This window comes from Arachis ipaensis, chromosome B10, assembly GCF_059453495.1.
Source record: "Arachis ipaensis isolate K30076 ecotype BB chromosome B10, ASM5945349v1, whole genome shotgun sequence".
Classification (NCBI taxonomy): Eukaryota; Viridiplantae; Streptophyta; class Magnoliopsida; order Fabales; family Fabaceae; genus Arachis; species Arachis ipaensis.
In genome coordinates, this window is record NC_142435.1 from 5,016,191 (window position 1) to 5,138,359 (window position 122,169).

At 34.1% G+C, this 122,169-nt stretch overlaps 9 protein-coding genes, 3 long non-coding RNA genes and 1 pseudogene across 12 annotated transcripts; 6 read left to right on the forward strand and 7 right to left on the reverse strand.

The window, feature by feature from the left end:
• Nucleotides 1-6,994: 6,994 nt before the first annotated feature.
• On the reverse strand, nt 6,995-9,496 carry LOC148578994 (uncharacterized). Its single transcript, XR_015902345.1, has 4 exons — nt 9,341-9,496; nt 9,188-9,241; nt 8,962-9,099; nt 6,995-7,271 (listed from the first exon to the last, which is right to left on the reverse strand). It is a non-coding gene; the product is annotated as an uncharacterized LOC148578994 (long non-coding RNA).
• A 3,959-nt stretch (nt 9,497-13,455) lies between these two features.
• On the reverse strand, nt 13,456-14,287 carry LOC148578995 (uncharacterized; annotated as a pseudogene).
• A 469-nt stretch (nt 14,288-14,756) lies between these two features.
• Nucleotides 14,757-17,258, reverse strand: LOC107624879 (uncharacterized). The gene is made up of 4 exons (XR_015902374.1): nt 17,103-17,258; nt 16,950-17,003; nt 16,724-16,861; nt 14,757-15,033 (listed from the first exon to the last, which is right to left on the reverse strand). It is a non-coding gene; the product is annotated as an uncharacterized LOC107624879 (long non-coding RNA).
• Nucleotides 17,259-23,283: 6,025 nt separating this feature from the next.
• LOC107619981 (uncharacterized) lies at nt 23,284-25,938 on the reverse strand. The gene is made up of 4 exons (XM_016322207.2): nt 24,072-25,938; nt 23,764-23,968; nt 23,522-23,661; nt 23,284-23,438 (listed from the first exon to the last, which is right to left on the reverse strand). The coding sequence occupies exons 1-4, from the start codon at nt 25,936-25,938 to the stop codon at nt 23,284-23,286; spliced, it is 2,367 nt and encodes a 788-aa protein (XP_016177693.2).
• A 6,698-nt stretch (nt 25,939-32,636) lies between these two features.
• LOC107622676 (polyphenol oxidase, chloroplastic) lies at nt 32,637-34,797 on the forward strand. The gene has a single exon (XM_016324660.3). The coding sequence runs from the start codon at nt 32,721-32,723 to the stop codon at nt 34,536-34,538; it is 1,818 nt and encodes a 605-aa protein (XP_016180146.1). The 5' UTR covers nt 32,637-32,720; the 3' UTR covers nt 34,539-34,797.
• Nucleotides 34,798-36,761: 1,964 nt separating this feature from the next.
• LOC107622677 (uncharacterized) lies at nt 36,762-38,254 on the reverse strand. The gene is made up of 2 exons (XR_001616250.3): nt 37,991-38,254; nt 36,762-37,286 (listed from the first exon to the last, which is right to left on the reverse strand). It is a non-coding gene; the product is annotated as an uncharacterized LOC107622677 (long non-coding RNA).
• A 2,108-nt stretch (nt 38,255-40,362) lies between these two features.
• LOC107624336 (uncharacterized) lies at nt 40,363-44,114 on the reverse strand. Its single transcript, XM_016326838.3, has 9 exons — nt 43,573-44,114; nt 43,230-43,427; nt 43,044-43,139; nt 42,814-42,940; nt 41,552-42,731; nt 41,285-41,450; nt 41,037-41,201; nt 40,795-40,947; nt 40,363-40,698 (listed from the first exon to the last, which is right to left on the reverse strand). The coding sequence occupies exons 1-9, from the start codon at nt 43,627-43,629 to the stop codon at nt 40,513-40,515; spliced, it is 2,328 nt and encodes a 775-aa protein (XP_016182324.1). The 5' UTR covers nt 43,630-44,114; the 3' UTR covers nt 40,363-40,512.
• A 4,659-nt stretch (nt 44,115-48,773) lies between these two features.
• On the forward strand, nt 48,774-51,712 carry QQT2 (P-loop containing nucleoside triphosphate hydrolases superfamily protein). Its single transcript, XM_016325819.3, has 6 exons — nt 48,774-49,014; nt 49,158-49,290; nt 49,400-49,626; nt 49,896-50,186; nt 50,903-51,108; nt 51,235-51,712. Exons 1-6 carry the CDS (start codon nt 48,979-48,981, stop codon nt 51,530-51,532), a joined length of 1,191 nt encoding a protein of 396 aa, XP_016181305.1. The 5' UTR covers nt 48,774-48,978; the 3' UTR covers nt 51,533-51,712.
• Nucleotides 51,713-56,349: 4,637 nt separating this feature from the next.
• Nucleotides 56,350-57,326, forward strand: LOC107619982 (putative 2' cyclic ADP-D-ribose synthase BdTIR). Its single transcript, XM_021113666.2, has 2 exons — nt 56,350-56,898; nt 56,993-57,326. The coding sequence occupies exons 1-2, from the start codon at nt 56,450-56,452 to the stop codon at nt 57,087-57,089; spliced, it is 546 nt and encodes a 181-aa protein (XP_020969325.1). The 5' UTR covers nt 56,350-56,449; the 3' UTR covers nt 57,090-57,326.
• A 26,811-nt stretch (nt 57,327-84,137) lies between these two features.
• LOC107624204 (NAC transcription factor 25-like) lies at nt 84,138-86,036 on the forward strand. Its single transcript, XM_016326687.3, has 3 exons — nt 84,138-84,359; nt 84,431-84,771; nt 85,259-86,036. The coding sequence occupies exons 1-3, from the start codon at nt 84,197-84,199 to the stop codon at nt 85,790-85,792; spliced, it is 1,038 nt and encodes a 345-aa protein (XP_016182173.1). The 5' UTR covers nt 84,138-84,196; the 3' UTR covers nt 85,793-86,036.
• Nucleotides 86,037-97,772: 11,736 nt separating this feature from the next.
• LOC107624372 (enoyl-CoA delta isomerase 2, peroxisomal) lies at nt 97,773-98,657 on the forward strand. The gene has a single exon (XM_016326870.3). The coding sequence runs from the start codon at nt 97,842-97,844 to the stop codon at nt 98,568-98,570; it is 729 nt and encodes a 242-aa protein (XP_016182356.1). The 5' UTR covers nt 97,773-97,841; the 3' UTR covers nt 98,571-98,657.
• Nucleotides 98,658-99,794: 1,137 nt separating this feature from the next.
• LOC148578996 (uncharacterized) lies at nt 99,795-101,821 on the forward strand. Its single transcript, XM_088501652.1, has 2 exons — nt 99,795-100,732; nt 100,820-101,821. The coding sequence occupies exons 1-2, from the start codon at nt 99,970-99,972 to the stop codon at nt 101,797-101,799; spliced, it is 1,743 nt and encodes a 580-aa protein (XP_088357778.1). The 5' UTR covers nt 99,795-99,969; the 3' UTR covers nt 101,800-101,821.
• Nucleotides 101,822-110,101: 8,280 nt separating this feature from the next.
• LOC107621860 (serine carboxypeptidase-like 32) lies at nt 110,102-114,220 on the reverse strand. Its single transcript, XM_016323844.3, has 9 exons — nt 113,858-114,220; nt 113,509-113,616; nt 113,191-113,286; nt 112,975-113,067; nt 112,795-112,877; nt 111,642-111,926; nt 111,431-111,561; nt 110,532-110,633; nt 110,102-110,455 (listed from the first exon to the last, which is right to left on the reverse strand). The coding sequence occupies exons 1-9, from the start codon at nt 114,141-114,143 to the stop codon at nt 110,197-110,199; spliced, it is 1,443 nt and encodes a 480-aa protein (XP_016179330.1). The 5' UTR covers nt 114,144-114,220; the 3' UTR covers nt 110,102-110,196.
• Between the last annotated feature and the right edge of the window lie 7,949 nt (nt 114,221-122,169).

Below are 122,169 nucleotides of genomic sequence, written 5' to 3' on the forward strand. Positions count from 1 at the left end.
AATTTTGCAATGTTTTTTAAAGAGTAAAAATTTATGTACAATTATTTTTATTTAAATTTAATATTTAAAAATTATTAAATAATTTAATAAATTCGACTAAATTATTATCTAATTGTTGTCTATTATAAAAAAATTACATACATGTGAGTTTTAACCTTTGAAGAGACAAAGGAAAACAGTTCACCTCTTGCCAACAACTATTGGCATATGTGTATGGAAAGCTATTTAGGTAGGGACGGATCTAGAGGGAGTGGGTAATAGCCTCGACTCGTCTAAAATTTAAAAAAATTATATAATTTAATAATTTTATATATATTATTTTTTATTATATAATAGATTTATGCCTTAATTATTTAATTCACTAATATTTTTTATTTAATTAATTTAATATCATACTTTCAAATTTTTATACTTTTTAAATTAATTTTTATATAATAATTTTTATATTTATTTTTAAAAAATTATTTATTTTTTTATATTAACATATTTGATATTTATATTATTATATTAATAATTATTTACATAGTTATATTTTAGTAATCACATTATGCACTTTAGATTTTTTTTGTAAAAAATATTCTTTTTTTTTAAATTTACGTTGTTAAAAGAAAAAATTTATAAAAATATCTTATATCTTGTATTTTATAAGGGTATTGTATCTTTCAAACAATTAATAATTTATAATTTATTTTTAAATTTTTTAAAATTTTTAAAATAATTAATTTTAATTAATAAAATATGTGATAATTTTTAACTAAACACACTATAATTTATTGGTATTTTATAATTTTGTAATGTATTAATGATATTGTTATATTTCTTTATGTAATATTAAAAATAAAATGATAAAAAAAATTTATAATTTTATATATATATATTTTTTATAAATCTTTTAAAAAATTAACTCTAATAATTATATATTAATTATTTTTATAAAATAAAAAAATTATCTAAAATTTTTATATTAAAATTTTTAGATTTGTCCGTGTATGTAAGCGAATCTTAAGAGAGAAAAATCTGAAATCAAATTCAACATATAAGTGCCGCTCATCATCATGATTATGGAGATGCTTAGTATGAACACACCCTCACGGTCACGGAACTGCGGATAGCTTCCTTTGTGATAGTGTGGAAGGACTATAATCACAACTGAATATAATACAATTCAATTAGCTATCCTTTAAAATTTGTACAATATTCAGTCTTTTATTATAATAATTTAAAAACAAATTATAAATAAATTTAGTTTCTTTTTAAAATTAAATACATATTTAAAATACAAACTAAATCAAACTGAAATTTAAATTTAAATTTAAATTTTAAATTTTTGTTTCAAATTTAATATATTTAATTATTAATATATTACAATTTAAATACACATCCAAAAATCAAATTAGTTAGAATTCAAAATTTTGAATTTAAAATTTTAAAATAAATCTTAAACCATCATAAATCACTAGTAAAATCTTCGCTCCGTAAAGATCCAAAGCTGCAGCGCCTCCCTTTCCTCATATATGGCCGCTTTCGTCTTCTCCCGCATTGCGCACTCCTTTGTGACGATCTCCTCATTCGGTGATGCGCTCCTCCCGCGACGCGCACTTCCCCTGCGCACACCCCGTGCCTCCTCCATCAATCGGCTTCTCTACGTCTCCTCCCTCGCGCCATGCACAACCGCCCCCTTCTCCCGCGCCTTCCCTGTTTTCTCCCCCACGTCGCACTCCTTCTGTCCTGGTATTTCTATTTGCAAAATTCTAAAAAAATTTGGTTGAGTTCATTCATGAAGATATGTTATCCTTTTTTTTTTCCGCTTAATAAAAAGTTCTATTTTTTTAAATGTATTTGTGATGATAATTTTTTTTTGCACTCATGTTTGATTTGAGAGTTGTAATGTTAACCTAATTTAGATGTGTCAATACTTAATTTTGGATGTGTTTATGTTGTTCATTATGTTCTTTTATATATATATATATATATATATATATATATATATATATATATATATATATATATATATATATTTTACATGAGTTTTGGATGTGTTGATAAAATATTTAGAGTGCATTCTTATAATTTTAGATGTGTATTTGAGTTTAATTTTTTCTGTGTTCAATATGTAATTTAGAACTATAATGACAATAATTTAGATGTGTTCATAAATAAGTTTGAATGTGTTTATGTTGTTTATTTAATTTTAGATGTGTTTTTAACATGAGTTTTGAATAAAAGAAATAATTGAATGAGTTTAATTGATTTTGAAAACTTCACTAATTTTTTAAAAATTAGTACACAACAAGTTGTTACGAATTTTTTGGTTTAGTTTGCAAAAAATTAATGTATTGCAAGTGGTTACAAATTTTACGGTGATAAGTATTCAAAATAAAATTAATTTCTTAAAAATAGGAAATATAAATAATAAAAAAATTAAAATAATAAAATATTAAATTTAAAGGCTGAATAAAGGCTGAATTTTATTGTACAAGTAGCATTTTTCAATATAATACTAGGAATAATAAGTCTAGGGGTCAGCAACTTTGTTAAATTCTGTCCAGCATATAACTATAAAAGAAAAGTGAGCCATTGGATGAAATCTCAAACCAATCTCACACCATTAAAACCATCATTGATGGCTATTTGATGGCTACAAATCACAAAAGTTACTGGCCCCTAGCATTCTTCTATTAAGAAAATGCTACTTGTAGAACAAAATTTAGTCTTTATTTAGCCTCTAAATTTAATATTTTATTATTTTAATTTTTTAATTAATCATATTTTCTATTTTTAAGGAACCACTTTTATTTTAAATACTTGTCACCGTAAAATTTGTAACCACTTACAATTAAAAAAAGAATTTTGCAAACCAAACCATAATACTCATAATAACTTTTCGTGTACAAATTTTTAAAAAATTAGTGAAGTTTTTAAAATCAATTAAACTCACTTCAATTATTTTTTTATTCAAAATATTCAAAACTCATGTCAAAAATACATCTAAAATTAAATGAACAACATATTCAAAATTATGTATTAACACATCTAAATTATTGTCATTGTAGTTCTAAATTACATATTGAATACAGAAAAAATTAAACTCAAATACACAAGAATACACTCTAAATATTTTATCAACACATCCAAAACTCATGTAAAAAAACTTATATATGTACATAAGAATATAATGAACAACATAAACACATCCAAAATTAAGTATTGACACATCCAAATTAGGTTAACATTAAAACTCTCAAATCAAACATATGAGTGCAAAAAAAAAATTATAATCATAAATACATTTAAAAAAAAGAAAAAACACAGACACTTCCAATATTATACATGGTTCGTCCGAACACTAGGGAGGCTGAGCTTAAGCGCTTCCGAGTGAGTTGACACCGAGGAGGAAGAGCTTGACGTCAGCCGGAAGTCAAACACAACGGCGGGAATACCTGCACAAGATACTCCGACGCTCAAGTCAGTAGTGATTCACGGTGAGTGAGTTAAGAGAGAAAGAGTGAGAGAATAAGAGTGATAGAACCTGAGCCCTAGCCGAGCATATTAGCTAGGTTTTATAGGAGTTGGCTTTTGCCCGTTAGTGGATAAGTCCTAGTTTATAGGTTAGTTATGATATTCTGTTTTGGTGCTATAAACTATCTAGGCACGTTTCTTATTTTTAATTGGGTGATGCTGCTTCGGTCCTGATCACGTGCCGAGATTTTCGGACGGCTGATACGGGACCGAGCTTTATGATGCACGTGTCTTTTTATTCGGACGGGTGTGGTTGAGCTTATCTGCTCTTGTTCCGAGCTTGTTTACTGTGTCGCCAGCCTCAGAGATTTGCTCACCGAGTATTTCGGGTGACTGATGCGGGGCCGAGATTATTGGCTCACGTGCCGAGCTTTTTGTGCAACCGAGGATAAGGGTGACGTATCATAGCCCCCAAGCTTGCCTTGGTACGGACAAGACTAAGGCGAGCTTTTGGACCAAGAGTGTTGAATCCTCAGTTGCTGACTATGTCTCATATGTGGTCCCTGGAGCCCCCAAGCTCGTCTTAGTGGGGTGTTGGTTTTGAAGCGTTTCTTGTAGCATTAAATGCATTAAATGTTTACTCTGATTTTTCGCGCCCTCATGAGTGATTGATTTGATTGTGCTTGCGCGTTCCAAGGAACCCCTGACCGTCTGATTTGCAGATTGCTGATCGTGGGTTTTTGATGGTTTTGATTAAAGGGCAACGTTTCATATGTAACTGCTTCCTTGCAATAAACTTGTTTGCCTTTGTTTCTCATTGTCTCTTTTTCTGTGTTGGTGATTTCTGCAATTTGGAGAGAATGAGCAAAAAAGGTGAGTGCTGATTTGCGTTCTTCTTCCCTCTCCCTATCTTATTTTTGTTTTTGGTCTTTCCATGGAAGAAGAGAAGGTTGAGGCTGTTGGGGGTGATCGCTATAGTTGGGTTGATACTAAGGTTAGGGGTTATGTTTCTCAGTTTAGTGATAAGGAGTCTGTTGAAGTGCTGGGTTCTAATGTTTGGGTTAAAAGTGGAGGTGAGATTAAGATAGAGATACTTCCCTCCTTGTACTCCGAACGCGCATTTGTCTGGATTGAGTCTCATGTTATATGCTCGGAGTTGTTTGAAGATTTCTACTAGGTCGTCACAGTGTGACCCCTGCATAGGTGTTTTTGCTACCATGTCGTCTACATAGACCTCCATATTGCGGCCTATCTGCTGTTGGAATACTTTGTCCATCAGCCTTTGGTATGTTGCACCTGCATTCTTTAGGCCAAAGGGCATTACCTTGTAACAAAAGTTCCCATGTTCTGTTATAAAAGCTGTTTTACTTTGGTCTTCTGGGTGCATTAGAATCTGGTTATAGCCAGAGTATGCATCCATAAAACTCAAAGCTTTGAAACCAGAGGCGTTATCAACTAATTTGTCAATGCAAGGCAATGGGTATGCATCTTTAGGGCAAGCTTTATTTAAATTTGTAAAGTCGACGCACATGCGCCATTTACCTGAGTTCTTCCTTACCATTACCACGTTGGACAACCATGTGGTGAAGCGAATCTCTCTGATGAAACCTGCATTGAGGAGTTTCTGAGTTTCTTCGAGTGCTGCTTGTTTTTTCTCTTCTCCGAGGTTCCTTTTCTTCTGTGCAACTGGTCGGATTGTTTTGTCGATTGCTAGCTTGTGGCAGATGACTTCTGGATTGATTCCGGGCATGTCATCTGGTGTCCATGCAAAAAGGTCGGCGTTCTGACGCAATATGTGAATGAGTCTTGCTCGGTCTTCCCCTTCTAATGCCTCTCCGACATATGTGCATTGTTTGTCGTCTGCTGTTAGTGTTACTTGTTGAAGATTGTCCATTGGCCGAGGTCTTTCGCCAAGGTCTTCCCTTGGGTCTAGATCGGCTAGTGTCGCTGTGTTGGCGGACGTGTGGATTGCTTGAACCTGGGACCGAGCTTCCTGTTTTGTTTGTATTGATTTTAGGCCAGCATTATAGCATTGCCGAGCTTCTTGATGGTCGGCATACACCGTAGCGATCTTGTTTCCCTGCACTGGAAACTTGACACACAAATGTAATGTGGACACCACTTCCCTGAATACATTCAGGGCGGGTCTCCCAAGTATAATATTGTAAGGGCTGTAGCAGTTTACTATTAGGTATTGAATATCAATTGACTTTGACATAGGGATTTCTCCCATTGTGGTCTTTAGCCATATGTGTCCCATGATGGGGACTCTCTCTCCGGAGAACCCAATTAGCTCTCCGGAGGAGGGTTGTATTAATTTTTCTGATAATTTCATCTTTGTAAAAGTAGAGTAAAATAAAACATCTGCACTACTACCTGGATCTAACAATGTCTTTCTTACCAACAGTTCTCCGACCTGGATTGAAATTACCACGGGATCGTCGAGGTTAGGGCTTGCCGATTTGAAGTCTGCTTGGTTGAAGGATATTGTGGCATCTGGTTCTTTGTTCTTCTTTGGTTGTATAGTTCCTTCGATTGCCAGCATTGCTCTATAGCTTCGCTTCCTGGCCGAGCTTGTTTCTCCTCCACCTGCGAATCCCCCTGATATATGGTTGATGACTCCTCTTGGTGGATCAGGAGTCGTCCTCTCTTTTTTGTTGTCGGCCATTGGCTGCTTATGTTCTACCCTGTCCGAGTTTCCTCCTCTGCCTTTCCGGGTCTCGACGTATTTGTCCAGGAGCCCTTGGCGTGCTAGCCTTTCTAGGAGGTCCTTTGCAACGATGCAGTCATCCGTAGTATGACCGAACTTCCGGTGGAAAGCACAATGCTTCGTCTTGTCCACGAACCTTTGATCATGGTAGTTCCTTGCTCGGGCTGGTGGTTTTATGATTTTGGCGTTGAGGATTTCTCTGATGATGTTCTCTCTTCTAGTGTTGAATCTGGTGTATGTGTTGTACTTGGATGCGGGCTTAGAAGGTTTCTTAGTGTCCCTGTTGCTTGGTGATCTGAAAGTCCTTTCTTCGTCTCTCCGATGTGGTTGTTTGTCCGGCTTTTGGGCTTCTCGGACTTCTTCGATCTCCATTTGACCTGCCGCCCTTTCTCGGAATTCCTCTAGCGTCTTCGGCTTTGTTATGGCAATGGTCTCCCGAAATTTGCCAGGCCTGAGGCCGGCCTTGAGAGCGTGCAGGTGAACGGCCGGGTCCAAGTCTTGGATTTCCATAGTGGCGTCAGCGAATCTGGTCATGTAGTCTTTTAGGCTCTCGTGCTGACCTTGTTTGATAGTGTAACACCCTACTACACAGTGTTTTATGCTTAAGTCATAGAACAGAGGTAGTGTGGTATTACAAACCTTTAATAGTAAGGATATACATATAATACTGAAAGAAATAATATACTAGGAGCCTTGAACAGAGCGGGTAAACAAAAATCGCAAAATAAAAAGCGCAACGCTCAAGGAATAGGATTACTTGCGTGCTAAGAAACCTAATAGGAACATGATAAAACAATAAACGAAGGGATAAAGAAAAGCCAAAGAACAACATAACTAGCCTCTGACTCAGCCTGCGAAGCTAAGGCTGGCCGGAGGATACATATATACATATAAACATACATAAGTGTCCCCAAAATATACCAAAATACCAAAGTAAACTCCTATCTCTCCCTCAACCTCTAAGAGAAGCAGCATACATAAGTTACTTGGAGAGTAAGCTACACATATATATACATATATACAAATAGAAACCAAAATACACCCAAGGACTACTTCGCTTTCCAGAATCCAGACGCTTAGCGAGGAGCCTCTCGACCTGCATCTGAAAAACAACAATACAATATGGAATGAGAACCGGAGGTTCTCAGCATGGTAAAAGTGCCACGCGTATAAGAAAATACGGTCCTGAGAATGCCATAGGCAATCCTAGAACTCCGTTATTCAATTATCCAACTTAAGTACTAAACAGAAGCCATAAACAGGGGTAGGTATTCTAAATCTGCCTAACTTACTCAAGTTCAAGCTTAACCTAACACCAAACCATTTCCTCCGTTTCCTCCATCCTTTCATCATTCAGAATGCAACAGAAACAAGCAACCAAACAAGTTCACGCACAAGTAATGATCAAATAGTACAAATAGCAAGTATAACAAATAGCAGGTAATATATATCAATTAGGCATACCCAGGAAATGCATAGCAATTAATACAAACAAATGCATATGATGCATGTCTGTCCTATGGCTGATGGGGCCCATCTGTCGGTTATCCAGCCAACCCGACAAGTCCGAAAACCTTAGACTGTCCCCCGTCGCGCATCCCCAAGAGTCTATGCATAGAGTTCACATTCAATCATCATATAATCACTCAATGGGGGCTATCCATACCCGGGAATTTATACGTGCCCGGTCACCCTTACGACGTAGGGTCAACAGAGTATCGAGATTCAACCTGGAACACGTGGTGGCGAGCCACAGTTCTTACCCAGGGAAACTCGTATCTCAGATATCATTATTCATAAGCCATGGCAATTATCATCAATACATCATCAAGTATCAAACCTTAACATTAAACTTCATTAACATCCTTATTTTCTTCATAAAAGCCACTATTTACAACTTTCTTCACCTTCAAGTTATCTTATTTTCCTAGCTTCTTTTACCTACTGGACCTAGAACCATGCTTTAAGCCTTAAAAGGAAGAAAATGGAGGTTTAGAAGTGGAAAATTTGTTTAAAAACATTCAAAACCGGTTTGGTCACCCTGAACTCAGATTTAAACACTAAACTTGCAACGTCCATAACTTTCTCCACAAAATTCCGTTTTCCACAAAGTTGATATCAATCAAAAGCTCTTGAAACTATCTTTTATTTGCAACAAACCACAACCCAATCCAAAATTTGAGGAGAATATTATGGATGTCTAAAGTTCATCAAAATTTGGTTTTAACCACTTTCAACAAAACCTCTTTTTCTCCAACTTAAGTTTCTTACCATTTAAAACTTGCATTGTAAAACCATATCAACTCAATTCATCAACAACCATTACCAATATAAGCTTTAATCAACTCAACCAACCTAGAACATCAAAATTATCCACTTTTACCTCATACATCAATAACTTTTCCTTTGTTCACATCAATTCTTCACCTATACCAATTCTCATCATATATTTATCAACCTTCTATCAACATATACTAATTAAATGCCATTAACATAAGTCAATTCTTCATACATGTTAATCCATCAACTTGACATAACAACCATTTATTAACAATCACCAACCATAATTCATCAATATCAACTTCAATATAACCCATTATAAGCAAGTCCAAAAGCATGAAATTAATAACATCAATACCTCAAAATTCCAATCTATGTTCATCAACAATTTACTCCAACAACATTACAAACTACTCATTAAATGCAATTAACAGTTCAACTTATCCTATGGTTCCTCTAACCTAAGTTTTCACAACACCGTAAATATTAAACGTGCGAAACTTAAACCATACCTTGGCCGATCACTTAGTTCACCCAAGGCAGCCTCACAACTCAAAATTACAGCCCCTCCAAACTCAAACAAACAGCCCCAAACCAAGCTTGATCACCAACAAGCCTCCAACAAGCATCAACATTCACATACACACTACCTAAACCACAATTAACACATCCAAACATAACAACTCAATACCCAAATTCCTAAATTCAGAAATTTTATTAGGGTTTGAGATCTCTTACCTTTACCCACTGATCCTTGGGCAATACCCACAAGAAATCAAGTCTAGTGGACCCCTAAAACATAAAAATCATAAAGGAATTGAGTTTCTCAAATCTTAAACTCGAAATTCATATACCAGCAGAAATGGGGCTAGGAAAAACCGATTCACTTACTGTTTTGTTTGGATAGAATTGAAGAGCTCGACGAGCCCGACGCGTGGCCGCAAACGGTGCGGCGATCGGAGCCCGGATGAGGAAGTTATGGTAGTTGGAAGGAATGGTGAGGGTTTGTGAATCTCCTCTCCCTCCCTTGCTGTAATGGCGTCGCAGCAGCTTATGAGGAAGAAAAGAGCTGCTGCCTCATTTAAGTGTTTGGGTCCGGTTGAACCCACGGGCCCGGTTTGGGCCCCGGTTCAACCGGTTTGGCCTTTCAGGTCTGTTTTTGGGCCAAATTTTCGAAATTGGTATCAAAATTTTTGTTTCGACGAGCTCTATCCTATTTTGATATTAGTTTTGTATTTTTAGCTTTCCTAATTAAAATTCAATTTATTAACTAATAATTTACCGATTTTTTTTTTTGCGGGGTTTACATCCTACCCACCTAATTAGGAATTTTGTCCTCAAAATTCAAAGTTAGTTACCTAAAAAGAGGTGTGGGTAGTCCTTTCGCATCTCTGATTCAAGCTCCCAGGTATGTTCTTCAACACCAACCCGACTCCAAGCTACTTTCACCAAAGAAACTTCCTTACCGCGTAAACGCTTGATGCTTGTATCGTCAATCCTAACCGGAGTTACTGGGAGCGTCAGGTCTTCTCTCACTTGGACTGATTCCGGTTCTAGGACATGACTAGGATCAAAAGTGTATTTACGAAGCTGTGATACATGAAACACATCATGCAGGTTCGAAAGATGTGGTGGTAACGCGATCCTATACGCCACTGGTCCAATTCTCTTCAGGATTTCAAACGGCCCAATGTAACGGGGATTTAACTTCTTGGTTTTGATGGATCTCCCTATTCCAGTGGTTGGAGTAACCTTTAAGAAGACGTGCTCTCCTTCCTCAAATTCTAGAGGCTTCCGTCTTCGGTCTGCATAGCTCTTCTGACGGCTTTGAGCTTCAAGCATTCGACTCCGGATTCTCTTTATTTGCTCAGTGGTTTCACTTACCATTTCAGGTCCTATCAAGCTCTTTTCTCCTGCTTCGTACCAACATAATGGAGACTGGCATTTTCTTCCATACAAAGCCTCATATGGAGCCATTCCAATACTTGCATGATAGCTATTGTTATAAGCAAATTCTACCAGAGGCATATATCGATCCCAGCTCGCCGGTTGATCCAAAACACAAGCTCTTAACATGTCTTCCAAGGTTTGTATTGTTCTTTCTGATTGGCCATCCGTCTGAGGATGATAGGCAGTGCTTAGGCTTAATTGAGTGCCAAAAGCTCGCTGAAAAGCACCCCAGAACCGTGATGTAAAGCGAGGATCTCTATCCGATACAATGGTGGAAGGTACGCCATGTAACCTCACAATCTCCTTTATGTATAAGCGCGCCAACTCCTCCATAGTGCAGCTTATCCGAATAGGCAGAAAATGAGCTGACTTGGTTAGTCGGTCTATGACTACCCAAATGGCATCACAACCTGTCCGAGTTCTTGGTAAGCCCAATACAAAATCCATAGCAATGCTTTCCCATTTCCACTGTGGAATCTCCAAAGGTTGAAGGGTTCCTGCTGGCTTTTGGTGTTCAATCTTAACTTTCTGACAAGTTAGGCATTTAGAAACATGTAACGCCACATCATTTTTCATTCCTGGCCACCAGAACATCGTCTTTAAGTCTTGGTACATCTTAGTGCTTCCAGGATGAATGGAGAACCCGCTCTTATGAGCTTCCTCCAATATGTTATGTCGCAAATCCCCGACATCTGGCACAATTATCCGGCCCTTGAACCTCCACAACCCATCTCTATCTTCTGACACTCTCCATTGCTTGCCTTTCTCAATCGCCGGCAAAATCTTATACAATTCTTGGTCATTCTGATGTGCCTTTATCAGTTCAGCCTTGAAGTCGCTTGAGATCTGTAATTGGCTTAGGCATAAAGTCCCAAACTCCTCTCTGATTCCCAGTTTCAATCCTTGGAAGGCTCTCAACAACTCTTCCTCTCTTAGCATCATCCAAGCAGCACATAGAGATTTCCTACTCAAGGCATCCGCCACTACATTCGCCTTTCCCGGATGATAGTTTAGCTCGAAGTCATAATCTTTCAGAAGTTCCATCCACCTCCTCTGACGCATATTCAATTCTTTTTGTTCAAACAGGTACTTCAGACTCTTATGGTCCGAGAAGACTTGAAATTTCACTCCATAGAGATAATGCCTCCAAATCTTCAAGGCAAAGACAACGGCTGCAAGTTCCAAATCATGAGTCGGATAGTTTCTTTCATGAGGTCTTAACTGACGTGAAGCATAAGCTACAACCTTATGATGCTGCATCAACACGCATCCTAAACCTTTCAAGGACGCATCACAGTACACCTCGAATGGTTCTCTCGGCTCAGGCAACACTAATACAGGGGCGGTAGTCAATATCTGCTTTAAGGCAAGGAAACTCTCCTCACACTCGGGAGTCCACACGAAAGGAACATCCTTCCTGGTCAGCTTCGTTAAAGGTAAAGCGAGCTGTGAAAATCCTTTGATGAACCTTCGATAATAACCCGCCAAGCCTAAGAAACTCCTGATTTCCGTCACCGAAGTTGGCCGCTCCCAATTCATCACCGCCTCAACCTTAGCGGGATCCACTGCTATTCCTTGTTTACTTACCACATGACCAAGAAATTTCACCTCAGACTTCCAGAACTCACACTTGGATAGCTTGGCATAAAACTTCCTATCCTTCAGAATTTGTAGCACTGTTCGCAAGTGTTCAACATGCTCATCCTCAGTCTTAGAATAGATAAGAATGTCGTCAATAAACACAACAACAAACTTATCCAGATATGGATGGAAAATTCTGTTCATGTAATCCATGAATATCGCCGGAGCGTTAGTTAGTCCGAAAGACATAACGGTATATTCATAGTGACCATAGCGCGTTCTGAAGGCAGTTTTGGGAATGTCCTCATCTCTGACCCTTATCTGGTGGTATCCGGATCGTAGATCAATTTTAGAGAACACGCTGGCTCCCTGTAATTGGTCCATCAAGTCATCAATCCTTGGCAACGGATATTTATTCTTCACTGTAACTTTATTTAGCTGCCTATAGTCAACACATAAGCGCATGCTTCCATCTTTCTTTTTCACCAGTAATACTGGTGCACCCCACGGGGATACACTTGGTCGGATAAAATTTTTACCCAACAGATCCTCCAGTTGAGACTTCAATTCGGCCATTTCTAAAGGCGACATCCTGTAAGGAGCACTCGAGATTGGTCCGGCCCCAGGTACTAAATCAATAGCAAACTCAACTTCCCGTTTCGGTGGAAATTCATCAATATCATCAGGGAACACCTCCGAAAACTCACACACAACTGGGATTTGTTCCAAATCTTGATCATCACCCGAAACACCCGCAGCTAGCAACAATATCCCCTGACATTCAGCCCCAGAACAGTTCACCATCATGGAATTCAAGTAGTAATTATTCACTACAACCGGCCCTTCAGTGTCTTCAGGCATGAAATACACTGTTTTCGCCGAGCAATCTAATAGAACTCGGTTCTTGGATAACCAGTCCAATCCCAGAATGAGATCAAGACCAGTCATCGGCAAACAAATTAAGTTATGCACGAAATCACGCCCTTGTACTCGAAAAGGAACTTGGGGGCACCCTAACCTAGTCACCATAGCCTCATGGGTAGCATTGTATACCTTTAAATCATACCCCAGTACTACTACTTTCAATCCTAGCTCATCAGCCTTCTCATATGTAATAAAAGTATGTGAAGCTCCAGAATCAAACAAAGCATTCAAAGTTTTACCCGCCATCTCACATTTACCTCGGATCAATGCCTCTGACCCCTCAGCGCCTATAGAAAAAGTAGTGTATACCCTTCCTGGTTGCTGCACCCTGCCTATCTCATATCTCTTCTTCTCGGGGCAACTACTAGCCAAGTGTCCCGGCTGCCCACAGGAGTAACAGACTCCAGTCCCAAACCTACATTGTCCTGAATGATACTTTCCACATCTGTGGCAACTCATATCCTGCTGTGGCTGCTTACCCTGTCTCCTTCCCTGATTAGCATTGGTATTAGGCCTCCTAGAGTTGCCTTGCCCCTGATTATTCTGAGGAACAAAGCTACCACGCTTGAACTGTCTGCCTCTGGGTGCAAAATTTCTCCCTGTGGTCCTCTGGAATGGCATCCTCAGACCCCCTTTTTCTGCTGCAGCCCTTCTAACACAATCCTCTGCCACCCTGCTCCTATTTACCAACTCAGAAAACACCCGAATCTGCATAGGCGCCACAAAGCTCTGAATGTCACTCCTAAGGCCTCCTTCATACTTTATGCATTTCCACTCAGCAAAGTCCTCAGGAGCACCCTGACAGATGCGTGAGAAGCGGCACAATTCCTCAAACTTACTGGTATACTCAGTGATGGTCATCTGTCCCTGTTTAAGCTGAAGCAGTTCGAGTTCTCTGGCATTTCTAACTGAAGTAGGGAAATATTTTTTATAGAATTCATCTCGGAACAACTCCCAAGATATCACAATCCCATCAGGTTGCAGAATGCGCCTCATGCCCTGCCACCAGTGCTGAGCTTCACCATGCAACTGATAGGTCCCAAACTCAACCCACTGCTCATCAGGAACCTGCTGAGCCTGTAACGCCCGCTCAATGGCCTGTATCCAGTTATCGGCATCGGTAGGATTCGAGGTCCCTCTGAAAGTTGGAGGGTGAACCTTCAGGAAGGAATGTAGTGACATAGGACCATTCTCACCATTATTGCCATTATTTCCAGTATTAATTTGATTTCCCAGGGCTTCAGCTGTTGCTTGCATTGCTGCTGCCATATTGCCTAATGCAGCCATGAAGTCTATAGGGTTAGGAGTATTTCCTGATGTTTCAGGTATAGCATTGCCTATTCGGCCTCTACCTCGCCCGCGTCCGCGTCCGCGAGTAGACATCTGGTCCCTATACACACCAAACAAGTGATATCAAGTTGATCAGTCTCAATATCTCAAGTTCAGTGCTTTAAGTCCCAAATGCATGATCATGAACGTTTATGCCACATATATCAATTAGATATCCTAATAGCACATAAACACATACACAGAGAATGCACAAAAGTACAATCAGTCCGTCCTCAGGCTCTATAGGAACGAACTGCTCTGATACCATAATGTAACACCCTACTACACAGTGTTTTATGCTTAAGTCATAGAACAGAGGTAGTGTGGTATTACAGACCTTTAATAGTAAGGATATACATATAATACTGAAAGAAATAATATACTAGGAGCCTTGAACAGAGCGGGTAAACAAAAATCGCAAAATAAAAAGCGCAACGCTCAAGGAATAGGATTACTTGCGTGCTAAGAAACCTAATAGGAACATGATAAAACAATAAACGAAGGGATAAAGAAAAGCCAAAGAACAACATAACTAGCCTCTGACTCAGCCTGCGAAGCTAAGGCTGGCCGGAGGATACATATATACATATAAACATACATAAGTGTCCCCAAAATATACCAAAATACCAAAGTAAACTCCTATCTCTCCCTCAACCTCTAAGAGAAGCAGCATACATAAGTTACTTGGAGAGTAAGCTACACATATATATACATATATACAAATAGAAACCAAAATACACCCAAGGACTACTTCGCTTTCCAGAATCCAGACGCTTAGCGAGGAGCCTCTCGACCTGCATCTGAAAAACAACAATACAATATGGAATGAGAACCGGAGGTTCTCAGCATGGTAAAAGTGCCACGCGTATAAGAAAATACGGTCCTGAGAATGCCATAGGCAATCCTAGAACTCCGTTATTCAATTATCCAACTTAAGTACTAAACAGAAGCCATAAACAGGGGTAGGTATTCTAAATCTGCCTAACTTACTCAAGTTCAAGCTTAACCTAACACCAAACCATTTCCTCCGTTTCCTCCATCCTTTCATCATTCAGAATGCAACAGAAACAAGCAACCAAACAAGTTCACGCACAAGTAATGATCAAATAGTACAAATAGCAAGTATAACAAATAGCAGGTAATATATATCAATTAGGCATACCCAGGAAATGCATAGCAATTAATACAAACAAATGCATATGATGCATGTCTGTCCTATGGCTGATGGGGCCCATCTGTCGGTTATCCAGCCAACCCGACAAGTCCGAAAACCTTAGACTGTCCCCCGTCGCGCATCCCCAAGAGTCTATGCATAGAGTTCACATTCAATCATCATATAATCACTCAATGGGGGCTATCCATACCCGGGAATTTATACGTGCCCGGTCACCCTTACGACGTAGGGTCAACAGAGTATCGAGATTCAACCTGGAACACGTGGTGGCGAGCCACAGTTCTTACCCAGGGAAACTCGTATCTCAGATATCATTATTCATAAGCCATGGCAATTATCATCAATACATCATCAAGTATCAAACCTTAACATTAAACTTCATTAACATCCTTATTTTCTTCATAAAAGCCACTATTTACAACTTTCTTCACCTTCAAGTTATCTTATTTTCCTAGCTTCTTTTACCTACTGGACCTAGAACCATGCTTTAAGCCTTAAAAGGAAGAAAATGGAGGTTTAGAAGTGGAAAATTTGTTTAAAAACATTCAAAACCGGTTTGGTCACCCTGAACTCAGATTTAAACACTAAACTTGCAACGTCCATAACTTTCTCCACAAAATTCCGTTTTCCACAAAGTTGATATCAATCAAAAGCTCTTGAAACTATCTTTTATTTGCAACAAACCACAACCCAATCCAAAATTTGAGGAGAATATTATGGATGTCTAAAGTTCATCAAAATTTGGTTTTAACCACTTTCAACAAAACCTCTTTTTCTCCAACTTAAGTTTCTTACCATTTAAAACTTGCATTGTAAAACCATATCAACTCAATTCATCAACAACCATTACCAATATAAGCTTTAATCAACTCAACCAACCTAGAACATCAAAATTATCCACTTTTACCTCATACATCAATAACTTTTCCTTTGTTCACATCAATTCTTCACCTATACCAATTCTCATCATATATTTATCAACCTTCTATCAACATATACTAATTAAATGCCATTAACATAAGTCAATTCTTCATACATGTTAATCCATCAACTTGACATAACAACCATTTATTAACAATCACCAACCATAATTCATCAATATCAACTTCAATATAACCCATTATAAGCAAGTCCAAAAGCATGAAATTAATAACATCAATACCTCAAAATTCCAATCTATGTTCATCAACAATTTACTCCAACAACATTACAAACTACTCATTAAATGCAATTAACAGTTCAACTTATCCTATGGTTCCTCTAACCTAAGTTTTCACAACACCGTAAATATTAAACGTGCGAAACTTAAACCATACCTTGGCCGATCACTTAGTTCACCCAAGGCAGCCTCACAACTCAAAATTACAGCCCCTCCAAACTCAAACAAACAGCCCCAAACCAAGCTTGATCACCAACAAGCCTCCAACAAGCATCAACATTCACATACACACTACCTAAACCACAATTAACACATCCAAACATAACAACTCAATACCCAAATTCCTAAATTCAGAAATTTTATTAGGGTTTGAGATCTCTTACCTTTACCCACTGATCCTTGGGCAATACCCACAAGAAATCAAGTCTAGTGGACCCCTAAAACATAAAAATCATAAAGGAATTGAGTTTCTCAAATCTTAAACTCGAAATTCATATACCAGCAGAAATGGGGCTAGGAAAAACCGATTCACTTACTGTTTTGTTTGGATAGAATTGAAGAGCTCGACGAGCCCGACGCGTGGCCGCAAACGGTGCGGCGATCGGAGCCCGGATGAGGAAGTTATGGTAGTTGGAAGGAATGGTGAGGGTTTGTGAATCTCCTCTCCCTCCCTTGCTGTAATGGCGTCGCAGCAGCTTATGAGGAAGAAAAGAGCTGCTGCCTCATTTAAGTGTTTGGGTCCGGTTGAACCCACGGGCCCGGTTTGGGCCCCGGTTCAACCGGTTTGGCCTTTCAGGTCTGTTTTTGGGCCAAATTTTCGAAATTGGTATCAAAATTTTTGTTTCGACGAGCTCTATCCTATTTTGATATTAGTTTTGTATTTTTAGCTTTCCTAATTAAAATTCAATTTATTAACTAATAATTTACCGATTTTTTTTTTGCGGGGTTTACAGATAGTGCCGAGGTAGTCCGAGCCATGAACGTAGATTCTTGATGCAGCAAAATAATCAATGAATGATCTGGCGAGGTCTTCAAAGGATGAGATCGAACCTGCAGAAAGTTTAGAAAACCAGAGCAACGCAGCACCATCTAGGTACGTGGGGAATGCTCGGCAAAGGACGGGCTCATTGTTAGGGCCGTTGAAAAACATCATTGATTGGAACTTCTTCACATGGGCCCGAGGGTCGCCGAACCCCTTGTACGGTTCTAGCGCGGTGGGCAGCGTGAAGTTTTTCGGCATCTGGTAGTTTGTGATTTCCTCGGAGAAAGGGTTGTCAAGGGTGAACTTCTCCTTTGGCGGGACGACGTTTAAAGGGTCCGCCGCACTTTGAGCCGAGCCTTTGGAGTTCTCTCCATTGTTTTGTGTTGAGAGCTCGGCTATCCTCCGTACCTCGCCTGAAGCTCGGCGATCTGAGCCAGGAGGTCATCCTGTGAGAGTTGTGGATTTTCCTTGTCAGCCATGTCCGAGGATCGGGAATCCTGCAAAACAAAATAGAAGACTAGACGAAGGGAAAAATGGGTTAGATGTACTCCGGGCCCCACGGTGGGCGCCAAGTGGTTCGTCCGAACACTAGGGAGGCCGAGCTTAAGCGCTTCCGAGTGAGTTGACACCGAGGAGGAAGAGCTTGACGTCGGCCGGAAGTCAAACACAACGGCGGGAATACCTGCACAAGATACTCCGACGCTCAAGTCAGTAGTGATTCACGGTGAGTGAGTTAAGAGAGAAAGAGTGAGAGAATAAGAGTGATAGAACCTGAGCCCTAGCCGAGCATATTAGCTAGGTTTTATAGGAGTTGGCTTTTGCCCGTTAGTGGATAAGTCCTAGTTTATAGGTTAGTTATGATATTCTGTTTTGGTGCTATAAACTATCTAGGCACGTTTCTTATTTTTAATTGGGTGATGCTGCTTCGGTCCTGATCACGTGCCGAGATTTTCGGACGGCTGATACGGGACCGAGCTTTATGATGCACGTGTCTTTTTATTCGGACGGGTGTGGTTGAGCTTATCTGCTCTTGTTCCGAGCTTGTTTACTGTGTCGCCAGCCTCAGAGATTTGCTCACCGAGTATTTCGGGTGACTGATGCGGGGCCGAGATTATTGGCTCACGTGCCGAGCTTTTTGTGCAACCGAGGATAAGGGTGACGTATCAATACATAAATTTAAAAAAATAGAATTTTTTATTAAGCGGAAAAAGAAGGATAACATATCTTCATGAATGAACTCAACCAAATTTTTTTAGAATTTTGCAAGCAGATAGAAGGAGTGCGACGTGGGAGGAGATAGGGGGAGGCGCGGGAGAAGGGGGGCGGTTGTGCGTGGTGCGAGGGAGGAGACCATCGATTGAGGCGGGGGTGTTCGCAGGGGAAGAGTGCGTCGGCGAAGGAGGAGATCGTCGCAGAGGAGTGCGCAATGCGGGAGAAGACGAAAGCGGCCACAGAGGAGGGGGAGGCGTTGCAGCTCTGGATCTTTACGGAGGGAAGATTTTACTAGTGATTTAAGATTTATTTTAGAATTTTAAATTCGAAATTTTGAATTCTAAATAATTTAATTTTTGGACGTGTATTTAAATTGTAATATATTAATAATTAAATATATTAAATTTGAAAGAGAAATTTAAAATTGAAATTGAAATTTTAAATTTCAGTTTAATTTAATTTGTATTTTGAATGTGTATTTAATTTTAAAAAGACACTAAATTTATTTAGAATTTTTAGATGTGTTTTTTTATTTTTTTTTTTAAATTATTGTAATAAAAAGCTGAATATTGTACAACTTTTAAAAGATACTTAGTTGAATTGATAATATTATATAAAATAATACTAAAAATTAATTTTTATTCAAAATTAGCTAATTTTTTAAAATTACTCTATATATATATATATATATATATATATATATATACCTTTAGATTCACCAAATCCCAAACAGGGAAGTGAGTCAAGGGAATAGTCCAAAGATCCAAGACAAGCATAACAAAACAAATTAAAGCAACCAGCATAAACCATATTAAAAGAATCAAAATAACTAAATTAGAGTAGAATATCCAAAAAAATCAAGGCAGAAAATTTTAAATTCTAGACTCTAATAAGTTATAAATTTTTAATGTTGTGTCTTAAATTATAAATCTTAAAATTAACTAATTACAAATTAATTTTTAAATTTTTTTTTATTTTATATATATATTGATGAATAAACGAAATAAATGAATTCAAGAAAAAAAATAAAACAGAGAAATTGTTATATTTAGTGTTCTCTAATATACGGATCCCTTTTCAATATATTTATATATTTGTAAAACATTTTTTCTACTCTTTCTATTTAATTTGTTTTATATTAAAATTATTTTTTTAATTAGTAAAAATCGAATTGTAGTATTTTTATTTTGTCTTAAAAGTTTAAATATTATATTGTGAAATTATGTGATCTGTTAGCTATAACTCGATTCAAATAAACCTATAAATTGGAATCTGCCTAAAACTAAATAAACACGTCCTACATTAGTAGTACGTAGAGTACGTATTTTGCTCTCCTAACCGACTAATCCGATAAAATCAAATAACCACGTGCAAACCCAAATCGGCACAGAAATCTCTCCACACAAACCCAAGCGAATCACTAAAACACAGTTACCGCATGATCAGCCATAACACTTCAAAATAGTTATGGCAATATTGATAACCGTTTCAAATACAACTTTATAAATATACCTCTTTTCTTTCTGCCTTATTGTTACCTTCTTTTATAGGATGTAATTAACGGCGATATACGGTCTTAGTTACATGCTACACATTTTCGATTTTCATATTTACATAAAAAATGTTGGCTTCGTTAGATTATATAACTATTTGACCAAATAGCAAAATTAATTTCATTATATTTGATCAAGAATAAAATTTTATTCTTTTCCTTCTTATAACAATTTTTAATTAGTTTTCAATAAAGTAGCATAAATGCAAATTACTTAATTTTAGTGACAATTTTTACTCACACAATGAGATATATTTATTTTTTATTTATGGCAAATTTTTTCCGTTCTTGTTTATATTGTTATTGCTATAATTATTATTATTATTTCTTTCTTTTGAAACAACTTTTTGATTGCTCAGTATTTAATCCATGTTATTTTATTTAAGCTTTTTTTTATTTTTATTTTTTTCAATTATTTTACTCTCATAATAAAGGAATAATAAAGGAATTTAGTTATAGTTGACGAATTCAAAACATGAATTTACAATACAATAAAAAAAATTCAAAAATTAAATTAAATGTCAATTGAGAGGCGAATAACCGCTTAAATATTATTTTATTTTAATCTTCAATACGACATGGCTTATTATAAGATATATACTAACCTATTTACTTGAACCATTTTACCTTAATGTGTCTTACTATTTCATATAACAACCTTAGACACGTTATATATAGTTGTATATTATCAATATTATTAATATGTATTTTATTGTTGATTATCAATATTATCAATTTATATTTCATTGTTGATTGCAGCACCGCCATGCAGATTATATTATAACTCGGACAGTTTGCACTTTTCAACAACCATTCGACACTAAAATCAATATACAAAGGATAGCCTAACAGGTATATCACAACCTAGATTATAAGACGATAATATGGTGATGCCGCCACGAATCTTCAGAATCATGTACAAATCTTCGACCAAGATATACGCCCCATAAAGCACGTTGCCAAGTTACATATCACCAATTCTTTTCATATCAAAAGAAACTTACAATTTGGATGGTCAAATTCTAAAAGCAATTTAGAAATCCATTGACATTGAGTCAACCGTTGAAACTTATCTAAAAGGATATCCAATCCATTATTCAAATTCAGCTCTCCTTACTAGTTATAATTTGGTTTTCAAGTAAATCATGACTTTTACTCCTCTATCTTCTAAAGATACTATCCACAAACAAATATGAAACAGACCGACATCTACAAGTCGAACTCATTTCAAACAACCCAACACCTACACCTATGAGTTAGAATAATTTCAAGCAAACCGATCTATAAGTTGTGCAACTCCGAATATGCTATGCCCAATTATAAACCGGTCTATTACATCGGTTCACCAATTTTTCAAAACAACTCAACAACAACGATATTCATTTGACCTATCAACAATGGTCACTTAACCTATCTTATATAATTATTTATTGACATTTGTCAAACCAGGTCTACGTTTACCTCTTTCTCATCAATATTTCTGTAAGTCAAAAATACCTTTTTGATCAAACTATTCCAAAGCATCAAATGGTATACAGAACAATTATATCATGTAAATCATGCTACCTCTGTCAATTTCACTATAATCAAACATGCAGTAATAATTATATGTCGGAACAAGTCCAATCATATTTTCATCTGTAAGTCCGATTCAATCCAAACAACACACTTATACGTCAGAACAACTCCACAAATTTGCATTTATAAGTTGAAATTAGTCAAAATTAAGCCGATGTATATCAAGAACCTTTTTTCAAAAAAATAAATATTTTATTTTTCATGCCATTAGATTAAACTTGGGGCTTATCCCATTATTTAATAATTATTCTTAATCATTCTTAAATTTCTTTTACCTTACTATTCACTTGCACCAAAATTATTCCAAGCATGACTATCACTTTTCAACATACAACAAGTTAAGCTTGGGGGATGCTACTATTACTATCACCATTCCAAACTAAGATTACAATCACTATTCTGAACTATATTTATCATTCCGATTTATAACACCACAACAACTCATAAGCTCAACCTGCTTAATTGAAAACTTTCACAGGTCAAACTTGGGGGCTATGATCCGTTGGCTATAACTCACTCAAATAAACCTATAAATCGGAATCTGCTTAAAACTAAATAAACACGTCCTACATTAGTAGTACGTGGAGTACGTATTTTGTTCTCCTAACCGACTTATCCGATAAAATCAAATAACCACGTGCCAAGCCAAATCGGCACAGAAATCTCTCCGCAAATCTCTCCACACAAACCCCAAGCGAATCACTAAAATACAGTTACCGCATGATCAGCCATAACACTTCAAAATAGTTACGAAAATATTGATAACCGTTTCAAATACAACTTTATAAATATAAGTGACTCACTAATTCACACGTACGTTATTCACTCTGAATATCATTCCTATTACTCACATTCTTACCGACTTGAGCGTTGGAGTCTCTTTGCAGGTGCCCAACGCCACCTCTTCAAAGCCGGTCTGAACAAGAGCAGGACGAACTATACCTCGGAGAGTCCAGATTCACACAGGAACACTATGTAACCCTAAAGTTTAAGTTAATAAAGAGAAAAATATGGTGTAAGTTTCTCTGTCCCCCCCCCCTTTTTTCGTAGGTAGGTAAACGTCAAAGGAAAACATATCATTATTCCCAAGGTTTAGAAAACCGGACCGGTCATCAAACCGCTCTAGTTACTGGTTCATTGGTCTAACCGGTCCAACCGGTGGTTCAACCAAAAAAATTGTTTTAGAATAGAAATAATAAATAAATTATAAATAGTTAAATACACATCCTAAAATATAATTATAGTCTAATATAAATCTTAAAATATCTTCGAAATTTAAAACACTACATAAAATATCATCAACCAAATACATATGATCTTATCAAAATCCAAACTCAAAAGTTAAATAGTAATAAAAACATATCTAAATATTAAATCCCAACATCATGGTTTATCAATCATCAAAATCTGCAAGAACTTGTTGCAAATCTGCTTCGGTGGGATGATCTTCACCTTCATTCCCACTATGTTGAGCAGAAGAATCAAGAGATACAGCATAAAGACCGCTACTACCACCGCCACTTTGATATAAATCAGCATCAATTTCACCTAATAAAATAGACATGTTATCATTATATTATAAATTAACAACATTCTAATAAATCATTAGAAACTAAATATACTATACTCACGCAATAAGTCATCCACATTACTAGGAAGATCAGGTTCTTTCTCTACAACCTCTTCAGTCACCCAAAAGTCAACTTGACTGATGCTTTCATAATCAATTGGATCATATTGTGTCTTTTGCTTTCTTTTTTTTTTTTCCTTCCTAAAAAGTTAAATACAATATATGAAGATCTAATAATTTACAAATTTGTTATGATAAAGATTACAAAGGAAACAATATGGTATTTCATGAAACATATATTACCTGAAATTAAGACACAAATTATAAGTAACATAAATAATGTCATTCAGTCTATCATGCTCCAATCTATTTCTTCTTTTTGTATGAATCTGGTAAAAAAGACTCCAATTTCTCTCACACCCAGAAGAAGCAGATGCTTGGCTAAGAATGCGAACAGCTATCTTTTGTAAACATGGAGCAGAGCCTCCGAATAACCTCCACCATTCATCTACCAATTATAAAATCATAACATATTAGAAGATATCAATTAAGAACATAGGAGCATAAAATAAGTTACTATTAATTAAACAAATATTCAGCCATATTCTTACCAGGCTTAAGTTCAGATGCAACTCGAATAGCTTCTTGTCTATCAAAACTTTCCTTCCGATCTCTATATAAATGTATTTCTTTCATTGCCTGAACTGAATCCAAATTGTTACACTTGCAATACAAGGTAACAAGATCAAGCAAACCTCGCATAACATCAGATGCTTCTTTGTAATTTTCATTAAAAAAGAATTTAGGATTCAGGAAGTAAGCTGCCGCATGAAGATCTTTCTTCAAATGCTTGTCCCATCTTGAGTTGATAATATCTGTGTACGGCTGATATGCAGTCTTGGATTGCCTAAACATCTCCTTAATTGCATCTTCTGCCGTTAGCATTCCTTCATAAACATATCCCAAAGATGGTTTGTCATTAGCATCAACAACCCTCAGCAAGTAAATCAGAGGGCCCACAAGTTTACATACAGTAAAGCAATCGTCCCAAAATTTGCAATCCAGAATAATAGCACTCACAGCTCTACCAGTAGCACTCATTCCTAATTTGTGATCAGTGAAAATTGAATCTATAACCAATGCTTGCAACTCCTTTTTACGGTCAAAGATGCTCTTCAATGTGATAAACACAGTTGCAAAACGGGTTGCACCAGGACGTACAATTTCTCTCCAACGAGGTTTTTGTCTTAGCCAAGATAAGAAAACCGTATGATTGTACACAAATACTGTGATCTTTGAAGCACGTGTTGCAAGGTTAGAAATATGGGCCATGCTGCTTATATATTTTAAAATAAGATTAAGGCAATGAGCAGCACATGGTGACCAATAGATATTATCATATTTTCTATTGATAAGCCTACCAGCAGCAACATAATTGGCCGCATTGTCAGTCACAACATGCACAATATCATTAGGGCCAATCCATTCAATTACCTCAGAAAACAAATTACACAAGTATGAAGCATTTTTTACCATACTGGACGCATCTACTGATTTCACGAAGCACAAACCTTTAGAATAATACACAAAGAAATTGATTAACGTTATTTGTCTTTGATCTGTCCAACCATCAGCCATGAGGGTACATCCAGTTTCCTTCCATGCACTCTTATAACTATCAACTAGCATTTGACTTTCTCTTTTAAGATCAGCCAACAAATGAACCCTTAACTTATCATAAGAAGGCCCCTTGTAACCAGGTCCAATACCAGCAACACCATCCAACATATCTTGGAAATATGGCGACATCACAGCATTAAATGGAATTTTACAATCCAAAAGCCACCGAGCAAACCATTTATCAACCTCGTGTATCGCCTCTTTGTTTTGCAGAACACTTTTAATACTTGGTTGAGCTCCTGGAGTTGTTCTTGGTGCAAACATAGGAGGAATGACTTTGGCTTTTTTCTTTGGATCGCCTCCAACTCCTTGCTGACTCAGGGTACGCTGCTGTTCCTGTTCTTCTTGAGCTATTGCCTCATCAATTGCATCCTCTACCTCATCACCACCCTCTTCACCAAAATTTACTTTTCTTTTCTTTTTGTTGGTCTGAATTTCTTTCAACAAACTTTTCATCTGTTTTTCCACATCATATGGAACTTTAGGACATTTTTTCACGTCTCCAGAAATCTTTGCTAGATGTTTCTTCATCTTGTGAATTCCACCTCCATTGAAAACTTGTAGACAAAATAAACATTGATATTGTGGTTTTTCATTCACCGTTTGTAGAGCAACATATTTCCAAGCTAAATCTGTTTTTACCCTAAGGTTAGAAGAACCTTGTGACTGACTATCGTTAGCACTACGGAAATTAGGATTAGCAGCATCATCATTCGAAATAGGAGGATCGACAGGCATGTTATTATTCACAGAAGCATTGTTATCAGCAGTTGCTTCTTGATTAATACTATTTTCCATAACTGAAATTAATAACACCCACAACACAATGAAATTAAAAATAGCCACAACACAATTAAAATTAACAATGAAAATTAACAGCATGAAAACTAACCATGTTCTTAACCTAAAGCAGGAGCCAAACACAATGAAAATTAACAGCATATTCTTAACCACAACACAAGACCATATCTGCCTCAGGCATTCAGTCATTCAACACAAGGCAATTCTGCCTACAGCCTACATCATTCAGCCATTCAAGTATTCAAGAAGACACAATAATTAACAAATTAACCATGTTCTGGAATCACTTAATTAGAACCATACATTCTAACAAATTAACAAATACAAAGCATTTAGCCATTCAACAAATTAACAAATACAAAGCAGCAAAACACAAAAACATCAACATTAGGCATTCTGACTGAATCAGAATTCAGAACCATACATTCTAACAAATTATCAAATACAAAGCATTCAGTCATTCAACAAATTAACAAATACAAAGCAGCAAAATAGAGGAGATGAAACAGAGAATATGAAATAGAGGAGTCACTCACCTGGGTGCTGACGAAGCGAGAGGCCAGCGAAGACGAAGTGGCGGTGCTGAGGACCAGGCGACAGCGGTGGCGGTGGCGCTGACGACTAGAGGACCGCGGGGACGACGGACGGCTACTGGGCTGGGCAACTGGGCTACTGGGCTACGAAGCTAGGGTTCAGTGGTTCACCGTTCACGTGTGGAGTGAGACTGAGATGAATAACTGGGGGAAGACTCCAGGCGAGGGCGGTGGCGATGACGACCTGGACCCCGGCGACGGCGGTGGCTACTGGGCTGGGATTTGGGAATGCTAGGGTTCTCGAGTGAGACTGAGAAGTGAGATGAGTGAATGGGGGAAGAAAGGGAGTTCTCGAGTGGTAACCGGGTCGGGTTCTTTTTTTTTTTTTTCAACTAAAAACGGCGTCGTTTCACTGTTTTAGAAAAATCGGCCGGTCACCGGTCCAGTCCAACCGGCCGGTTTTCAGCCAGTTCACTGGTTTTCTCCCAATTTTTTCCTAACGGTTATTAGAAGAGGACCGGACCACTTGTATCACCGGTTCGTGATTAAACTGATCGAACCGGCCGGTCCGGTCTGATTTTCAGAACCTTTATTCCACATTGTTCATTCACAATTCGTTGGACACAACTTGGTTCGTTAAATATACTTTTGCATAGTAAGCTGATACAATTTGAAGAAATTATATTAGATATAAGTATTCATATATTTTTTAAAAATAACTTAAAATTAAAAAAAAAAAAACAATACATTTTTTCATACTCAATTTGAATCCGAAGCTTGGTTAAATCATCAAAATAATTATTTAATTTGTTGAGATAATAAATAACTTATAATTTAATTAAGAGTTTTTCAATTTGAGTTTTAAAAATAATAAAAAAAATATTTAAAAAAGGTTTCGTACTAATGTTATATATATATTAAAAATTAAATATTATATTCATAACTATAGTGGAATTTATAGAGTTTTATTACAAATTTAAGGATTTTTATCAATTAAGTCTAATTAAATTAATTTAAATTTATCAAAAATTGCTCATAAACATTATGCGCCTAAAATCACACATTTTTTTACGTGAAAAATAGCACTGACAATTTTTTAATCGTGGCATAAAACCTTTTTAATATTGATACAAAAATTTCTAAAGTTTTTAAAGTTTTGAATTTGACGCTGCAGTTTCTTTTCTTCTTTATTTGTTCATAATTCTATATTTTTATTTATAAAATTATGTACTTTTAAAAAAAATCTTTGTGTTTATTGTCAAAAAAATAAATAAAAAATAAAATAAATGTTGCATAATCTCTTTTTTTTTTTATTTTTAAAATTTTTATTTTTTATTTTTATTCTTTTTAAAGAATAAAATAATAAGAATTATAAAAGTGTGAAATAAAAAAATTATAAAAAAAAAATGAGGAGAAGTTTTTTAATTCGAAAAAATTATAAAAAAAATAATACCAAAATTTTTTAATTATGATATAAAATTTTTTTAATTAATTTTAATATCAAAATTTCTTTAACATGACAAAAAGAATAAGATATTGCAGTTTTTTCTTATTTTTTTTGGAAAAGAAAAAGAAGAAAATAACGACATTAAAGAAGAATTGCGTAAAAAAATAAAAAGACTGCAATTTTTTTTGGAAGAAAAAAAAGGAGGTTGATATTAAAAAAAGAAAGAAAAAGAAAGATGATAATAATAAAAAAAGAAAGGAAAGGAAATAGAAGAAAAAGAGGTGATAATAATAAGGAAAAGTAGAGGTAGATAATGAAAATTTTAAACGATGTGAATAATATATATATCGGATATTTATTTTATTAGGTGTATGTATAGATAGTTATTTTAATATTAAGATTTAGATGGTTAATTTAGAGGTGTGGTATATTTTTATTTAATTAATAGTTGTTCATGTTGTTTAAGATGATCATTGTTTACCTAAGACTCTCCAATAATAATCATAACGAAGGAAAAAGAGAAAAATCCTTAATTTTCTATCATTTCTCTTAATTAATAAATCCTTTTCACGTTTTGTTTTCAACCTTTTGGTTCTTGACGCAATCGCAACATTTACTTAGCTATACGAAATCCCTTATCCCTAGCTTTTTATTAAAAAAAAAAAAAACGAGTTACGGCAACAAATATGTTGAACAAGATATATATTATTAAATAAAAAATATTAGAAAATATTAAAATTTATTTTTTTATTATTATTTAATTATTAATTTAATTTTTTATTTTAATAATTTAATAATATATTTTATTTTATATTTTAAATATTAATAATTAATTAATAATTAAAAAGAAAAAATATATAGAACCAAAAGGTTACCGGCCAAAAACTAAACAAAACCACATTAATTTATATTAATTATTAATTTTAAATTTTTTAAATTCAAAATTTTAAAAATTTAAAATTGATTAAGTAAACCTAATTAAAACCTATAAAAATCTTCTTCTTCTCTCTCACATTATCCTACCCACCTCCAACAATCACACACACATGCTTCTCTCTCTCAGCAATACTGCTGGAAGCGCTGGCGACTTCCATGCTCTCCGCGACGCCATCTCGTCACCGACTGAGGCAACGCCCGAAGCGGATTCACGCGCCTTGGTTCCCGTTCCGCCATCTTCGTCGTTGACCGTCTTCGAAGCGCGTGAGCAAGAAGAAGGAGCTAGTGAGAGTCTCCGAACTCAGCCTTCACGAGCTGCTCTCCTTTGCTATGTTATTATCATGCCCTACCGTTTTAGGAGGCACTGCAATAGTAGCATCATCATCGTGCTCTTCTTCGTCTCAAATCATTCTTTTCCTTCGTCAACGAGAGAGAAGATTACATGCCAAACTAAGAAAACAGAAAAGGAAAAGTGCTTTTTTGTTAAATGGCAGTGCATGAAGATAGACCATTGGAGGGCTCTAGTGTTAGTGTGCATGGTGGATTAAATGTAATAGCAATCTTAATTATAAAAAAAACATTCATTTAATATGGAAAAAAAACATTCTAATACTTAACAAAAGAAACATCCAATTATATTTTAGCAAAAATAATTAAATATCTATAAAATTAAAAAAAAATATGAAATTTTAAAAAAAATAGAGACATTCACATTTGTAATACAAAAAAATTCGAAAAATATATAAAAGAACATCCATTTAGTATGAAAAAGAAACATTCTGATACTTAGCAGAAGAAACATCTATATATATTAACTCGTAGAGATTTTGAACTCACCCAAAGGTATTTGGCTGATTTTTGGCTAATACCCTTTTGATTCCCTAGCATTGCTTAAAAATAATAAATTCTGATAATTTTTTAAACTCCACTCACATAATAATAAAACACAGACTAAGTCGTTGTTTAATTAAAAAAACATACTTTCGGCTTGAATGTATAATGCTTAGTCGTGGATGACAGTTACAATGTGATGTATGTGCATCGCTGTAGATTATGGATTAATTAAGAAAAATAAATTTAACTACTTCAGGCAACTAGGATATAGGTGACGATAATAACTAATCAATTTTAAACAACTGTACGTTATTGTATCTGAGATATGGGATATGTATATAACTATATCTTATACTAACAATTTCTGAGTGACTAGCTAGGTTTTGTAACAATTTTTATTCATTCTTATTTTGTTTGAAAAAAGTTTAAAAGTCAACAAAATTTAATATTTTTTTTATTAATATTTTAATTATTAATTTAATTTTTTTAGTCTATTAATTTAATAATATATTTAATCTATATTTTTAAATATTAATAATTAATTATTAATAAAAATAATAAATTTTGTCGATTCTTTAACATTTTTTTTATTTTAGTTCAATATATAATACAAAAATACAACCGACTCAATATCAACCTAATTTTTAAAGAGTAATACTAGGGAGATAATAATTTAAAATTATTTTATTTAATTTAACATCTATATTTTTATGTATATAACATTTAAAATTATATTTTTAAATTAATATTATACATTTATTTTATAGACAGTTAATGAATGTAAAATAAGACAACTTTAAATTAATTTGGGTTGATTTTTATTGTTTACCAAATATTTTTTATTTTTAAGTTATTTCTTTCATTTTCTTCAAATAAGTTGAAAACGAATATATATATTGTAATGTTACGTACGATAACCATTCAAATGTTATTATATATCCCTCCAAGGCTCTACCAAACACGTTATAGAAAATGGTTTATAAGACAAAGTCAGAACTCCACGTTTAGAAAGAAAGATAATGCCGAATGGTAAGGTTTATAAAAAGCAAATGGAAATTAAAATAAAACAAAAGGAAAGTAAATGGATCGGATCATATTGTAGGTTTACTAATGAGATTCCTTTTTAAAAGTTGTTGCTAGACTGAAAACATCAACTAATTTCGAAAGAGCCATGTATTTAGGGTTGGCAATGGGTATGGTAGTGTAGGGTAGGGTTTGGACCCTATCCGCGGATTGAAAATTTTATTAAAATTTTACCCTACCTTACTCGCAGGTTGAGAATCTCTCAACCCTAACCCTATCCGCAAAAATATCAAATTTTTTCAAATTAAATATAAAATTCAATCATTTCGAATTTTATACATATCAACAACATAAAAAATAAAAAACTAATGCTCTAAATTACTAAATTAACTAACTAATTTTAGTGGTTGTTCATTTATTGTAAGTCATTACATAAGAGAGGTTGTGAGTTTAACTCTCACTTCTTTCACTATATACCTAATTTTTATAAAATATGTGTTATATATGAAGTGCGGGTAGGGTATGATAGGGTACACGCTAAACCTGTACTCTATTCTATCCGCAGGCATAACCGGACCGTACCCTACCTTATCTGCAGCGGGTCGAATAGCCTATCTTACTCAAATGGATTGGACTGAATTAGATACCTGCGACTAGGATATGAATTGCCATCCCTATATGTATTAAACATTCAAACACTACTATTTAAAAAAGGAACTGATCGAAAGCATCTATCTCATAACTAAGATTTAAAAGAAGGAAGAAAGCAGTCACAATAATTATTGATCCAATCTTAGTGGCTTAAAACTATATCAAATTAAAATTTGAAACTACAGGACACCTTAACCGTTAGGTAACATTTATATATTTTATTTCGAAAGCAATGCAGTATTCCTAACTTCAATGTCCACCTACAATTATTTATATCCTCTCCACCACATATACACACACTTGATGAGTTAGTTCTAACGATATTAGCTAATGTTAACACAAATGCAAATTTAGAAATTTGGCATATCTAAAGCAAAATCATCAGCATATTATGACTGATAAAGTAATTAATCTGAAAAACCCTTGGTTTACTTTTTCAACATTACAGAAAAGAATAGAAAAATATTGAAATCAAAGTAGGGAAATACATGCATATATATAATAAGAGTTTGAGTCCAAGGTATTATAATAATGGTCAAGTAGTTTATTATGGATATATGCTCCACTATCCTCCATTTCTCCTAACCTAGATAAATCACAAGTGGTAATAATTAATAGAAGAAATAGTATAGATATGCAATTAGCATGCGGCCAATTGAGTCAATTTTTAAAATTTTAAAGAATTATGTTAGATAACTAATAACTTTTTTGAATAATATGAACAATCGGTCTTAAATTTGGTTATTATTAGATGAAAAAGTATAGGTAAACAATGAAAATACTAAATAATATAAACAATGGATAGATGAGATGTTCATTTTACTATGTGTGCGAATGATTATTCTAATATTAAGATTTAGGTGGGTAATTTAGAAGTGTAGTGTGTTTTTATTTGATTGGTGGTTGTTCATATTGTTTAAAAAAATTATTGGTTACCTAGCATAACCCATAATAATTACTTATGTCATTAATTAAATTTAGGATAAACAATGTGAACAATAGATTTTAGAATTGACTCAATAAAATAAAAAAATATTCCACTCTCGAATTACCTCATAAACCTTAATATTAAGATAATTATTTGCACACCTAATGAATTGAACATCCAGTCATTGTTAACTGTGCATGAGTAAATCGAATAAAAAAAATAACTATTCAATTAAAAATAATATAATTAACATAATCATCTGCATATCTATTAAATTGAACATCCAACATATTCATTATTCACATTATTTAATATTTTTATATATTATAATTAACCATGCACGTGGTTTAGATATATGTGCACGACACCCCTAAACATGGTTATAAAATGGGTGGAAATCCACAAACTCTAAGCACACATACATAACATGGCTTCTCTAAACCCTCTTCCAACCCTTTCCCATTCCACCTTCTCTTCTTCTTTCTGTCCCTTATTCAAAAGCCCCAATCTCAATAACAATAAGGCCCCAAAAGTAGGAAAACCAAGCCAATACCATGCTTCTAGAATATTCTACTCATCATCATGCAAAGCCAAACATAATAATGGTGACAACAACAACAATAATAATAATTATAATAATAAGGTTGATAGAAGAAACATCCTGGTTGGCTTAGGAGGGCTTTATGGGGTAGCAAAAACCCTAACCAATGAGCCATTGGTGTCTCTAGCTGCACCAATTTCACCTCCAAATCTAACCCAATGTGGTCCACCGGACCTACCCTCAGGTGCCAAACCAGTGAATTGCTGCCCTCCAGTTTCCTCAAAAATCATTGACTTCACTTTCCCATTAAACCAGAAAGTCAAAGTGAGACCCGCTGCACACTTGGCCGATGCCACCTACATCCGAAATTACAAAGAAGCCCTTCGGAGAATGAAAGCCCTTGACCCAACCGATCCAAGAAGCTTCACTCAACAAGCCAATATCCACTGTGCTTATTGCGATGGTGCGTATCACCAAGTAGGGTTCCCTGATCTTGATCTCCAAATCCACAATTCATGGCTCTTCTTTCCCTTCCATCGATGGTACCTTTACTTCTACGAACGAATCCTAGCCAGCCTCATCAAAGACTTAGATCCCAACTTCGCCATTCCCTTTTGGAACTGGGATTCCCCTAAGGGCATGCCAATGCCTTCCATCTTCGTTGACCCTAAGTCAACGCTCTATGACTCCCTTCGAAACAAGAATCACCAACCTCCAAAGCTCGTTGACCTTGATTTCAATGGCACTGAAGATAACCTTCCTGATAAAGAGACTATAGATGCCAACCTCAAGACTATGTACAGGCAAATGGTCTCGAATTCCAAGACTGCCACTCTGTTCTTCGGAAGCCCTTACCGCGCCGGGGACGAGAGCGACCCCGGAGCCGGAGTTGTGGAGAATATTCCCCATGGTCCTGTCCATATCTGGACAGGTGATAACACGCAGCCTAATGGCGAAGACATGGGGAACTTCTATTCAGCTGCGAGAGACCCTATCTTCTTCTCTCACCATTCTAACGTGGATAGAATGTGGTCGATATGGAAAACGCTTGGCGGAAAGAGGAGCGAGTTCAATGATGTGGATTGGTTAGAGAGCGGGTTTTTGTTCTACGATGAGAACAAGAATCTTGTTCGCGTGAAGGTGAAGGATTGTATTGACACCAAGAAGCTTGGATATGTCTACCAAGAAGTTGAAGTTCCATGGTTGAACACTAAGCCTACACCGCGTAGAGTTAGGGTTAAGAACGCCATTAAAAAGGGGCTTCATCTTGGTGGTGTAGCACATGCTGCGGAAGAAGGAGCGAAGTTTCCTTTGGTTTTGGATTCGAGCGTGAGGGTTTTGGTGAAGAGGCCGAAGAAGGGGAGGAGTAAGAGGGAGAAGGAGGAAGAGGAGGAGGTGTTGGTGGTGGAAGGGATTTCGTTTGAGAGGGATATGGCGGTGAAGTTCGATGTGTATGTGAATGATGAAGATGATGAGGTGGAGAGTGGGCCCACGAAGACGGAGTTTGCGGGGAGTTTTGTGAGTGTGCCACATAAGCATAAGCATAAGAAGGGGAAGATGAAGACGCAGTGGAGGGTTGGGATAACGGAGTTGTTGGAGGAGCTTGATGCTGAAGATGATGAGCATGTTGCGGTTACTTTGGTTCCCAAGATTGGGAAAGGGCAAGTCACCATTGGAGGTATCAACATTCAGCTCCTCAACTGAATGGATATACACTACTGAATAATGAAACAGATTCCAGGTGTACTATTATAATTAAAAAAGAAAACTTAAAAAATCATACTAAAATTTAGTCATTGAATAAATTATTATATGAAAAAGTCTAGGGAGCCAGCAACTTTTGTGTTTTCTGGTCAACACTTAACTATCAAAATAAAAGTGAGTGATTTTCCATCATTAGATGTAATCTCACACCATTAAAAATATTATTGATGGTTATAAAACACCAAAATTACTGCCCCTAGCATTCCTCTTATTATATATCTATATCAATAAATAAATTATTATATATTTATATATAAATATATATAGAGATATTCTCTACGTTCAAACAATTTTAGCATCCAAGTTCTTTTCTCACGCTTCTTCTCCCCCGACCTCCGCGCTTCTTTTGCTTTCGCGTTCCTCCTCCTCTGCATTCTCCTCCTTCTTTTTCGCATTCCTTTTTCTTCACGTGTTTTCTCCTTATCGTCATTTTTTTGTTGCTGTTGCTGCTGTATTTTTTTTCTTTTTCTCCTTCTCTCCCTGGTGAAGAAGCAGTAGAAGGTAAGGAAAAAAATTTTGTATTGTATAAAATAGAAGTGAACCAAAATTAATTATATTCAAAAATAAATTAAAATTATAATTAGAATGAATTGAGATCGTTAAGTAATTTCAGTTCATTATAAATATAATTTCAGTTAATTTCTTAATATAATTTCGATTCATTTATCAGTGAATTATTCTGTTATAATTCTTTTTGTTTCACTATCTTGAGAGGAATAAAACAAAGAAAAAGAGAAGAAAAATCAAACAAAATAGAAAAAACAAGAAGAAAAAATTTCTCAAATTCCTCATCATGTTCTTCTTTTCTTACCTTTTTCATCTAATCAAATAAAGAAGAAGAAACACATAATGCTGCAAAATTACTTGATGGATTTGGATGTGTTTTTGTTCATGATTCAATTTTATTTTTCTTTAATTTTTTCGCGCACGCAGATTCTTCTTCTTCTCCGCCTCTTTCGTTATCGTCATCACGAACAACACCAACATTTTGCTAACATCTTTATTGGTTCTGATTTTCTCTGGTGCCATCATTAAATAATTTCAGTTTATTTTTTAGTTTATTTTGGTTCATTTGTGAATTAATTTCAGTTCGTTTGTGTGTTAATTTTAGTTCACTTGTGAATAAAAAATTTGGTCAATACTTATCACTAGCATCAAGTGAATCGAAATTAACACACAAATGAATCGAAATAAATTAAGAAATAAACTGAAATTATTTATTGAAGACAGCAGAAAAAATCTGAACTAATAAAATCGTTTGCAAAATGTTAGTGTTATTAGTGATGACGATAAAGAAGCAGAAGGAGGAGGAAGAGAAGAAAGAGGAGGAGAAGAAGAAGAAAAGAAGAAAAACCTGCGCGTGTAAATTTAGAAGGAGGAGGAGGAGGAGAAGAACCTGTGCGAATTTGAAAGAAGAAGAAGAAGAAAGACGAAGAGGAGGAGAAGCGAGTGTGAGAAGAAGAATGAAAGTGGTTTTTGTTGGTGTTGGACCTATTTGAATGAACTTCGATAAAAAAATACTTGAATGTGAACTAATTTGATATATATATATATATATATATATATATATATATATATACATACTGTTAAAAAAATTTATGGCACATTTAATTAATAGTCTTAATAGTTGCTTACTGTTATCTATAACAATGAGTAAAATTGTCAAGGAATGTTAGTTAGAAAATGAGTAGAATTTATTGGTTTTTATATGCGGTTACAATAATTAAAAGTGTTGCTAAATGTAATAGTATTAGACTAAACTCACTAAAGATATTGAATTATTAATTAAAAATATTAGCCAAAATCAATTCTATTAAATATATATTAAAATTAATTATTAATATAAAATATATATTAAAATATAAAATACATATTAAAAATAATTAAATAATATATATATTTATATATAAATATATAATAATTAATTTTAATATACAGATAATATTTTTAGTCAAAATAAATTACAATTGCTGGGAGTCTGGGACTCTGGTTTTTCTATTATTGATAAATGCAAACGTGTCACTCTGCATATTAACAAAGTCTATATATAACTGCTTATTATAAATTAATTAGTAATTAAAGACTGCGGAAGTCTCATCCAAGCAGGGATTTTCCTTTGTTTAATAATCCTATATACCTACTATTCTTGGAATGGCCCAACACTTAAGAAACCAATAACTAATTGTTATTGCTTGAAAGTGGCATACATGCATGTGCACCGTCTCCTCAGCTATTTTGTAATTTGTAGAATATAAAAATGGTGAACTTTGTAGTATATATAAATCAGAGTAAGTATAGAAGCATTTCACCTAATCCTTGTCATTTATTTAATTTGCTGTTGACAAGAATTTTTACAAAGCGAAGGGTGTTAGAAAAGACATTAACACTCGTATAAAAATATTCCAAAAATATATTCATATGAATATTATATCTGAAATATAGACACCTATTATGTCTTTATATATATACAGTAGTGCTTGTTTTCGGTGAAGTCCCATGCATGATGCATGTGATTCTCAATGGCGTATGTAACTTGATGTCCTTCTCTTCAAATAAACATACATGCTCTTATATATCCCTCAGTAGATATTCCATTTAGAATCGCAATTTGTGAGGAGCTTATCGAACACATTTCGAACACGACACTCCTCGACACTTATTCGTCACGCATGTTTGAAGTGTCCAATCCTATCTTAATAAAAAATAAAAAATTATTCTTCGGACACGTTTGGACACACCTAAATACCTTCACGTGTCAACGTATCTAGTCTTATTCTTAATATATATTCTTGAAATAAATTTAGATATAATATATGTTATTACTTATTAAAACAAAAAATATTTTAAATATTTAGATATAATTAAAATAAGACATTAAAAATAATTAAAAAAATTAATTTATATTTTAATATCAATAAAATATCAAAATATCATTACAATTTATCTAAAAAAAATTTATATTTTATATGTATGTGTGTCCCGTGTCTTATCATATTTTAAAATTTACGTGTCGATGTGTGTGTCCCATGTCGTGTCGTGTCCCGTATCCGTGCATCATAGGTGTCGACCCTTCCATTTACCAAAATTGATATTTTATTTTCAAATACTTAACTATAACCATTTTCATTAGACCATGTTTCTCTACTTTTGCTTATTTTACATTTTCCATCAATTTAGATGTATAAATAGCATTACTCGTAAAATTATATCCAACACTTGTTCTAATTTTCCCATAAACCGAAAACAAAGAAAATGGTTCTTGTTTATTTTTTAATAAATTGAACAATCCCAAAGCGTAAATATTACAACATCACACACACACACTGTATAGTATATACTCACTCGTGCAACAGAAAAAGGTTCTTGTCGAAAAGTAAATAAAAAACTCTTACCGTTAAAGTGGCTCCACTCCTTAAGCCCGTTGATATTATTGTAAAACTCAGTCCAACTATGAGAACATGGGGACCCTCTATTCTGCTTTGCTACACACCACTGGGCCTAGGCCCAATAAAAAACACTAACATCACAGTAGTGATTTACGAGGCGGCAGTGCAGAAGAGAGAATAGAGGATTCGCCGTGTCCTCAAAGATAGGAGAATTTTGCCTGACCAAGAAAAATAGTCGTATATTATAATGTCATGAATGAATTGAATCATGAAAGCTTCTTAGTGATATCAATATTTATAGACTCAATAAAGTTCTGTCTATTTTAGTAGTAGTACAATTGCAATACAATAGTACTGCACTGCCCCTAGCCCGAGAAAAGAGGAGTACAAATGGTACTACTAACTTTACTACAACAACAATGATAGTACTTTTATTTTAAGAAAAAATGACGAATAAGTCCCTAATGGGCAAAGACAAACGTGTTTCTAACAAATTAAAAATACAACCATCTCTCAACTCTTTCAAACGCAGGACGTTACAGTATATACGTGGAAGGAAGCTAAAAAAAAATTAAAGGACATATAAGTCCCTATCCACTCCCTCCACCTCCTCTTAGGTAAAGTTTGTTTTGAGTGGGGTGAAATTGAGTTTGATGTGATTTAGATATGACCCGAAATATATACCGGATCAATTTGTTAGACCCGAACCCGATTCTACACTCGATAAAACTTATACACTTTCGGGCCACAATTATATCGGGTAAAAACTGGGTGAAAATCGGACCGTTAAGGCGTCAACATTACCTTCTTGTAAGCTAGTATGTGAAAATATCCAAATTTTCAAGACTCCAACCATTATTTGACATGATTAAATTCACTTAGAAAAACATAACAAGAACCAACATTTTCCTAAAATTAAAGTATAGCCATAATCAATACTAATATTGTCTAATAACACCAAATATTTATATCAGTACAAATAACACAATATTATGCATTAGTCTAAAGTCTTGTACATTTTAAATATAAAATATTAACTTATAGTCTTATAATAATTAATAACACAAAATATTAAGGTTTACAATACTTAAATTCCACATAAGAATAGCCATCATTCATCACTAATCACACAAAATATTAATTGTGTATGATGACCGAGCCGCCGGGTCGAGTTCGGGTGACCCAAGATATGGTCTGGACCCAACCTGAAATAATGACCGGGTCTATTTTTAAGAGCCTTACCCGGTCCTAAACCCGGTGAATCCCACCAAATTAGCCCATAAAAAGTTCCGGACCGGGCCAAGTCTTCGGGTTGGGCCAGGCCATAAACACCCCTAGTTTTGAAGTACTGAGATAGAAACTGAGAGACTGAGATTCAGTATCATGTTTGTTGATTCAGAGATTGGTACTAAATTTTCTGTCTTTGTTCCCAAAATTTTAGTATTTTAATACCTTAAAAAAGTAGGGACACATGGGACTAAAATTTTTAGATATAGAGACTGAAATTTTAATAACATTTTATACTTAAAATACCCTCATTTCAATTAATTAATTCCAATTTTACCTTTTATGCAAATTAAATTAGAGTTTCATTATTGTTTCAATTTCTGTCTTCCACTTTGCATCAAACAAAATACTGAGATTTATTTGATTTATTTCAATCTATATCTCTTAGTCTCTGTCTCTCAGTCTCAAACTTTCCAAATCTGTTTCTCCACCAAATGCTACCTTACATAACAACATTTCCAGTTCATATTTCCCAGAACCTTCTTGTTCTTAGGTATATATGCTCAGCTGCTACAATCCATTGAAGACTACATAGGTGCAGCGGAGTTAAATTAAAGATCAAACAACTACACTGACGTTGAATGAATTGAAGTAAATGTATATAATTGGGTCCAGTGAGTATATCACCCATAAAGCCTGTAGTGTTGCCACTTGAAATTAATTGGTGATATTTTGATTTTTAATTATTTTTTTTTTCAAAACCTGATGCTTGGAATAGTTTTAGTTCCTAATCTGATATGTATTAATTGTTTAATCGTCAATGAAGATTTGAAGAAGAACATGAAGAATGTTCTAGAAAATATGAAGAACTGAAAATGGAGGAGGTGGAGGAAGTAGACAGGACCTATATGTCCTTTAATTTTTTAACTTCAGAAAGTCAAAGCAAATAAATAAATTATAATCAAAATAAGGCAAGGCTTCAGAAAGTCAAAAAAATTTCTCTGCTGAATGTGTCCTTTGTTGAGAATAAAGTTATGAAGCTGCAAGTGTAGCTTGAAGCATCCAACCTCTACTAGCAACTAATTTTCAACACTTAAATTTAAGCAAGGTTGCATCCTATCCAAAAAAAAACTCCAAACCTCCAACAATCGTTTACAATACAAACGGATTTGAAGTTAAAATGGATATGCATAAAGTCAGATATATAGTATATAGTCTCATTAAGTTCAAGTCTCCAACTACATGCATATATAGTTTAGTATATAGTATACAGTATATATCAGTTTATTTTGTGTGCAGGATCACGGTTGGTTTGGATCACTCTCTATTTCCCTAGCAAGTTCCTTTGTGAGCTTGTCAGCACGATCATCAATTCCACCTGCAAATGTATAAACCTTGAATGCAAATTGGAAAGCTCTCCATAGCAACTTTGCATAATCTTTTCTTTTCCCATCACTATTATTCTTAGCAGCATCACTGCGCCTCTCCTACATTATTTAATGCAAATGCAAATTAAATTATCATGTGTTAACTCTTTGATCTATAATTGGTTTGATCAAATAGTAATATGAATGTTTTCTAACCTTTAGTGCTAACTCCATGCAATTAGAGGAGACGTCCACCATTGCTTCTTTGATTTTTATAAGAATGTGGAAGTCGAATTCAATGTTATGGCCCTTGAATTTCTTGGATTCTTCATCTTTGGTTCGCTCCAAAGCTTCCAACTCTGTTTTGATCTGTGTGTTCCTCGTGTAGGTTAGAAAGTGCTTGCAGAAAAATAAAGGAAGTATTGAGTACATAATTCATAAGGTTATGAGTGATCTACCTTATCGAAATAACGTTCGGTCTTTTCAAGGAGCTGATTCACAGGACTCACTATCTTCCAATTTTGAAGCTCGTTAAGAATTGAATTCAGCTTATTATAGAGTGCTGCTGCCATTCTCATAGCTTCTAACTTCTTTGAGGGGAAACCTTCAAACCTTGATAGGACCTACACTCAGCAATACCTAGTATTAATATTATTATGGTATCATCATGTTTGTGTAATTCAAATGGACATGGAAGTTTCTCTACCTGTGATTCATCAGTTAGCTTCTCAAGAACAGACTCAACATCTTGGTGGAACTTAATCAAATCTGTCATATCTTTAGTCTTGTAATTGGTAATAGCAGACCTCAGTTCCTGGATCTGTTTTGCATATTTTTGAACATCTTCTTCTATTTGTTGGAAGTAAGATGATCTAAACATACATGGAGAAACAAAGAAACAAAATGATAAGGCACTTAGTTTGAATTATTCTAAGGCATTTAGCAGATTATGCAGTTTAAGCAGCTTATATACCTTTTTGTCATCTCTGCTAGAGCATCAGCCATACTTTGTTTTCCTCCGGAGCTTGATGCTGCTCCATTTGAGCTGCTTCTCCCGCCACCCGACTTGCCTTTGAGGCTTGACCCTTCCACTTTTCCCTTCAGAGTTCGATAAAGGGTGCCCAATTGTGTTGATCTCTTCAATTTTGTAGTTGCCTTGGGCCGCAAGCATCTACCTGGACCAGGTGGAGGTGGTGGCAATGCAGCACCCCCATTTCCACGTGGCAGTGGTGGTGGAGGTGCTGGAGCTGATCCGGATTTCAAGGACATGGGTGGTGGAGGTGGTGGAGCTGATCCCGCTTTCAAGGACATGATTGGGGGAGGTGGTGGTGGAGGTGATGATACTGAACTCAAGCTTGAGCTCAGAGGCACTGGTGGTGGAGAAGGTGGTGGTGGCATATTAAGTGATACAAAACTTTTTTGCAATTTGGCTGATGATGGTGCAGGTGGAGGTGGTGGTGGTGGTGGCGGAGCCAGCATTGCCTTATTTGGCTGCATAACATTTGTTGCTGGTACTACTGGCGATAATGGAGATGAATTTGATGATGATGCAAGCTTTGGTGCTTCCTCCATCAGCATAGCTGTTGTTTCCAATGGTTTGGGAGATTGTGACTTTTCCTCTTTTTCTTCTTGCATTGCTTGAGCTTCATCACATTCTTTATGATCTCCATTTGTTATCTCTGATTTCTCTGTTGTCTCCATACCAAAAACTAGATCCTCTGGTGTGTCATCCTTTTCAGCTTTTCCATCTTTGTGATCCACTTCCATTTCTCTGTCTGGTTCCTCATTAATCTTCTTGTTTTGAGTTGCCTTGTGGGGTGGTGACATATGGAAAGACAAGCGCTTCAAATCAATTGGATTCAGCTTTCCCAAAGACTGAATTCTGAGAGTCCTAAGCGGTGAGGTACCAGAAGATTTTGGACTGTTCTCTCCGGTTCTGGCAGGGTATTTCATGGGTTCTGGAAGAACACCTCTAGGCGTGTCCGGAGAAGAGCTGCCCAAGAAGCTGCTACCATGAAAGGAAGGGGAGCCATATGTAGGTGTAGATTTTCCGAACGTCCCAAATTCGTTCTTATGATAATCTTCTTCCATGATATCAAACTTGTCATTTGCAATCTTGATCATACAATCAAGTGTGGCCAACAAAGTTTCCCCTGAAAAAACATTTAAAACAAGTACTCCATTCAAATTCTGCCAAAATTCAAGTTTTTCAATCCCTTCACAGAACCTACATACCAAGTTGCAGCATATTGCTCCTATCCTTGCAAGAAGGAAACACACAATTGATGTTGTTAATGCAGTCACTATTCATTATCCATGACTCTCCAATAGACTTCAAAACCTCACAAAAGTAGGCTAGAGCCTGGGGGGAAAAAATAACTTTGGTTACATTCATATTCAGGGAGACTAAGATTTAATGAATCACAATTAAGAACAAAAATTGATGTTCAAAGGGATGTTTGAACCTGATCAGTAGACTTATCCTTAATCCTCGAAACCTTATTTTGCAATATGATCCCCGGATAGAGCCCATGCAGATCACCCAGGGTTGTAATAACCATCTGCAAAATGAAGCAGATGAATATTGTAAGAACAAAATGGAAAAAGAATGCTGTATTTTAATCAAACACAAAGAGGGCATGACAAAATACCTCACGTAAGGAGATAGATGTGTTCAATGGAGCTAGGTCAATGATGTCCCTGAAGACCAAGATCTTCTTATGGACCTGAATCATTAGCATCAATTGATCTGCACTCACAAATGACCACTCCATTGACTCTCCCTTCTTCCCTTCATTCAATGATTTTGAAAATTGCTTCTTTGGAGAACTATTAGTCCCCTTCATAGGCTGCACATACAGATATCGTTAAAATACTGAATTCTATACACACTTTTCTATATAGTACATCATGCATTGTTTATTATTATACACAAAAAAAAACTATATGATTAAATCATGGAAAAAAATGAAGGGTCAGAATTCAGAAACTTACATCATAAGTTCTTCTTCTATTGAGCAAAGGAAAACCGCATAATCTGCTAGATGCCATACGATCTTAAATTGCTTATAATGATTGAAAAGCGAAGACTAAAAATATGAATATAATTTATGATGATGTGCCAAGCACAACTAATTAAGGGAACACGTATAAGCATGTTGACATGTTCATCTTGAAGAGATGAAAACCCTGCAAAAAATTAGTTTTTTAAACAAGAAATGGTTCTATAGAATAATGATTTTAATATAACAGAAGCCTTCAACTCTTTGTTTCTGAAAATTCAAGGAGACATGCAAGCCATATATTAGGGATGTTAGACCTAATAATTGGTGGGACACAACAATTAAATGTTGTATTGTAGTTCTAATGGAACTTTCTCAAAAAGAGAAGAGCCAAGGAATGAAAGTGAGAGAGGTAAAGGTTTTATAAAAAAAAAGATTTGATTTAATTTGTTTAAGTTGTTTAAGGCGTAATTAGTTTAATGCTATCAGCCAGTGAAATAGTGGGTGAAGAAGCTAGCTACTTCTGATAAACACAACAAGATGCAGTTTTCAGTTACACTTGAATAAGAAAATCACAAAGTTTTAATTTTCATTATTTGAGAATTATTACAAGAAAATAAAATAAATGAACCCAAAACAGAATAACGACAAGAGTTAGAGGGTGTTGTAACAAATTAATGATATTCTGTGAGAGGCTTATGCCTAAAAATAACGAAATAATATATCTTTAATTTCTATATTTAGCTAATATTTCTGTCCAAACTTGTAAGAAACTACCCTTTGTATGAAGAGCGAAAAAATGAGTTTTATATAACTATAAAATTGTGCTATATTATGTATCATTTGTATTTGATGGCCATTAATTTGTGCAAATGGTCTGAACCAATGCTGAATGAAATAATTAAAGGATGTAGAACGCTTAAAGAAAGGGAGTTGAATCTATGTCCTTTTTTTATTTTAATGGATTTAGTCTTTACTTGCAAACTTTTACTTAGATTCTGTTTAAATTGTGCAGCGGAAATTTTATGAGACAATTCAGTTTTGTCTCATAAATATCAGAAAACAGAATTTGGAGAAATAGAAAAAGAATGACACCAGCATGTATCCTGGTTCAATCGCCTTGTGCAATGCAACCTACATCTAGTCTCTACCACAACATTGGTGAAATTTTCACTATAGTTAAAGTATTACATGCATGCACCAATTTCTCAGGATTGACACAATCCTTTCCCTCTCAAGTTCTATCTTAACTTGACTTGGTTATGCTAATACATAACTCTTTACTCTAAGTGCTAACCCAACTTAAAAAGAGGTACCTCACAAGTACAAGACACAAGACATTTGAAACAACCAAAAGAAATCTAAAATCAATATAGGCTTTTCAATCAAGTGTATCACTCAACCTTTTATCACTTAAACTACAACTTTGTCCCCAAAAAATAATTTTGGCCTTTGATTCACAGCAGTGATTATCAGAAATCATTTTTTCTATTTATCTAAAATTGGAGTAGCAGAGTTGGAGAAGAAGTGAAGAGAATAAATTGCATGCAAATAGAAATAAATCACCTTTAGCTTATGACTTATCTTGAAATAGTTTGATTTGAGTGATTAGACCTCTGCTTTTTAGCTTAATATTTCTCTATCTTTCTTCTTTGATGAAATAAGCAAGGAACGAAGCTATCTTTTTCCTTTCTCTGAATCTGACTGAAAGAAAAAGTGAACATTGGCTTTCGAGTCTATTGACTTGGAGGGATCAGCTTGGATGAGCAACTCGGATTTGAGTTGGTTTCTTTCTATTCAGCCCAAATGATTTCTTTGCTCAATTACTTTGGGTTTTATGTTTTAGAGTCCACTTAGTTACTGGTTTAATTTTTTATCCTATTGGGCTACTGCATCATTATTTCTTTGACCTACAACACTAATCATATTTAATCCAATAAAATAATGTTTGTCATTATCAATTAAATTAGTTAATTTCTTAACAACAATAATGTATCATGAATGATGATCCCAATGAAAAGAATAATGTACTTGTCCTCCTGAACCCAACAAGAGCTGCATCCACATTCCACATTGATTCATAGATAACATAATAAGTGCAGTTTCTTAATTAACTTATAAGTAATGAAGAAAACTTGAAATTCATAAAAGGACCTGCAGGGCAGAGAGTTCATTACAAAAGTTTTCGAATGTAGGAACTATATCTCAAAATATTACAAGCTCTTAGGCAATATGCATTTTGAAAAAACATTAGACTTTCATTATAAACTGTAAAGCATAATCCAGAACAGCCTTGGAATCCATGCCAAGCAGAGAAAACTGTCAACATAAAAGATTTTTCCCTTTGTTTGTAATGGTGGAGTAGGATCAATTTTAGGTTGGAAAGGAATATGATCATAATTTTAAATGTATTTTCCCCTGATTTTGATTGATTAATGCCCAATATTAAGAATCTATTTAAGAATACAGATGATATTTTTACTTGCTTTGCTTGAGTCAGGAATGAGAAATTTGACTTCACAATGGATCTATTTCCCATTTTACAATTTCTTTATCCTATTTTATGTGGAATGTCCACAAAATGAAATTTATAAATATCTTTTCCCTCTTATAAGGGAGCATAGATCATTTATGTGAATAACCCAACAGATAATACCAAAGAAGTTAGTACAATATTTTGTTTTAATACTGAATGCTAGTGAACCAATATTACTAGCTTAAAAATATTGGAGGGATAAACTATTCGGTTAGGATTGACTTTAAAAAAAAATTGATTATTTAAATAAAATAATTATTTTATATTTACATAGGTTATTGAAAATTTTTTAAATATTGAAAATATTTTTTTATTTTTTTAAAGTACATATAGTTGGCTAAATGAATATAATTTTTTTAATAAAAATAATTTTTTTAAAAGTATATTTAAATAGAATTAAAATTGAATAAGAATATTTTATTTTTTCAAAATATTTTTTAATTAAAAAAAATCAATCTAAACTAATACTGATTAGTATTGATTTCAAAGCAAGACAATAATATTGATCACTTAGAATTTTTTATTTTTAATTAATGTTGAGCATTATTTTTACTATTAGCAATTAATTTAGTGATCAACATAAAATTAGACTGAAAATTATTAGTTAAATAAGTCATTAAAAAAGTAGTTTTTAAAAAAATTATAAATTAGCAACCGATCTAGCAACTATCATATATCCTAAATTGAAAAAATGTTAGTCACTAAATCAATTATTAATAATTAAAGAACAATTTATTTTTTAATTTGTAATAAAATAATATACTTTTTTAGTTTTTAAAAATATTAAGGATGAATTTATTCTTTAATTTTATTAAAAATTAATTTCTCTGGTATTTAAAAACTATGAATTAATTTATGATTTTTTTATTATATACTTATTTGTCCAATATAAAAAATTTTACAAATAAATTTAGAGTATCACTAAAAATAAAAAAATTTAAAATACAAAATCACAAATAACAAAAAAAAAGAGTAAAAATTTATGGTACATCATATGATGTCTAAATTTTAGTCATAGAATTTAAAAATAAAAGAGTGGAACACATTTTTTTTATCTCTACTTTTAGACAATTTAAACACAAAAATTATAAGCACAAAAAAATTTCTCAAAATTTATAGGCTTTTTTATTGAAAAAAAAAAACAAAAAACATTAATTCCCTAAATGTGCACTCCTGAAAATTGTTACCTAAATGCGCAACACCATCTCTAAGCCACCAACCACGAAATGGGTTTAGCCTTCACCTCAAGCCAGACGCCCACGAATTGGTCCATAGTGCCATTATGTGAGAGGCACCCAAGAAATGACCATTTAAGGGAGGGCACCCACGAATTGGTCTATATTGAAAAATTATATGTTGATGTTCAGGATTTTTTTGTTTTCAATATTTTATATTTTCAGGCATATGTTGGTGTCATGGCATGGACGTGGATCTTTTTTTCTGGTAATATATTATTCAATGATGTCTTATTTTCAATTTCTGAATGGCCTATCATTATTAGTTTCATACTTATGAACTGATTTTTGCTGAGATTCAATATTAACAGAGGCTAATTCTCCTTAAAGATTGAATTTGCCTTAAATTCTCCATTAAAAAATTGTGTAAGACATGATTCAGGAACTGAATAAGAGCATTCAGAAAATATACTTGAGCGCCACAGCATTGCTATCGGTTGCATTGCTGAGGCTTGCTTGGATTGACCGACTACCCTTGCCAGATACATAAAGAGTAGTATGAAAGAAGTTTACATATCAAAGATAGGTAGTTAATGCAGTTATGTGTATTTCAGTTTATATGTTTGTGCCTAGCTGTGTGAAGATGGAAACTAATAAGCGAAAGCCTTATCTCGGTTGTCAAACCTGTGAGTTGTAATTATTGAACCAACTAATTTTGACAGTATAGCATTAAGAATTATAATACCAGGAAGTTCATGACCAGGGAGGTATGATCTTCATTATAAAGCAGCTCGCGCGTATGCGCGGGTCATACACTAGTAGTGGGGAATAATTGAGCAGTTAATGAGTATTTATAAGTTATCCCATATATTTATCACGACAGCTCGCAACTTTAAAATTAAATTATCTGATGTGCAGTTTTCCATTTTGCGGTTGGCAGGATTGAAATGATGGTCAATGCTTCCCCTGTCAGCTTTGTATGCATTTCGTGGGTGGTGGCCGAGACATGGTGGTGCGCATTTAGGTAACAATTTTTAGGGGTGTGTATTTAGGGAAATAATGTTTTTTGTTTATTTATTTCAATAAAAAAGCCAAATTTATATACACTTATACTATTATGTTCCTCTAAAATTAATAATTAAAAAATATTAAAAATAATTTATAATCTTCTAATAGTTAGTCAATAAAAAAAATTAGAGAAAATAATAAATTAATTCTTGATTTTTTTATATGTAAATATTTAAGTCTATAAAAATTTAAAAATATATTCTTTGACTTTTCTAAAATCTGAACACATCGATTCCTAAATCTAATTTATCTCATTTTAAAAATGTTTTTACATATACATTCGTATCAACTAATACAACAGAAATCACGTTTAAATTTTTTTATTAAGTCTGCAAAACCTAAGTGATTATATCAAAAATTTAAATATATTTTTTAAATTCTCACCCATTTAAATATGTACCGATCAAAGCTCAAGGACCTCCTTAGTCCTTATCATTTTCTCAACAAATTAGGAATAGGAAAAAAAAAAAAAAAAAAGTAGTTCCTTACGGACAAACCCTAAACCCTTAATACATTTCCCCCTTCTCTCAATCCGTGACTCAGCTCTAACTCTGAATCCCCCAGTCGCAATTCGCCGACCTCACCTCCTCCTCCAGCCGCGCCTCCTCACTCAGCCCCTATGCATATGGATTCCACCGATTCTTCGGCAGTTCAAGTAATCACTCCAAGCATCACTCTCTTCACTCTGCCGTTCCTTAATTTTGTTTTTGTCATTTCCACGTTAGTTAGGTGTTTTTAACTTTGAAAAATTGCATCGTTAGATTCTTTATGCTTTTTTTTGTTGGTTTGATTTTGAAGGCAGAAGACAAAGAGAAGGAGCAGCTCACAGAGAATATGAACAAATTGCATATTGAAGGATCATCATCATCTGGGAATGGATCACCTAACTTCAGAAGAAAACCGGTCATTATCATAGTTGTAGGAATGGCAGGTAAATATTTAATGGTTCTTGCTTAATTGCTCTCTTGTGCTAAAGTAACAGAAAATGGTGTTAGAAGAACTGAACAATGACTGAGAATTAAAACTAAATTTGTGCTTAGGTACTGGGAAAACAACATTTCTTCATAGGTTGGTTTGCCACACACAAATGTCGAATATTCGGGGTTATGTGGTCAATCTCGACCCAGCTGTTATGACCCTGCCTTTTGCTGCAAACATTGATATTAGAGATACTGTTAAGTACAAAGAAGTCATGAAGCAGTTCAACCTTGGCCCTAATGGTGGAATTTTGACTTCCCTTAACTTGTTTGCTACCAAGTTTGACGAGGTAATAATTGCTTATTGGTTCATGAAACATTTTGGTTTCAATATTACTTATTACCCTATTTACTCCCTTTTGAATTAAGTGTCCTTCATACTATCCTGTTCGCTGATAAATAATAATTTTAGTAATGTAGGTTCCTTGCTTCTTTTTTTCTTTTTTACTTTTGGTTGGGGTACATTTTCTTGAGTGCTTTTCATCTTACTATGCTGGTTTTGCTCCTAGCTATGGTGCTTAAATGCAGTTTATGAAATGTTTTTGCTTGTTGTTTACAGGTAGTCTCTGTTATTGAGAGGCGAGCAGATCAACTTGACTATGTTCTTGTGGATACGCCTGGGCAGATCGAGATATTCACCTGGTCTGCTTCTGGTGCTATTATTACAGAAGCATTTGCCTCCACATTTCCCACTGTAGTCACCTATGTTGTTGATACACCTCGTTCAGAAAATCCCACCACTTTCATGAGCAACATGCTTTATGCTTGTAGTATCCTCTACAAGACCAGGTTACCTCTTATCTTGGCTTTCAACAAGGTTGATGTAGCTCAGCATGAGTTTGCCTTGGAGGTATTCTTTATTCCTGAAGAATCTTATTATTGTTTTGTTTACTGATTTGCATCTAAAGTATAAAGATGGAGACATAATGACATTGAGCTGGATCTATAATGATGTTGTGGATACCACTAGAACATATTCAAAAATCACAAAAGATGATGTTCAAGTTTTTATTTTATTTTTTTTGAAAACATGTACCACCCTCAATCAAAGATGATGTTCAAGTTGATTGAATTATTTTCCCTTAAATTGGGAGGTGGACAAAATTGTTACTCGTCTGAATTATCACTTTAGGATGTTTATTTTGATCTTCCTTGTATTGTATGTCTAGACTGCCTTGCATGTATAACACTAATCAAGAGGCATTAGACACTTATGCTTGATGGAGTTGAGACACTTGTAATTTCAATCAGATAGGAGTGAAATTTAATTATTGATGGAGAAAATATTCATTAGCCCTTTTTATGTTGGAGTATTTATTGTATAAAGAAATTAAATTACTTTGTTTTAAGTGTGGGTTTATGGTTCCTTCCTTTGCATCTTTCTTTTTGTTTATGCACACAAAAATAAAATGATACTGCAAAATGTGCCCCTCTGTTCTTCATTGTTGGTCTCATACTCTCATATAGATTACTCTTTTCCCTTTCTGTTGATCTTGCTGTTTTGTCTTGTTTTTATAGCTTGCTAATTTGCTTGGTCGTACCTTTACTTGAATTTGTTATATTTAGTGGATGGATGATTTCGAGGCGTTCCAAGCAGCAGTAAGTTCAGATCACTCGTACACATCAAGCTTGACTCAGAGCCTTTCTCTTGCGCTAGATGAATTCTACAAGAATTTGAGATCAGTTGGAGTTTCTGCAATTTCTGGTGCAGGTGTTGAAGACTTCTTCAAGGCTGTTGAAACTAGTGCCGAGGAATACATGGAAAGCTATAAGTATAGTCTAAACTTGACCGAACTTTATTAGTTATCTTATATCGTTGTATCACTATTAATTTTGCATTGCTGCCACTGCAATTTGTTTGTACTGGTTGACGGATTAACTTTTTAATCTTTGGTTAGGGCTGATCTTGATAAAAGACGCGAAGAGAAGCAGCGATTAGAGGCAGAGCGAAGGAGGGAAAACATGGATAAACTGAGGAGGGACATGGAGAAAACTGGGGGACAAAACGTAGTCTTGAGCACTGGTTTGAAAGACAAAGAAGCAAGTAAAAGCAAAAGCATAATAGAAGAGGAGGATGAGGTTGAAGAGGATGATAAAATGGATGATGATGATGATGATGATTTGGGGATATATAGTGAAGAGGGAGATGCTATAGATGAGGATGAAGATGAGGAAGTTGATAGGTTTGCTTTCTAATGCAAATTTTATCAACCAAGCTCTATTTCTCTGGAACTCTACCTTTGTATAGGACCTTGACTTCCATTTGATACATGGATGCTACCTTTGTATAGGACCTTGACTTCCATTTGATACATGGATGCTACCTTTAGAGTTTGATCACTAATTAATCAACTATTTTGTTTCTTATATACTGCTGTGATTGCTAAACTAGGTTCTTGTTCTCTTATTTGGTTGCACTTCATAATATCGTTGCTTTTGTACAATTTTCTTTCGTTGTTTAAATATGATACCAATTTCTGTTGTAGAACATGTTTCTCAATTTGGTCACTAACCCTACAATTGCAAGGGTTTAATTTTTTTCCTTGGAATTTTAAAAAAGAATCAATTGTAACAAACCAAATAGGTACATAGCTTAAGTTGCTCAATTGTTTTAGGTTGTTTTTACAGGGATGTATTTCGTTTGTCATGAAATCATTTCTTTCAAAAGTTTATTCTTCCAAAAGTTTAAGCTAATAGGAGGGATAACATAAATAGTTATATCTCTAGTACTTCTTTTTTTTTTTTTATGTTATTTTTATAGATTGAATTCTAGATCTTTCTGACATAGAATTTTAATACCATGTCATGAAATTATTTTTTCAAAAGTTTAAGCTGATAGGAAGGGACATAAACGATTATATCTCTAACAGTTGTTTTGAATAAGTGTGTTCTTATTTATTCTTATTTTATAAATTATTTTAATTTTTGTTATTCTTTTATTTTCTTGTTACACAGATCAAATTAGTATCTGTCTAAATCAATTTTAGCCTTATCATTTCAAATAAAATAATATGTTTATTTTTTAATTTTTATCTCTTATCCCATCTCAAATTCTTTTGGTTCTAAATAATATTAGGTATTTTTTTAATATCAGTTAATTTTTTAAAAATTATTTTGTTTATCTTAAATTTTAAATTTTAAATCATAAATTTTTAATTTCAAATTCTAAATTATAAATTTAAACTCTAATATTGACGAATGTTAGCTAAGTTAGTTTTCAATGTGTTTTTTTTTTTTTTTTACAGCGACCTTCTCTTAATTTTAATATACTACTAAAATACCACCACAAAGGTTGGATTCTACAAATTTTAGGCTCTATATGTTCATTCATGTGAGAGGGAAAAAAAGGATATGATATGGATTAGAAAAGTGCTTTATTATTAGTTAGATCGGTTGTAATCTATAGTTAATCAATCAAGCATATATGAGATTTGTTAGAAAATTCCTTCTTATTATTACAAATAATTGTTTATAGGTAAAATATTATATTTTAATTGTAATGGACTGAGTCCGATCCGTAATATAATTGAACTCAATCTTTTTGACAAATATATTCTGATAGCTACCAACGAATAAAATGGCTAGCTCATACATTCTAATTTGGTGCAAATAGAATGGTTTAAGTAGATCGAACCTTCTCTTTGTTATGACTCTTTCCAAACTGGGGAACTTGGTAAATTAGAGGAACCATTTTTTTTTAAAGGAAAAAAAAAACAGAGGTATGTAATTGATGTAAACCACATTTTAAACGTTCTTTTATAATAATAATAATAATCCAGATTATTTTTAATAATTTGTATTTCAGATAAATTATATTCTAATTTTTTTTTGAAAAATTGATCTAAATATTTTAGAATATTAGATAAATAAGTTCCTTATAAAATAAAAAAAACAAACTAGTCTCTTATCTTTCAAAATTTAGATTTTTAACCCCTTAACTATATTATATTTTTTATTAAAAAATAAAAGATTAATTCGACAATTTGTCATAAGAAAAAAAATCAAAAAAATTATTAAAGACAAATTTAAAATATTATTGACAAACAAATTAGAATTTTCATTCCAAATTTAAATAAATAATAAAGAGAGCATTTAGCTAAGGTGTAGTGGTGTACAAGCAAACATTTATTATTATGATTTGATTTGGTCCATGTAGTATTTGATCTTTACTTAGTAAAATCAAATTAAATCTAATTATTATTCATTGAAAATGTTTTACTCCAATAAATTATGTGAGTCAACTTCACTTTAGTTAGATTTAAAATCTAGCTAGTAGTTGATCTTTACTTAGTAAAAGCAAATTAAATTTAACTATTATTATTTACTGAAGATGTTTTACTCCAATAAATTATAAATGAGTCAACTTGACTTTAGTTAGATCTAAAATAAATCTAGCCAATACAAACACATGCAAAAAAGCTCAATTTATTAATTGATATTGATGATGAGTATTGAGCAACACTTTATGATAGTTCTCAGTTACAGTAGTTTCCATTTGGCAAGAATAAACTAGTCTCTATCACATACCTTGGACTTTAAGTATTTATTGTTTTTTTTTTTTTTAAGTTAGGAGGGAGACTCGAATCCACGATTTTTAACTTTTAGATGAGTATAAAGAGACTATGCCATTTAAGTTATAACTCGTTGGCCTTTAAATATTTATTGTTACAAACACAGCACTTAGTAAATATATTATAATATATAGATATTTTTTTTGGGGGGGGGGGTAAAAACTAATTTGAAGCTTTATTACTCACAAAAGTACCATAACATTTGAAAATATTTTATGCATAGTTGTAAAAACTGAATCGATAATCAAATCGGTTAGACTACTAGTTTATCGTTTCAACCGATAAATTATTGGTTGAACTGGTAAAATTGGTCTTACGTAAATAAAAAATATAAAATAATAAAAAATTTAACAAATTTAAAATACATATCTTCAATATTTTAAGAACATAAAATTAGTTAATACTACTACAATAGTATCTTAATTTGACACAATAAAAATAACAATTCATAATATCAGTAAATTTCAATACTAATATCAAAATAGATAACTTTAATCACAACAGTAACATTAAAATAGATAAAGTAAATTAATAAAATTTTATTAAAGTTTATATTTCTATTAATAATGGTAAATAATTAAAAATATAATTAATTCAAAAAATAGAGAATACCAAATTTAAATTAAATTAGGTGTTTATAAAATTATTTAATTCAAGGTTTCACTATATAATTAGTCCTTGTCATATCTAATATCAGAAAACACAGTGGCATAGTGGTAATTAGGAGACATTGTAAACAAGAGGTCCCATATTCGAACCTTGGAAAGAAGGCAGTCACATCAGATGGGGGAGGCCGTTTTGGGGGTTTTACGCTAAATTCATTGGCTCCCTATACTTTCTCTTTTCAAAATAACACACCCTAACAGTTTGACAAGTGGTACGCTGAGGACTGTATGCCGCATTGAATCACAGGTGGAGGTGTGTTGCTATGGAGCACCATAAAGTGGCAAGTTATCAAACCGAACCGATTCTTACCGAATTTGACCAATTTTTGCTAATTTTTACCGGTTCATATCAGTTTTATCTTTAAACTGTCCAAAAAACGAATCGAACTAATTGATAGTTCGGTTTATTAATTTTTCGATCGATTCGGTTCGATTTTTACCACTATGATTTGATGAGATGCTTATATTTGATATTATTTAAATTATAACTAACAATAATTAAGAAAATAAAGCAAATAATTATTTTTTTTTTGGGAGAAAAGTTTTATATCCGATATATATGTTAATGCTATATAATTATTGGGCTTATTAAACAGATAGGGAGCATAAAAATTAAAGAGAGCTGAATTAGTGAATTAAATAATGAGAAACCATAAAAGAGATGAAATGTACATTTTTTTTTCCAAAAATCTTAGCACATCAAATTTATTATTATAATTTTTCTAGATAAATATTACTAATTTAATTTAAGTTTAGTCAGTATAAAACTTACAATAAAAATGTTTTACATACACTAAAAATATCTATTAATCAATTATTATATATTGTGTATATTTATACATATTAATTCATATATTTTTTAACTAAAAATAATCAACCAATAAAATAATCAAACATGTCATAACATAATAATCAAATCTATAATAAATAATTAATTAAACTTGTTTACAATATTAATATATAAAATACTAAATATGTACTTTTATATACCATAATTGAGTATTTATTATATATATATATATATATATATATATATACGCAATATAATATAATTGAGGTTACAAATCATGACAATTAAAACTTTAATTTAAAGCATGTTTGCCACAAATCTATGATAGACCATAGATGGAATGGAAAAAAGAGAAGAGGGAGGAACCAACCTCTAAACTTCCACAAAATTGAGGGAAACAAAGAGCCGACCGAATACTATTAAAAATGAAAGTATATACTATGGAAAGATTTTTAAGTGTATTGTCATATTGGTGTATCAGTAATTTTTAATCGTTGATTTTAATTATAAAAAATAAATTTTCCTATACTATGAACTAAATCAATACTATTAATTAAAACAAATTCTATGAGCATTATATCTATCGTGTTTGAAGGACAATTAAGTACGAATAAAATACGGATTTCATAAGAGAGTCAGAAAATTCAAACACTTTTACTCTTTGTAAGTTTTTATTCTTCTTCATTCATTCTTGTCTTCCCCATTGAAAATGCCTCCGTATTTTCTTCAAGTCCACGTGGACTTATACATTGAAATTCAGACTCGAGAAAAAAAATAAAATAATCAAATGAGTCTTCATCAAGGAAATGAAAACCACTTCAATTAATTTTCCACCAAAATTTACATATATATACCCCATCACATCCTCCTTAAATTTCTCACCAATATAATCTATCTTGCTACTACAAACAACAATTAAAAATTCTCTATCTCTCCCCTAAAAGTTTCAAATTAAATAAATACACACATCATAGTCATATATAAAAGCACCTAACCGGTGTACTTATTAGTAACGCTTTTATTATTAGTGACACACATATTATTCGTTGCAATTTCATACTACCTAAGGAAATTATATATTAAACTCATGCAGCGTTTGTCAGCAACGTTGTACCCAAAGGTTGCTCGTCCGGCGTGTGACGTGTTCATCAACCACCGTGGGATCGACACGAAGCGAAACATCGCCGGGCTGTTGTACGACAGCCTCACGAGGAACGGTGTAAGATCTTTCTTGGACAGCAAGAATATGAAGCCTGGGGATAGACTCTTTGATCACATTGATAGGGCTATTGTCGGAAGCAAGGTCGGTGTTGCCGTCTTCTCCCCTCGCTATTGCGACTCCTATTTCTGCCTCCATGAGCTAGCTCTGCTCATGGAGTCCAGAAAGAGGGTCGTTCCTATTTTTTTCGACGTCAAGCCTTCGAATCTTCGTGTTAAGGACAACGGAACTTGTCCTCCTAACGAGCTTCGAAGGTTTGACTTAGCTCTCCAGGAAGCCAAGAACATTGTGGGTTTAACCTTTGATTCTTCTAAAGGGTAAGTAAGTAAATTCTTCAACAATGTGATGTTTGAAAATTAAACACGTTTTCCTTTTTATTCTAATAATATTTGAACTTGGGTTTTGATGCAGGGACTGGTCGGAGTTGTTAAGGGATGCTTCGGATGCAGTAATGGTGAACTTGATGGAGGTAGAGGAAGAAAGGAAGCGCATGAAGATGAGGGTGTAATTGTGAATATATATAATTATAGGTGAAAACTCAGGTACAGTCGACTTCACGTAAAGTTGATAACTGAGAGCTGTTAGATGATTTGACTGATTTAATTAAATTTTCATTTAACAGCTCTCGACTATCAACTTCACATTAAATCGACTATACCTGATTTTTCACCGTAATTATATATATATATATACCTCATTCATTTCAGTGCTCGTTCATTCTTCAACCATGGTATATATAGTAAAATTAAATAACACATAAACATTCGTTTATTTTTTGAAGTGTATGGGGGTGATTGAAACCATATGCTTCCCTAGCTATATATAACATTAATTATGTATCATATCATTCAATATTCTTTGGCCTGAAGTAGCTTAATTAATTGGTTTAGGCTTCAATTCATTTGTATTACCAAATTCTTTAATTTCTTATTCTTTATTTTTAGGTAGTTTATTTTTTGCTATCTAAATTCTTGTCATTCAATATGTGAACTCATTCATTTGTATCTTATGCCCATAATTTGGGATGTATTATTATATCAGTGGAAATAAATGTCCAACTTTTACATGCAACTAGCTAGTTAGTACTTACTTTAGCTGCTACACGTGTATGTATTTTCTATAATGAATAATGGAAAAGTTAATATCATTTAATTTTTTAAATTTAAATTATAAATTATAAATTCTTAAATTTAAATTCTAAATTATACATCTTAAAAAAAAATCGTTAGTATTGATTGACTAAAATTTAATTTTTCTTATACTTAGATAAAGAATAACATAATGTTATATTATGATATATATATATATATATATATATATATATATATATATATATATATATATAATCAACATTTTTTTAACAGTTAAAGTAGGGCAAAAGTAAGAAAAACAATCAATACACAATAAATTAATAGTGAATTCTACCGAATTCCTCTAAAATAACACGTAAATTATCCTTCATGATATGTCACATTTTAATTGGTCATTATTTTAACTATAGTTGGATTATTTTGTAATTTATTATTTGAGATGAGTAACGGTATAATTTCTTAAAATATTAAAACTCCACACCCGTGAATTGAAGTACATTTCCGCTCATTCATTCTTTATTCATCATGTAGCTTCGGTCCTTCCAAGTATCGTGGTCGCGATCTACTGTCCTCTCACGCAATCTCTCTTTCTTACGTGTATCATCCCTTAACGACGTCGCTAAATTCCCATCGCGCGTAACTTCGCCATACTGAAAGCTGATGTAAGATCCAGAATATTTGAAAAGTCTTATTATGATCAAGTCTCAAATTCTACAGTTATTTATAGCCTTAATTTCAGAGATTATTTTACTAAAGATAATTAAGGCAAGTTTTGATTTATTGGATTTGAGATAAGTTATGATTATTATCCAATTTCACAATTATTGGATTATTTTCTATATTCAGAGTATAAAGTTGGTAATTGTGAAATAATAAGGATTTCCATATGATTTGAATTAAATAAGTAATATTTTCAATATTTATACTGCTACTTTGGAAAATAAGGGATTTAATTATATTATTTCTAATTTTTAGATTTGGGCATTTTATTGAAAATAATTTGTGAAATTGATGAGCGAATAGTATTTTCTATGTACAAATAGTGTTGGATTTAATTTGGTTTCAATTACTATATTATCTCTACTTTTATTTGAAATTACCTAAACTACCCCTAGCTTGACAAAAAACCCTAGTTTTCCAAATGAGGAAAACCCTTATTCCCAAGCCTAGCAGCCGCCACCCTTTCTTCTTCCCTTCAGCAGACCTGCAACACAACAGCTTCAGAAGAGAAAAGAAACAGAAGCAGAAAATGGAGAGAAGTGAGAGTGTGTCGGCCAGGGGGAGGGAACTCACCACGAGCCGCCGATCGCGCTTCAGTTCAGCTCGCCACCGCCGCACCATCTGCGCCGTCACCAGGGAGAGCGGAACCGAGGAGAGGGTTGGTCCGCGAGTGATGGTTGTCGCAGGCTTGGGGGCCGCTGCGCCTTCGTCACCGCCGTTGAGGTCCTCACCATCGCCGTTAATGGAGGACGCCGTCGCGAGGATGAGCGTCGCCTCGCCGCCGTGCTGATGAGCCCAGCCGCCGCTGTTTGCTAAACCCACAGTGCTCCCTATCACCTCTGCCGTCTGGAGCCGCACCGCCGTGCCTGTCGTCGGCGAGGAGAGTGTAGTGCGGGAAGGACAGAACGCGATGGAGGGGAAACTGATCCGCCATTGAGCTGCCGCGTCAGAGAAGGGGTTCATGCCGCCGGAATTCCTTTGCCGCCGCCACCTTACCACTGCCAGCAAGCACAGAGGGAGAGAGAAATCGGAGAAGGCCTGAGGAGAGACAGAGAGGCCTGAGGCTGAGTTGGGGTTCAGCCACCGTGTCCAGTCGCGCTCGCGTCGCCGGCGCCGCCTCCGCCGGAGCTTCTGGCCGAGCCTCAACCGCTGGGAACGCCGCTGCCGCCACCGAGCTCCACTGGCGGTAAGGCTTTTAAGTTGAGTTTCCCTTCTATTGAGTTTCCTGGAACTTCATTGTCGCTGCGTGTGGTTCAGATCGCCGCTGCTGCTTGGGGCTGACTGCCGGGCTGCTACCGAGCCGGTTCGGAGACCGCCGCTGTTTCGGTTCAGCCGTTCCTTTGGTTCGGTAAGCGTTTCGATCTGAAAGCCCTCTAGTTACTGCTCTATTATACGTTGAGGAGTTGTAGCATTTGTTGTTATGAGAGTTAATCTCGGTTATTATATATTGCGATTAGAGTCGTTGTGGTTGCTGAGAAAACAGTTTGGAGCTGAGGTTTTGGTGGCTAGGATTTTGATTGTTGATTTCGGGTCGAGGCAGAAAGGACGCTGTGATGCCTTTGAGTTATGGAATTTGCATTTTGAGGTAGGGGCGCTTTCCGAAAACTACAGTTTATTATTGGAATATTACATATGGATACTGATGTGAGATATGGTGTAATTAGTGATTGTATCTGCCTTATGTATTATTTGATTGACTCGAATGATTATGGATGTTGGCTTGGCTGAATTGTTGTGTGGCTTGTGAAATGTAATGTTTGAAGTTGATTCTTTAAATATTTGAAATGAGTTTAATCCATTGAGGATTGGTTTGAATTGAGTAAATTATTTTGATGATGTGAACGATAGAATGCTCTTGAAATCCAGTCTGGGTTGCTTTAATTGCTTTGATTTTGATAAATGATTTATTGCTGAACCGATTCTTTAAAGCTTTATAAATGAGTTAAATCGGTTGATATTGAGTTGATTTTTGAAATGGTTTCCTTGAGGTATGCCATTGAGGCGACTGTTGGATTTAGCTTGCTTTTGAATTGATTTATGGTTTTGAGCTGTTGAAAAGAAATGAGAAACGGTTTAGTTGGGACCCGAACCGGGTGGCAAAAGTCCAAGTTTTAGGGGAGGTGCTGCCGAAATTTCTATAAAATCCGAGTCTTTATTGAAATGTTGTTTGGAAAATGATGAGTTAAAGACTTCTACTATTTTATTTGAATTATCGAGAAAAGGATGATTCATGCTTTCGAAATGAATTAATAAAGAGGAAATTGTGATTTAGTCTTGCTTCTTAAGAAAGGCATTGTATCTCTTTCAGGAGAAGGTTATTTAGATGAAACTTGTGTTTTAAAGCTGTTTGGATGTGAAAAGGGTTTATGCCTTTGAATTTGACTTGGGGGTTTCAATTAAAGAAGTTTCAATGACTTTGAAAGAACCTGAATGTCTATTGACAAGTTTCATTTTGAAATGTTTTGAGAAAGGTTTTAAGTACTCTTTGAATTCTGAATTCTTGCAAGACTAAAACAATTTTGAACAGTTGAAACGTTCTAGAATTTATCATGGGGGTTGAAGTTGGTTTTGCCTAAGTAAAGGAAGCGGCTTTGAAAGAAGTAAATGATTACATGACTCGGTTTGGCTTAGATCCTATTTGCTTACTCAAATCAGAAAGCCAATGTTTTAATGATTTTAAATGAATTTGGCGAAATGAGTTATGTTATTCTCCCCTAAAGACTTGGGACTTTGTCGAGAAACTTTTGTTATGAAATCCCATTGTTGTATGGGTGATTTTGAATACTTTGAAATAAATTTTTAACTTTCCATGGTTTTGGAAGTTTTGGAAAGAGGAAGCCGAGAGTGGCTTATTTCAAAAAGGGAATTTTCCTTGAGTAAAATTGGCTTATGAGCCTGAGATAATTTGAGAAATGAGATCTTTAAAGCCAAGGCTGAAAAGAGTTGAAACTTGATTTCAAAGTGAAATGAATTGAGAAAATGATTTATGGCTTAAATGCCGATTTCATGAATTTGATGATTTTGAATGTGGAAGTGCTGTTTTATTATGAGCCGGAATGGCTATGTATGATTATGAATATTGACTGGTTCTGGATTGAACCGTGAGCCGGAATGGCTGTGTGTGATTATCAATATTGGCTGGTTCTGGACTGAACCGTAAGCCGGATGGCTGAGATGGATGTTGATCCATGGATGAGAATGAATGCATGTATATGCTGAATTATTGAAAATTGTGATTTTTGCACTTCCACTATTGGAGATGAGGGTTTCCCTGGGTAGTAGCAATGGCTAGCCACCATGTGCTCCAGGTTGAGACTCGAAGCTCTGTTAACCCAATGTCGTAAGTGTGGCCGGGCACTGTGAAAGGCCCGGATGAGCTCGCCCCCATAAATATTCACCAGTGATGGTGATGGATAAATATTCACCAGTGAGGGTGATGGATATGGATCATGATTATGATCAAGTTTATGATGAGTATAACTCGAGTTGGGGATGCACGACAGAGGGACAGTCCAATGGTTAGCTACCAGGACTTGTCGGGTTGGCTCTATAACCGACAGATGATATCATCAGCCACTAGGGACAGGCATGCATCATATGCATTTGTGTGACATTGGTTGGGTGTGCATATTATACCTGGTTTGCCTATGTGATTAATTGCTAACTGTTCTACTTGTAATAACTGTTTGTTTGTGCTTGAACTTCCTTCCTGTGTTTGCATCTGGGACTCTGTTGGATTGTGGTGATTGGTTGTTGGTTGGATTGTTTGGGCCTAGGGCCGTGGTTGAATTGAGATGGACCGATGGTTGGTTTTGGTATTGTGGTTATGGTTTGGAAATGCGTGAATGGCTAATTTGGTTCAGCATAGATAAACCTTCTGAAATGCTTTTGAATATTGTTTTAAATGAACAGTTTCTTCTTTCAGAAAAAGGATTTCAGATTTCTCTTTTATTGTAAACGGTTGTTTTTGAAAAGAGGCATAAGATGGTTATTAATCATTGGTACGATTTATCTTCATGTATCCTATTACAGTAATTCCCAAAAACCCTCTACTGAGAACCCTTTCGAGGATGATGTTCTCACCCCCTACATTTTTTCCCCTTTCAGGATATGGGCGCAGAAGTTACGAAGAGCTTATTTAATTGTTGTTGTGATGTTCTGTATTGTTTTAGTTATGGTTTACTGCACCCTCGCCTTTATCTTGATATAATCTGTAAGAGGGATAGGAATTGTATTGGATTATGTTTGTAATATTATTTATATATATTTATGTATATATATATGGATGTACTCTTTATGAGTTGTTGTAAGTTGAATGGTATTTATGGATGTACGTTATCGAACGAAAGTATCTTTGGGAGCGGTATTGCGGTTTAAAGTTTTAAACAGGCTCATATTTTAGTATTAAATAATATAAGTGTCGTCGTAATGTCCGAGCTATCAGAGTCGCACAGCCGGAAGTGCGAGCTTTGGTAGTTAGGGTGTTACAGCTGACATCATCGCTATCTTCTATCCTTTCACTCGATCCTTCTTTTTGCTGTGGATCACTCATTACCAACATAATTAATGGTTAGTTTGGTTATTAAAATTTTTCATTAAAAAATATCTTTATTTAAATTTTTCTACGGCAGAAAGAGAGATTGAGTGAGAGGACAGGAGATAGCGATGACGGCGGCAGCGCTAGCTATATTGGGAAGGATGATAAAGTTACAGACGACGAAAATCCAACGACGTTGTTAAGGAATCATGTACTGAAGAAAGAGAGATTGCGTAAGAAGGTAGTAGATGACGGCGCTTTTTGTCACGACGACAACGATCGAAGGTACGTGATGAGGAAAGAATGGAGGAGCGAAAATGTGCTTCAATTAACAGGAGTGGAGTTTTGATATTTTAAGAAATTATATCATTATTCATTTCAAATAATAAATTACAAAATAATTCAACTATAGTTAAAATAATGACCAATTAAAATGTCGCATATCATAAAGAATAACTTACATATTATTTTAGAGGTGTTGGGTAAAATTCACCGAAATTAATACACTACAATAAAAATACTTTTTCAATAGTATGCACATTGTACTTAAAGAAACAAGCTTGAAAAAAAATACTATAGGATCAATAAAATTTATTATTTTTGTAATATTTGATCAATTTAAAAAAATTCAGGATGGTAAATCTATCACCAAAAATTTTATTTGTACACTAAAATCAGTCATTAAAATCAGCCATCAATATATTTGTATATAAATACATGTGGTTTAATTTATTTTTAATGTATATTTATATTCCAGCATATATTTTATACTAATGACTAACTTAAATGGCTGATTTTAATGTACACGTAGCATAATTCATCTATCACAACCTCATTTCAAGGATTCACATCAATATCCATAATTAACACCTTAAATGATGATCACTATATATATTTATGTATGAATCGGACAGAAAAAAAAATTAATATGTACCACCAATAATATAAAATATTATATCATTGGCTAATGAATATAAAGATAAGAAAAACACTAATTCGTAATAAATAGTTACATATTAGTAACTTTTTTTTTTATTGTATGTTCTATATTTTTTTATTTGATTTAATGATTACCTCCTTTTGTTGTTATTAATATTGGTCTTAAAACTGGAAATTTGGAAGTTCCAATAGTTACATGATGATGAGAATGAGAAGATGTTACATATATTTTATGAAGTGATCAATTAAGGGAAATAGATCCTTTCTAGTTTTTTCAATACTTGAAAAAATGCAGTGTGATCTCTCACTGTTAACTTTATAAGTGGGGCCAAAATTAAATATGAGAGAGAGAGTAATAAAGGGTGAAAGATCACAATTGACACTATCCAATTTTTTTTCACCGGAGAGGATACACTCCCTTAATTAAGAGTCTTTCTTTTTTTTAAAAAAAAAAAAAACTCAAGTAAAGTCCAAAGACCCTTTTTTTTTCATTCTTTCTTTTAAACATATCAATAGAGCAAAAGAAACGCCAAAAAAAAGTTTAAAGTAGTGTATATTCATTTTAGTAAAATAAAAAATAAATGAGTTGAAATGTACTTCTTGTTAATCATTGAACGAGTCATGAATAATATGACAGAACTCCCCATATAGTCTTAAATAAAGCCCCACAAAATAAATCACTATCATATACTATCTAGCTATAGATTCAAGTGGGTGATGTGATTTTATTGTGTGAATCCATAAACATTACTCATGACTCATCAACCTCTAACGAAATTTCAACCACTTGTGAGTGTATGTGTATCTATCAATACATATCATATATGGTTTTTTGGCAAGGTCTAAATTAATGTCACCCAAGACAACATAACACAAGCACATCAACTGCAGGATGTTTCCCTGGAAATTCTGGGTTATTTCTTGAATTATAAAGCCAAGTAGGATTATATAAGTCTATAACGGTGTTATAGTTACACATTTAAATTATTTTATTTTTATGAGTTTAATTTTGATACACTGTCAGTATAAATCATTTTACATGTAATCATATCTGTTATTTTTTATGATTATTCACGCAATCAATGTAAAATATAGTTATTTTTACTTATATAACGTTAGGTAATTAAATGCACGTGTAAAATTATTTTACATTGACAGTAAATTAAAATTAAATTCTTTTCATATATATTGCCGTGGATAAAAAATGAAAAAACTTTTTGCGTGCTTTGAGTTCTATGTGGGTGGTCTATACAATATTTAAGCTAATGAAAAATAAAATGGAAGATTTTTCAACACATTTAGAATGAGGGAAAAGCTTTTAATATATTGCTCATCTTTGAATGTAGACCACATGCATGTTAAGGAGAATTCGGAAATGAAATGTTCCTTGAAAGTTCATTTGAAAGTTAAGCTAAAATTCAAGTAGTTAATAATAATAATAATAATAATAATAATAATAATAATAATAATAATAATAATAATAATAATAATAATTGCCTGAAGCACTAAATAAAACTTTTTACCCAACACGCTTCTAAACGAAAAGAAAATACATTAGCCGCCGCAATTAAAAAGAAAAAGGTTTCAATGCTATACGCATGCAATTGCGAGATTTAATTTCTTTTTAAGATAAAAATCAAATAAGAAAAAAAGAAAAAAAGCAAAGGAAAAATCCAAGGGATCGTGTCCAAATTTATGAGACAAGAATTGAATTATGAGATTCTAATTCATTTTCATGATTCATGTACATATCAACAAGGCAACAACATGCGCCTTTGAATTCAAGTTTGTTTTCAAATTCTCAATTTCTCACTCCCTTTATAATCGTTTTTCTCTTTGACCCTGTCCAATTTATAGTAAATAGACTCAGACATATTAAAGCATAACAAAAATTAAATCATACAGCTTCTTATTATATATATGGTGGAAACTCAGGTATAGTAGACTTCACGTGAAGTTGATAACTGAGAGCCGTTAGATGATTTGACTAAATTTTCATCTAACAACTCTCGGCTATCAAATTCACGTGAAGTCGACTACACCTGAATTTTCATTTATATATTTATATTTCTAGCTCTTCATATACGTTGTGGATTATGATCACTGCACCTACCATACCGATATACCATGCATGGAAAAACAAATACGACTTAGCTTCTAAATCGCCACATTCTATGTACACCTTGAATAATTCTTAATAGAATTTAATTAAGCTTTTAATTTGACCTGTGCCGAATTCTTTCCCTAAAATGCATTTCGGAGTCTGTTCCATGAAATGAGAAAATAACGCCAAATGAATTCAATCAATTCAACCATTGAATCATGTCATATTATCATGAAAATCAAGCTTACCAAATTTTATAGAATTTGAATATCAATAAATATGTAATCTATACATCAATTATATTATATTGACTTTGAATAATATATAATAATCTCTGAATAAATGCTGTTATTTACATCAATTATATTATATTTTACGTTGGTTATTATACTATACGAAGAAATTACAAACCAAGTCTGATTCAATTGAGCATATGTTATGGTATGTTCTTTCTTTTCTCAGATTGTTTAACACATTAAAATGACTCATGAACCGTCTTTCACTTAAGCTCCGAGACTACCCATTAATTAACAGGAATTTGTCAACCAATACACATTTTCTTTGCTGCCTGTGTTTACTTTTTTGGGTCAACCACAAACCTTTTTATGTTTTTGGTACACATGTTGGGTCCTTCTTTGACTAGGTATATAGGCCCATAAAATATCAACATAAGTCAGGAATTGGTTTGACTGGAAATAAATTTGGGCCATCTGTCCCATTGGGCAGTTATTGAACACTACTCAGGCCCAACCCAATTCAATGGGCCTCGTCTCAGTTGTCACATAGTTGATTTGCCTGAAAAAAAAGTTAAACCACAAAAACATGTACACATTATTTTGGCGCTAATCAAAATATTTCTGAATTTTATTATCAACAAAAAATATTTTAAAATAAATTAAAAATATGATAAAATTGTTCAGCTATGATAAAAAACATGTTCCGTTAATAAAAAAAAAGTGATGCGGGTTACTTACTAATGTCAGAGTCTCACTTGTCATATAGAAAATTTTGATTTGTTTGACGTTTGTCACACCATTTTTTTTATTAGTATAAAATATCTCAATTTATGTGCGTATATTTTTATCATATTTTTAAATAATTTAAAATATTTTTGTTAATAATAAAATAATTTAAGTGCATTTTTAAAAGTAAAAAAAAAAACCTCAAAATAAAAAGAATGAGAATTTGAGATTACTCGTCTTATAAAGATGTAGGTTCTCATAATATCATAGAAGCTAAGTAAAAAGAATGAGAATTGGAGACTAATCCTCAATTGTTTGTCATCATTTGTTAGAATCGTTGAAAAGTTCGTAACAAGTTAATTTTTGAAGGTTCTACTTCAATATCGTCTGCCATTCTGACAAGCTTTATCAAGTTGTTCTATAAAATCTAAAAAACTCTTAATTTAGATCATCATCTCCATGAATCAAACTCTTAGTTTCATTCAATTTAATTTATCATTCTTTCTTTTTTAAGATTTTTCTTTGTTTTTCGATTATTTTAAAAAATTTCTATCTTTTATTATATGTCCTGTTTTTAGATATTTTTATATTTTATTTTTTTATAATTAATAAAATATAACCTATTATCTTTAAATATATATATATATATATATTTCTCTCCTTATAGAGCATTATGTCTATATATATATTAGTAAAGGGATATTCTGAAACTTATTCAATACTATATATATATCACAATATGCCATGTTGAGTATTTCAAAGGCATCCTATGGAAAGTTTTACTCTCATATACATTATATAATATTATTTAGTGTATGTAATTAACAAGGTGAGGGCTAATACACCGCCTCGTTTTACACTTAATTGACGGTGATGACATTGATGATGAGGAAAATAAATAATATATATAAACTGTATATCTTAGTAGGTATTAAGAATTTCCATTAGGCTTTCATCATGCTCACCCTATCAAATTTTCAAAGCACATACTAGTCCCAGGACCCATATTTCAACATCATGATTCAATCACTAATCATAGCCATATAGTATAATAATTAAATGATGAGGTGGTTCGGATATATGGATAATGATTTTTGTTGAAATTATAAATATATTCATAACATGGATGACTTCTAAAATCAACCTTTATACATAAAAAGCAAAGATAAAAAATTTTGCTTACACATTTTAAGTTAAATATATCAATTTCAAGTCAAGAAGAAGAATGCCATGATGAATCACAGCTTTGCTTGGTTCTTGATATTTTATATAGATGAATAATGTTATATGGCTAATAAATATTATTATTTTTATTAATATTTAATTAATAATAATTTATATTTATATTTATAAATATTATATATATATATATTATTAAAATTTTATACATATAAATTATTATAATTTGTATTTTATTTTTTAAAATTTATATACATAAATTAATAAAATTTATTTAATTCAAAATAATTTAATATTTATATTAATCAAATAATAATAAAAAATACTAAAAAGTTACTTATCCAGTTATCCTTAAAAATTCCTCTTATATTTTGTATATGAAATCATACATACAAGCAGCATGGATTACTTTCTAATTGCTTGCAAGTAAGTAGTGAATTTATAAATGCCGGCGGAGATTCTTTGATTCTTTCATTGTTTTTTATTGATTCATCTATACCAGTCTTTTATATATATGAAATTGGCCATTAGAATTTTCTTTTTGGATTTACAGATAATCATGTAGAAATTTGTCTCTACTAATTAATTAACTGACAATCTCATCAATTAATCAATAATTTCTTCCAATAATTGGCACAGGGTTTCCAAATATTTAATACTCACATGATGTTATCCACTGAACTGCCGCTATATAAGCTTACAATAATTGAATACCAACATAAAAAATGACTCTCTTTTATTTCTTACAAATTATTTTCTAGCATGATTCGAATATGATCAGAGATATCCACGTCAATTTTATTTTATGCCAAACCAATTATATTGAAGGCATGAAGCGCAAGATTAGTGGTGAATATTGGTGCCACGTGGTAGATGATATGCATATTTGGTCCAACATCAGCCTCAGCAAACCCGTTTTCAGAATTTGATTGATGGTTTTACTCCAAGAATAATATATAAGACTTGACTTGTAGCTAACTATTCATATATATAAAAATTAGGTGATTGTTATTCTATCTTTTTTCTAAAATAACATGTAAGTTATTTTTTTGATGTGTTATATTTTAATTAGATGTTTATTTTAATCTGAGTTACTTTAATTTCATGAGAGTTAATAATATATTGGAAGACAGTGACGGCCGGACAGAAGAAGAAAATAGAACACCCAATAAGACGATGATACTTATGAGGCACAACGACGACGACAAAAGAGTGGGGAGGAGTAAACGCAATTAGAGAGAGTTGGAGTACCTTTTTTTAGAAAAATGATTTGGAAAGAGAAAGCAAAACACCCAATGAGATGATGATGCTTGGGAGGCGTAACGACGACCATGAAAGAGTACAACGGGGAGGAGTAAACGCAATTAGAGAGAGTTGGAGTACCTTTTCTAGAAGAATGATTTGGGAAGAGAAAACAAGACACCCAATGAGACGACGATGCTTGTGAGGCGTAACGACGACGATGAAGGAATACAATGGGGACGGGTAAACGCAATTAGAGAGAGTTGAAGTACCTTTTTTGGAAGAATGATTTGATAAGAGAAAATAAGACACCCAATAAGACGGTGATGCTTGGGAGGCATAATGACGACGACGAAAGAGTGGAGAGGAGTAAACGCAATTAGAGAGAGTTGGAGTACCTTTTCTAGAAGAATGATTTGAGAAGAGAAAATGAAACACTAATGAGACGGTGAAGTAACTCAGGTTAAAATAAACACCTAATTAAAATATAACATATCAGAAAGGATAACTTATATGTTATTTTAGAGAGAGTAGGACAAGACAGCATTCAACTAAAAATTATAGTTAAAAATTTAATTAAATTGTGTTAAATTATTAAACTATTTTTATCTACTATCATCAAATGGATAGATATAAATTCATATAAGTAGCGTTTAAAGTATAATTATCTTTTTTAAAAAAATACTTTTTATAAAATATGTTTATTATTTTTAATTTTTATATTTATATCATGTTTTTAACATCACAATTTAACTTAACGCGTGGATGACCCGATGATGTGCATTTAATCGTGTATCTTGATGCCGCATGAGATTAATATAGAATCATTTTGTTTATCTTGATAATTTAGAATCTTGCAAAGAGAAGTGCTAATTAATTACATCAATCATACTCAAGCCACATCAATCATATCCCTTTACTATATATACATACGAAAATTAAGAGGTGTCAATTGAATCATGGTTCCCCACTTTCATTAGGCTCATCAATTCAACCGTATCATTTAATTTGAATTACATAGATTATGACCACTAGTACAGCTAACTTTTTTTTTCTATACTATTATCATAAATATTTGATAACAAAAAATAATTAATTAAAAACAGTCAAAATTTATCTTATTTATTATTTATTAATTATTATTAAAATTAATAAATATTAAATAAATTAAATTTATATTTTTTTATCTCATTAGTATTATCCTACCTTTTATAATCATTATGTACATTATAAGATAGGCGGAGAATAACAACAAAAAAATTTTGGTCGTTTATCTAACCGCTGCAAATATATAAGAAATTGCAGCAATTGACATTATGTGCCGCAGAATCTGATTGATTAGTGGCTATTTCTTGAACAACCACTGCTAATCAGGACATTTATCCTATTATTATTATTATTATTATTATTATTATTAATAAAATACTAACACCATCAGATATACTACTCCCCCTTCCAAAAGCACTCATCGCACTCTTCTCCTTCGTTATACACTCTTCACCAGCAGCCTGACTCCTTAAGCAGCCCTCGCCTGTAGCAGCTCTCGCTGTCGAAGGTCTGCGCATCTCCTCGTGTCGCCAGAAATTCGTCTCGGAGTTGCTGGTCACGATGCCGTCTCTTCCCTCTTCGTCAAGCCCAGACCTCCTCGTCGTCGTCGTCGGTTTGGACCTGCTGCTGGCTCATCTTCTCGTCTCTGGTAAGCGCTCATCCCTAATTCTTCAGTTGTATTTTTTTTTCTTTCTTATTTTCTTGGTGCGAACAAGAACGAGAGTAGAGGCGCGAAACAAATCTCCAATCGTGAATCCTTGCCGCCGTGTAGCCCCGCCCGTCAGTACCAGTTGCGTGGTGCTTCCCCCTGCTAGTGGGTCCACTGCCGATCTGCTCTCTCCTCCCTCTAGTCCCAATCTTAGGTATGCCCATACTCTTGGTTCAGATTGTTGGGATCTGAAAAATTTCCCTTTCAATTTGGTCTCGGATTTCAATTTTGGTTCACATTATACATTTTCTTCTTGATTTGGTTTCAATTTAGTCTTTTATTTTGGTTTTGGTCTTGCCATGAATAGAGGGCAAAAGGGGGTGAAGCAAAATCTTGACTTGCAAGACGCACCGGTATCTCTGTGAAATGTTGCCGCCGCAACGCCAGGCATGTTCTTCTTCTCTTTTAATATGCACAAGCCAAAATAATGTAAAATCATGCAGATTGCTAATAATTCTCACCTTTTGGAAAGGTCAAGTATGAAGTTTGCTCCCGAGCCACTAAACAAACTATTAGTGAAGTTTGGGGTGACTCAACCAGCAACGGACACTGCCTAGTTTGCTCTGCTCTTCCGTTTCTGATGCAGGTTTAATTAATGACAATGCTTTTATTTTTGTAATGCAAGTGACATTGTATTTGCTACACCTATAGTTCATTTTTAACACAAATTGATGATATTTGCTTTCTTTGTTGACCTATGATTAGGGGTGTCAAAAATCTCCAGGAGGCGGGGATCCCAGCGGGAACCGCCCCAAATGGGCCCCGATGATGGGGAATTTTTCCCGTGGGGATGGGATGGGGAGCAAAGTTCTCCCAAGACAGGCGCGGGGACCCGAGCGGGGATCCCCTCCCCATCCCCGATAATTTTTCGAATTTTTGAACATACTTAAATACCCTTACTTTATTACTAATATAGGGGTGTTTTAGTAATTTCACCCATTAAAAAACCCTAACCCTATTATTCATTATCTCATTCTTTCCTTCTCACTTTGCTGCGCTGTCTACTACTATCTCATTCAGTCATTCTTCCTTTCTCACTTTGCTGCGCTATCTACTCTACTCTACTATCTCATTCACCCTCGTCGGTTGCCACTCCTGCCACCGGCCACTCCTACGCCACTCGCCACCGTGTCGTTCTCTCTCTTCAGGTGGGTGTCATTCCCCTCTCCACTCCTGCGTCTACGTGTTTGCTTCCGTCTCTTCGCTGCTCGCCGTGTTGCACCCCACTGCTCCACCATCTCTTCGCTGCTCGTCGTCTACTGGAGAGCGTCGCTGCTGACACTGCAACAGCCACCGGTTGTCCCTCTTCCAGTCCTCTTCCTCCTTCCCATCAACTTGACTTCAGGTTAGGATTTTGTTAACTTATGATTTTTTGTATGTAGTTATTTTGCTTGTTTTGAGTTGATTATGTGATTCAATTTGAGTCGAAAACTCTGATTATATAGTTCTAAGTTGCTGGATTTATTTACTGATCTTGTTAATTTGAATTTACTTGTTTTGATTTTGTTAATTTATTTTTGCTTGTACTAATTTTGTTAATTTATTTCTGATTTTGTTAATTTATTTTTTCTTGTACTGATTTTGTTAATTTATTTTTACTTGTACCGATTTTGTTAATTTATTTCTGATTTTGTAATTTAATTTATTAATAATTCTGAGTTGATTATGAACTGCTGGGTTTAATTTATTTTGGCTTATTTTGAGTTGATTTTATGATTCAATTTGAGTTGAAAACTCTAATTATATAGTTCTGAGTTGTTGGGTTTGTTTACTGATCTTGTTGATTTGAGTTTGCTTGTTCTGATTTTGTTAATTTATTTCTAATTTTGTTAAGTTTGTTAATCAGAATCAAATGCGATTTCTATTATCGTAGGAAGAGATTCTATCGTCTTCTCAATAATTTCCACCACACACGATGCACCACCATGGTTCATGATTTTTCATCATCTTCCTGTTTGTGGTAGCTATTCATCATCATCATCACAAACTTCATTCTACTACGCCACTTGTTTAATTATTATTTCATCAGTTTTCTTGTTAGATTCTATCTATCACTCCTTAGCTATATTGTACAAATTATTATTTATAAATTTTTATTAATCTTACAATGAGGGTACGATATATCCCTTGATACTATTTTGCTGGTTTTGGTTTTCTGTTCATTTAACTTGAGTCTTGTCTTCTTCAACTGTTCTTTTGTTATTTCTATTTTTGATATATCCTTGTTTCTTGTTAATTTATTTTTGATTTTGTAATTTAATTTATTAATAATTCTGAGTTGATTCTGAGCTGTTGGGTTTAATTTATTTTGGCTTATTTTGAGTTGATTTTGTGATTCAATTTGTTAATCTCTGATTGCATGATTCTGAGTTGTTGGGTTCAATTTGCTTGTTTTGAGTTGATTCTGTGATTTATTGTTTATGTATTGATTTTTAGTTTAGTTTCTGTATTAAATCTTACTGTATAGAATGGATAGATTTAGCTCGACTCCTATTGAAAATAATAATGAGACAGAACCAACTCAAGATGATGAGGATCAAGCAATTGAAGCACATGTTCAGGGAACACAAGAGGAAGGACAAGAAGAAACACAAGAGGGAGGACAAGAAGTTAGCCAAAGTGTGCAAAACAGTTCTAACAAAAAAGGATTAACTTCTGAGACTTGAAAACATTTTAGAAAGGAGCAAATAAATGGAAAGTGGAAAGCAATATGTAAATATTGCAAAAGAAAGATTGGAGGTGACATGAAGCAAGGAACTAATATATGATTGTAAAAGATGGCATGAATGTAATATATGGTTCTATTGAAAAAGTTAGAGATAGTGTTTCTTTTTGGGTTGCAACACAAAAGAGAAATTTGAAGAGATTTGTAGGCAATTGAATATTAATTATAGGAAAAAGCTTGCACTTGATTGTAAAACTAGATGGAATTCAACTTATCTAATGATTGCTTCTGCTTTGCCATATAGAGAACTTTTTGAGCGTTTAAGACACCATGAATCTCTGTATAAAGTTGTACCATCTGATGATGAGTGAAAAATGGCAAATAAACTTGTTGATAAATTAGAAGTCTTTTATAGTGTAACTGAAATATTCTCTGGCACTTTATATCCAACGACAAATTTGTACTTTTCCAAGGTGTATGAAATGAAATTGACATTGAATGAGTGATTGTGTAGTCTCAATAAGATAATTCATAGAATGGCAACAAATATGATTAGTAAGTTTGAAAAGTATTGGGATCAAATTAATGAAGTCATGACTGTGGGAGCTATCTTAGACCTTAGGTATAAGATGAAGTTATTGAAAATTTTTTTCCCTAAAATATATGGATCTCAAAGTGAGAATCATCTGAGCAAGGTGAAGAAAATGATGGAAGAATTAGTATGTGAATATCAACTTAAGGCTAGGGTTAAAAGAAGAGCAACAAATGATGATAATTCAGCTTCTACTTTGAATGTTGGACTTGATGAAGGATCTTCAAAGAGAAAATTTAACTCTATCTACTTGAAATTTGTGGAAGATACATTTGAAGACTGTGCTGCGAAAACTGAGTTGGATTTCTATTCGGAAGAGAGTGTTATGGTAGATAAAATAAATTTGGAAAATTTTAACATTTTGGGCTACTAAAAAATATTAAAGTGAAATATCCAGCTTTACAAAAGATTACAAGAGATTTTTTAGCTATTCCCATTTCTACTGTTGCCTCAGAGTCTGCTTTTAGCACCGGTAGTTAAGTTATACATCCACATTGCAATAAATTGGATTGTGAACTTGTTGAGGCGTTAATTTGCACTCAGCATTGGATACACTCTTCAGGTAAAAGTATTAATAACTCAAATTTTATTTCGTATTAAAGTTCAATTTCATGTTAAATTTCACTCTCGTAAATTGTTGGTTGATATAATATAGATAAATCAGGGTCGAAAATTTCAATTTCTTGGGACTATGTAATGGATATGGGGATTTAGGAGTTTAGGTAATTATTTTTTTTATTACGTCAAATTCAAATTAAATATATGATATTCTTGTTTATGATGTATGTTAACATATTTATGTCTGTGTTGTATTTTAACAGAGAACATGGAATTGTTTGTTGGAAGTTGAAGACTTTATTTTATGACTTTTTTTAAGAATAGAAGTTGTATTTTAAAATTTCGTTTTATGGACTATGATTTGTTATTTTATATTTCTTGACTTGTAAGTTGTAATCTTGGATAAGATATGTATGTTTGTGTGTTGTAATAATGTTTTGTGGGTTTTTTTATATTTTTTTAAATTTTTTATTGTAATTTTCATATAAATGTTCAACATAAAGAGATGAAAAATGGGGACCCGCGGAGAACACAGGAAACACGAAAAATGGGGATGGGGCAATTATCCCCCCATAGCGGGGATCGGAGCGGGACAGGGACAAAATATGAGGGCGGGGACAGAGAGCAGGGAGGCATCCCCCGCCCCCGCCCCCGTCCCCGCCCCCACCCCGCCCCATTGACATCCCTACCTATGATGATTTGTTGAACTTTCAATTATGTTAGTTATTGTGTTGTATGACTTTAGTGTGTCAATTTGTGAAATTAAATTTGTTTTGGTATTTTAGTGCATATTACTGGTTGAAAATAAGATAGAACCTTTTTAGTACATGGACTATGACTAGGATAGGTTGGTTTTTTAACTAGTTTAAAAACCAAAAAACTAACTAAATCAATCCATTTCAATACGGTTTGGTCTGGTTTGGTTGGCTTTGGACAAAAAACCGAACCAAACCAATCCAATTGAATTCTGTACGATTGGATCGGATTGTTTTTCCTACCAAAACCAAACTAAAGCGCACTACGGACACCAATAGTACCATGCAGATGAACCACAATAAACTGAAAGGTCAGTGAATAATTAGTCTTATCATATTGTTTGCATTTTTCAATTTTTTAGCAGTCAATTTGAGAATTTTATAACCTTAGGTTTGCTATTTGGCATTCACTCTAAGGTTATGTATCTATCTAAGATACCAAGAGTCAGCTAGTGGTCACTGAATTAAGTTATCACTTGTCAGTGTCCTTATAGATTCTTTCAGTCAAACAGAACAAATAATCAAAAGCTTAGCAATGCAATTACTATTTTTCTTCGGCCACTTGCATATTTTTTATGTCACTAATGGTTAAAACATGCTTTGCTTTTCCATGAAGCAAACAAGGTAATGTCATATTGTCATGCATTATTCCAAGGAAAAAAACTTAGTATACAACACAGAAATAAAGACAAAATATAAAAGTCACCAGCACATGTGTGATATTTTGAGGATTAGGAGAGGCAATATGCTTTACACTTATACTCCCCTCAAAACCAATTAGAGGGGAAAAAAAATAAAAAATTTAAAAGTAAAACTCTAATGACCATATTGCCATTGCATATTCCAAATTTTTATAATCAGTTTTTGGTCATTGATGGAAAATATAGGCATAGAGAAGCTCATTCCAAGTGTCAGAAACTCCTGGAAGGCACCAATGTATGCAATCTGCATAAATTTTTGGGTTAGAAATATGTTCTTCTATTAGAGGCTCCCATTGCTTCCTATAGATAGATGGGTGGTCTTCTTTTCTGTACTCTGAGAGCTGTGTGATGTTAAGCATCTGAACATTCAAGCCTCTTGATTTCAAATCTTGAAGTACATTTTCTACCACCCTCATCATTGATGGAAAAGTACCATTCCCCCAGTAATCCTCTTGCGTAATCAAATCCGTTTCTTTGTAGTAGTTTTCACCCTTCACTCCTCCCCATTCATTATATTATTGTAGTTGTATGAATGCTTTATGATTTATTTCCATTTTTCAACAGGATCAAGGATAAAAAATGCATCGTGGAATTGGTTTTATCACCTTTGCAAGTGCAGGTTAGGTTGTGTGCTCTACTCCTCACTACGTGCATATTTTAAGTGAATGGGGTTAATTTATAGTATGCTAGTTTCCTTTTAATGTAACTTGATAGTTATCTAAGAGCTTGATTGACACCTGTTGTACACACCTTTTCAATGCGTACTATATGTGCCTACAGCTGTTGCTCTATATTTTAGTTTGTATACTTTGAGTTTAGTACAAAGGATGTATCAGTTAATTTTGTTGTTTCTGCCACAAGTTATATTCAATAGATGAAAAATACTAAGATTTATAGCATTAAAAAAATTCAAAAAAGGCCAAAAATTTTATCTTTAAAATTAAAAAAAAATGCGAAGGAATTTTTTTTAATTTGTATTGAAATTAGCGCCGGTTTTATAACTGCCGCATACATTCATAAATTAAAAAACATAATAACATTGCGGCGGTTCGTAACCGCTGGTGAAAATAAACTAAATTCTAATACTTATATATCGCGGCGGTTTAAAACCACCGCTAAATTAATTGCCGCAAAAAATTGATTCACCGGCGATTATACCAGCGGTTGCTGGAAACCGCCGCAAGACCTAATCCCGACACCTATAATCAAGATGGTCTACTGAACTGCCGGCCTTTGATTTTGCGACGGTTTAAAACCGCTGCGAATAGAGGAAAAATCCGCCGCTAAGCAGTGCCCCTATTGTAGTGGTATAACAACAAAAAAATTAAGATTAATGACTGGCTGGAGCAAACTATAGAAGCCGTGTTGGTTGTATATGGAGTTAAGCCTTAAACTTGTGCTTATAATTAATGTCAATCTAATTATAAATAATAAATAGTCCAAAATTTAAAACAAAGAAATGAAAAGATCATAAACTTTGGAGCATGTGATAAATATAATATGTCCACTCATTCTCAGTTGATCAAATTATAAAAAGGATTAGATTTTTTTTATTAATATTAGTCAATATTTTTAATTAACATATTATTTTTATACATTTAGAATTTATTAGACTTAAAATTTAATATTTAAAATTTAAAGTATTAATTAAATATTGGCCAAAAATAAAAATTATGTCGATCATGCAATATTATTCTTATATTATAGATAATAATGATACAAATTAAAGATGATTAAGTAGACATACGATGATATGATCAAGACTTGGTGGTGATAAATTCGTCGGCAAGATAGAATGAATTGTCATACTCTTTATTATCTTTAAAAATAAAGTATTAAAGAATATATTACTGAATTAGTAAGCATATTTACCTAAGCTTATATTATTCGGAAAAATGTGTTTATGTTAACATATAATTATATTTGTATATAAGCCGAAACAATAAAACCCCACATGCATGTCCTTAGCTTTCTTTTTATATATGTGGCTCAGATAAATAATTATTCTAAATAAACTTTTATTAGATACCATACAAGCTTTGACTTTGATAATGTAATTAGCTTTTAGTATCTGCTCAATTATTCTAATTAATATATATTGTTAGAACCTAGAACTTATATTATACCATTATTAATACACTATTGATAATAATTTAATTTTACGAGTTCAGATAAATATTTTTTGAGATGTAATAATTAATTTTGATGTTACTTTTTATAGCAAGATAAATATAATATAATGTTGAGAGCGTTCTAAATTGGTGGCAATAAGTTGTACTTGAATGGTAGTTAGGTATGCTGAAGCATCTGATGTACTGTACTAAACCAGATTAGACTTATATCTTTAACAAACTTTCAGTTTTTTTTCTGATCTGCCATATTTTCATCATCATGGCACATGGATCTTAATTTATTATAAGCTTTACAACACCATCGTGACAACTCATGTGCTTCAAATCAAAATGTATAAAAAAATATTATATGTATAAAAATAATCTATTATAGTATATTTGTGTATAAATATATATATATTATTTAATTTATTCTATACTTAGCATGATTGAAAATAAATTGATAATAATAAAAGATATTAGATTTAGTTTTACAGACTAATCCATCATAAATTGAAATTTTATTTAATAATTTATTATTGATTTATTAGTTAATAAATTATTACATATAAAAAATAAAATTTAAATTCTTAATATTTATTTTAAAAAATTAATAAATTAATTACTAAATTAATCCAAATAAGTTATTATTGTTTCCTATTGATGGTTCTAGCAATAATCTCAAATTCTCAATGCAAATCACAAACTGGTAGCTTAATAGTTAAGCAATAATTGATTAATTGGTTAGTTTCTGAGATTGGTAATATAATATTTTTTAAAAAAATTATATTCACTCTATAGAAAATTTAGATAGCATTTCGCGCATTCACCCAAAGTGAAATAAATAATAAATACAAACAAAATTAATTACTGAAATTTTTTCTCCGAGTTTTAGCTTGAAATCAGATTCATGCAAGTTGTATTTTATGGGACAAAACTTCCCTTGACATCATACGGTATATAACACCTCCCAAAAATAAGGGGCATGAAAAACAAGCTACATCAAATTTTTAAGAAAAAAAATAAAAAGTTATAAATTTCTTAAAGTCGTTGTCACAGCATTATCTATTAAGAAGAATTTTAAATGTTTATAAAATATAGATGTTTTAATAATTATATATGTTCATCTTAATTATAAAAAATATTTATAATAAACAAAACAAAATTCACATAACCAATAATGAATGGCACCGGATGGAGTCATTGACATCATCTGATTCGCATGCACTCACAAAGACATACATATCGGATTTTTATTTTAAATAAGATAAAAAAATTCATATTTTCTCAAACACTATTTTTGAACTTTAATTTTTTAAATACGATTTTTTTTGTTTAGAGCAAGCTCGTCGCACTCCCGACGAACTTACCCCCGGCGAACTCCCTTCAATTTTTTTAAATTCCACGTTTTTAATCCATTTTAATTTATTATCATCATCTCTAAATAGAAATATAAATCTACAAACAGCATATAGGAGTACACAAAAATACACAGATAACAAGCATAATTTTTTTAAGGATTTTTTTTAATTATAAATTAAAAAAAAAAATCATATTTAACAATGACAACTATTATCATCATCTCTAGAAATACACAGAATAAATCTTATTTAACAAGAATTTTTTTAATTATAAGTTGTATTTTATTTTAAAAAAATTTATTTATATTTTTTAGTATAAATAACACAGTAAAATTAGTATTAGAATTAAAAAAAATTTAGCATAAATAATACAGTAAAATATTGCACCAAAACACTATCAACAGTTCAAAATAAAAAAATTAGTAATCAACAACTTAAAAATTAGAATAAAAAAAATTAACAAAATAATCAAAGCTAAATTGAGACAACAGTGCTTATTGGTGCTAAAGAAGAGAAAAGGAGATAACAGGACAATAAATACTTCACATTCGAGTAGAGAGAGACGTCACAATGAGAGAGAGATAGGAAGAGATCAGAGCTCGAAGAGGGCCATTGAGCCCTGAGCTTTGAATAGAGTGAGAGAACTTGAAGAAAGAGACGGACAACAACAAATCGAGCAGAGACGACAACGGAATAGCCTTTCGCAGTGGTGACGCCAACAGCTCCGAACAGGTCTTTGTGTGATGTTGTGGAGAAGCGAACAGACCTTTTACGGACAACGATAATATTCTCTACCATAGAAGAAGAGTTCGACGAAAAATTTGAATTTGGTGGTTGAGCTGTTATTGTCGAAGGTTTAAGGTTAGGACGTTGGGTTTGTTGGTTTGAGAGAAAGAGGGAATATTTTAAAACTAAAATAGCTTCGAATTGGTTTTAACAATTCATCTATTAGTTGCTAGTTTGATTAGGGTGTGTGGCAACACTATCCAAATACGTAGCTATCCACCTCGTTCTTACTCGATCGGGGCAAATAATTTTTTACACTAGGACAAATTTTTAATGGACCGGGGCCAGGTTTAGGTTAAACTCGTCCCAGTATATATAATATATATAAAATAATTAGTAAAATGATTAATAATATTGTATCATATTTAAATTTTTACTTTAATTTATGTTATGTATGTAATAATGGTTATATAAATTAAAATTTAATTTTATTTGTTGAATTTTAATAATTATAGAAATGAGACGGATACTCGTAGAAACGGATTAGAGTTTAACTTTTTACTACTCGCATATAAAAGCGAAGCGGATTTGATACGGATTATTGTAGAACAGAACAGGATCAGATAGAAAAAAAGCTTCATTGCCATCTCTAAGTTTGATCGATTCTTCCATTAATTTTTTGTGATACATACAATTTTTCACATTAATCGAATCCATAAAAAAACAATTTTTAATTTTAATCGAAACGACTAATCTGATTCGATTTTTAGACATTAGTTCTTAATATATTTGTTGGTCATAACTTTGCCAGGAGGGTTGCTTTTAAATTGTCTGCATAACAAATGCATTATGCATGACATAAAAATTCTTCTATCAATTGGCAGTTAGCTCCCTTCTCATAAGTCCCATTTTCCTAAAAAAAGACTTGAATGCTTTAGAATCATACTCAATATATATTATAAAATTCATTTATAAACATATTTATTCAAAATCTTTTAAAAGGTAGATGCTCGTATAAAATATTTTTTATAAAGATAATAGTTAAAAATTATTAAATATTTTAATATATTTTGTTAAACAAAAATATTAAATATTACAAATTAATTATTAAATTAATTATTATATATAATTAAATTAATAATTAATCTTTTATATGTGAATAATATCTTTTATAGAATAATATCTCAAATAGGTCCCCAAAAAATTTACAGTCGAACAGATTTATGCTTAACAAAATTTAACTAAAATTTTAATTTTGACATTTTTAGTTATACACCAAATACGTCTCTATGACAGTTTGACTCGGTCAGAACGTCCTACGTAGAGATTAACCGGGCTGACATATCAGGTTAACTGCGACGTGTCACTTTTAGGACAATTTAGTCCACATTCAAGCTGGACAAAACGACGTCGTATTGGAATATGAGGCGAACGACGTCGTTTCATGGAGGACAAATTCGTCCTCACTATGGAAGGCAGAGTTGCACAATGGCAACGTTTTAAATGGGGGACCTATCTGCCTGTTCGAGGGGACCTATCTGCCTGATGATTATGCTTCTATAGGGACTTACTTGTCTGATAACCTAATATTTGGAGACCTATCTGACCTATAATTGGTGACATTATCCTCAAATATATTCATTGCCCTTTTTTGGTTTCATTAACAACATAGGCTGATGTATCTGGATCTGGTAGTTTTTAAAATTCTAATCCTCCCTCTCATGACACTCAAATTAAAGATTCTCCTTCACATGTCCCAAAAAATGTCTGAAGCAATTCCAAGATATGCTAATTTTTAATGACTTAATGCGTATGTTGAACGATGACTTGGAGAAGATAGAGTAAAGCAGTTGGAGGATCTGTCGTTGAAGAAGAATGATGATAGCCAAATTGCAAAGAAGCATACTGTTTTTGTTCTGTTTAGGGGTATAATAATTGGGAGCATTGGTAGTTGTAGTTGTGTTTTGTATGTATGTGGTGGCTGTTTAGGCAAGTTTTAATATGTGTTGATTATCAAATTGTTAGATTGAAATGTCTCAAATTGTTAGACTAAACCAAACCAACCCAAACAACAAAAAGTCTATTTCCTCCAACGTAACAAAATATGATGTTGAAATTCTTAAAAGCATCATTTCTTTGTAGACTGTTTCAACCTCGATGTTAGGAATAAATCTGAACAATCTAGATGCTGTGCCACTGGTTGCAGCTGCCATGGTCTCAGCACTAACATTCTTTTAAGCCTTGAACTTGATTACTGTTTATTTTGAACGTCTAAAATGTTGCTGAGGCTGAAATTAATAAAATTATTATGAGGATGTTTCATACATATTTCAACATACGCATTAAATCATTCAAAATTAGCATACTTTGGGATTACCTAAGACATTTTTTTGTGACATGTGAAGGAGAATCTTCAATTTGAGTATCATGAGAGAGAGGATTAGAATTTTGCAAGCTACCAGATTCAGATATATCAGCTTATGTTTTCAATGAAACCAAAAAAAGATAATAAATATATTTGAGGGTAATGTCACCAATTATAGGTTAGATAGGTCCCCAAACATTAGGTTATTATACAAATAGGTTTCCCATTTAAAACGTTGCCATTTCTCAACTCTGTTTTCCATGGTGGGGACGAATTTGTCCTCCACGAAACGACGTCGTTCGCCTCATAATCCAATAAGACGTCGTTTTGTCTAGTTTGGATGGAGGACTAAATTGTCCTAGAGGTGACGCGTCGCAGTTAACCTGACACGTCAGCCCGTTAACCTCCACGTAGGACGTTCTAACCGGGTCAAACTGTCATGGGATGTATCTGGTGTATTAATATACAAATCAATCCCTAAAGTTTTATTCCGGCAGACAAATCAGTCCCCAGTTCATTTTCTGGCAGAGTAATTACCCAGATCAGTCCCTAAGAATTTTAAAAACAGACATTTTAGTCCCAAAAAAAATTAATATACAGATTAATTTTCAACGTTTTTCTCCGTCAGACATAACAGTCTTCTATCCAAAAAATTATTATTATTATTATTATTATTATTATTATTGAGTGACTATGTATGTGTGTATATATATATATTTTTTTTTATATTAGAAATATATACATAAAAATCTAATGAATAAATTTATTAATATTTTTGTTCAAAAAATAATCATAATATAGTATTATTGTGCAATTAATAATAATAATAATAATAATATTTTATTTTTTTGGATATAGAAAACTGTTATGTCTGATAGAAAAAAATATTAAAAATTGATTTGTATATTAATTTTTTTAGAGACTAAAATAAATATTTTTAAAATTTTTAGATACTGATCTAAATAATTATTCTATCAAAAAATAAACTGAGAACTGATATGTATGAGATGTGAGAGTAAAAGAATTTATTTACGGAAACAAAATTACTAAATTCCCATAGACACCTAAAAAATGGTGGTGTAGTAATATGATGGATTTGATTGAGCACACGTGTGACAGCGGGTATTTTGCTGGATTTGCACGTGTGAGGAAGGCACCTCCCTTGGTCCGTTGGTACATTTATCTGTACCACAAAGTCCCATACACACTGAATACTCATCTATCTGATCCTACCCCACCCACGCATCACGCATGGATTCATGTCAACCCCAACTCCCACCGGGATTCAGGTTCCACCCAACCGACGAAGAACTCATCGTTCACTACCTCAAGAGAAAAGCTTCCTCTGCTCCTCTCCCCGTCGCCATCATCGCCGACGTTGATCTCTACAAGTTCGACCCATGGGAGCTTCCAAGTACCAATCCTAAATCATTCATCTCACCTTTCTTCTTTCCTTTTCATCTTTTAACATCTATCCATATACAGGTAAGGCCACGTTTGGGGAGCAAGAATGGTATTTCTTTAGTCCGAGGGATCGCAAGTATCCGAATGGGGCTCGCCCAAACAGAGCAGCTACGTCCGGATATTGGAAGGCCACCGGCACTGATAAGCCTATTATTGCGTCTGATGGCCAACACCGACTCGGCGTCAAGAAAGCTCTCGTCTTCTATGGTGGCAAGCCTCCTAAAGGGGTTAAAACCAATTGGATCATGCACGAATATAGACTCACTACTACTCATAACAACAATTCTATCTCATCATCAAAGTCTTTTCCTTCTCTTCCTTCTCATCTTCCTTCCGCCAATAACAAGAAGAATTCCTTGAGGGTATCTATCATTCATTTCCTTCCTACAAACATATTTGACTTGGATATTTCAATTAAAAATGTTAAAAGATCATTAAAATTTATTATTTTTTATTATTATTTAGTTATTAATTTAATTTTTTTAAATTTTATTTTATATTTTTAAATAAAAGAGTGTTAGAAATAATTTTTGTGATTTGTAGCCATCAAATAGTCATCAATGATAATTTTAATGGTGTGAGATTGGTATGAGATTTCATCCAATAACTCACTTTTTCTTGCTGATTACATGCTGACAAGAATTTGAAAAAATTGCTGGCTCCTTAGATTTTTTTTTTAAATATTGATAACTAATTGATAACTATAAATAATAAATAATTCTGATAATTCTCCAGTATCTGTGTTAAAGATATTTTGCTATAACTAATAGCTAATGCTTTTCCCTTTTTCTTTCTTTTAAATAGTTAACTTTATTGTTTGTTTGGTTGGTTTTATTATTATTATTATAGCTTGATGATTGGGTGTTGTGCCGAATATATGAAAAAAGCAACCGTGGCAATTTTGCAAGAACAGCGTTGATGGAGCACCATGATCATGATGATGATGATGATGACAATAAGGATCAGCTTTCCGCGGAAACAACGAGTATGATAGAAAACATGTCCACGATGAGTAGTCAGAATTCCAAGCCCACACAACATTATGGACCATTGCTGGTTCAAAACGATGACAACTTCTTCGATGGAATCTTAGCTGCTGATCATCATAATCAACAACACAACTTGCCAATGAAGAGGACACTGGTGAATATGAATAATTCACAGTTTTGGAATGAGACAAACAAGAGGTTCCATTGTGATCTCAATAACAACACTAACATTGTTGCTAATAATGATGAGGATAACACTTCCTTTGTTTCACTGCTTAGCCATAATCAGATTCCTCATCATCCTACTAACAATGCTTCTCTTCTTGACCCTACTGTTGCTGATGGTGTTTTCAGGCAACACTTTCAACTTCAAGCAATTAATTGGAACTTATAGATTATATTCTCATCTGACTAGCTAGCTAGCCATATATTATATGTAGTGTGATCAGAGTGGTCTAATATCATTGATTATATATACAGTACATGTAATTAGCTATTTTATTGTCACTTTTCTATTTGAAGCTTAATTAATTAAGCTATACAATGTTTGTATACAAAATATACTATTCTATGATGTAAGTATACCTATATACCAAGCTTATACAAAATTAGCTCTTGCATTTTGAGTAGTGAATATGGTGCCTCTAGTTAATTTACTATGTTAGCTTTCTCCAATGTTGTTAACAAAAATGTTTGGGGATATAATTTGAACATTATAGATAGCTATAACTTGTTTTCTTTTGTTTTTTTTTTTTATATTTATTAATTACTGTTTGAATACATATATATATATATATATTAAATTGAATAAGCTAAATTTAAATTATTATTTTTCTAGTATTATTTAGTATTTACTGTGAATAACTAACCGTTTAATGCCAATGAGTTATAATTTAAATGACATAATCTCCTTATACTGATCTAAGAGGTTGCGAGTTTGAATTTCTTTATTTTCGAAAAAAAAAAAAACTAACGTTTAACAACATCCAAATCAAAGACGCATGCATGCAATAATGTTGCCGATAAACGAGTTATCATTATATTAGAAATTTTAAATTTTTAGTTTAATTTGTTTAGTTTAATAATTTAGTAATATATTTTTAGTTTATATTTTTAATCATTATTAATTAATTATCTATTAAAATCAATAAATTTTACTAACTTTCTAATTCTACTGACCTTCTATAATATAATAATATTTTTCAAGTGAATAATATGCGAACAATTGATAAATTATTATACATGTATGCTTTCAGATAAGATAATTGGTGTTATTTGTGTGTGTATGTGAAAGAGAAAATGTTGAAACAGACAGAGAGTATAAGAACAACTAATTCTATCCATTATTTGCCATACAGCGCTGAAAAATATACAAGAAGCCAAGGGAAGAAAAGAAGTATCATTAAATATATTACACTCAATGTTCATTGTCGATACTCGATCCTAAAATGATACCACGTAGAAAAGTAAAAAAAAAAAAAAAAAGTAAAGGGCTACATTGATGGGATTGTGACAATACAAATAATAAATTCCAATAACGGGGAGATGAGATTGAAGCCTTTAGCTAGTAATGGTGAAAAAAAGAGTATCCTTTTGACACGAAAGTTTCAAATTATAAAGTTATTAACATTATGATTTCGAAAGGAGATTTTTTTTCCCGAACATATAATTAAATAAATTGTATTTTTTGTTTATTCATCAAGTCATCAATTACTTTTAAACTTTTGTGTAGTTCTCATTTAGTTTAACATTTAATTTGTTCTTTTATAAATACTTACAGTACTTCTTATTAAATGTTTAAATATTTATTTATCAACTTAAATTTTTAAAAGAGTAAATTATCATTTTTGTCCTCAACGTTTGGGATAAATTCTATTTATGTTCCTAACGTTTAAATCGTCCTATTTGTATCCCTAACGTTTGTAAAAGTGATTCAATATTATCCTGTCGTCAATTACACATCATGAGCGCTTTAGTTTGAATTTTAAAAATCTCTTCTTGAAGTTAGAATACAAATGTCTATGATAGAATCGATGATCTACTCCAAAAAATAGTTCATTAAATGTTGAAACTAATTCCTACAACATTTACATAATTCACTTTTGTAGGGACATAATTGTATCTAAACACAAATAGTGGGTATAATATTAAAATCGAACACATCCAAGTGAGACCTAATTGAGAATGAATACATCTAAGTAAGAATAATTGAAAAATATAATCTGATTTGTTAGTATAATTGATAGTAGGATAACATTGAATCACTTTTATAAACATTAAGGATACAAATAGAACGATTTAAACGTTAGGGATACAAATGGGACTTACCCCAAACGTTGAGGACAAAAACGATACTTTACTCTTTTTAAAATAAATAATTTTATAATACGATATTAGAAATATAACAAAAAAAAATTAAAATCAGTCTTTATTGAAAAAGAAATGACATAAAATAAATAAAAAATCTAGATAAAATTTACATATATTTTTTAGAGTAAAGTATCGTTTTTGTCTCAACGTTTGGGGTAAATTCTATTTATGTCCCTAACGTTTAAATCGTCCTATTTGTATTTCTAACATTTGTAAAAGTGATTCAATATTATCCTGCCGTCAATTACACATCATGAGCGCTTTAGTTTGAGTTTTAAAAATCTCTTCTTAAAGTTAGAATACAAATATCTGAGATAGAATCGATGATCTACTCCGAAAAATAGCTAATCAAATGTGAAACTAATTCCTACAACATTTACATAATTCACTTTTTTAGGGACATAATTAAATCTAAACACATATAATATTAAAATCGAATACATCCAAGTGAAACCTAATTGAGAATGAATACATCTAAATAAGAATAATTGAAAAATATAATCTGATTTGTTAGTATAATTGATAGTAGGATAACATTAAATCACTTTTATAAACGTTAAGGATACAAATAGAACGATTTAAACGTTAAAGACACAAATAGGATTTACCCAAACGTTTAAAACAAAAACGATATTTTTTTTTTTTAATAAAAACACACATAAAAGATATGTTAAATATAATTATTCACGTGCTACTGGTTAATCAGTCAAAATTAGATTATTTTTCAAAAGTTATTATTAGAGTCAAAAGGTATTAAGGTATTATTATTGCGGTCATAGGATGATGCTGAACTCTACTCTTATTTTATGGAATTGGATAGCATAGCAGAAAACAGTGCATGTCCCATGTTCCTTAATAATAATATTGAGTCTCAATAAATTATGTGACTGTTGAGTGGGAATCTTCACATCGCTAGCCAGCTCCATGATGCGGCGGCCACCACATCCATTCCAGAAACTAATTTTAGTTAATAGATTATATCAACACTTAATTTTGATGTGACATATTAAATACCAAAACTCTATATAAATTCAAATGAACCATATTCGTCTCGTTGGTGTCCCACTCATCGCACAATCATATCTTATCAACAATTCAGCTCGATAATTTTTATCAACGAAATTATTATTCGTAAATTAAAATCAACTATTAATATATATTTATATTTTAATATATATTTTATATTAACTAATTTTAATATATATAATATAATTATTTTATCAAATATACATTAAAAATTAATTATTTATATAAAATATATTAAAATATGAAATATAAATACATATAAATATACATTAAAAAAATAATATATATATATATATATATATATATATATAAAAAGTCAATAATCATATATTTATGTATAAATATATGTTATATTTATTAAATTTAATTTTAGAAAAGGATAAATAGGTCCCTGACTTTTTGTCCTGCGAACATTTTTGTCTCTGACCATTGAAAAATACTTTTAAGTGCTTGACCTTCATAAAACTTGGACGGATCAGTCCCTCCGTCCAAATGTCTCCGTCAGGGACTCATCCGTCCAAATGCCTCCGTCAGGGATCCGTCCAAGTTTTGTAAAGGTCAGGGACTTAAAAGTATTTTTTAATGGTCAAGGACAAAAATGTTCGCGGAACAAAAAATCAGGGACCTATTTATCTTTTTCTCATTTAATTTTGATATATTATTAATATAAAATAATTTTATACATGTATCTAATTATATAATACCATATTAATAAAAATAACCATTTTTTATATTAACTACATAAATAGTTATTTAAAAAAAATAAATATAATTAAATGACTATATATCAAAATTAAACTCATATTTATTTTGTATTTTATAAAAATAGCTAAACTCTAACATACCATATTAAAACTGAAATTAAGTAAGTCTAACTAAACTTCAAAAACTAGTTCGTGAGAAATTTTTCGTGCTTATAAATTATTTAAACATGTTATTTTTGAAAGACATGAACTTGAAATAAATATTTTCAAAGCAAAAAAAAAAAAAAAAAAAAAAAGGTGGTGGCTGCGGTGCAGCCAAATAAATAGATGAAAATATTCACAAAGGATTATTAGTTAGTATGATAAGAGAAGATTAGCGGCTAACTTTTCTACCTAATGACGTTTGATTATTCCGGGTCATAATCGTGTATTTGATTTAATTGATTATTGTATATAAAGATTAGACTTGTTGATTAAAAGGCCAGCTCTTCAGTGTGATATGTTTTATCATTTTTCCTATATAGCTCTGTAATGTATCGCCATTGCATTGGCTCCTCAGAAAGCACAAAACTTAGTTGTCGACTTATCCCTTTCGTTGAATATAAGAATATCTCTAATGTATCGATATATCATTGGTTATTAAAATGGGACCAAAATTTATTGTTTAATATGTATAACATTTTGAAACTAATTTATGTATTTGAGTGTTCTGACCTAGCAATCATCTCACTTGATATGATGATGAAAAGATGTATTCTAAAATAATGCTACTACAAGCTTAATTACTTTACATACCAATATGTACTTTTCTTACTTCTTAGTTGTTGCGCTCTAATTGATTAGTGAGAGACATGTGAGAGTGAGATTAGAACATATATAACAAGTCAAATTATATTTTAAGACATTTTCATGTGGCAAATTATATTTTCATAGTATTATATGTTTAATTTTTATGAATTACTATTATTCTATTAAATTCTTATTTTTTATGTCATTTATCCAAATAATAGTATATAAAAGTCAACCACTTATCTTATAATAAAACAAAATTATATTTGAACTTCTTTTTTATACAGTGATTAGAGGTGTATATGGGTTGGGTGAAGCCGGTTTGATGTGACCTAAACTCGATTCGGAATATACACCGAGTCTATTTGTTAGACCCGAATCCAACCCTAGACCCGATGAAACCAATACACTTTCGAGCCACAATTATATCGGGTAAAAATCGAGTGAAAACCGGGCTGTTAACATTACATTACGTTGATACCTTCTTGTAAGTTAGCATGTAAAAATATCTAAATTTCCAAGACTCCAACTATTATTTGACATGAAAAAATTCACTTAAAAAAATATAACAAGAACCAACCCTTCTTCAAAATTAAAGCATAACCACAATCAATACTAATATTGTCTAATAACACCAAATATTTAAATCAATACAAATAACACAATATTATGCATTACTCTAAAGTCTTATGTATTCTAAACATAAAACATTAACTTATAGTCTTATAATGACTAATAACACAAAATATTAAGGTTTACAATACTTAAATTCCACATAAGAATAGCCATGATCCATCACTAATAACATAAAATATTAATTGTGTACGATGACCGGGCCACCGGACCGAGTTCGGGTGATCCGAACTATGGCCGGGACCCGACCCAAAATAATGACCGGGTCTATTTTTGAGACCCTTACCCAGCCTTAAACCCGGTGAAATCACACCAAATTAACCCCTAAAGTATTCGGGGTCGGGTCGGATCTTCGAACCGGTCCGGGCCATGTGCACCCCTAATAGTGATAATATATACACAAGATTTTGAAAATTCCATATTTATATATATTATCTTTTAAATTCATAATAATTAAGATTTTTTTTTTTAAATAATTTGGATGTGTTTATAAAACAATATATCTAAATGAATAGATTTTTTTAAGTAATGATAAGTTGATTTTATTGAATTAGAGCACTTGGTCATAGCATGAGAAAAGAAGGGATTTTCCTACAAAACATAAAACTGATGATGATCTAAGATTTTCTCTGAGAAGATACTGAAAATTAAACTAGTTGAAATAAACCTAATAAATAGATTGGTAATGGCAATGCATTCAAGTTGTGCACAATTGTTTTTCTTTAAGCAATCATTTAAGTTCGAGTTCTATGAATCTAAAAATTGTTCGTTGATAAAGCTAGTTCACCATGATGTTGATATTTTCCGCTTGAGCAGAATTCTTATTTATTTATTTATTCTTTTTCTTTTAAAAGAAATTGATTCTCTTCTTTCCCTTGCTCCCTCTTTGCTGCTGTTGTTGTTTTTTCTTTTTTTTTTTTAGTACTATGGAGGCCCAAAGGTATAAACTATATAAAGCGGGAGCAGGTTAAGGATGAGGCCCATATAGGAGAATATTGGGCCCTTCTGGTGGTATATTTTTCGGACAAAATATACGCTGGTTTTTTAAAATGAATTTTTTTGTTTTTGGTAAATAAATGAGTTTTTATTTAAACGCATACTACCGACCACAAAATGATAGAATTGTGGTCCAAGTGTCCAACTGTCTAAGAAAAGAAAATACTTAACAGGATTACTTATTTCCGGGTCGGGTCATAGGGTTGGCCTGGACCCTAATCCCAAAAAAATAATGCTACCTTTTTTTTTTTTTTTTTAACTACTTGTTAGTTATTAGCATTGATGATATCATTCATTTTTACGAGGGTAGCTGCATCCGTATAACCAGCACATGTATATTTTTGGAAAAATAGACAAAAGTACACCTGAATTTTCACACGAAGTACAAATGTACTCCTGAATTTTTTAATGAGTCATTTGTACACATGAATATAAAATTCTGTTGTCAAATCTACCCTTCCGTGACCGGAGTAAATTTTCCGGCGGTGGTGGAGGCCAGGTGGCATGGTATTGTATGATGTGGCCAATTTTAGGTGACACTGTGGAAAATAGCAATATTTATTATAAAATTTGTTGAATTTTTTTTTAAAAAAAGGAAAAATTTTTACAAATCTCTTCATTATCTTCGTTTTCATATTTCAGTGTTGAATGAAAACATGCCCTAGCAGAGAGTAAGCATAGTGGATTTCTGAGCACTTCACAGTTCATTGCAGTTCGTCATTTGCGTTACATTTTGAAGGCAAAAGCGGTAGGGCAAGAAGCGTGGAAGTCCAAACGCAAGCTTGTGCGAAGGAAGAGAGTTCAGAATCAGACGCGATCAAAAGGTAATGCTTCCGTCCTTCACATGTATCTGTGTTATGATATGAAAATGCATTAATTTAGTTATTCTATAGTTTGATAGAGGAATTTTTGATAAACAGATGGCAAATCATATAACCTTTGTGTATCATCACAAGGGAAGATTTGAGAGAAATATGAATGGGGTTCTAAAATATGTTGGAGGGGAGGTTGCTGTAATTCCTAGGGTGAATGTAGAAACTCTGAATACATTTTTTATGGTGGGGTTATTTAAGGATTTGGGGTATGTCTTGTTCAAAGATTTTTACTGGGCTGAGAATGAGGTATCGAATGGTTTGCATTTAATTAGACTTGACAGTGATGTAGTCCGAATGTATGAATTTGGTATTCAGAATGGAAGAATATGCCATATTTATTGGGATCATATTGTTGATGTACCTGAGGAAGTTGAAGTGGTAGACGTTGTAGATGATGAGCCATGTCCAACTACAGATACCGTTGAACAATCTACACCACAAGAAACCCCAGGAAAAAGAAGTAAGAAGGCAGTCTACAAAAAGCCTACCCCGAAAAAGTTGTATGTTAAGAAGGCCAATAAGGAAAACAAAATCAACCAAAGTTGCAATGAAACTCAAAACCCAGCATCTCCCAATCCTTCTCCTACAACCCAACCAACGTCACATTCCGAAATCCCAAATATCAACCGAAACACGACCCAGCAGCAAAGTGAAGCAGAAGTCCCACCTCCTAATAATTCACAGCAAGGTCAGAATGAAGTGCCCACCCAACAATCTAAGAACAGTCAGAAGAATAGAAGAGCATCGTATAAGAGGCCAGCACCGACTGGTCAAAGGTTTGTTCAAGGAGGAAGGAATGAGGCACCAAAGATATTTGTTCCTCATGTGGAGCCTGATTCCTCTAATTCAGATGATGATAGTGACTCCGACCCTGACTACTATCAGTATGAATCTGAAGATTTACACAGTCCAATGTCATCTGATTGTGAGGATAATTATGATAGTGAACAAGGTGTGTGGCCTCAGGGAAATCCAACAGCACCATTTGGCCAAGTTCATCTGGAGCTTGGGATGGAGTTTGCTACCATGGATGAGTTTAAGAGATCTGTGAGGAAGTACAATATTCAAATAGGAAGAAGCATCAAGTTCAGCAGGGTTGAGCCAACCAAATGTAAGGCGATTTGTTGGGATGAGAATTGTCCCTGGAACATTTACTGCTCTAGGTCAAACGAGCCGAGGAGTTATCAGGTGAAGACATTTGTGGATCAGCACATCTGTGCTAGAAGACATAATAATAAATCTGCAGATAGGGTGTGGGTTACTGAGATGCTAGAAGAAAAAATTAGAGACCAAAGAGAAATCACTTGTGCGGAGGCCGAAACTTGGTTTAAAAAAGAGTTTAATGTAGCAATTAATTATAAGAAGTTCCAGAGAGCCATGAAAAAGGCAAGGGAAAATATAGAAGGATCGGAGAGAGAACAATATGCTGAGTTGAGGGACTATCTTAACCAAATACTACTGTCAAATCCAGGCTCAACGGTGCACTTGGATACCACCCCAATGCCTGACTCGTTGCCCTTGTTCAAGAGAGTCTACATTTCTTTTGAGGCATGTAAGAAGGGTTTTGTCTTAGGGTGTAGACCTTTCATTGGCCTTGATGGCACATTCTTAAAGGGCTTCTATGGAGGACAGCTACTCACTGCAATAGGTCAAGATGCAAACAACCAGATTTTTCCAATTGCTTATGCCGTGGTGGATTCAGAAACTAGAGATAACTGGAAATGGTTCTTGGAGCATTTACATAATGACTTGGGCAACTACAAGGTTCATGGTTGGAACTTCATTAGTGACCAACAAAAGGTATGCAGTTAGTTGTTTTTAACATGGTTGGAACTTCAATTGTATTAACCACTGACATATTAATTGAATAGGGTCTGATTCCGGCTATGCAACAAGTTATGCCTGGAGTTCATCATCGCTTCTGTGCTATGCATATTTGGAATAATTTCACAAAGAGATGGAAGGACAAACAACTCAAAGGGGCAGTGTGGGAGTGTTGCCGAGCCACTACAACTCAAGAATTTGATGCTGCAATGTTGAGGCTGCAACGGATCAATACTGGAGCATGGGAGTATTTGAACAAGCTTGATCCGAAGCAGTGGACAAAGGCTCACTTCAGTGAGTGGCCGAAGGTTGACAACGTTACTAACAACAACTGCGAGACATTCAATGGTAAGATTGTGAAATATAGAGGTAAACCCATTATCACTATGTTAGAGGAAGTAAGGACATATGTAATGAGAATCATGGCTAGAAATAAAAAAAGTCTATCTGGATATATTGGAACGGTTGCTCCAAGACAGTTAAGTAGGCTTGAGAGAGAGAAGGAGGAGAGCAACAAGTGGACTCCCATCTGGTCTGGAGACGATGCTGAAGATATATATGAGGTTGAGAAGCATCCAACTAAAGTAACTGTTGATTTGGGTAACCAGAAATGTACTTGCAGATTCTGGCAGCTTACCGGCTTACCTTGTAGGCATGCTTGTGCTGCACTCGCTCTTAGAGGTCGCAAGCCAGAGGAGCAAATCCACAACTGGCTTGGAATGCATGCATACAACACAGCTTATCAAATGAATATTAATCCTGTGCCAAGCAGAGAATTCTGGGATAAAGCTGATGGCTACCCTCCTCTGCCTCCCCACTATAAAAAGCCAATTGGAAGGCCCACCAAAAAAAGAAGAAGAGATAAGAATGAACAAAGACCAAACTCCAACCCTCACAAACTTAAGAGAAATTATGGTGTAACTATATGTAATTACTGTGGACAGGTATGACTATAGCCCAATAATTAATGTTCTCACTTTAGTGACTATTAATTGACAATTTAGAATTAGTTATACTCACTTAAACTTGTTTTTATAGTCTGGTCATAACAGCAGGACTTGTCAACAAAAGAAGGATAATACTCTGGATGAAGAAGTTGCTCTAGCAGCAGAGGCAGCAGCTGCAGCAGCAAAATCAAAAAATCAACCAGAACAGGTGAGGTGGTAGCTCATATTAGAATAAACAAAATCTGAATTACATGTTACCTTACCACCTGAGTTTGTCTTTTTTTTTTTTTTTCAGAACACTGGAGAGCCAACATCAGAAGTCAATGTTGCCCAGCCTCCATCTAACAATTCTGGTTCAAGTGTTAGGGTTCAGCCAATGGTCAGCTCTGAGACAATGAATGCTGCAAGTCCTTCTTTGAGAGAAAGGTTCCAGCAATTTATGCCCACACCAGGCCTGACCCGACAACCCATGAGTGGCCCAAGACCCTCACTACTAGCCCCTAGTTTGAGTGGCCCAAATGCAAGTAGTCCAAGTGCAAAATGTGGTCCAGCTGCTAAAAATATTCCAAGTGCAAAAGTGGTAAAAGGTGGCTCAGGTGCAAAGGGTGTAACCAGTACACAACCAATAGGTGGAAAAAAATCAGCAAGTAGAACTGGAACAATAGCTGCAACTCAAATGTAGTTGCTTTGGACAAAGGAATTTTTTGGCTTTGGTATTCTCATTTGGACCTGCAGATTTCTGATTGGAGTTTAAAAGATTGTTGTTATCATTTAGGGCTATGTTTATGGTATTGTAATTTAGACATGTACTCCTGTGGTTTGGATTTAGCTGATTAATATTTTGATGTAGATATCTGTTTTGATGCCTATAGGCACAGACATGTTTGCTATTTTGCAAGGTGAAATTGTAGTTTGCTGTTTAAGCCTCTGGCTTCATGACTTGTGTTTTAATTTGTTGTTAATGATAGATTATCATAGTTATGCTTACTTATTGTTCATAATGAATTAGATCTTCAGTTTGTTTTGTTGCCAGAATTGTACTAGAAATAAAATTGAACCAACCATTTGTATTAATAACCTTGAAAAAACCCTTTGTATTCAGATACTAGTGAAAATGAAATTGACAACACAGCCTTCTACCTAGAGGGAATTACAACTACTGATTAAATGTCTTAATGAACAAACACAGAATACATATACTTATCCCTAAGCATACATACTGCATCCATTTTCTAATGTTCTGTAACTCTTGATTAATCCCATCAATTGTCTGCAACATCTTCTTCATTTCTTCTTCTACCTTCCAGTTGCTTTCTTCTGCAAACCTCCATTTGCTTTCTTCACTCTGCTCCTGAATTCCACAATCTCTTCCAGCATCAACAACTTCATCAGCCCAAATGAAATACTCACACCTCAATTCAACCTTCTGCATCATGAATTCGACGACAAATTTTAACCATTTTGCAAAAAATTAACATTTGTCATCATAAACAAAATCGGAATTCACATACCTCCCATAATGGACAACGAAGAAACAATCTTCCAGGGTTCCACTCTGTAGCAGACTCAAGCATCACTGCGTCAAGTCCATGCAGGCACTTGCCATTGTTGTAGTCAAACTTCTTCTTCTTCCTATTTTTTGGCGTAAAAGACGAGCCACCGCAACTACTGGCACAAGCATGAGGTATATTCTTCCTTCGTTGAGACTGTGACATTTTCATACATTATAGTTTACAAACCCTTGTTACAACAAAAAGGACGAAGATGTACAAAAGAAAATGAGGAGGGTGAAGGAAGATTTTTTTCCCACCCTGTGTTAGGGTTCATATGGTTCGAAGAAATTAGAGAAGAAAGAGCATGAACAGTGATTTGATTATTCCCTTTTCTTATATTTATTTCAACAAATTTCATAATTAATATTTCTATTTTCCACAGTGTCACCTCAAATTGGCCACATCATACAATACCGTGCCACTTGGCCTCCACCACCGCCGGAAAATTTACTCAAGTCACGGAAGGGTAGAATTGACAACGGAGTTTTATATTCATGTGTACAAATGACTCATTAAAAAATTGAGGAGTACATTTGTACTCCGTGTGAAAATTCGGGTGTACTTTTGTCTATTTTTCCATTAATTATTGAGATTGAAAAGAGATTGGGTTTTAAAAAATAATATTAATTTAACTAATTAAATTCAAAGATTAGAGAAGGGCCTATACGAAACTCACTTTGTAGATGTCCTAGCTATTACGAAACTCATTCAAAGTAAGAGATAGAAATGTGTTCTCTCGAGAAGCGTGGGACCCTTTTCATTCTCACTCTCACCGGCACCGACGGTGACGACCAACACCGCCTAGGCCCGCAGGTCATCGCCTCCCTCCTCTCCACCCTCTCCCGCATCGCCGCCGAAGCCATCCCGGGATCTGTTCTCATCACCACCGCACACGGCAGGTACTACTCCACCGGCTTCGACCTCATCTGGGCTCGGAAGGCCGAATCCGGCGCCGCCGCTGCCAATCGCCTCCATTCCATGGTCAATTCCCTGAAGCCCGTCGCAGCGGCGCTGATGGCTCTCCCGATGCCGACAATCGCCGCCCTAAACGGCCACGCAGCCGCGGCTGGTTTCCTTTTGGCGATCTGCCACGACTACGTGCTGATGAGGAGCGACGTCGGCGTGCTGTACATGCCGGAGGTGGACCTAGGGCTTCCGCTGCCGGATTACTTCGCGGCGATGTTCAGGTCGAAGATAAGATCCCCGACCGTGATGCGGGAGGTGGTGATGAGCGGCGTGAAGGTGAAGGCAGCGGAGGGGGTGAAGATGGGGATGGTGGATTCGGCGCACGATAGTGCGGAGAGCGTGGTGGAGGCTAGCATGCGCCTTGCGGAAAAGCTATCTCGTAGGAAATGGGTGGGTGACGTGTATGCTGACATAAGAAAGAGCTTGTATCCCGATGCTTGTGCCGTTTTGGATTTACCCCTCAAACCTCTTTTGGTTTCTAAGATCTGAAATCTACACTCTCCATTTAATTTCTTACTTGTTACCGTACTACTTTCAAGTATTATTAGAATGAATAATATTTGTTTAAGAAACTGTATCATATGATGTGATGGCATGAATAATGTTAAATTATTGTTGAAAGCCCTACAAAAAAAAGACAAAAAAAGAGAAAGGAAACACTATCTAATTTAAGAAGGATTGCATTTTGGATACTTATTGGTTCCTCTCCACGTATAAATTCTAAGATATGTCGTTTTTAGGTAGCATTGAATATCATGCGATGCCATGACCGGAATAATGGACCTTTGAATTGTTTTTCTCTTATGTGTTTTCTTTTAAGGGAAAGTAATTGTTACGGTGGGTAACCGGAGATTAATGGGTTGGATGGTGCTGGTTGGCCCAAACGTACGTATGAAGGAGGTGGTTTTCGAGTGGGTCTGTTCTCGGTGTTCCTCTGTCCGACTTGCACGTGTGATCCGATGCCTAAGTTAGCAAGAGTGTGAGCAGGTTAGAGAGTATTGGAACTTAGAGATACCTGAATGGTGTCAGTGTATTTATAGTGGTGAACCAATAACCACCGCTGAAGTAGTGCCACCTTTTTAGGTGGATAACCGTTCCCATATCTTAGGGAGGTTAAGATATGGCTCTATGAAGTGGTTAGAGAGTTTCTAGGGGCAGTTACTCATTCGAATGAGTGTTATCTGCCAGCTAACCCTCGTATCCGACTTCTTTGGAGCAGGTCGTGTTTAGTACCGACTTCTTAGGATGAAGGCTGGTACTGGGTGAGGGCCAACCCTTTGGGTAGGGTTGGGCCTATTTGCTTGGGTCCTGGACCTTTATTATTGGGCCAGGGTATGAACAGTGCCCCTACTCGAGCCCAATTTCCTTTTAGGATTTGGGTTCGAGTATTCAACTCGGGGTCGTAGCCGATTTGCAAGAGGACCGATGTGATGGTTTAAGAACCGACGTGATTTTCCTTGACCTTTCGGTTCTGACAGTTACGTCTAATCAAGCGTCGTGTCAGTTAGGGGTGTGCGTAGGGATTTAATGGCCTTGGTAACGGTGCATCTTCATTAATGATTGCCCCAATTTTACCATTATGCCCCTAACGTTCTTATAAATACTTTCCCTCTCTTTCGTTGTTTCGTTTCTGCGATTTTTCAAATTTCCCTTGCATTCGTTCGTGCTGCATTCTTGCGTTTCGAAGGCTTTTACTTCCTCCAGTCTTGATTTCAGACTTAAAGGTTAGCTTTTTCCCCTTCTGTAACATGCTTTCTATTTGCGTGCTTTTATTTTGTAGGTAGATTGGTTTGTAGGCTTTAGTTCCGTACCCCGTCCCTTTAGAGACCGTGTGTTGATTTTCCTTTTCTTTTTGTAGGTTTCTTGTCACCCCTTTTAAGAAAAGAAAATGGCTTCCGTAGATGTTCTCTCTCAGTGGGTCGATGTCACAGTCCTAGGGGAGGAGCCTTCAGTCGATGCCGAGTTTATCACCCACCTTCGTACTCACCACAGAATTTGTACTTCTGAAGAGGATGAGCCGAAGTATGAGTTGGTAGTCCCGGGTCCAGAAGACCGGGTTTGCTTCGGAAGGGCCGACGAGGTGGCCCCTCATTTCTTTTTTATGTATGAGAGTATGGTCACTCGTTTGGGCGTTTTTCTTCCGTTTTCAGAGTTTGAAATGTCTGTGTTGCGTCACTGCCGGGTTGCTCCCACCCAGCTTCACCCCAACTCTTGGGGTTTTTTGAAAATTTACCAATTTATCAGCCAGGCCTTAGAGTTCCCGATTTCTCTGAGGATTTTCTTCTATCTCTTCCATATGACCAAGCCCTTCAGTGGGCTAAATAATAAGCAACAGTGGGTGTCCTTCCGAGCCATACAAGGTCGGAGGCTTTTTACCCTTTTTGACGAATCCTTTCACGATTTTAAAAGCTATTTTTTCAAAGTTCAAGCAGTAGAGGGTCACCACCCCTTTTTCTTAGATGAGAGTTCTTCTCCTCGCTTTCCTCTATACTGGTTAGAGGCCTCCCCCTGTGAGAAATATGGTCTGGATGACCTGGACGAAGTGGAGGCGGCCATCGTAGGGTTCCTCCGAGAAGTGTGGGGGAGGGCCCCATACTTGGATACTAAAAAATTTCTCCAGGGGTCGCCAACTTTTGTCCAGTCACAACTAGGTAGCTTTTTGAGTTTCTTATTTATTTCCGACTTGCAATTTCTTTTACCGACTTGTCTGACTTTTAGCTACCAATTTGTTTTTGCAGAGATGGCAAAGAAAAGCGCTCAAGAGTCTTACCAGAGGGTTCAGGAAGCCAAGGCAAGGTCTCGTGCCAGATCTGGTGGTGCTAGGGTGGTTGTCTCTCCTCCTCCTCCTCCTCGGAACGTCGGGACTCCTTCCCAACCTATTGTAATTTCTTCCTCTGCTTCCTCTCTGCCACCCCCTTCTGTCCGACCTACTCCTGAACCAGAGCCGAAGAAGCGCAAGACCTTAGAGTCTGGCGCTTCTGGTGAGGCGGACGCTCTTGCGTTCGTCCGAAAGAACATTTATCCCCATGCTCGTATGAGTATGGATGATGTTTCTGTTCGGCACTACCTCACCACTGTGGTTGAGGAGAGTCTCAAGACGGCGGGGGTTTGTGGCAAACTCTTAGATATATTTGAGAAGACTCCTCTCAGCTCTTTAGGGACGACCTCGAGGGTCGATGAGCTGGAAGGCAGGCTTCGCATATATCAGGAGCATGAGAGGGAGTTGGAGGGGGAAGTTGCCAAGCTGAAGGAGGAGAGGGCCAGCCTCCGGGAGAAGGAGAAGAAGTTGCAAGCCCAATGCAACATGGAGGTGGATTTGAGGAAAGCAGCGCAAGCCAGCTACAATAGTTTATTTGCTGATCTTGTGTCTGTAAAGAATGACTTGCTGAATGCCCGGAAGGCCTATACCGAGTTGGAGGATTCTATTGTGGATGGTGCTGACGAGGCTTGGAGGGTTTTTAAGGAGCAGGTCGGAGTCATTGCTCCTGACTTGGACCTTTCTCCTTTGGACCCTGATAAGGTTGTTATTGATGGTGCCATCGTGGATCCTCCTGTCCCCGTGGTGGAGTCCGAGTCTGATTTGAAGACTCGGGGGCAGAGGATCATAGAGTCCCCTCCTCGCTCTAAGGACGCTCCGAGTTCTTCTGCCGCTCCTCCGACTTTCTCTCCAACTCCTGGTCCTGGTGGTGGTGATCCTTCTACTCCTCTTAAGAAGTGATTTTGGCTATTGGGGCTCGGCCTGTGGGCCCCTCTTTTTAAAATCTTTTTATATTTATTTGTTGATGTTTGCAACAATTTTCTGGCCTTTTAGGGCCGTAAACAAAACAAATTTCCGATACCCTTTTTAATAAGGGTTTAATTTAGCGTTTAAATAAATGCCCTTTTTTTGGATAAGGGTTTTGAGTTACCTTATGCGCGCATGCTTTTCTGTTCGTGGTTCTTTTGACTCTTTGATCTTTTCTGGAAAAAACCTTTTCTTTGGGGCTTGCCTGCTTTTCTGAATCTCTTTGATCCTCAAGGCAGCCTTACAACTTTTTCTTAGTTTTTTCCTATCTCTTTTTGTTATTCCTAATACTCAATTTTGTTTTATTGAGTTTTTCGTGACTTAGGCTACTTTTGCGATTCATTTTAATTTTACTCGGTTTCGCATTCCGACTTATGAGTCGGACTGCTCCCGAGTTTATCATGATCGACTTCTGTAGCCTCTTTACGCCGACTTGTACCTCGTCGTTTTATCCTGACGACCATCTAGGTCGGTTTATGGGATTTTCACGTTTTGTCGAGCTTAAATCGGCGCGTTTCGTAGAAAGAGAATAAAAAGGGAATTTAAAAGAGATATTTAAAATGAAAGAGATCTTTATTAATTGAGGAGGTACCTTATTGCTACTAAGGGCTTTTGATAATTTATTTTCCCTTAGCCCCTACTATGATGCCTCGTTAAAAACCCTTTTCAGAAAAAACCCTTTGATTTTGGGAAAAAAATCATGAAATTGGGAAAAGAGTACATCAGGGAGTAGGGTTCGCTTTTAGCTGTAGTACCTTTTCATATTACAAGCATGCCATGATCTTGGTAACTCGTTGCCGTCGAAGTCGGTTACCCTATAATAGCCTTTTCCTAAGACCTCGTTGATCTTGTATGGTCCTTTCCAATTAGCAGCGAGCTTTCCTTCCCCTAATTTGTTGGCTCCAATATCGTTTCTGATTAGGACCAAGTCATCTGGGGTGAAACTCCTTCGAATGACTTTTTTGTTGTATCTCGCGGTCATCCTTTGCTTCAACGCTACTTCTCTTATCTGGGCTTCTTCTCGGATTTCGAGGAGCAAGTCGAGCTCCTCTTTGTGCCCCTGTATATTCCCGATCTCGTCGTGGAAAATCACTCTTGGGCTTTGCTCATTGACCTCTATTGGGATCATGGCTTCTACGCCATAAACTAGTCGGAAGGGTGTTTCTCCAGTGGCGGATTGGGGGGTTGTTCTGTAAGCCTATAGTACTTGTTGGAGCTCTTCAGCCCAAGCTCCTTTCGCATTTTGTAATCTTTTCTTCAACCCTGCCAGTATGACTTTGTTGGCTGCTTCGGCTTGCCCATTGGCCTGTGGGTGTTCCACTGAGGTGAACTGGTGTTTGATGTTCATACTGGCTACTAGACTTCTAAAGGTGGAGTCGGTGAACTGGGTTCCGTTATCTGTGGTAATGGAATAAGGTGTCCCATACCTTGTGATTATATTTTTGTAGAGGAACTTCCGACTTCTTTGTGCAGTGATGGTGGCCAGTGGTTCTGCTTCTATCCACTTTGTGAAATAATCTATTCCCACTATTAGGTATTTGACTTGTCCTGGCGCCTGGGGAAAAGGACCTAACAAATCCATTCCCCATTTTGCAAAGAGCCATGGGGAGGTGATACTGATGAGCTCCTCTGGGGGGGCCACGTGGAAATTTGCATGCATTTGACACGGTTGGCATTTTTTCACAAAGTCTGTGGCATCTTTCTGCAAGGTTGGCCAGTAGAATCCAGCTCGGATCACCTTTCTGGCTAATGACCTTGCTCCGAGATGGTTCCCGCAGATTCCACTATGTACCTCCTCTAATACCTCGGTGGCTCTTGAGGTCGGTACACACTTTAACAATGGTGTTGATATCCCCCTTCTATAGAGAATATTTTTCACCAAGGTATAGTGTTGTGCTTCCCTTCGGATTTTCTTGGCCTCCTTTTCCTCCTTGGGGAGGATGTCGAATTTCAGGTATTCGACCAAGGGGTTCATCCATCCGAGGTTTAATCCGACCACTTCAAAGACTTCTTGTTTGTCTTCCATTTTTACCACTGAAGGTTCCTGGAGAGTTTCTTGGATCAGGCTTCTGTTATTTCCTCTTGGCTTGGTACTTGCTAACTTGGATAGGGCGTCTGCTATGCTATTTAGGTCCCGAGTTATGTGCGTGACCTCGGTTTCTGCAAAACGCCCAAGGTGCTCCAGAGTTTTTTCCAAGTATCTCTTCATATTTGGGTCTTTTGCCTGATATTCTCCACTTATTTGGGAGGTCACCACTTGAGAGTCACTGTATACCATTACCTTCGTAGCACCGACTTCTTCTGCCAGCTTCAATCCTGCAATCAAGGCTTCATATTCTGCCTGATTATTTGAAGCTGGGAATTCAAACTTGAGGGAGACCTCTATCTGGGTTCCCCTTTCATCTACCAATATTATGCCTGCGCCGCTTCCTGTTTTATTGGAGGATCCATCTACATAGAGTTCCCATGTAGTTGGTTTATCTTCTTGATCCCCTGCATATTCTGCAATGAAGTCGGCGAGGCACTGGGCTTTAATCGCCGTCCGAGTTTCGTACTTCAAGTCGAACTCGGAGAGCTCTATTGCCCATTGAACCATTCTTCCTGCAACATCCGTCTTTTGGAGGATTTGCTTCATGGGTTGGTTCGTGCGGACTCTTATTGTGTGAGCTTGAAAGTAAGGCCGTAGCCTTCGAGAGGCTATCACTAAGGAGTAGGCAAACTTCTCTAATTTGTGATACCTTAGCTCAGGGCCCTGTAGAACTTTACTGATGAAATAGATCGGGTGTTGACCGTCCTCGTCTTCTCTTATCAAGGCTGCTGAGACAGCCTTGTCTGCCACGGATAGGTATAGGACGAGGTCTTTTCCGGCTACAGGTCGGGTCAAAATAGGAGGTTGGCTCAAAAACTTTTTGAACTCCTGGAACGCCTCCTCGCATTCGGGAGTCCATTCAAATTGGTGTCCCTTTCTCAATAGGGAGAACAGTGGAAGGGATCTTAGTGCTGATCCTGCCAAAAATCTGGAGAGAGCTGCTAGTCGGCCATTCAGCTGTTGGACCTCTCTCAAACAAGTCGGGCTTTTCATTTCTAGGATAGCTCTACACTTGTCGGGATTGGCTTCGATCCCTCTTTGTGTTAGCATGAATCCTAGAAATTTTCCTGCCTCCACCGCGAAGGCGCACTTTGCAGGATTTAGTCTCATCCCGTGCAACCTTATGGTGTCAAAGACTTGTGAAAGATCAGACAAGAGGTCGACTTCTTTCTTGGTCTTTATCAGCATATCGTCGACGTACACTTCCATTAAGCTCCCTAAGTGAGGGGCAAACACCTTATTCATCAGCCTCTGATATGTGGCCCCTGCATTTTTCAATCCAAATGGCATGACCACGTAGCAAAAGTTAGCTCTGGGCGTGATGAATGATGTTTTTTCCTGGTCTGGTTCATACATCGGGATTTGGTTATACCCTGAGTAGGCGTCCATGAACGACAAGTATTGATACCCCGAGCTAGAGTCTACTAGGGTGTCAATGCTTGGTAGTGGATAAGGGTCCTTGGGACATGCCTTATTTAAGTCGGTATAGTCGACGCACATTCTCCATTTACCATTTTGTTTTTTGACTAGCACCACATTGGCTAGCCATGTTGGATATTCGACTTCTCTGATGAAACCGGCTTCTAGGAGCGCTTGTACTTGCTCCTCTACTATTAGAGCTCGCTCTGGGCCGAGCTTGCGTCTTCGTTGTTGTACAGGTCGAGATCCCGAGTGGACCGAGAGCTTGTGGGACATGAGTTTTGGATCTATCCCAGGCATGTCGGAGGCCTTCCAGGCGAAGAGATCGGAATTATCTCTTAGGAGCTTAATCAATTCTTGTCTTAGGGTTTCCCCCAGATTGGTTCCTATGTGAGTGATTTTTCCTTCCTCTTCTCCGACCTGAATCTCCTCGGTTTTTCCTCCGGGTCGTGGTCGCAGCTCTTCTTTAATCCTTGCTCCGCCGAGCTCTATTGTGTGAACTTCTTTGCCTTTTCCCCTCAGGTTTAGGCTTTCATTGTAGCATTTTCTTGCCAGCTTCTGATCTCCCCTCACCGTTGCTATCCCCGCTGAGGTCAGGAATTTCATGCAGAGGTGGGGTGTCGATACCACCGCTCCGAGTCGATTAAGGGTAGCTCTGCCGATTAAAGCATTATAGGCCGACCCACGTCGATGACTATGAAGTCTATACTTAGAGTCTTTGATTTCTCCCCCTTTCCAAAGGTGGTGTGGAGGGGCAAAAATCCTAGTGGCTTTATTGGCGTATCGCCTAATCCGTACAAGGTGTCGGGGTAGGCTCTTAACTCTTTCTCATCTAAACCTAGTTTGTCGAAAGCGGGCTTAAAGAGGATGTCCGCTGAGCTTCCTTGGTCTACTAGTGTTCTGTGTAGATGGGCATTTGCCAGGATCATGGTAATTACCACTGGGTTGTCGTGCCCAGGGATTATTCCTCGCCCATCTTCCTTTGTGAATGAAATGGTTGGAAGGTCGGAGGACCCCTCTCCGACCTGGTAAACTCTCTTGAGATGTCTTTTACGAGAAGATTTTGTGAGTCCCCCTCCCGCAAACCCTCCTGAGATCATATGGATATGTCTCTCCGGAGTTTGTGGTGGTGGGTCTCTTCTATCCATATCATCTCGCTTTCTTTTTCCATGACTGTCCGACCTTTCTATGAGATATCTATCAAGCCGACCTTCTCTGGCCAGTTTTTCTATCACATTTTTAAGGTCGTAACAGTCATTTGTGGAGTGCCCATATATCTTATGGTACTCACAGTAATCACCGCGGCTCCCCCCTCTTTTATTTTTAATGGGACTGGGAGGAGGCAGCCTTTCGGTATTGCAAATTTCTCTGTATACATCCACTACAGGAACTTTCAGTGGAGTATAAGAGTGATATTTTCTTGGCCTATCGAGGCCGAGTTCTTCCTTCTTCTTAGCTTCCCTCTCCCTCTCTTTCGTTGAGGGAGGGTGACCAGGTCGCAAACTCGGGTCTCTTAGCCTAGCATTTTCTTCCATATTGATGTACTTTTCAGCTCTTTCCTATACATCACTTAAAGAGGCGGGGTGTCTTTTTGATATGGACTGTGAGAAGGGACCTTCTCTAAGACCATTGACTAGCCCCATGATGACTGCTTCGGTGGGCAGGTCTTGAATCTCCAAACATGCTTTGTTGAACCTTTCCATATAGGCCCGTAAGGACTCCCCGACCTCCTGTTTTATTCCCAGCAGACTTGGTGCATGTTTTACTTTGTCTTTCTGGATGGAGAACCTCATCAAGAACTTTCTTGAGAGGTCTTCAAAACTGGTAATTGACCTCGGAGGGAGGCTGTCGAACCACTTCATCGCTGCTTTTGACAAGGTTGTCGGAAAAGCTTTGCATCGCGTAGTGTCAGAGGCGTCAGCCAGATACATCCGACTTTTAAAGTTGCTCAGATGATGCTTTGGATCAGTAGTTCCGTCATAGAGGTCCATATCGGGGCTTCTAAAGTTTCTCGGAACTTTTGCCCTCATTATGTCCTCGCTAAAAGGATCGTTCTCCCCTAAGGGCGAATCTTCTCTACCGTCGTGGGAGTTCTGACCTTTGAGGGAGGATTCTAACTTTAAGAGTTTTCTTTCTAACTCTTTTCGTCGCTCCATCTCCTCTTTTAGGTTCTTTTCGGTTTCCTTTTGTCGTTCCCGTTCCTGTTCTAGCTGCTCGAGGCGACTGTGGACTAATCCCATGAGCTCAATTGCGTGGGATGGTCCTTCTTTTTCTGATTCGCGCCCCTCCGAGGAATTTATCTTCGGGTTTTTGATTCCGGAGGTGCCTTCCCTGTGTCGATCGTTGGCTTCCTGGTGAAGGGTCTGGTCTGCCTCATTGTTTCCAGTGTTCAGATTCTCTTGTTCAGAATCTGTCTCCACATGACCCTCTTCAGGGGATCTATCCGCCATCACTGGTTGATCTCTCGGGTTCCCCGGCAACGGCGCCAATGTTACGGTGGGTAACCGGAGATTAATGGGTTGGATGGCGCTGGTTGGCCCAAACGTATGAAGGAGGTGGTTTTCGAGTGGGTCTGTTCTCGGTGTTCCTCCGTTCGACTTGCACGTGTGAAAATAATGGGGGGTGGTACCTGCAAAGACACTCCGATGCCTAAGTTAGCAAGAGTGTGAGCAGGTTAGAGAGTATTGGAACTTAGAGATACCTGAATGGTGTCAGTGTATTTATAGTGGTGAACCAATAACCACCGCTGAAGTAGTGCCACCTTTTTAGGTGGATAACCGTTCCCATATCTTAGGGAGGTTAAGATATGGCTCTATGAAGTGGTTAGAGAGTTTCTAGGGGCAGTTACTCATTCGAATGAGTGTTATCTGCCAGCTAACCCTCGTATTCGACTTCTTTGGAGCAGGTCGTGTTTAGTACCGACTTCTTGGGATAAAGGCTGGTACTGGGTGAGGGCCAACCCTTTGGGTTGGGCCTATTTGCTTGGGTCCTGGACCTTTATTATTGGGCCAGGGTATGAACAGTAATATTTTGGTATCTATCGTTAGAGCTCAATTTTAATTTGATTTTTTATCATTTTAAATATTTTATTTCAATTTCAAAAGATTTTAAATGTATTTAATATTGTCTTATAATTAAATTTGACATAAAAAATTAACATGTTTAAAAATTAATATAATATTCAATTTTAATAGACAAATAAAATCAATCCACTAATTATCACTAATTTAAAAAAAATCGTTAATTATTTGAGTCAAATTTAATAATAACATAATATTTAATCTATTTAAAATTTTATAGCATTGAAATAAAATATTTAAAATATTAGAGACTAAATTAAAGAGTTTCGTTACATAATCAGTTAGGAATATATATAGTCAAGTGGAGTCAACTATAGTTGAAAAACAGGTTAGTTATAACTTATAAAAAAATAATAACTCTCCGTTACGGTAAAAATTCAGGTGAAGTCGACTTCACATGAAGTTGATATCTGAGAGTCGTTAGATGAAAATTTAGTCAAATCAGTCAAATCATCTAACGGTTCTCAAGTATCAACTTCACGTAAAGTCGACTGCATTTGAGTTTTCACATTCCATTATCCTAATTTTTAGAATTTCAAAATTAAAAATAAAAGAAAGTCAGCTTGAGTTGGTTTATATTGTAGTTGACTTTCTAAACTTTTTCTAAATTAAAATTTGATTTAAACATTAAATACCAAATAATATTTTACTTTTTCTTTTTTTTTTAATTTTATTAAAGACAGGTGCTTGCACATTCCTCCCTCATGACTCATATGTTAGAATGCTTGTGGCTAAGACTGCAATCATAATCACTGAATTGCTATATGGAGAATGAGGTAACTGAGGAAAAGAAGAGCGAGTTCCTTGAACAACTATGTGAATTGTCAAAGCCTTGCAAGAATCTCTATTTGTCATGCTTCAAAGTATTTGAGATGTTCTACAATAACTTTTCAACCGATAAATCACAGACTAAACCAATTCATTCGATCATAATTAAATAATTATATAAAATTTATTTTTTTTATTTTTATAATAAATATATTTTTTTAATTTTATTTTGTATTAAATTAATTATTATTTTCAAATTTTAATAATTCATCAATTAGTTTATATTTATTATACTTTTCAAATATTTATAAATTTATATTTATTATATTCTTTAAGTATTTATAAAAAAATAAAAATAAAAATAATAATCATAAAAATAAAAAATATATTATAGCTAATAAAGTATTATTTTTTTAAATTTATAAATATAATTTTATTTTATTTTATTTACGTAATATATTTAATAAAAAATATATATATAAATAATATTTTTAAATTTAACCGGTTTTAAACAGATTTTATTGGATATAAATTTGGCCAAATTAATTATTTAACCGATCCGAACGTTGATTCAACTCGAATTAATGACCGAACCGGGTCTGATTTAATAATTATGCTCCGACCCAGCGGTGTTAGAGGATACAACGAGAACAATTTACCTTCCTCTCCCTCCATTTGCCAAACAAGACACTAGTGACAAATAAACTCATCAATTTACCTTCCTCTTCCTCTTTGAAGAATAATATTAATTACACTACTTCCAAAATTAATGCATACAAAATGCTCTTTTTGGCTTTTAAGTGTAACCACATTATTGGAATGAGAATGCTAATGTATTGATAGGTGACTAATTATATAAAGATGGCGACATAAACACGTGTTATGTTAAATAATAGTTACATTATTGGTAACATATATATAGAAATAGTAGTAATTGGCATAATAAAACTGTAAAAGCAAAAAAAAAAGGGTTGGTCATGTAGATCTAGTAGAGGGTGGAGATTGTCCAAGAAGGAAGGAAGAGAAGAATGCAAGTGAATTGCTTGGTTTGAAAGAAGGGACAGCATGGCCAGCTCCTCGAAATGTTGCAAAAGTGAGACCCTCGTATTCTTGATACCACCCACTAACCTGTTTCTCATGGTACCATGGCCTCCATTGCTTAGTGATTCCCAAACCCAGAATACTTAAGCTGTATCTTGTAGAAAGCACTGGCACTCTTCCATCTGTGTCTCCACTGCAATAATAATAATAACAATAATCATTCCTAGTATCTTACTTAATTTAATTTAATTTAATTTAATTTAATTTACCTATAAACCCAAATCCTAAGTCCTCCTGAAATAAGCTTCCTGTATATTGGGATAACAGAGGCCTTTGATTTGTTCCAATTCCAACTATTGAATATATCGTCGCTGCATTTTATCAATGATTAAAACAATATCAGCAAGCTTGTATTTGGTTTAATTCAAAAATACTATTTGCATACTAAAAATTAACTACTAAATTAATTATGTGGATACTATAATGAAGATTTTATTATTGTTTTCATGTGAAAATATTTTCTTTTGACCTTTGGATGATGGATTGGATGGTTAGATTTTGATATTTATAAAAGTGTTGTCTTTGTTTAAAGTGTGGCTAAATAAATAAATCACACTTCTAAACAAAACATCTTTATAAAAAGATGTTTTTGCCATCTTCATTTGAGTAGTTGCCAATTAATTATATGTTTGTGTATAAATATATATATATTATATTATTGGGTGAAGTATATTTTTTATTCTTAAAATTTGTTAAAAGTTTTAAAAATATTCCTAAATTTTATTTTATTTTAATTTTGTTTAAAAATTTTTTGATTTGTATCAAATATATCTCTAGCAGTTAATTTTTTCAAAAAATTTAAGACCAATCCAGCAACAATTTCACAAAAACAATATTCAACACTAATAAATCAGACATACTTGTCATACATTATTGCTGGTCTTAAATTTTTTAAAAATTTAATTGTTAAGGATATGTTCGATAAAAATCGAAAACTTTAAAAATAAAATTAAAGTAAAATAAAACTTAAAAATATTTTTTAAACTTTTAATAAACTTCAGTAACAAAAAAATATATTTTACTCTATATTATTTTATTTATTTTTAATATATATTTTATATTTTAATATATATTTTATAGAAAGAACTTATTTGATGAAGTGAATTACTTGCAAATAGTCCAATTCTTGAGAATGAGACCATCACTGGCATGGAGAGCTTTCTGAACATCTGCTCTATTATAAAAGGCTCTGGCATAATTATCCAAGCATGGATCAAAACCTCCCATCATTCTACGCATCTATAGTAATTTCCACGTCCAAATTAGTTACCATGTGTTGGGGAATATGATTTTTTAGTGTATGGAAAAACATGACTAACCTTGTTCCTAGATGAGTGGTTGATTTGTGTTTGTAAATTTTGATGATTTGAAAGCGCTGTGGTGGCAAAACAAACAGAGGTGTAGAGGCTATAAATATCAATTTGGTCGTATTGCTTATAAAGTTCATCAAGTCCATCACCACAATCTTTGTTTTTATATGGATCACTGAAGTTACAACTTCTTCTTATTGTTTTGTAGGTTTCATCAGATATCACTGCATGGCTCCAAGCGTAATCAACTTGCCCTAACAAGTCTTCAGGATCAGATGTTTCAGGATTCCCCAACTGTTCAATCAAATGACAAAATGTTATAGGAAGAGTTTTAATTATACCGAAAACACTGGTATTTCAGTTGTTTTAATCGTTGATTTGAATTATAAAAAATATATATAATATATATTAATTGAAATCAACAGATAAAACAACTGGAATACTAGTGTTTCCGGTACACTTAAAATTTTTCTAATGTTATATATTATCTTCAAATAGTGACGGTTTAAATCAGTCACAATAATAGTGTAAAGAGTTTTACATGAAAAGAGTGTTCCAATCAAATATTCTTCAACTGAAACTTCAAATCATACTTAGCAACAAAAGCAGGTGTAGAATTTTCTCAGCAAACATGCATGTTTAGTAATTTGTAGTAGAAATTGATGTGACTTGTGAGCAATAGATATTTTTTCTTAAATGTTGAACAAGAGAAATATTCTTTATGCTCTAATTAGTAATTACTTTATTTTTTTAGTGTCTTATTAAGTAGCGTTTGTTTTGAGGTATTGAGACAGAAATTGGGAGATTGAAATTCAGTATCATGTTTGTTAGTTCAGAGCCTAATACTAAAATTTCTATCTTTGTCTCTAAAATTTTAGTATTTCATCATTACTTTCAAAAAGTGGGAATACATGACACTAAAATTTTTAGAGATAGAAATTAAAATTTTAATAACATTTTATACCTAAAATACCTTCATTTCAACTAATTAATTTCAATTTTACCTTTGTACAAATTAAATTAAAATTTCATTCTTGTTTCAATTTCTGTCTCCCACTTTATATCAAACAGAATATTGAGATTTATTTCAATCTCTGTCTCTCAGTCTCTGTCTCTCCACCAAATACGCTTTAATTTTATTAGCACTCATGTAGAATCTTACCAAAATACCCTTGAGATTAATATGAAGGGAAGGGTCATCTTTCCTATCATATATCAGTTCTGCTAGCTCAGGTACATACTTCCCTGAAAAAACATGTGTTTCATGAGTGATCAATTTGTTAGACGTACAAAAATAAATTAAAGAAAGGTCCAAAAATTTCAATGTTATTAATTTCAGTACCAGCATAGCTCTCTCCTGCTATATAAAATGTGCTTGTTCTATATGATGGAAACTTGAGAAACCAATTGTGCAGAAAATTGTAAGCATCATTAGCTGTTAATTCAAAACAATTGGTAAAGCACAAAATTAAAACTATCATCATATAATATATGTATGAAATATGGAAGCATAGGAAATAGTAAGACAGTGTTGTGCTACACATTATTAAACACTGACCTGTGATATCATCATCCAGATTTTCATAGTCTATAGTTGAATTTGAGTAGGAAAAGCCTACTCCAACAGGAGATTCCAGGAATAACATGTTGGCTTCTGCATTGTTATAAAATAATTTCACACAAACCAAGAACTTTAATTAGATGATGGTATGTAGGGACATACATAACACTTGTTTAATTAATTTGTGTGGCTCATGGTCAGAATTTTAATGAAATAGAAAGCAGTGAGGTGGACTGTGACAGAAGGTATATATATTATATTATATAATATAATCCATATGATATTTTTTTTGTATTAATTAATATGTGGTGGTACCTTTGTTCCAAGAGTAGTTATTAAATTTAAGGCCCTTGCCATCTGTGTCCACTAAAAATGGACCAATCTCTTGTGTTGCTCCATATCCCACAGAAGAGCACCCAGGACCTGCAACAATAAAGCACCTTGTCACCTTGCCACACAACATTAATTAATTAATTAATTAAGAAAGATACACCAAATGAAATCATCACCATTTTATTTGAACCTTTTTCAAATAATTTATTGTTTGTTTTGACAATGAGCTTACATAATGAGAATATAATAAACATAAAAATTATTTCAATAATGCAATTGATATCAAAGTTATGCATGTACATGTACATATATGTTGTAGCATTATTATTACCTCCATTGAGCCACAGCACCAATGGTTTATCTTGAGGGTTGGTGATGGCTTCAAAAAACCAATAGAAGAGTGCTCTTTCTCCATTATTGGTGTCATCATTAACAGTGACATAACCAGCATAGTGCTTGAAATCTACAAGAGGCTGGCCAGGCAAGTTAGTCACAAGGTCATCAATGGCACTGTTGTTATCTCCTGCTGCTACTATTTCATGTTTCAATGATAGGAAAAGCATTATTATATATATATAACCCAAAGTAGTAGTACTCTCTACTACAATGTTATCCATACTGTATGGAAATTGGAAAAAAAACTCACAGCAAGAACAAAATAGTATTATAAATAGGTTCCTTTAATTATGATTATTGGAACTTGGTTGATGATGGAAATGAAAGTGAAGAATATAGAGCTATTTATAGCGAGTGAGGAGTACACTATTAGGGGGTCAGAGTGTCCTACCTGGCAATATATCTTTGTCACTTTTGCTCAAGTTTGATCCATATATTTTGAATATTGATATGACGTTTTTCATGGTTGTTAGGTAGCTTCTAGAGCATTCATGCATGGACACATACAGGAATGGGTGGATGGAGCCTCCAATATTGGGTGCTTAATTATTTGACTTTTTATAGATATAATAATTATTTATCTTTTTTTTATCGATTTAAATTTTTAAAAGAAATAATTTTATAATATGATATTTAAACAAACTTAGAGAGATCATATTTGAAGGAGTTACAGATATAATTATTCATGTTTTACTTTTCATTGGTTTAAATTTTTAGTAGAAATAACTTTACAATAAACTTAAATTCAAATGTATAAACATTCACTTATAAATTGTAATATATATAATCATCCATATATCCATAGTTATAAAAATCGAATCGACCTAAGTGGCTGAACTGAAAAACTGGTGAATCGGTTTTAAGATTGGTCCATACTAAGTATAGGATCGGAAAAAAAAATCGGCAAAAATTGTTTTGACTTGGTTGGTTTTGATGCAAATCGGTGAATCAGCAGATTTACAGTTCGAATTTTTTTTTTAACCCTCAAAACGATGTAATTTTTTTTTTTTGAAAAAAAACCTGATTTTTCGAGGAGCCTCCTTCCCCAACCTACTCTCTCAGTCTCAAACAGCAAAGGTTAGAGGCAGAGTTCAAACTTCAATATTTCAAGCCCTCAACCTTCTCACTCTCACAGAGTTTCGCCAACACTGCATGGTCGTCGTTGCGCCTCTTGCTGGCTCCTCTACATCATCGCGCCTCTCATCGGCTCCCCTGCATCACCGTGTCTTCGTCCGTGTTATGTCTTCCCTACCTCCACCAGTCCATGGCTCTGTGTTTCTCATCGTCCTCATTTAATGTGGCTCGCTTCTTTGTCTCCCTCTTCTATGCGTAGTGTGCGCGTCAAGGTATCAACTCCTTTGGAGCCATGGAGGAGAATTTTTTTTATCTTTTTAGTTATTTTATATTAAATTTTAATAATTTGGGTGATTGTTATCTTGTAAATTTAATGGAAGATTTTTTTTTTTTATTGTTGTTTAGGTTGATTGATGCTCTTTAGAATTGATTTGTTCTATATTGTTATTGTTTAGGATTGATTTGTTCTTGAATTCTATATTGATTATTGATTGATGCTATTTTTTAGCCATATGCATATATATTGATTTATACCATGATTTACAGATATAATTATTCATGTGTCGTTTTTTATCAGCTTAAATTTTTAGTAGAAATGACTTTACGATAGACTTAAATTCAAACGTATAAACATTTACTTATAAATTGTAATATATATAATCATCCATATACCCATAGTTATAAAAATCAAACCGACCTAAGCAGCCGAACTAAATCGGGTTTTAAGATTGGTCCATATTGAGTATAGGACCGGGAAAAAAAAAAAAGAACCGGCAAAAACTGATTTGACTTGTTGGTTTTGATGCAAATTGGTGAATTAGCAGATTTATGAAATCCAGACTGGTTCGAATTTTTTTTTTAACCCTCAAAACGATATCGTTTTAATTTTTTTTTGAAAAAAAAAAAAACAATTCTCTGAGGAGCCTCCTTCCCCAACCTGCTCTCTCACTCTCATACGGTAAAGGTCAGTGGCAAAGTTCAAACTTCAATACTTCAAGCCCTCAACCTTCTCACTCTCACAGAGTTTCGCCAACACTGCATGGTCGTCGTTGCGCCTCTTGCTGGCTCCTCTACATCATCGCGCCTCTCATCGGCTCCCCTGCATCACCGTGTCTTCGTCCGTGTTATGTCTTCCCTACCTCCACCAGTCCATGGCTCTGTGTTTCTCATCGTCCTCATTTAATGTGGCTCGCTTCTTTGTCTCCCTCTTCTATGCGTAGTGTGCGCGTCAAGGTATCAACTCCTTTGGAGCCATGGAGGAGAATTTTTTTTATCTTTTTAGTTATTTTATATTAAATTTTAATAATTTGGGTGATTGTTATCTTGTAAATTTAATGGAAGATTTTTTTTTTTATTGTTGTTTAGGTTGATTGATGCTCTTTAGAATTGATTTGTTCTATATTGTTATTGTTTAGGATTGATTTGTTCTTGAATTCTATATTGATTATTGATTGATGCTATTTTTTAGCCATATGCATATATATTGATTTATACCATGATTTACAGATATAATTATTCATGTGTCGTTTTTTATCAGCTTAAATTTTTAGTAGAAATGACTTTACGATAGACTTAAATTCAAACGTATAAACATTTACTTATAAATTGTAATATATATAATCATCCATATACCCATAGTTATAAAAATCAAACCGACCTAAGCAGCCGAACTAAATCGGGTTTTAAGATTGGTCCATATTGAGTATAGGACCGGGAAAAAAAAAAAAAGAACCGGCAAAAACTGATTTGACTTGTTGGTTTTGATGCAAATTGGTGAATTAGCAGATTTATGAAATCCAGACTGGTTCGAATTTTTTTTTTAACCCTCAAAACGATATCGTTTTAATTTTTTTTTGAAAAAAAAAAAAACAATTCTCTGAGGAGCCTCCTTCCCCAACCTGCTCTCTCACTCTCATACGGTAAAGGTCAGTGGCAAAGTTCAAACTTCAATACTTCAAGCCCTCATCCTTCTCACTATCACAGAGTTTCACCAACACTGCATGGTTGTCGTTGCGCCTGTTGCCGGCTCCTCTACATCATCGCGCCTCTCACCGGCTCCCCTGCATCACCGTGCCTCCGTCCGTGTTACATCTTCCCTACCTCCACCAATCTGTGGTTCCGTCCTTCTCATCGTCCTCGTTCAATGTGGCTCGCTTCTTTGTCTTCCTCTTCTATGCGTAGTGTGTGCGTCATGGTATCAACTCTTTTGGACCTATGGAGGAGAATTTTTTTTATTTTTTTAGTTATTCTATATTAAATTTTAATAATTTGGGTGATTGTTATCTTGTAATTTTAATGAAAGATTTTTTTTTTTTCTTTTGACTGTCGTTGTTTAAGTTGATTGATGTTATTTAGAGTTGATTTGTTCTATATTGGTATTGATCAGGATTGATTTGTTCTTGAATTCTATATTGATTATTGATTGATAACATGATTTATTGGAATATGCAATGCATGGTTGGATACTCTGTGAATTAATTAGATGATATGTTATGTAAATTACTGATTTTTTTATTGAGGAATGCTATGGGACATTAATTTTGGTGTTTTGTAACCATCAATTGGCTATCAATAGTGTTTTTAATGGTGTGAGATTACATCTAATGGTAGGAGATCACTCACTTTTGTTTTGATGGTTAAGTGCTGGCTAGAAAACACAAAAATTATTAGCCCCTAGACTTTTCCTTTTTTATTAGATGATTGGAATATATTGATTGATTAATAGGTTATATGATAGTGTAATACTATTGTTAGATGATAGGTTATGTGAATTGATTAATTTTTTTTAAGATGACTTCATCACATATACTATTTGAATTTTTTTTATTTAAGTGAGACCAAATCAACTGATTTAATCGGTAATTCATTAACTAAATTAATAATTCAGTATTTTGGTCGATTCCATTGTCGATTCATTTCTAACTACTATATATACATATATCTATCTTATCAACTTAAAATTTTTAAAATTAAAAGTATATTAAAATTTTTATAACTTACAGTGTCTAAAGTATAATTTTTGTTATCTAAAAGAAAATTATCAGGAATAAATTAAAAATGTATTTTTTTTTTCTACAAATTTAAATTCTTAAAGATAAATTAAAGATGTGTTGTGATAAGGGATTATGTAGATATCCATTTTCAAGAGAGAATAAATTTATTAAAGTTGAAAATATAATCTTTTATACGTATATAAATAGGAGATTAAGTTTCAGTTAATAAACACACACCAATAATAATAACGAATATTTTCTTTTCTCTGTTTATACACTACAATAAAAACTCTCTCTTTTCTCTATCTCTCCGTAGATTTAAGTTACAATACTTATAATATTAGTAAATATATGAATTACTTCTATTATAGTGAGATAATAGTATTGTTGAATATTAATATTAGAGTCTTCTATTTACATCTCTTTATTTTATATTTATTTCTTTTTCTCTATTTTTTATGGGTAAAGTATATTTTTTGTCCCTAAAGTTTATTAAAAGTTTCAAAAATATCCCTAAGTTTTGATTTGTTTCAATTTTGTCCTTTAAATTTTCGATTTGCATCAATTTTACCCTTATTACTAATTTTTTGATAATTAATATTTTTCTTTCCAGATATACTCCTCCCTTATACCTATCATCATCATCATCACAACCCTCTGTCTCTCTTTCTTTTTTTCTTTTCATCTTCACCGTCCTCTCCACCACCATCATCATAATTGAGCAACCACTGTCAACCTCCTCCTTCATCGTCGCCAGCGAAACCCCTCATTCTCCTTCTTTCTCCTTTCTTCTCCGACTCTCCATCTCCATCACCACCATCCTTTTTATTCTTCTTCGCACAAACCCAGCAACAACGAAGCCATCGCTCTTCCTCCTTCTCTGTTAGCAAATCCAGCCTCATTAATTATTAGTACTAGTTGGATCAATACCTTTTTTGTTTCCAGATTTCACACAAAGCAAAGCAAAATCCTTTTACTGCCACACCAACCTGAAACCCTAACCCCAACAACAAAATTTTTTTCTTTCAATATTACTCATACTATACCTCATTGAAAAATTAATAACACAAAAAATAAATGATAAAGAACCAAACATGATCCATTTCAACACACTTCTTCTCATTTTTCAAAATGCCAACATCCAAAACAAATAAATTTATCATCATGACCATGATCATACTCTAACTTCCTCCCCTCTCCCAAAAAAATTAAAAAATTAAAAAAAGAGAAAAAATAAGAAGAGGAGGATGAGAGAAAAGATCACATCTTTAAACACCTGCATCATCAAAAAGTATGATTTTTTTTTTAAATTTTATTGTTGGACAAAAATGCATGTTTTTTGAAATTTCAATGAATATATTGAGGGTGAAAAGTGGTAAGAACATTGCTAGAGGGATCCCTGCGAGAAGAGCTCCTCCAAAAACCGGTTTCATAGAACCTATCCCACATCTCATTCTCTGTTTTTTAACAGAGAAGGAGGAAGAGCGATGGCTTCATTGTGTCTGGGTTTGTGCGAAGAAGAAGAAAAAGGGTGGTGGTCATCGAAGATTGGAGCTCAACGGAGATGGTGGTGATGGAGATGGAGAGTCGGAGAAGAAAGGAGAAAGAAGGAGAATGAGGGATTTCGCCGGCGACGATGAAGGAGGAGGTTGACAGTGGTTGCTTAATAATGATGATGGTAGTGGAGAGGACGGTGAAGATGAAAAGAGAAAAAGAAAGAGAGATAGAGGGTTGTGATGATGATGATGATGATGATAGGTATAAGGGATGGGTATATTTGGAAAGAAAAATATTAATTATCAAAAAATTAGTAATAAGGGTAAAATTGATGCAAATCAAAAACTTGAAGAACAAAATTGAAACAAATCAAAATTTAGGGATATTTTTAAAACTTTTAGTAAACTTCAGGGACAAAAAGTATACTTTATCCTTTATTTATTTTACAACACGTTATCAGCACGAGACTCTTGTCAAATTTTAGGAAGACTCAGGTAATAAATTTTCATTATGTAAAAACTCTCTCATCTTGAATTTAATGCTCTTGATATATCTGGAAACAACAACTTATCATTGATACTAGATGCTAAAATCCATCTTGATTCAATGGATCTTGGAGATATCATTAAAGCTAAAAATAATGCATCCCAAAAGGATAAAGTCAAAGTCATGATCTTCCTTCGTCGTCATCTTAACGAAGGATTGAAAAATGAATATCTCACACTAAAAGATCCTGCAGATATGTGAAAAAACCTTGAAAAAAAAGTATAATTACAAAAAAACAGTGATACTTCCTCAAGTCGATATGAGTGGACGCACTTATGTCTACAGGATTTTAAATCCATAAATGAATACAATTCATCAATGTTCCGAATTACCTCATGAATGAAATTATGTGGGGAGAAGATAACTGATAATGACATGTTAGAGAAAACTTTTTCGACCTTCCATGCCTCGAATGTGCTCCTGCAGTAGCAGTATCGAGAAAAAAAATTTAAATAATATTCTGAGCTAATTTCTTACCTTCTTGTTGCTGAACATAATAATGAATTACTTTTAAGAAATCATGAAGTGCGTCCAGCTGGCGCCGCCCCATTTTTTGAAGCAAATATAGCAAATTATAACCCCATAAGAGATAAATGGCAAGGTTTTGGTAACCAAAAAAATTATGGAAGGAAAAAAAATTATATTCACAAGAAATAATCTCACCATAAGTGGGACAAAGAAAAAAATAATGGGCAAAATAAATCAACAGAGAATAAATATTTCTGTTGTGGTGGAAAGGGTCATTGTTTCAAATGATGTTGCTGAAAATTACACCACTCATTATGAAGTATCTGATTTCTTTGAGGATTTTGAAGGAAATATTGGTTATTTGATCAATGATGTAAAAAGTTTGATATTGGGTTCAGTACTTAAAGTAAATAAATAATTTCAAAAAAACTTTTAAGTTTTATTCTCTATGTATTTAAATTTCAAGTGTGATGTATATAAATAATGTTTAATAAAATATTTATGTTTATAAATTTTAAAATTACTGAAGGTGTCAAGTTTTAAAATAATAATAATAATAAAATTTTTAGTATATGATATTATGTACAGTACTTCTTAAAAAAAATTAAAAAATAATTTTACTGCATAAATATTTTTACTCATTTTATTATTATTTGTCTTAAAAAAATGGCAAGAACATATAGGAAAGATGTTTGCCTTGCAGATAGTGCAAGTTCGAATACCATTCTCAAAAGTAATATATAATTTACTCATCTTGTACTAAAGGAAGAATATGTTAATACTATTATTGGCTCAGGCAATGTGATAGAAGGCTCCAGAAGAGTTATAATTTTGTTTTCCGGATGAACAAAATTCATAATAAATAATACACTATTGTCTACTAAGTCTCTAAGAAACTTGTTAAGTTTTAAAGATATTTGTCAAAATGGATATCATATTGAAACAATGAATGAGGAAAATCATGAGTATTTATGCATCACAGCTCATGATTCAAATAAAAATGTTATATTAGAAAAGTTACCCTCACTTTCATCTGCGTTATATTATACTAAAATTAGTGCAATTAAATCACATGTCATTGTAAACCCGAAGTTTACCGGCCCAAATGAATTTATAATTTGGCATGATCGATTGGATTATCCGGGAACAACCATGGTGCGAAGAATTATTAAAAACTCCCGTGGATATTCATTAAAGAACCAAAAGATTCTTAAATCTAGTAAATTTTGTTATACTCCATGTTCTCAAGGAAAGCTAATTTTAAAGTCATCACTAATAAAGATTGGATTTGAGTCCCCTAAATTCCTAGAAATGATTTAAGGCAATATACGTGGACCTATTCATCCACCATATGGATCTTTTAGATATTTTATGGTCCTAATAGACGCATCTTCGAGATGGTCACATGTGTGCTTATTGTCTTCTCGCAACCTAGCGTTTGCGAGATTACTTGCCCAAATTATTTGATTAAAAGCACAATTTTCAGAAAATCCAATCAAAGCAGTTTGTCTTGATAATGCTGGTGAATTTACTTCCCAAGTCTTTAATGCTTATTGTATGGCTAATAGAATAATATCTAGTAGCTCATGTTCACACACAAAATAGGTTAGCAGAATCACTTATTAAGAGCCTCCAATTAATTGCTATACCTTTACTTATGAGAACAAAT

Coding starts and splice junctions, on each gene's coding strand:
- LOC107619981 (XM_016322207.2), bottom strand. CDS start 25,938: ATGGAAAATAGTATTAATCAAGAAGCAACTGCTGATAACAATGCTTCT. Junction 23,969..24,071: donor TGCATCTGAACTTAAGCCTG/GTAAGAATATGG, acceptor TATAATTGGTAG/ATGAATGGTGGAGGTTATTC. Junction 23,439..23,521: donor TAATGTGGATGACTTATTGC/GTGAGTATAGTA, acceptor CTATTTTATTAG/GTGAAATTGATGCTGATTTA.
- LOC107622676 (XM_016324660.3), top strand. CDS start 32,721: ATGGCTTCTCTAAACCCTCTTCCAACCCTTTCCCATTCCACCTTCTCT.
- LOC107624336 (XM_016326838.3), bottom strand. CDS start 43,629: ATGGCATCTAGCAGATTATGCGGTTTTCCTTTGCTCAATAGAAGAAGA. Junction 42,941..43,043: donor AGGATAAGTCTACTGATCAG/GTTCAAACATCC, acceptor TTTTCCCCCCAG/GCTCTAGCCTACTTTTGTGA. Junction 41,202..41,284: donor AGCTAACTGATGAATCACAG/GTAGAGAAACTT, acceptor TGCTGAGTGTAG/GTCCTATCAAGGTTTGAAGG.
- QQT2 (XM_016325819.3), top strand. CDS start 48,979: ATGCATATGGATTCCACCGATTCTTCGGCAGTTCAA. Junction 49,627..49,895: donor TTGCTACCAAGTTTGACGAG/GTAATAATTGCT, acceptor TGTTGTTTACAG/GTAGTCTCTGTTATTGAGAG. Junction 50,187..50,902: donor AGCATGAGTTTGCCTTGGAG/GTATTCTTTATT, acceptor TGTTATATTTAG/TGGATGGATGATTTCGAGGC.
- LOC107619982 (XM_021113666.2), top strand. CDS start 56,450: ATGCAGCGTTTGTCAGCAACGTTGTACCCAAAGGTTGCTCGTCCGGCG. Junction 56,899..56,992: donor ACCTTTGATTCTTCTAAAGG/GTAAGTAAGTAA, acceptor GTTTTGATGCAG/GGACTGGTCGGAGTTGTTAA.
- LOC107624204 (XM_016326687.3), top strand. CDS start 84,197: ATGGATTCATGTCAACCCCAACTCCCACCGGGATTCAGGTTCCACCCA. Junction 84,360..84,430: donor CGACCCATGGGAGCTTCCAA/GTACCAATCCTA, acceptor ATCCATATACAG/GTAAGGCCACGTTTGGGGAG. Junction 84,772..85,258: donor ACAAGAAGAATTCCTTGAGG/GTATCTATCATT, acceptor TTATTATTATAG/CTTGATGATTGGGTGTTGTG.
- LOC107624372 (XM_016326870.3), top strand. CDS start 97,842: ATGTGTTCTCTCGAGAAGCGTGGGACCCTTTTCATTCTCACTCTCACC.
- LOC148578996 (XM_088501652.1), top strand. CDS start 99,970: ATGGCTTCCGTAGATGTTCTCTCTCAGTGGGTCGATGTCACAGTCCTA. Junction 100,733..100,819: donor TTTTGTCCAGTCACAACTAG/GTAGCTTTTTGA, acceptor TTGTTTTTGCAG/AGATGGCAAAGAAAAGCGCT.
- LOC107621860 (XM_016323844.3), bottom strand. CDS start 114,143: ATGGATAACATTGTAGTAGAGAGTACTACTACTTTGGGTTATATATAT. Junction 113,068..113,190: donor TCTGGATGATGATATCACAG/GTCAGTGTTTAA, acceptor TTGAATTAACAG/CTAATGATGCTTACAATTTT. Junction 111,927..112,794: donor TTAATCTCAAGGGTATTTTG/GTAAGATTCTAC, acceptor TTGATTGAACAG/TTGGGGAATCCTGAAACATC.